The sequence below is a fragment of the Equus przewalskii genome, chromosome 5, assembly GCF_037783145.1.
Source record: "Equus przewalskii isolate Varuska chromosome 5, EquPr2, whole genome shotgun sequence".
NCBI classification, from domain to species: domain Eukaryota; kingdom Metazoa; phylum Chordata; class Mammalia; order Perissodactyla; family Equidae; genus Equus; species Equus przewalskii.
The window spans coordinates 12477200-12599318 of record NC_091835.1 but is presented as its reverse complement, the minus strand read 5'-3'; the positions used below and the strand labels follow the sequence as shown (position 1 = coordinate 12599318).

The 122119-nt window shown below is 40.7% G+C and overlaps 1 protein-coding gene across 1 annotated transcript; it reads left to right on the top strand.

Moving 5' to 3' along the window:
- The first annotated feature begins 16818 nt into the window (after window positions 1-16818).
- Window positions 16819-87787, top strand: AP1S3 (adaptor related protein complex 1 subunit sigma 3). The gene is made up of 5 exons (XM_008519110.2): window positions 16819-17090; window positions 66156-66334; window positions 68158-68266; window positions 76774-76911; window positions 81302-87787. Exons 1-5 carry the CDS (start codon window positions 16896-16898, stop codon window positions 81335-81337), a joined length of 657 nt encoding a protein of 218 aa, XP_008517332.2. The 5' UTR covers window positions 16819-16895; the 3' UTR covers window positions 81338-87787.
- The last annotated feature ends 34332 nt before the right edge of the window (window positions 87788-122119 follow it).

The following is a 122119-nucleotide window of genomic DNA, read 5'->3' as shown; positions in this document are numbered from 1 at the left end:
TAAACCAATGTTACTGCAATAAAAAAATAAAACATTGTATGATGTCAATTATACCTCAATAAAAACCAAACAAAAAACCATTGTGTGTGTGTGTACATGTGTAAGAATTTGATTATTTATGTCTTTTGTTCATTTTTCTATCAGGTGTTTTGATCCTTCTGTCTTCCGTTCAGAGTTCTTTATAAGTTAGGGAAATTGCGCTTTACATATGGCATAGGTAGCAAATATTTTTTCCTCCAGTTTTTCATTTGTCTTTCGATTTACAGTGTTTTTTTCCTCCCATGAAATTAAAAAAGAATTTCTGCGTAGTCAAATTTATCAGTCTTTTCTTTTATTGATTCTGGCTATTGTTAGAAAGCCTCTTTCTATACACAGGTTAAAGAGGAGTTTATGTATGTTTTCTTCTAGTACTTGTATGATTTCTTTCTTCTTTCTTTTCTTCCTTCCTCCCGCCCTCCCTTCTTTCCTTTCTTTCTATTGTTTACATTTGCATTGATTCATGTGAAGTTTATTCTCATATATGGTGTGAGGTATGGACTAATTTTATCTTTTTCCAGATGGTAAATGTGTCACCCCAGCACCACTTATTAAACAGTTCATTTCGGGGCCAGCCCAGTGGTGTATCGGTTAAGTTCACACGCTCTGCTTTGGTGGCCCGGGGTTTGCCAGTTGGGATCCCAGGTGTGGACCTACACACTGCTTATCAAGCCATGCTGTGGAGGGGTCTCACACACAAAGTAGAAAAAGATGGGCATGGATGTTAGCTCAAGGCCAGTCTTCCTCAGCAAAAAGAGAAGGATTGGCAGCAATGTTAGCTCAGGGCTAATCTTCCTGAAAAAAAAAAAATTCATCTTTGCCTCAGCGATTTGAGATATCAGCTTTGTCACAAAGTTCCAAATGACCTTGGGTCTATTTATAGATGTTATAAGCCATTCCACTGGTCTGTTGACTCTTACAACAGTGCCACCTGCTTTAGTTATAAAGGCTTTATAACATGTGTTAATGTCTAGTAGCGCTGGTTCCATGGTGTAGCTCTTCTTTTTAAATGTTTCCTGACTTCTTACATGTTTATTTGTTCACATGAACTTTGTTTCTATTTGTCTAGCTCCATAAACAATGACTTGGTATTTTTATTAGCATAAGTTAATTTATGAATTAAATTTATGAAATAACTTAGAACTGATATCTTTATAAGGTTGAACAGTCCTATGCAAAACAGAGAATGTGTTTCCTTTTGTTCAAATCTACTTTTCTGTCATTTTGTGTTAAATTTTGCACATTTTGTGTTAAATTTATTCCCAAGTGGTGGTGGTTTTTTTTTCACTTTTGTTGATATGGTAAACAGGAGTTTCTCAACTATTATATTCTCTAACTTGTAATGTGTACATGAAGATTATTGTTTTTTTTGGTCTTTTGAAATTATATCCTGCTTCTTGACTGAATTCGTTTATTGTTTGACTTCTGAGTGCTTTTAAATAATTTTGTGTTTCCCTCTTGCCCCCAAAACTTGTTAGTCATCATAAAATCTGGACATCAGTGGTATAGTTGTAATGACTAATTTGAAGATCTTTTTCTGCCACATTTCAACCACAACTTGTGAAACTGGATAAATGAAACTTAAGAAATGTACATTTTAACATAGCATTCTCTCAAATCTTCATATTTAATTATGATAAAAATTGTAAAGTCCTAATTATGCAACAATGTTAAATCGTGGCTGCTATCTGGAAATGTGAGGTATACATCTTTCACATGGCTCCTTACAGATTTTTTAAGAAAAACTTTAACCATTGTTTACAAATACAAAGCAGATTATATTTGTGTGAATTTGAACCATTCAAAATTTTAGTAATGTATTGGGCAGAGGGTAGGGAGAAACCTTCATATATTTTTCAGATTTCACATTCCCAGAAGGCGGTAGACAAAGGTAGTTTAAAAAAAAAAAATCTAACCTTTTATGTGTTAGAATGTATTAACTAAGGATAGTACACAATTAAGCACCGAATTGTGTTGAAAACGCAAGTGCACATTTAGGAAAACTTGCCATAGTTTCGAAGCTTTCTGAGCTCCTATAATCATTTCAATTGCTTTTTAATCTCCCTATTTAAACTATTTATCTACATCCCAGTGAATGCAGTGGAAGCTTCTAATTAAGTGCATAGTGCTGGATTTATTTACACCAATTGCCTAAGTCTCGAAACCAAGTCACAGCAGGATCCAGAGGGGCAGTTACATCTCAGAAAATAAATACCATTACAGAATTTATCTCCATGTTTGCACAGAGTGTCTAGAAGTCAAATATTGAACAGAACATAAAAGAAGTGTGTGTACTTTGAGTAAGTCTTGAAGCTTAGCTCCTTTTTTTTGGCACCAGGGGCGTTATTAGAGTTAATTCATTGAAAAAAAAGTCTCAATATATTCTTGTAGGTATTTCTGGTGAAATGAAGAAAAATTGGGTTATTGCTTAGAGCCAGTTGGTGATTTTGATAAAGTCAAATTAAATTAAATTAGATTAAAATTAAATTAGAGCCTTGAAGAACCAGAGTGTCAAAGAGAATAAATATTGATTCATTTGTTCATTTATTTATTCATTCAAATATCCTCTTCACATTTCTAGGTTCTGGCACTGGTTTAAGCAAAACACTAGGAATATAGCAATAAACAAAGTAAACAAAAATAAACAAAATAAACACGTGAAACTCTGTCCTCCTTGACATTATACTACATGATGATGGAATGAAATAGAGGAATGGTTAGCTGAAATGTTGGTGTCCAAGAACTATCAATAATCTGTCTGGACCTTAAGTAAAGTTCCAGGGTCTTTTGGGCAATATCCGTGGTTTAACAGGAAGGAAAGTCCATCCTCTTGGAACTACAAGTTTAAAGTAGCTTATGTAGGGGAGGAAGACATTTCTTCTACCTGCTCTGGGTCCTTCTGGCTGGAGAATGAATTAAATTCACATGAGACAGAATAGCAGGAGAAAATTAAACAAAGCTTTATACATCATCTGTATACATCATCTTACAGAGGTCAGGCAAGCTGAGCAACTCGCCAAAATGGCTGAAGCCCCCACCTTAAATATCATATTCAGCTAAAGACAAAGGAGGATGTTGGAGGTGGGAGGAGTCAGTTACACGAGGTTACCAGAAACAGGAATAAGATTATTATGCAGATTTAAGTCCTTGCATTCTGTATTGATAGGAGTTTCTAGAGATAAGGTCATCTCCTCTTCTTCCTGGTACAGAGAGGGAGACAACTTTACAGATGGAGATTTCCTTTACAATGTAAATGTCTCCTAACAAAGGGCAAGCAAGTTCCACTCCTCAGAGCCTCCTTCCCCTCTGCAGTTTATTAAAAGTAACCAGCCCCAAATAATCCTCATGACAAAGAGACATCTCTTGGGGTGGCCAATGCTGGTCCCCCACACTGAAAAGTGCCCAAGAGAGCACTGAATCCAATCCCCCACCGCTTCCATGACCTGAGACATGGTGATGTTAGCAACTTGACCACCATGTCAAAGGCAAGGCAAAGGCAAGACTTGAACCCAGATCTCCAATTCTCATCACAGGCTCCTGGGACTTCAGAATTGAAAAGGCCCCTGGACAGAATACAGTCCAAACTTATTACTTTCACAGATGATAACACTCAGGCTCAGGGAGGTTGAGAGATGGTTCATCACTGGCCCTACTTCTTAGCTCCGGTGAATTTCAGCTGACTTTCTTGTTTCTTAAATTGTATTTGGAGAGGTGGTAACCAATTATAGGATAAATAAAGTTCCTAAGAATGGTCCTGGTGCATAAAGGACATTTTCCACTCTCATCCTTAATTTTCTTTAGATAAGAGAAAAAGGGTTCATACTAGTAGCTATTACTCACAATGAACACAGGGGGTCTCCACTGCCATGTCTTGGCCTGACATTAGCTCAATCTTCCCTGAAAGCCTTATTACACCTAATTCTCGGAAGTCTAGTCTTATGACAGGGATTAAAAAAAATGGTTATTTACTGCTCTGGGAGCTCCATTTCACCAGGAATCAAACTTTGAGCTAATATTCACACTCTCATTTTGTCAGGAAGTGTAGGTTTGATGTGAGAGGTACTATCTAGGCAAATGTTCAACGATCAATAAATGGGAGCGATGAAAAAATGTGGAACACTGGCCCAGCCCCGTGGCTGAGTGGTTAAGTTCACATGCTCCACTTAGGCAGCCCAGGGTTTCGCTGGTTCAGATCCTGGGCGTGGACCCAGCACCACTCATCAGGCCATGCTGAGGCGGCGTCCCACATAGCACAACCAGAAGGACCTAGAACTAGAATATACAACCATGTACTGGGGGGCTTTGGGGAGAAGAAGAAGAAGAAGAAAAAGAAGATTGCCAACAGATGTTAGCTTGAAAAAAAATATGTGGAACATAATAACATTCCAAGAAAACTGATTTCCTGTCCTGTAGGAGGCCTTGGGTAAGCTAACAGCTCTGCTCCCAAGACGTCAGTTGGTGACACCATGGAAAAAAGGATTCACACAGAGAGGGGAGTGTGGAATAGGGGTTCTGTCCATGAATTCTTTAATCATGGGAACTAACGCGATTTGGGTGCCACTTTGCCCAGAAAGCTAAAAGAAAGAATTTTATTTTTCTTTTTTAGGGAGATTAGCCCTGAGCTAACATCTGCTGCCAATCCTCCTCTTTTTGCTGAGGAAGACTGGCCCTGAGCTAACATCGTGCCCATCTTCCTCTATTTTATGTGGGACGCCTTCCACAGCATGGCTTGCCAAGTGGTGCGATGTCTGCAGCCAGGATCTGGACTAGCAAACCCCGGGCTGCCAAGAAGCGGAACGTGAGCACTTAACTACTGCACCACCAGGCCAGCCCCTGTCTTTCTAATAAATTCACAGGTCTTTACCAGAGCCCACAGGCCTGCCTCACCTGGGACCACGACCTTCTCCGACTGCTCTGCTCCTTCTGCGTTCCATCCCCACCTGCCTTCATTCAGTTCCTCCAAGCATTCACCTGTCCTCTCCCATCCCCTTCACCTGGCTGGTCCCCTTTCAGCCTTCAGATTAAATGTCTCTTCCTTGGAGAGTCTCTCGCTTTATTCCCCCTCTAGGTACATTCCTATTATTCTCTGTCACTGGCCCCTGATTTCATCCATCATGAACTCATCACAGTTTCCGATTGTACTGTTTTTGTTGGTGTATCAGTTGACTGTCGGCCCCTCACTAAATTACAGGCTGACCTAGGGCAGGGGTACTGCCTGTTTCACTCACAGTGCATATGCACCTAGCACAGTGCTTTGTACATAGGAGACAATGCAGAATGGCTTCCTTGGGCTTAGGAAAGAAATAAATAATGGCGAATGGATGTGTGCTGTGAATAAGGGAAGTGGGTCTGGAGTCTTCACAAGCTGCGAGTTCTGCGAGTTCTCTAATCATTTATTTTAAAAAGTGAGGGGGGCCAGCACTGGTTAAGTGCACACGTTCTGCTTTGGCGGCCCGGGGTTCGCCAGTTTGGATCCTGGGTATGGACATGGCACCGCTTGGCAAGCCATGCTGTGGCAGGCATCGCATATACAAAGTAGTGGAAGATGGGCATGGATGTTAGCTCAGGGCCAGTCTTCCCTCAGCAAAAAGAGGAGGATTGGCAGCAGATGTTAGCTCAGGGCTAATCTTCCTCAAAAAAAAAAAAAAAAGTGAGGGATATCCTTGGCCTTGACTTTGGGGTTCTCTACTTGGCAGCTCTCAGAGAGAGCTTCTAATGAGTGAGTGTTTGGGACTAACTTGAATGGAAAAATAACTGACTTCCGGGCCTGGGGCCCGTGCGTGGTGCCAGGGGCAGAGAGGGAGAGCTCAGAATTCCCACTCTTCTCATGATCTTGGGGGAGATGTAGTCTGAGCCAGATCTTTGTTTTTGCCAAAGAAAGAGGTTCACAAACTTTAGTATCAACAAGAACAGTTAACTATTATTAAGTGCTTGCTATGTACCAGGTACCATGCTAAACGCTTCTCATGTGTCATTATTGTCATTAATCCTCACAAGAAAACTATGAGTTGTGTGCTAATGTTGTCTCCATTTACAGAAGAGGAAACTGAGGCACAGAGAAGTTAGGCATTCAGTCCAAGGTTGCAGAGCTAACAACTAGTGAGGCCAGGAGTAAAATCAAAGCCTTGGAGCAGAATCTGAGCTCGCAACTACTTCACTATAAGCCTTGAACAGACCTCCTGCATCAGCGTTTCCCCGGGCAGGGCTGGGCACTCTTACCTTCAGCATGTTCCCTCCGTGCAGCTAAAATTTGAGGTCCACTGGCTCTAGAGAGACGGGCCGGAGTTCTCGTGGCTTCCCACGGCCTCAGCAGGACTTTTCTCATTGGTGATGGGTTGGCCCTTCTCCTCAGTGAGACTCTGACCTGTGGCCAGGGTGGGGACTCCAGACCTCAGGCTGGAGGAGGAGGTGTGAACGCTGCATGCAGGTCAGGGAACCCGCTTCAGAAACTTACAAACGCTCAAAGGTTTGGCTGGAATAAATGCAGCTGCTGAGCTGGGAACGAAGAGGACAAGAACAAAGGAAAGCTTGACATCTGGACAATACGTGCGGGGGGCTGACAGGTATCCCTCATGGAAAGATAATGGACTTTGGAGCCAAGGTCACCCACATCTGAATGCCAGCTCTGCACTTCACTAGGAGGCGATCTTAACAAGTTCCTTAACCATTCTGAGTTTTGTTTCTCTCATCTACAAGAGAGATAAAAACTTATACACAACAGCTGGAGCGATTTCGGTACTTCCTAAAATGTGCAACTAGAGAGGAAACAAGCATGGACCAAGTGTGACCAGAGACAAAACCATGTGACTGGAGAGGAAAAGAATGTGGTTTAAGAAAACAGATGAAGAGGGGGATGAGCCGGCCCAGAAAACCTCCCTGGTGAAGGAATTCTTGGCAGTTGTTTGCATCGCCCAAGTCGTAAAACACTAGATCAAAAGGGCAGAATGTTTGTTTTAAAGATAAGATTAACAGCCAGTATTGATTACCTATTAACACCGTTTTAAGAATACAGAGCCATACTAGAAAAAAGGCAACATGTAACTAGAGATTTAGGATGGCATAATATTACAAGGACAGAAATGAGAAAGCAAGGACCTGATCTCTTTCGACAGAAGAGGAGAAAATATTCTTTCACACAAATTTCTGAATGTAGGGGACAGCTTGCTGACATTTTCTCATGTGACAATCTCTGCCTTTGCAGATCCAGCAAACAGCCACATGCAATCACATTAATTACCCTAAAGGACCTTGAATCATGTGCGCTCAAGTGCTGCTTGTGTGTGCACATTACTAATGTGCTTCTTTCTTGAGTTTTGTGTGAAACTCGAGTGTGGCTTGTACTGCTGGGGACAAGCTTGCAGGAGCCGTGAAACTACCATGCCATCCTGCTCAGTTCTCTCCACTACTTTGAAACACATTTTTAAGAAGGCACGTTTAAACATGCTTCGGAAAAGGTATTTTGGTCAGTGAGTCTTTAAGGCAGCTTTTTTATAAAGTTAATACTAATTCAAATTTACTACTAGTAGTAATAAGAGCTATCATTATTGAGCACTGACTTTTTAATCCTGCCAGCATCATTAGGAGGCATAGGAATTATTATCTCCATTTTAAAGAGGAGGACATTGAGGCACAATGAGGTTAAGCATCTTGCCCAAAGTCACACGGCTGGTGGGAGGAGAGGCCGGACCAGCACTGCAGAAACTCGTCTGCTCCTGTAAGACAATCCCAACACTCAGCACAGGTCTATGGGGCCACATGACCCTGGGCAGAGGTTAGCTCTCAGCCCTTTCCCTGTCCCTACTCATTTGCAGGCTAGGTAATTCTGATTGTTCTCCACTGTCCTCTCCACTCCCTGCTCTGGATTTTGAGTCATTGGGCTCGAGGTTCAGGCCTTGCCCAATACATACATTTACCTAGTGACTCTGCACATTCTCAGCCTTCACATGGCCAGAATGCACAAACACACAGAATTACATGGGGAGTCCAACTCAAAGCCACAAAACCAAAGATTGTTGCTTATCAGTAGCCCCAGAGCTAATGAATCTGATTGATGTTGAAATTTAAATATCAACTAAGGAGTTCATATTCCACTGGAGGCTGGCAATGTATGATGCCCACGTGCTGTCAAGCTTGGGACCAAACTGAAGGGCTCTCAGTAGGCAGATGTCTCCTCCTCCCCAGCTATAAATCTGGCCCCCAGACCTGACATCTACATCTTGGGCGATTCATCAGCATCACCAGTGGAGATGCGGAGCAGCCATAAGAACTTCCTGGGGTGTGGCAATCGTTTGAGCATTCAGAATTCCAAAGAGGAGATGAGTAGAGAGGAGACAGTAGCAAAGTTGGACAAAAGCCGGATGCGGCAGTTGGAATGATGCCAATCCTTTTAAATCAAGACCCAGCGTGGCCAAGGCAAGTCTGTGACAAATCAAAGGTGGGTCCTCACATGTGAAAATGTTCTGACGGCTACGAGGGCTCTCAGCCTGACTTGGCTCCCACGATGCTGACACATTCTGCATTTTTAATGGTGATCGTAACTGGCCGCCAATATCAAGATATCAAGGTGGATCTGCCTTCTTTTTTCTTTTTGGTGTAGCAGTGATACGCATCAGCCTGCTTTGTTGAAGTATCTCGTATTTGACAAGACCAACAGAATGAGAAACCTGGGAGTGGCCCCTTCCCATTCCGTTTATCTCTAGTTAGCCTTTAACCAGATTACCATTATGATTGGAAAGAAAGACCTTGCACGCTTCCGGACAAATCTTGTTTGATGACCTGAGTAAGTCTTGTTTATTTGCAGATTTCAAAGATTACTGTTCAGAATTCAACAGCCATCAGGAAGCACTTTGCATAATCACACACACACACACACAAATGTACACTTCGCACCCTTTCCCTTTTTAAAGACAGTCTGGTATTTGCAGTGTGACCAAATAACATTTGAATAGTGGTAATTAGCATATATGTCATCTGGATAGATGCCATTAAACCTCTAAGGCAGAGATGCAGGTAACTGCAGAGAGATTTGTCTCATTCTTTAAAATTTCACATTCTCAGGGTCTGCCATGTCTCCACGAATCCTTCAGTAAGTCAAGAAGAGACAGTAGGGGCTGGCCCAGTGGCACAGCGGTTAAGTTCGCACGTTCTGCTTCGCCGGTTCGGATCCCGGGTGCACACATGGCACTGCTTGGCAAGCCATGCCGTGGTAGGCGTCCCACATATAAAGTAGAGGAAGATGGGCACGGATGTTAGCTCAGGGCCAGTCTTCCTCAGCAAAAAGAGAAGGATTGGCAGCAGATGTTAGCTCAGGGCTAATCTTCCTCAAAAAATAAAAACCAAAACAAACAAAAGAAATGCAAACTGGCAAGTTCATGTACTACTTCCTTGGTGATTGATTTCAATTAGCAATAAAAGCTGTAATCTAAACGAACAGAATCCTTGTGGAATTTTCGCCTCCACTGGGGATGTGTATCTGTGTGTGTATGTGTGTGTGCGCGTGCGTGTATGCATGCACAGGTGCACACATGCATGTCTGTGAATTAAGTCACACAAACGCTCTGAATTTCTTGGCCAGATTACTAGTTTCTTCTCAAATCTCAAAAAGTACGTTTATAGTCCCACCCGACTGGGCATTGAGCTGTTTGAACAATTCCTTCTGGCATGGTGTCCCCATGCCCTGCAGCCAAATACCTTCTCAAGTTAATCTCCTTCGAGCACAGCTTTGTTCCAGCCACACACTAACCCTTTCCAGTGCCGCACCTCCCCACATCCTCACCCTGACTAAAGAACCTTCAATAGATCCTCATTGTCCAAAACTAAAACATGAATTATTTGACTGGCATTAATGCCCTTCAAAAATTGGTCCAAACACACCAGCAGCTTTAATACACCCACTATCTCAACTCACACCACATCCCAGCTGAACTAGGGAGTGAGCGTGAAGAGAAGAGAGGTCCAAACATCGAGCCTAGGTGTGCCAACGCTTAGAGGATTGGAAGATGAGGCGGCTTTAGCAAAGGCGAAATGACATGGCCAGTGAAGTAGAAGGAGGGCTGAGAGAGTGGTGTCCTGGAGGCCAAGTAAACAGTGTTTCCTGGAGGAGGTCGTGAGCAGTTTGGTTAATTGCTACTGATGGATGGAGCGAGATGAAGATTGAGTGCTACTCACGGGGTCGGGCAATATGAGTTCATTGGTGATCCGCATAAAAGCAGCTTGGTGGGGGCAAAATCATAATGGGAGTGGGTTCAAAATAATGTGGGAAGACAGGGAGTAAGAGCTGTTTGAGACATTACTAGAAAAGGGAGCAGAGACATGGGGTGACAGCTAGAAGAGAACATGTGGCCAAAGGAAGTCTTGTTCTGTAAAGATGGAGGGTATTACTGCATGTTTCAACACTACGTAGGAATGTCCTGTAGAAAGGAAGTGATAACAAAGGTGAGTGTGGCAATTGCAGAACAAGATCCTTGCCTCCATGAGAGAGGGTGGGACCTTGTGCTCAAGTGGAGGGGTCCAGACAGGCCATCGTGGTGGTAACAGGATGGATGAGAAAGTGGGAGAGGTGGGAGAAGTTGGGAAGGCTGGAGCATTTGGTGTTTTAAGGATGAGGAAGTTCTCTTTTGATTACTTCTACTTTCTCAGTTGATGGTCTAGTGGCTAAGATTTGGCGCTCTTGCCGTGACCCGGGTTCGTTTCCCGGTCGGGGAACCATACCCCCCGTCTGTTGGTTGTCACACTGTGGCAGCTGCATGTTGCTGTGATGCTGAAAGCTATGCCACCGGGATTTCAAATACCAGCAGGTCACCCATGGTGGACAGGTTTCAGTGGAGCTTCCAGACTAAGACATACTGGGAAGAAGGACCTGGCCACACACTTCTGAAAAAATTGGCCATGAAAACCCTGTGAATAGCAGCAGAGCATTGTCTGATCTGGCACTGGAAGATAGTACAAAAAGATGCTTTGCTGTGCACAGAGGCGCTGGGAGTCAGAATCAACGGGACCGCACTAACAACAAAAATATTCTCAGAGGAATAATAAGCTGCAAGGGAGGAAAGGGGAGGAAGCAGAGAAGTATGAGGAGAGAAGGCAGAAAACAGTCCTTTAGGAGAGAGAGGAAAGTTGACTGGGGGAACGTGGTGAGCTGCCAGTTGGCCCTAAGTGCTATTTAGATCTCTGGGCAGGAATTTGAAGTGAGACCAGCTAGCACAGTGGTGAGTTTTCTCCAGCTAAATTCAGCTGGAACTTTGTTAATATTGAAATTTATTCTTAATTCAAGAGTTACTTGGGTTGTTTATTGCTGGTGGGAATGTGTACCAGTATAAACTGGTACAATCTTGCTTGATGGATATATAGATAGAAAGGAGGCCTTAAAAAGGTTTACTCTTTAAATCGGTAATTGAATCTTATGAATTTATCTTGATGTAACAATAAGATCAGACAAAAATTTTATGTATACAGGCTTTCCACAGTAATATTCATAAAATAACAACTGGAAACAATCTCAGTATTTAGTCATAAGGACTTAAATTCCAGGAATTTCATTCTGTATCAATAAGGAAATAGAATACGAATAGCCCAAGAATGGACTATTTATATGTCCTTTAAATATTGTGTTTGTTTTTTATTTTTTACTAGAAGTTGATACTGAGAAATTCTCAGAAAATAAAATTAAGTAAAAAAATCCATTGCAACCATCTTGGTTGAAGTCATCTTATCATCTCTTACTTGAAATATTGCAAAGGCCTTTTAAACAAGTCTCCCCATCTCCTCTCTTATCTGCCACCTATTCTATTCTCCGTACCACAGCAAACGGGATTGTTAATAAACATCTTCAAAACATGATTTTGATACTTCTCTGCTTGTAAGGTTTAAATGGGCTCATTTTTTTTTTTCTTGGTAAGGAAGATTGGCCCTGAACTAACATCTGTGCCAATTTTCCTCTCTATTTTGTAGGTGGGATGCCACCACAGCATGGCTTGATGCGCAGTGTGCAGGTCTGCACCCAGGATCCAAACCCACAAACCCTGGGCCGCTGAAGTGGAGAGAGCAGACTTAACCACTACACCACCAGGCCAGCCCCTAAATGGGTTCCTATTTCTTGATCTCATATTCCAAATCCTTATCGCAACTTCCAAAGTCCTGTGTGATCTACCCCCTCCCCACACTCAAGCTTTCTTGCTCCAATATTCTGCAGCTTCCCCTGCACCAGGCCTCTTGCACACGTGTGTGCTCTTTCCTCTGCTTCAATTGCTCTCCTCATCTCCCATGTGCTCCAGGCCCACTTAACTCCTACTCATTCCCCAGGTCTCACCTTATACCTCTCTTCCCTGACTCACTTATGTCCCGAATCAAACTGTGACAATACAAACTAGTTCAAGCAACCACAAAATCCAGGGTTAGTTTTGGGCTTCACCAGGACACAAAAAGTGTCACCAGGACTTGATTATCTCTTTGCCTCCTGGCTCCATTTCTTTGGTGTTGGCTTAAAAAAGGAGCTCATCCTTCATGGTGCCAAGAAGGCTGCAGTGGCTTCAGCTTCCTCCTTCACCTTCAAGCCTAGTAGGAAGAGTGTAATTCTCCAAGAGGATTCCAAAAAATGTCCCAGAATTTAGTCTTGTTGGTGTGGGTCACTTGACTCCAAGCATATGCTTATTTTAGAACCATTGTTGCTGTGGGAAAGCAGTGCTCTGATTGGCCAGGACTCAGTCATGTGCCACACCTAAGGCTAAGAGTTCATGTGTGGGTTCTGTCCCTAAAGCCAAACTGGGATTATAGGAAGCAGGGGGAATGGGACCTGGGGAGGCAAACAACAGATATCCCCCAGGAATTTTTTTACCACATGTTTGCATTGCACCTTACCCTCCCCTTTCATAGCATTTGTGATAATTACACATTATGTAAGTTACAATTTATTTAATATTCATCTTCCCTATAACACTGTACACTCACCTTGAGAGGGACCATGTCTCCTTTTTCACTGTTCTATGCCCAGTAGCCAGCACAGTTCTTGGCACAGACTAGATGCTCAATTAATATTTGTTCAATAACATGTTATGAAAAAAATAAAACAGTAGAATATGAAACAGTCCATATGGTAGGAGTCCAATTTTTGTTTTAAAAACTAAATCTCTTTCTCTCTCCTCTTCTGTGTCTACAGAGTACAGATCTGAAAGGAAATACAACAAATACAAGTGGTTATTTCTTGACAGTAGAATTGAGTGGGGTTTTAAAACAACACTTCACTGTATTTTCCAGATCTACCATGAAGCTCCATTATTTTATTTATTTATTTTTTTTAAAGATTGGCACCTGAGCTAACAACTGTTGCCAGTCTTCTTTTTTTTCTTCTGATTTTTCTCCCCAACCCCCCCAGCACATAGTTGTATATTTTGGTTGTGGGTCTTTCTAGTTGTGGCATGCGAGATGCCACCTCAGCGTGGCCTAATGAGCGGTGCCAGGTCTGTGCCCAGGATCCGAACCAGCAAAAGCCTGGGCCGCAGAAGCGGAGCGTGCGAAGTTAACAACTGACCATGGGGCCGGGTCCTACATTATTTTTTAATTGAAAATTTTCTGAAAAAATTCTTTAGAAATATACCAGACAAAGTTCCTACATTTGGAATTAAAATGTCGTGTTTTAAGGGGTTTTCTAAAGAACAAAAGGCCTCAAACCAAAAGTTTCCACAAGATGAGATGAATTCCTGAACACTGCAGAAGGGATTAATGGAGATGTTGATTACTTAAGACATTAACAGGCACCGAGGAACAGCAGGGCCAGGTTTGGATCAAATATGTGTGCTGCTGTGGAGGCCTTGCATAAGCTGGCTTTGAAATTGGCCTCTCCTTTGCTTAAAAAAGCATTTTTTTAAACTCATAGCTTGATCTCTCTCAATTTCTAGAATGTTAGTATTTTAGTTTATGGACTATCATCATTTTACCTAATTATCATGTCCCTAATTTGCAATGCCCCCCGCCACACCCTCCCTCGCCCTGCAGACTGGATGACGCTGTTATGGCATTCTCCATTATGTTCTGTTACTATGTAGTTAAGGAGAGAGCTGAGAAGTGAAACTCACAAATTGAGTTGACCTAATACCAGGGCACTGTGTTGTGAGTTTATGTACACACACAGGATTGCATGCCCCAGCTCAGAGATGACCTCATTTGAAACACATAATCCTCTGCACCCTGGCTTCTGCCTATGACAGCAGATTTTGAACTTAAAGACCCTGTCAGGATGGGCCCAGGGAACCTCTCTTTGCAGTGGAGCATCCTGAGCTCCAGGGCCTCCAGGTCATCCCTAGGGTTGGCCTCATTGTTGGTGGACCTGACGTGGAGTTCAGAAGGGAGCAAAGATGGAATAGGGAAGTCAAGACTCAAAAGTGCAAGTTATTCCTCTGAGACACGTGGGTGTTCTGAATAAACATTGCTTAACGCCGGCTGTTGTGTCCTGAATGGGTCTGCCAGGTTGAGGCTTCAGCGGGAAGCAGCTGGGGCCTTGTGCCTTGATTCCAGGATTAGCCCTGCCTCTCTAGCTGTCTGTGTCTGCTATGGCCTCACTGCCTCTGAGTCTCAGGCTCTTGTCTGTACAATGGGCACAGCACCTCCTCTCTTACAGGTTGTCTTGAAGGCCAGATAAGATAACCTCTGTGAAGCGGCCAGCCCTGTGGGTGATTTTGGGTGTCGTGTGAGAATCTGGAGGGAAGAACATTAGGGGGCAAAAGCCCAAGAGGCGTCCACTGCCCATCTCAGCAAGGTCGTGAGGGAAGCCAAAGGATGCTGGGAGTTTTTAAATTAAACTTCTCTCAGGCTCTAATCAAACTTTCCCTCTCACACGGGCCACACAGGAAGGGAACTTTTCCTGCTTTAGTCTTACTTAGCTGTCATGACAAGAGCACTGAGATTTCTTTAGCTTTAAAACTCACCTTTACTATTCCCATCCCTTTGCACTAGCAATAAAACCCTTAAAGGGGAAGGCTCCTGGCGGCTTTCATAGGATCAGCAAGGTGGGTGGGATGGGGCTGGGCCCTGCCCTGAAGTCAGAACGGAGGAGGAGAGGCACAAAGGTTAGACTCTAGCTAGGTAAAGCCAAAAGGGCCGAGACAGGGAGAAGATACGCCCAGGGGAGAGAACTGGGAGTCTAGAAAGCAGCCCTCCTGGGGCCGGCCTGGGGGTGAAGTGATTGAGCTCACATGTTCTGCGGGCCACCGGTTTGGATCCTGCTTGTCAAGCCATACTGTGGTAGGCGTCCCACATATAAAGTAGAGGAAGATGGGCACGGATGTGAGCTCAGGGCCATTCTTCCTCAGCAAAAAGAGGAGGATTGGCAGCAGATGTTAGCTCAGGGCTAATCTTCCTCAAAAAAAAAAAAAAAAAAAGCAAGCAGCTCTCCTCAATTCATAGTAAGTTGTAGATCATCTGTCAGGGGCCAAAGTCACCTCTAGTGTGGGGTTTAATTCTTAAAGCCTCCTCCAGGGCCCTCTGACAGATGCCATACACTGGGAGTGGAAGCCAACAGGAGGTGGGTAGGCCACCCAGGCACTGAGCTTTTTGAGAACTTTGAGGAAGCAGGCATTGCTGTCTTGAGGGTTTTTAGTGTGTGTACATGATGCCTTAAGGTAGAGAAGACCATGGCCTTCTGGCTCCCGTCACCTCTCCCACCTCCTCTCACTCAACGCCAGCCACAGAAGCCATCGTTGGAAAAGGACTAGTTTTCTTTTAGAGCACTGGCTTCTCATCTCCAGGCCTCCTGTCAGCTCCTCAGGGGGCAGCCTTCCCTGGACCCCCAGGTAATTAACGTAGCTGCCTCTGTGTCTACCCCAGCAACCTACACTCATCTCCTTTGTAACCTTCTCAGCTACTTAGCACTCAGCTTATGCTGTCATGATTTATTTATTTGTTGATCATTTGTGGTCCCACAAAAGACCACAAGCTTCAGAAGAAAGACGGCTTGTTTGTTCCCAGCTGGATCCCCCAAGCCCCTCTGTAGGGCTTGGCACAGAGTAAGCACTGATAAATGTGGCATCAATGCATGGGTGGATAGCGGCGTCCCTTATTTCCGGCCACCTGAGCCCGCCCACGCCCCACCCACGGTATACAGTGTGATCCTTGGAAGGAATTTCACCAATTTTGGCTTCCAGGGACCACCCAGACAAAGGTGCTTAATATTTTTAGGGTCACGGATCTCTTTAGGGATCTGATAAAACCAACCGACTCTCCCCAAAGAACATAAATACGCACTCAAAACTCTGCTTACCACTTGGGGGTTTGGTGACCCTTAAAGCCCCAGGTAAAAACTCTATAGACTTACAAAAATCAAGGAGAGGAGAGAGATTGGAGACCTGAGGCCACAGTCTTAGGAGAGACCTCTTAAAACCGGACCTGCTTGAAGTGATCTGTCTTTGGATTGCATTTACATATATAATCTATCTATATATAAAGGAAATCGGAGGCAAGAAATCGCTTCTAGTTCCGGCTTTGCCAAACGCTCCCTGTCTATGCGGTTTAGGACAAGACAGCCTCCGATACTTGCCGCAAGTGTTTCGGGAAATCTCTGCCAGGTCTGCTGAAAGTTTGTGGAATGAATGAATGACACGTTCGCGCGGCGGCAGCCGGAAAGCAGCTCCCTGGCGCTCCCGGCGCAGGGCTGCCGGCCACCGGCCGCGCGCAGACGAGGCGCAGGTGCAGAGGAGAGCAGGTGCATTCGCACCTGGAGCCGCCAGCGTGGCGTGGAGCGGCGCGGCGCGGGGGGCGGGCCGGGGCGAGGGGGAGGAGTGAGAGACGGGGAGAGAAGAAGAAGAGAGGGGGAAAGAGAAAGAAGAGGAGGAGAGAGGAGAGGGAGGAAGAAGGGGGAGGAAGGAGGAGGAATGGGAGGAGCGGGAGGGGAGGGGCGCGGGGAGGAGTCTGCAAACTTTCGCTTCGAGGGCATTGTGGGAAGCAGCCATGGTCTGAGGCGGGCGCCTCACCTGTCACCCGCGCCGGCTCCTGCGCTCGGCTCTCGCCCTCGTGTCCACTGCTCTCGCCACTCGCCGGGCGGGGGCGGCGACGGCCCGGCCACCATGGTGAGTGCGGGCGCGCGGGGCGGCGGCGCTGACCCGGGGATTGCGAGCTCCCCGGAGGCACCTGCGGCGCCGGGGCCGGGCGCGCCGCCGGGTATGGGAGCGGCCCCGCCCCGTCCCTCGGGGTCCCCCGGCCTGCGCGCATCTGTGGCCCTAGGGCCAGGACGGTGAGGACGCGCCGGGGCGCCAGGGACGGCAGCTTGGGACTCTAGCGGCCACCGGGCGCCGCTGCTTCATTCATTCGACTGGAGGAGTGAACAGGCAACTCAACAGAGCGGGCATGCAGGGAAAGCCTCTGAGGAGGGGAAGTCTGAGCTCTTGGAGGTCCTGGAAGAGCATTGCAGGTGGTGGGAACAGAGAGCGCAAAGGCCAGAGAGAAGAGACCCTTGCTCGTTCCAGGAAAGATAAGGCAGGGGCCTGTTGAGGCAGGTCCTTATAAGCCGAGTCAAGGAGTTTGGTTTTTATTGCAACCAAGTGGGGAAACGCCTGGGAGGGTTTTAGCAAGAGAATTGACCCCATGCCTTCTATATATGTAACAGATCCCTGTTGGTGGAGAGCAGACTGGGGTTCGTGTGCATGAGGAGGGGTGTCAAAATGGAAACAAGGTGACTAGTTGCAGTGCTCCAGGTGAGAGATCCTGGGGACACCCACTTGGCTGGAAGCAGTAGCCTAGGTGCTTCTTGCTCTTCCCTTCTGTCCAGGGGTAGCGTTTTGAGAGTGCAGTGGCCTGAACTGCACCGGTCCCCCTTCCCCAGGTGAGCTCACTTCTCAAGTCCGAGGAGCAACAGAAGTGACCCGCACTCTCTGGGTTTGAGTGTCCATCGCAGGCTGGAGCAGGAGGGTCGTGGGAGTTAAGAAAGTTGATGGGCAAGGAGGGCAGTGAAGTGCTGAGCCCCTGGACATGAAGAGCACAGGTGGCGGTTCTAGGAGACGTTAGGCTGCATAGACTAGAGGCGCCATTGCTTGTTGAAGGTTCCTTGTAAATACAGCATGCTGCAAAAAGGAGGCTGTAAATAATGGAGCAGCTCTCTTGGCTTGCTCAGGTTTCCCAAGGAACAGGTGATGGTGTGCAGCCAGCCAGCATCATTTGCCTAACAGAGGGTGGAATAAGGCCCTGGAGTTCTGAGGAGCGAAAGACTGCTTCCTTCCTGAGAGCTGCGGCAGGGTCCTTGCTCTAGACGACACCTGCTGTGAAGTTTTATTTTTTCTTGCTGGTGTCACATAATCAGTTCATCAGGAGTGTGGGAAGTTTCCCTAGCCTTTCCACCAGGCTTTGCCCAACGGGAAATATTAATGTTATTGAGCACGTGTGGTAGGCCAAGCAGATGCTGGCACCTTTGCATTCATGATCTCAGTCAATCCTGGCAACAACCAGATGAGGGGAAGAAGTATGCTCTTTGCATTTTCCCTGCTCTGACCTGTTCTAGCAGTATGTCCTTGGACAATTCCTTGACCTCTCTCCGTGCCTGTTTGCTCATTTGTAAAATGGAGATAATGATAGTTCCAAACTCGTAAGGCAGGGGTTCTCAAAGTATGGTCTGGGTACCCTTAGGAGTCCCTAAGACTTCAGAAGTCCTCAAGGCCTGTTTTCACAGTAGCACTGTGATATAATTTGCCCTTTTCACATTCATTCCCACATGACTGTATGTGGAGTTTTATTTCTTTCTTTCTTTTTTTTTGGCAGGGAGAGATTTGCCCTGAGCTAACATCTGTTGTCAGTCTTTCTCTTTTTTTTTTCCCCTCCCCAAAGCCCCAGTGTGTGATTGTATATCCTAGTTACAAGTCCTTCTACTTCTTTGTGAGCCGCTGCCACAGCATGGCACCTGATGGATGGGTGGTGTGGTTTTGTGACCAAGAAATGAACCCAGGCTGCCAAAGCCGTGAGTGCCAAACTTTAGCCACTGGGCCATCAAGGCTGGCTCAAGTTTTCTTGAGGCTAACACAACCTGTGATAGTGCAACAAGTTGGATGCAGAAGCAGCTAGGAGAGTCCAGCTGTCTTCCACTGAGCCATACATTAAGGAGATTTGCAAAAAAGTAAAACAATGCCCCTCTTCCCACTAATTTTTTTTTTTTTGCTTTGGGAAATATTGTTACTGTTCATTAAGTTATTTCTGTTCATGTGTAATAGCTTTCTTATTTTTTAAAATGAATTGGTAAATATCTAAAATTTTTCTCCCTGTAAGTATGTATTATAGTAAGTATCAATAGATACAATCTATATAAATGAAAGGTCTTTGGGGCTGTCTGGTTGTAAGAGTGTAAGGGAGGCACAGACAGGGCCTGTGAATTAATGTGGTTGAAGGCCGTCAGAGCAGCTTTGCCCACTGTAGCTGCTCAGTGGCTGTGACATCTCATCCATTGTTACTGTCACATGTTAACTTTTACTCTAAGAAACTGGGAGATGCTCACAGCATCCCATGTGGTATCCACACTCAGGAAGTCATTCTCGGTCCTGTTGTGTCAGTGATCCAGGTTTCTAGTGCAGAGATTTCATACCTTGTGCATCTTGGGCCTGTGTCTGTATCTGGCTCATACTGTTTGAATCAGCTTTGTTCTTCTGCGCCCTGCCTTTGTTTTAGAAATCTCTGCCTTGGAAAACAATGCTAGGGTTATCGTGTTTCAGGGATCCCCAAAGGCTCTGAGCCCAGTGCACTTAAACATCTTACTGGGAAGGATTTACTATTGAATGGTTGACAATGTTGATGGAAAAAGGAGGATTTGTTTTTTATTTGTTCCTTTTTTTTTCCCCCTGTAAGAAGATAGCAGTGAGTACTTTCAGGGTGAAGTTTGAAAGGCTTTTGGGACATCTTTAATAAAAATGCAAGTGGGTTTTGCTTTATGCAATCCACATGCTTCTGAAAAGTTAAGGTAACTTTTACAACCACATTGTGAACAAAATAGGGGAATTACCCACTGAAAGAAACTCACATAGCGACCCCTTTTGAAATATGAGTAATCGTCTTCTTGTGTTGCACATATGCCATTCTCATAATGTGAGATAGGTAGGCTTATGCTAAAAAAAATCAGAGATTTTTTTGGGCGTGATTTTAAATCTTTAGAGAGAGAACAACCTTCCCAAGCTGAACTATGAAGCCATTTCTTTATCAGAATTCCTGCTAGTTTGAAACAGCATGAGTGCATCCTTTTCCTACATCCGTAATTCAAAGTTTCCCATGTTCATCAAAATCTCACTGTATTACGTAGAAATAGGAGAGATGAAGGCATTGCAGAAGGTGCCGGGGAGAACTCTAACTATGAACTTGTCGATCCTGCCATGACCCCCCCTCCCCACCCAGTAGTTCAATTTTATTGGCCGAGGCATAAGTGAATTGTAGTAAGTGTGTGATGATTTTGCAGTTTAAATTCCACTTTGAGGGGGAAGTAGTCTATTATAGTAATGAGCGCCTTCCTCCGCTGAGCTTGGTCTGGGCTGCTGGCCCAGGTTAGTATGATGTGGAGAGGTTAGGGATGGGGGCGGGAAATGACCCTTTGTGGTGTTCAGTTGTCCCCAGAGCCTTCACCCACAACAGGCCCTTCCCACAGGTTTCCCAACAACCCCATCGAGACTTGTATTTACCCCTTGCCAGGATTGTCAACTTCTGAGTTCCCATTTCTGGTTTTTGTGGCAAATGCTGTCAACAGCTTGCCACTCTTATATGGCGTTTTACTGACCACAGCTGGAAGGAGATGGTCAGCAGACTGTGTCTTTGCCACACTGTATTTTCAATGTCTATCCTTTTGGGTCCCATGAATTATTCCATTATGGACAGAAATAATAGATAAAGGTCCCCCCCCGCCCCAAACACACAAAGAAAACCCCTTTAGGAGTCCCCAAAGATAAGCATTGCTTGACATCTCCGTGAATCTTTCTTTCGATTTTATTTTGTTGTTCTTGTAGCCAGAGGTTCTCCCAGAGAGCTTCACTTCTGAGACCGTACTGGGGTTGCTCTGTCCCTTGGGAAGTCTCCCTTCCTGGTATATTTGTTCTTCTCTGATGGAATTCTTTGTTTTCTCTGAAGACTCCTAGCTGTTTACCCAGATGAAACTCTCTTTCCACCATTTGAAGCCCCCAGATCCTGTGCTGGGAAAGAATGTACACAGAAACCAGAGGCGTCCGCATGCCCCTAAAATTCTGCCAGTGGTGTGCTCAGCTGTCTTGCCAGCACCCTGAGTAGCTAGAGAAAATGTGCTTATTGCATGGCTGCTAAGAGCATGGAAAGGGTGTACTGTAAATTAAGTTAGAAATAGACCATCAGGAGGAAGCTGGCCTTTGACAAATCTCCGACACAGTCCCATATCTGAAAACTGCCCTATAGGCAGAGCTGGGTTCTCTAAATAGTTTCTGAGCATTGCCTGGGGAAAAATAATACAATCGCTCGTTAGGCTCTCGGTGTGATGGGCTGTGGACCTGAAGTACAGTGAAGAATAAGGGCATTTGGGATTCCAGTTTTGATGTCCTTGTTGGATCTCCTCTAGCAGGACTTCTGGGCTGGTAAGAAATGATGGGTACGTGGCGAGGCTCATTGGACACTCAAATGCTACTGAAGCCTTCCTTCCACACTGGCCCTGTTGAGGGGCAGGAACTAAGGCCGGGGTTGCAAAGTGGGGTGCTTGTGCTTTTTGTATACTACAGGGCTCTCTTGTGGAGGGGCAACCTCAGGGGAATAAACACACTCATCCAGATCATTTTATTTTTTATCTATTTATTTTTTTGCGAGGAAGATTCGCCCTGAGCTAGCATCTGTGCCAATCTTCCTCTGCTTTGTATGTGGGATGCCTCCACAGCATGGCTGATGAGTGGAGTAGGTCCACACCCGGGATCCGAACCTGAGAACCTCAGGCCGCTGAAGCAGAGTGCACAGAACTTTAACCACTTGGTCATGGGGCCAGTGGTTAGATTAATTTTAGATTAAATTTTTTTTGCATTAAAACATGAAATATATTTGAGTCCAAGATGCAAAATTCACCTAAGACTTAAAGATAAAAACCTGACAAATAGCTTGTTTATGGCTTGTTGCTGAAGGCTAACCCTCTAGGTCTCACAAGACTATCTGCCTTTTTTGCTCTTACCATTATTTGCGTAGAAAAATTTGAGACAGTGTTCTCAGGCAGGGATCAGAAAACTTTTTCTGTAAAGGGCTGGGTTGTAAGTATTTTAGGCTTTGTGGGCCCTATGGTCTCTGTCACTGTTACTTTACCATTCTGTTATAGAGTGAAAGCAGCCATGGACAAGATGCAAATGGGTGTGGCTGTGTTTCAATAAAACTTTATTTACAAAAACAGATGGAGGGCCGGAACTGACCTATAGTCTGTAGTTTGTTGACCCATGTTCTAAGGTGGCTTCCATTAATTTACTCCTATGTATTTTTGACAAATAAATCAGACGCCTGCCCTATGACAGGCAGTGTTCCAGGCAAGACTGGCTGCATAATTTGTGGCTTCCAATGCGAAATGAAAATGTAGGATCCTTTGTTCAGAATGTGTTGAGACTTTCAAGATGATGACAGCAGAGCATTAAACCAGATGTGGTTGCCTTCTGAACCCGGGACTCTGGCGTCCACAGAAACCAGCCCTGGGTCTAGGCCCCAGAGATTGTGTCAGACAAGCCAGGAGCTCCCTGCTCTCCTGGAACCCATGTTCCTGGTGGGAAGTTCTCTAAACTTTCCAAATATTTCGTATTAAGCACAAAGAAGAATATTATTCTATTACCCTTGGTAAGTCATCATCTCCTTTTTACTTCAGGGAAGTTGCACACGTCTCTGTGGTGGGCGGTGGTGTGGGGACCCAGCTGGAGCATGTGGAGCAGGCAGCAGTGCTGGCCTTGGTGGCTTCTTGAGGCCCTGCCATCCCCAGCCCTTCTTGGCCTGAGGAGGTGAGGCCATTCCTCCAGCTGGCTCAGCCTGCACTTGGTCACTTCCTGAACCAATTGTGACTGGACAGAGTTCAGGAGCCGTTTCCATCTCCCAGCTTTTGGCTTCAGATTAGCGCTTTTGCTGCAGGCATTGCCTTTGTGCAGGTCCCCGTGGAGCCCTGGGCGCAGGACGCCTCCCAGGTCTGCCCTGTTCATCCAGGTGTGGTATAATTTGTCAGCTTAGATCCTGTCCCTTATTTCCCCCTTGGGGTAAAATAAGGAGACAGATATGCCTACATATAAACTGATAACTTCTAGAAGGATATGCAAGAGGCAACAGTTATTTCTGGGAAGGGCTCTAAGCATCGAGTGTGGTAAAAAAATTCACCTTTTATTGTATGTTCTATTAGACACTTCGATTTTTTCTATTTGAAGGTAATATCTATTGAATATAAAAAAACAAAACTCTGTTTTGTTTTTCCCTCTGTTTTGTAACTTGTTAAGCTTAGGTGTGTCTGAAATTGGGATGGAAACAGAGGAAGTTCCCTTCAAATACACACATGTACACACACACACACACTGTCTCTCTAACTTGGGCTCTTGGCCAGACTCCCAGGACTTCTGCTCATACTGTGCTTTCATGTGAGAATGGAGAATAGCCTGGGGGAAAAAATGAGATCTATCTTTCTCACTTCAGTGACTCTGAAAACTTTTGGTAACGAGGTAAGATAATATTTCTAGTTGCCTCCTAGGACTGAACCGTTCAAGTCCGGAGGTGTTTGTCAGATCTTCTGGGGTTGACCTCTCTGCATTCAGTGAGCAGTTGAACATTCCAGCAAGATTAAGAAGTCACGTTCCTGAGAAAGTCAGGAAGGACCCGTCAAATCTGGTATCAGATTCAGACTGTCGCTGACTTGTTCTGCCCCCAGTTTCAGTGTCTGCTGCACACACTCAGTTTCGCTCGCCTTCTTTGCAAAAACAATCCAGGTAGAAACTTTTCTTTATGGAGGTGAAGCTGTAAGAGCCTTGAAAAAAATTAATATTTCCCTTAAGAGACGTGTCAGAGTTTCATTGGGTGACAGAACGTGCTGTGGGAAGAGACAACTCTCTTGTGTCAATGTTTACACGTTCCCCGTGGAAGTAACACACAGAGAGTTTTCACAGCTTTTCATGAAGCCTTTAGATCTTCACTTCTGAAGGCAGGTGTCAGGTATCGTGTGATGTGGTGGGGAAGAGAATGCGGCGAGGTTGGCAACCCCCAGGCCCCTGTGTGTCAGCCCCCTCATCTTGACACGTTGCTCATCTCTCTCATTACTGGGCCCACTTCCTATGTTTACCTGAAGATTGAACAAGATAATCCAGTTCAAGCCCTTAGCACGGGGCCTGGTACCCAGAACACATTCCATAAATGTTAGGCTATTTTTAAGAGAAATAGGAAAAAGCTAATGGAAAACAAAAAAATGGTTCATAAGGTTTTTTTTTAACCTCAGAAATTTATTTGAACAGCTGAAATAAAATATCATAGACTGCAAATATTGGGGAGATGGGAGGAGGTAAGTATTATTGGAACATCACATTTTTTTTCAAATGTGATTCAAAACTGTATGTATAGAACTTTAAAAAAAAATTCTTAAACAAGTACTGCTTGTCTTCAGTTTCTTTACTAAGAAGTCAGGTCCTCAATTCTAAGTACATTGTATTTGAGTCCCGTTTTTCATAGTCCCTTTGGCCTCATGATTTCAATGCCTTAAGAATTCAGATAATCTAGTCTGCCATCTGTGCAAAAAATAAGGAGGAAAGGGGAGCCTTGACTATATAGCAAGGCAGGTGTGTGTTTCAGATTGACCCTGAACTTGGAAAGAGGTGATGGATATGCCATCTCCTACCTCTTAACAAATTTTGATGGCCACTATAGGCCTCGTTGTCAAGGTATAAAGGCCCTGGGGACAGATTTTTTTTTTTTAAAGATTTTATTTTTTCCTTTTTCTCCCCAAAGCCCCCCAGTACATAGTTGTATATTCTTTGTTGTGGGTCCTTCTAGTTGTGGCATGTGGGACGCTGCCTCAGCGTGGTTTGATGAGCAGTGTCATGTCCGCGCCCAGGATTTGAACCAACGAAACACTGGGCTGCCTGCAGCGGAGCGCACGAACTTAACCGCTCGGCCACGGGGCCAGCCCCTGGGGACAGATTTTTAATGAGGGCTGAGAAGGCTGCAGCAGGAAGGAAATGAAAGTTCTTAATAAACATTTAAGTGGTCATCGCCATGCGGGGTGCTGAGTTTAGCACGTTAAGCACAGCCTCTTGAACAAAGTGCTTCCCGATCACAAAGAAATTCACATTAAGAAAGATCAAACAAGTGTCACTATGAAAAATGAATAGGGTCCCAAGTTATTAATGTTTCATTCAACTTCACAGTCATATTGAAAATTGCCTGGAACTTCTGCCCCCTAGTTTCAGTATCTTTTTTCTCCTTGAATGATTTGAAAAAGAGCCGAAGGCCAGTCTGCGTCTCAAAAGACTCCAGGAGGAAATCTAATTAGAGACATATTTACTATAAGACAAAATAAACAACTAACAGTTGTCATTGATAGATTCTCAGTTGGTTACTGTGTCCAGAGGGAATGGTAAATGGAGAAACAGTACATGAATCACTTTTCAGGGTTTCCTTTTTTTTTTTTTTAATCACTTGTTAATCGTTGTATTCTTAACTGTGGAGGTTATTAGAAAAGAAAAACCTATAAGTGTAAGATCTGTTTCTTGATTACCAGAAACTTGTGTTGTTGGGAAGAAATTTCTCACATGCATGGCAAATCTAGATGAGTACGGGAGTGGATAATTAAACTTTGAAGTGTGTTGTTCAGATTATCTAATTGCTGCAGGAATGCTGGTGAGGGGCTCATGGGAGGGGCTCATGCGAGACACAGGCCTTGGGCTGAGCCCGGAAGGGTGGGGCGACCCTGCCTTCAGCTTTTCAGACGAGAGAGAGCATGCATGTGTATGACTGGATGTGTATGTGAGTCACAACGGGTTAATGAATAGGCTGTAAAGAAAGGTTGTATGAAGAAAATGTAAATCCTGGAGGAGAGCCTGGTGAAGGTCCCCCACCAGGTGGTTTCTTCCCGACTCTCCCATCTCCACCCCTCTCCCCTTCTCTAACTCTGTCCTCGAGTCAACCCCACTGAGAAATGATTTGTCCAGTATTATCAGGGAGTGACATTTCTCACAAGTGGATTTTCCAGATAACTAATCTGGACAAACTGTTTTTTTTGAGGAAGATTAGCCCAGAGCTAACATCTGTGCCCATCTTCCTCTACTTTATACGTGGGATGCCTACCACAGCATGGCTTTTTGCCAAGTGGTGCCATGTTCACACTGGGGATCCGAACCGGCAAATCCCGGGCCACCGAGAAGTGGAACGTGTGCACTTAACCGCTGCGCCACCGGGCTGGCCCCATTTTTAAAAAAATTTTAAAGTTAAAAAAATATATTAGTACCCTCTGTAAGCCTTTGGGGAAATGGGTCAAAAAGAGCTTGAGGCCTGTCCAGAGTCAGGAGGAGCCTCCCTTCACTCAACCGCGTGGTTCTGGAGATGAGTTGCCTTCTTGGTGGCCAAGGTTCAAGGTTACTGAAGTTGCAGGCGCACTGAGGGATGGGAGTGTGTGTGTATATTTTGTCTCCTTCCTTACATGTTTCTAAAAAACCCTCTGCTAGCCCTCACCTCTCCCCTGCATGTGTGCCCCCAGGCTCTCTTCCTCCTCCAGTGTATATTTTGAGAAGGGAAGCTTATTTTAATACCAGCCTAAGACGGCCATCACTAGAAAGACAGCAGAAGAGCATAATGCTTAGGATTACCGGCCTGCGAGATAAGGGGAATTCAGGTTCTTTACTCGACTATGCCAATAGCTGTGACCTTCACCGGGTCACCTGACTTCCCCAAGCCTGTCCTCAGCTGTCACATGAGTTGAGCTGGGGCCTGAGATACAATCTTAAAAATGCTGTCTGGCTCTCACAGTCTGTTTTCAGCTATAAGAAAATCATATGCCTCCCTAAACCTAATATACATTTTTTTTCCGAATGTGTCAGAATCACAAGGAGGGCTGACCTGATGCTAAATTGTTGATCTGTATGTCCTTAGTTGCTGTTGATCAGGAGCTGGGCCCCTCCTAAGTGCAGCTTGCAGGTGGGGTTTTCATGTCTGGGGCTGGCGTGAAGACGTGACGGCCACACCAGCAGGGAGCACACTGTATCTTGTGGTTGCATTGCTCACGCATCTGTTCGTGTGTCTGTCTAGGCACTGTAGTAAGTACAGTCTTGGCTTCCATCAGGTCAAGATAAAAGAGGCACAGCATTATTACTTTGCTGTAGATACCCATTTACTGAATACCTACTGAGGTCTATACCCGGAACTGGAGATTTTTAAGAGATTTGTAAAGGAAACAGAAGTGATTATGCATCTGATCCCACAGGGAGGGAAAACATAAATAGAGCAGCTTGCATGCTACCCTCAACTGTAAGTTTCTTTCAAGAATGTCGAAATTGAAGATGTGGTCAGGAGGGGTTCGGGTATGTGGGAAGTGTGAATTTTGAGAGAGGTTCTGAAAGGATGTTGTAGATTTGGTTTGCTGAGGAGCATGTTTCAGACACAGGGGAGGAAGAGGAGCTGGGTGGTGAGGTGGGTCCCAGCAAACTGTGTTTCCGGGCCTGCGGGCAGATTGACATGGCTGCATGTGGGAATGAGTTTGGAAAACACACACACACCCAACATCCCCAGAAATCTAGTTTTTAAGAAAAACTGGTCGTTTGATGGAGGATGTTGAGTGACAGAGGAGATGTTGTCCCTGGCATTTGTCGGGAGGACAGTCCACGAAGGTCTGGCTTTTCTGTTTCCTTTTCAGAATCATCATTTCTTAGATATGAATATGAGCAATGTGACAGGCATTGCTTGGGACAAAGACGTAAATCTCTTGTTCTCTCTAGTTTTTTCGGATGATAAGAGTAGTATGTACACATACAGATGTGACTAACTTGAAGTTTGAAATTGAAACAAAGTTTTATGTTCATTTTCTTTTATATTAGACAAGTTGAACAACCCACACCCATATCTCAGAAAATCTTGACCCTATCTTTGCCTATGGTCATTTTTTTTATATCCTCTTTATTGAAATGAGCCTACTGATCATGAGCTTGGAGGTTAAGGCAATGTCAAATTGCTGTAAAATTTTCTCTTTTTTTGGACATATAATTGACATAACATCACATTAGTTTCAGGTGCACAACATAATGATTCAATAAATGTATATATTGTGAAGTGATCACCACAATAAGTCCAGTTAACATCCATAGTCATTTTTTAAGAAAATTCAGGCAATAAGTATTTATTTATTGAGCAGCTGTATGTCATTTCCTGTTAAAATTCAAACCATTAAACTTATTTAAGAATAAAACATTTTAAGACGTAGTGGACCAAATGCGAAAACTTCAAATCCGGCTCCCTGTGTAAAGCATTTGGAAAAAGGCTTTTATCCTGTGTCAATTGCAAGATGAGTGACTTTTGGTCTGAGAAAAAACTGTTTTAAAGGGACTTTCTTTGAAGTAATAGGCTTGCCTGATTAACTAATGTTTATCCATCTTTTTTAGTAAAATCAATACCAAAAGTGCCTTTTAAGTCATGATAGAAACTAATTTTTGGAGCAACTAGCTTAGCAAACATTATGCCAATAAAATTTGCATTGGTGCAATCTCTGCTCCACATAAGTCAGTTTCAGGGTCAAAACAATGATATTTTAAAGACCCCATAAATCTTTCTAATTAGAGTTACATTAAGACTTTTTAAGAAAACCAACTTTGAAATCTCATCTTCCCGAGCTCCTTTTTATAACTAGTGAATATAATGATTTTATCAGTAAGAGTTCAAAGAACAGAATATTTAAGATAACTCACTTTGCAATAATCATTATATTTTTAGCAAATATTTTCAATGTGAATGCTTCTATAATATACTTCCAATTTAGAATTATATTCTGTACTAGAGTCTTAGAAATTTTGAACTTTGAGCAAAAGTGACCTAAAAAGGGCACAAAGTTATTTTTTGTTAAGTGTGAAATAAGATAATCACAAACAGAATAGGACTTCCTTTTCTTTGCAAAACTTCTTTTTTCTTCCCGTATTGAGATGTAATGGACCAAAGCATCTTGGGGTGGCATTTTTTTTTTGTAACATCCTTGAAAGATTTATAATTAAATATCAGTTTTACTGCCAAGTGCCATAATTCTTTATTGGTACCAATGACTTCGTAGTTTATTCTGTAGCTACACATTGCTAAAATTAGGTGAGATTTCTCAATTTTAAAATAACTGTTTAAAATGTTGGGCAAGGGAAAGAAGTGAGAAAATAGAGTGTGCTTTCTTATATTGCCTGTTTCTCTGCTCAGTGATATAAAGAATGGTTATTTCCAGCTAAAGTGACCCAAAAATATCTGTTGCATTCTCCCTTAAATAAACTTCATGCTATTTGACAGGTCCAATGAAAAAAGAAACAGATGTTCAAATTTGAAGATGTTAAGTCCATCTTCAGCCCTGTCTGCACGTGGTTGATTGCTATGACCTCGAAACAGCCAGGCCAGTGCTGGGTGTGGTGTGGTGCTCTCTGTGCTTCCTCCGTGCAGGGAGCTGGAGGTCACCAGGTAGACAGCAGATGCCCTCGAGCCAATGCGTCTTTATTTCACTGCCTACCCTTAATCACCTTGCATTATAAGAGTTGAATGGCTGAGTGGTTGAGTTCCCACGCTTCGCTTCTGTGGCCCAGGGTTTTGCCGGTTTGGATCCTGGGCGCAGACAGGGCACTGCTCATCAGGCCATGCTGAGGCGGCATCCCACATGCCACAACTAGAAGGAACCACAACTAAAGTGTACGGTTGTGTACTGGGGGGATTTGGGAAGAATAAGCAGGAAAAAAAAAAAAGAAGATTGGCAACAGTTGTTAGCTGAGGTGCCAATCTTTAAAAAAGAAAAAAAAAAAAAGAGTTGAAAAAGACCTGGAAAGGAATCATATGATGAGATTTGAACAGGAGGCCAAGTTCGCTATCAAGTAATTTGCCCTGGAGTTACATTAATGACAATTAAAATAGTTTTAAACTCTTCCCCCATGACTGAACAGTTCAATCATGTCATCTTCAAAGTAACTGGTTCTTCTCCAAGTTTTCTGGGATAAGAACCCCTTTGAAAATCTGCTAAAATTTCTGGCCCTTTTCCCCAGAGCAATGCTCATAAATCCAGAATTTTGCGTATACTTTCAGGAAGTCTGCTGACACCCCTTTTCCTTCCAGATTATCCTTCGACCTTGGGCATTTCTTCTAGAGCTAGCTATGGAATCCTACCTGAATTCAGTGCCTAGTCCGCGATCTGTAGCTTGAAGACTCTGGGAAAGTCTTTTAAGTGTCAACAACTTAATTTGTTTTTTTTTATCTTCAGTGTTGGTACATTGCCTATAAATGTGGATTAAACAATATGATGTATGTAAATGTGCCCAGCACTGTGCCTGCCATGCAGTGGGTCATTTTTGTTGATGAATATAGTCACCGGGTGGAATACTGTGTTCATATTAGTTTGTCAGCAGATCCCAGTCTTTCTGGAGGAAAGGCTCCCTGAGAAGTTACATGATGATCAGAAGGTTCCTGGGAGAGCTTAGGGACAGAGTAGCAAGAGTTAGTGGCCAATGTTAATATGTCTAGAGTCATCTAAGTTATAGCTGTTGCGTCTATCTTCACTCCAGGTAAACAAGTCAACAGCAGATTCTCAGAGAGGCCAGACAGGGAACCTTTTCTCCTGGAGATGTGTTCACGTGTTCTTCTGAATTGTCTTCTTTTACATGGACTCTAAGCAGCCCACGGATGTTAACACAGCTTTCTTCAGATAGGCTACTGTAGAGTAGATCCTGGAGCCACTTTCTGATTGTCATTCTAGCCATGTTGTACTGTGACCACACCATGGTCGTGTTGATTGAACTGTGTCTTCTACAGAGGGCTAATCGCGTTGCCTATGGGCTATTTTATTTTACTTGCAAAGTTGGGGGGATGACCTGTAGACTTATTTATTTATTTTTTTTGGTGAGGAGGATTGGCCCTGAGCTAACATCTGTGCCAATCTTCCTCTATTTTGTACGTGAGACACTGCCACAGTGTGGCTTGATGAGTGGTGTGTAGGTCCATGCCCAGGATCCGAACCCGCAAACCCTGGGCCACTTATGTGGAGCACATGAACTTCACCTCTATGCCACCAAGCCAGCCCCTACTGGTAGATTTTTATGAACAGTTTGCAGTATTGTTGACTTTAGTGTTGTGTGTCTAGGTAACACAGACTCAGAAGCCTTGTATTCTGTAACCAGCAGTTCCAAATATACTGTGCATTTATGAAAACTGCCTTTGGTGGGAAGGGCTGATGCATGGGAGGTGCGAAGAGCTCAGGCTTTGGCATCAGACAGATCTGTGTTGGAATCCCTCTCTACCATTTACTGGCCTTTGAGCTCAATCAATGACATAGGTATGGGACATCTATCTATGGCCTCATATGAACACTCCTGTCTGTTCCTTGATGGTGGTTATCAGGATTTTCATGACTTGGGGCTACTCACATTTCCTGCTTCTCTTAGCAACATTGTATGTTCATGGCCTAGAACCCTGGCTTTGCTCCAAAAAGGCCATCTGATCTCTTGATTTGCTTTTGACAAGTGACCAGCTGACGTAGCTTTTTCAAATGCCTGGGTGTGGAAGGAATAATTATCCACTATCTGTCATAGAGGTTTATCATCAAATATATTACATTTCTAACTTAGTCAATTAACCTAACCGATGATAAAGTTCATTCTGGTAGTATTCTGTTCTATGGAATGCAAAGTAATGTATCCATAAGAATGGTTTATGTGCTTGGGTTATTTGCTGTGGAATAAAAACATTTTTAGATTTCTTAGGAAACTTGAACCCATTGCCTTAGTTTTTCTTACAAGGTGCACATTTGGTTTTACAAATCTATGCGTCATTATTTTAGGTTAATTAGTACCACAGTCCTTAGGAATCTGAAATTGGTTCATAAACTTAGGAGGGAAAGTGATTGTTATCTGAGAGTTGGGTCAGATCCTAAAGAATCATTACTGGGTCTGTCTGGAATTAATTAACCCAGTCTCTCTGCTTTTCTTGGATTGCATTCAAAATCAACCCTGGATGGTTTTTCCCAGAATTAGCTCCTCTAAGGTCTCCCTCCCAAAGAAAATGTGACTTACGCTGGAGCCCGCAACTAAAATTTACCAAGCAAGGAGAACCCATGACTGTCCTTAGTTTTATAACAAAGATACTCGAAGTTTTTCCAATGTAGTTTATAAAACATTGACATTTACTTTCATAATAAATGGTGTTTACTAACTTCATCAACCTAATTGGTAAAATGAATTAAAAGTCCCATTCTCAAACTAAATCACATTCGTTTAAAATAAAGATTGGGTCTTTGTTATTATTATTGTCAGCCTGAAGTCTCCTGTACAGGCTTAGAACTCCTGTTGTATTTTTTAGTTTAATGTAGAAGCCTCGTTTTGATTGAAGTGCAAGTAAGAGTTTCTATATTTGAAATAAGAGACTGTTAGCAAATGGCGGATGTTCACATTATCCATGAGAATTTTGTTCATGAAGTTTGTTAAGGTCATTGAAAAACTAGTCCTGGGCACTTCTGGCTGATTGTTTTTGTCTGGAGGGTGGCCAGGGATGGTTTACATGTTACCTTTCAAGTATATTTGGTTTCAGAATTAGGTGGTGTCTGAGAAGCAGAAAGGCCAACTCTTTGTCATTTTTGCCCCTTTATTAAAGTCAGCACTGATGGGAATGGTCTCTGCTCCTAGGCTGCAGGCTGTGAATTCGACAGAGCAGAACAGAAAATGAAAAGCAGAGAGCAGCCACTTCCCACCGTTAATGGAAAACGAAGAGCAGAGTGTGGGATACCCAATGACGCCAGCCCTGTTCACCATGGCATCTTCTCCATGGTTTTTCTCTGACTTGCTCAGCGCAGTCTTCCTCCCAGTCAGAGTCACAAGGGGTCAGGGCCTGGAGGGTGGAGGGGGTGTGAAGCCCAGGCCACTTGCGTATTCTGAAGCCACTGGCATATGAAAAAATGAAGTGCCCAAACAAGGCTATAAGTATTGTGGCACCTTTTCAAGCCTTCTGCTTAACAAGTTAATGCATGTGGCATGCATAAAATGCTGTGCACTTTCATCTTGCCTTTTGCAAAATGTTTTAAGGATTTATAAAAATATATTCATTCACTGGGTATGCCAGGAGCTTGAACTGATAATGGGGCACAAGCTTATAGCCTTATGAAGAATACTTCTGTCTTGTAGCCTCATTGGAGTTTCTCTGCGACAGCCTGAATAATGCATGATTCTCAATTTGAGACCCTTTGTGGATGTACGGCCTTCTCCTTCCTTCTCACCCTTTCACTCAATGGGGCTATCATTCCAAGGATGATTTGTCTTTGCTGTCCTATGCATTGGCACTCATAGTGTCCATGTTTTAAAAAATGGCTTATAGCAGGTCAGAATGGGTTTAGCCAGGCTGTGTCCTCCCGACAGGTCTATAGTTGGTAAAAATCTTCAGAGTCAGGGATCCACTGCAAACCTGCCTGGCTCCTAAGCCCAGTTCTTTCACTTATAGCTGTGTGACTTTGGGCAAGTTGCGTCGCCTGTCTGTCTCTCAGTTCCCTAACTTAAAAGATGGAGAATAATTGTTATTTGTCTCATGTGTTTCTTGTGGGGATTAAATGAAGTAAAGTTCTTAGCACAGTGTAGCAAAGGATATTCCAAGTAATGTACAATAGTAATCAATTGCTATTATTTGTTGTACTATTTGTTAATCTCCCCAAGATCTTAATATGTTTACTGTCCTGTTCTTGGGCTCATACAGGCAGTGAAAGCCCATGAGTATACCACATGGAGGTGCAACTCCATCACTAGGCATAAATTCCAAAAGACAGGCTTTGAGAGTCATGGAAAAATTGCTCACTAAGATTTTATAATATGCATTCTGATGTCAAAATGGCATATATGAAGCAACAGTAGAAGAAAAGTGAAATTTTTTCATGGTTTTTATTGATTGTTTTGAGTTCAGTTTACTGGATTTTGTGACTTAACTGCCTATTCCTGATTTTACTCCTCCTTTCTTTCTCCACTATTTGAACAACAAGATGTGGTGTTCAAAGGAAGGGTCCCTGGAGTCCCTGAAGCCCCCCAGCCTCTCTTTAACCATGGTTTCTCAGATTTTGCTTTTTACTCTTTGTAATCAACTTTTATTTACATCTAGAGTTTCCATGTTTGAAAAATCCCTCACACTTGAAAACTGCTTCTCTAAAGGCAGGAGGTAGGGAAGGGAACCCAAATTTCCTGCACCTACCTTACACCAGGTAAACAAATGCTCACACACCTACGTGCATACATGGAGGAAGACTTTGGTCAATCACTGTGATATTTGTGTTATTTTATAATATTTGGTTTCTGAGAAGTATGGAAGAAATGCTTTATGACTGCTGATCTGAGAATCAGTTTCTGTAGCCCATTATTTTAAAGAATGTATGCTTATCATAGCCTTGTGTAAGAGATGTCTAGTATCAGATGATTAGAGTTGAAGGGAACCTTGGAAATGATTTCTGGTCCCGCACCCCAGAGATGCTGTCAACTTGCATAGTCACATAGAACTGGTTCTTGGAAAATTCTGGGCTTGTAGCCATATTGTGTGCCAGTATTCCATATTGTTTTTCCAAAGGCTATTATTTAACCGGCTCAATAGTAAATAGGAAGAGACTAAGCAGGCCTTCAACTACTTATAGCACACCTAAGAACTACCAAATCACATTTTCAAATTTCTACAGCTTAAGTCCAAGAGGCCTCAGGACTCTCAAGTCCCAAATAGCTATTGAACCAGAATACCCCAGCATCTACAGTTGTATTTAGATGGAAGTGTTAAAAATGGAGACAAAACAATACGAGGGCAAAATGGACAAAGGGCTTGAATAGACATTTTTCCAAAGAAGATAGCCAAATGATCACTAAGCACATGAAAAGATGCTCAACATCGTGATTCATTAGAGAAATGCAGATCAGAACCACAATGAGCTAGCACTTCACACCCATTAGAATGGCTAATATTAAGAAGAAAACCCATAAAATAACAAGTGTTGGTAAGAATGTGGAGAAATTAGAATTTTTATGCCCTGCTTGTGGGAATGTAAAATGGTGTGGTAACTATGGAAAACGTTATGGCAGTTCCTCAAAAAATTAAACATAAAATTACCAGTAAGAGCTTAGAAGATAGTGGTGTAGGAGGATCCTGAACTTGCCTCCTCCCATGGACACAACTAATCTACAACCACCTGTGGAACAATTTCCTCTGAGAGAGGTTGGGAAACTGTATGGAAAGAACCTCCGCAGCAAGGGACAACACTGACCAGGGTGGAAAAGGCAGAGATACAGCCCCACTGAGGAAAAAACCACACTCTACCTGCATCGTTTCACAGCCCAGAGTGATCTCAAAGGTATGGAGCTTTTCCCAGAGAAGCAGGAGTCCTAGCTCCACGTTAGGCACCTCAGCCCTTAGATCCAGCACAGTAGTGATGAGATCTCATAATACTTGTCTTTGCTGGCCTTGAAAACCAACAGGGAATATGCCCAGGAAAACTATAGAACTTCAGGGAAAGGAAAACCTGCCCTTAAAGGGCCTACACAGATTCACTTGAGCTGGAAACCAGCACAGAAACACCAGATAGAAAAGTGCATTATCCATTGGTAAAAGAGACTAACTTACTAAGCTCAGAGCACATCCCAGAGAGGCAGAAGGCAGCTAGGCCCACTCCCAGGGACTGACACACTGGTGGCAGCCATTATTGTAACTTAGTTCAGTCATGCTGACACAGACACTGGCAGGCACCATTGGAATCCTTCCTCTGGCCCGTCAGCACTGGGGCCTACTCCGCCCACTAGAGTATCTGAGGCAATCTGGCACAGCCAGGCAGCAGGCAGGCTGCCCCAGGGCCTGGCCCTGCCCACCAGTGAGCCCATGGTGACTCATGGGCCCATGGCAGGCTTGAGGACCTATGTTGGGCTTGTGGGCCAGCAGCAGACTGCTGGCCATCCCAAACAGCCATGCAGGATCAGCCCTGCCTTCCACCACCTGAAATCATTGTATGCTGCCTTGCCTGGGGCCTGCTCCACCCATCTGTGCTCCTGAGGCAGCTGTGTACTGCAGGAAAGCATAGCCAGATCTTGCCAGAGGCCTCCTCCACCCCAAAGTGAGCTGACCACAGGTGCACATTGTAGGGAGTCACACCAGAGGCCTGCAGCAACTGCATGCCCCCAAGCCTAGTAACCAGCCACACTGGGGGCCTGATTTGCTTACCAGCAAAACTGCAGTATTTATGTGCTATTAGACCTCACAGCCAGCCATGATGGGGGCTTGCCCTGCCCAGTAAAGTGACTGTAGCAGCCACACACGGCCAAGCCTTACAACCAGCTGGCCTGAGGGCCACCCTAGCCTACTTGTGTGCCTGCAACAATAACAAGCCTGCCACAACAGAAGGGTACATGCAACCCACACAGGGGATACTCCTGGAGCATTTGGCATGGTTTATGAGAGGGGAGAGTGCTGCTGGGCCTCATAAGACATCTCATATAAGGCCACATTTCCAAAATCAGGCGACATAGCTGATCTACCTAATACATAGAAATAAGCGCAGAGAAGTAGGCAAAATGAAGAGACAAAGGAATTTGTTCCAAATGATGGGACAGGACAAATCCTCAGAAAAAGAACTATATGAAACAGAGACAAATAATCTACCTGATAAAGAGTAGAAACTAATAGTCGTAAGGCTGCTCACTGATCTGGGGAGAAGAATAGATGATCACAGTGAAAACTTCAATAAAGGATTAGAAAAGACGAAAAAGAACCAATCAGAGCTGAAGAATACAATAATGGAAATGAAAAATCCATAGATGGAATCAGTAACACAGTAGATGACATAGAAGAACAGATCACTGATCTAGATGAAAGAATAGAGGAAATAACCCAAGCTGAATAGGAAGGAGAATTAAAAAGGATGAGGATGGTCTAAGTGGCCTCTGGGACGGCGTTAGGCATACTAACACCCACATCATGGGTGTCCCAGAAGGAGGAGACAAAGGGGCAGAGAACTTATTTGAGGAAATAATAGCTGAAAACTTCCTTAACCTGGAGAAGGGAACAAACATCCAGGTACAGGAAGCCCAGAGAATACCAAGCAAGGTGAGACAAAAGAGACCCAGAGCAAGACACATTATAATTAAAAAGTCAAGAAGTAAAGATAAACAGAACCCTAAAAGCTGCAAGAGAAGAGCAGCAAGTTACATACAAAGGAAACCTCATAAGGATATCAGCTGACTTCTCAGCAGAAACCTTATAGGCTAGAACAGAGTGGCATGATATCTTCAAAGTGCTGAAAGGAAAAAAACCTACAACCAAGAATACTCTGCCCAGCAAGGTTATCATTAGAATGTTAGGAGAGAGAAAGAGTTTTCCAAATAAGCCAAGACTAAAGGAGTTCATCACATTAAATGTTAAAGGGACTTATTTAAGTGCAAAAGAAAAGGCCAAAAATCAGAATAAGAAAATTATCAAAGAAAAAAAATCGCTAGTAAAGGCAAACATACAGTAAAAGTAAGAGATCAACCACCTGTAAAGCTAGTATGAAGGTCAAAAGAAAAAAGTACTAAAATCATCTAGATCTATGATAGGAGGTTAAGGGATACACAACAATAAAAAGTAAAATATGACATAAAACATGGGGTGGGGAGTAAAAGTGTAGTGCTTAAGAGATCAAACTTAAGGGACCGTTGCAATTTACATAGGTTATTATATATGAACCTCATGGTAATCACAAACCAAATGCTTGTAATAAATACCCCAAAAATAAAGAGGAAGAAACCCAAATGTAACACTAAAGAAAGCCATCAAATCACAAGGGAAGGGAGCAGGAGAAGAAGAAAGGAACAGAGAAGAACTACAAAAACACTCAGAAAAAAGTAATAAAATGGCAATAAGTACATACTTATCAATAGGTACTTTAAATGTAAATGGACTAAATGCTCCAATCAAAAGACATATGGTGGCTGACTAGATGAAAAAGAAAGACCCATATTTATGCTGTATACAAGAGATACACTTCAGACCTAAAGACACTCACAAACTGAAAGTGAAGGGGTTGAAAAAGATATTCCGTGTAAATGGAAATGAAAAGAAAGCTGGAGTAGCAATACTTACATCAGACAAAATAGACTTTAAATCAAAAACTTTAATGAGACAAAGAAGGGCATTGCATAATGATAAAGGGAACAATCCAACAAGAAGGTATAACACTTGTTGGGCCGGCCCAGTTGCACAGCAGTTAAGTGTGCATGTTCTGCTTTGGCAGCCCAGGGTTCGCTGGTTCAAATCCTGGGTGCAGACATGGTACCACTTGGCAAGCCATGCTGTAGTAGGCGTCCCACATATAGAGTAGAGGAAGATGGGCACGGATGATAGCTCAGGGCCAGTCTTCCTCAGCAAAAAGAAGAGGATTGGTAGCAGTTAGCTCAGGGCTAATCTTCCTCAAAAAAAAAAAAAAAGATATAACACTTGTAAATATCTATGCACCCAACGTAGGAGCACCTAAATACATAAAGCAAATGTTAACAGACATAAAAAGAGAAATTGACAGTAACACAATAATACTAGGGGACTTGAACACTCCACTTACATCAATGGATAGGTCATCCAGACAGAAGATCAATAAGGGAAACTTGGCCTTAAATGACTCATTAGACCAGATGGACAATTGATATATACAGAAAATTCCATCCCCAAACTGCAGAATCCACATTCTTTTCAAAGGCACCTGGAACATTCTCCAGGATAGATCACATACTAGGCCAAAAAACAAGTCTCAATAAACTTAAGAAGGTTGAAATAATATCAAGCATCTTTTCTGACCACAATGGTATGAAACTAGAAATCAACTATAAGAAGAAAACTGGAAAAGTCGCAAATGTGTGGAGATTAAACCAAATGATACTGAACAACTATTGGGTCAAGGAAGAAATCAAAGGAGAAATAAAAAAATACTTGGTGACAAATGAAAATGAAAATACAACATTGCAAAATCTATGGGATACAGTAAAAGCAGTACTAAGAGGGAAGTTTATAGCAATACAGGCCTATCTATAGAAACAAGAAAAATCACAAATAAACAATCTAACAATAAGTCTAAAGGAACTAGAAAAAGAACAAACAAAGTCCCAAATCAGTAGAAGGAAGGAAATAATGAAAATCAGAGTAGAAATAAATGAAATAGAAACTAAAAAGACAATAGGAAAGATCAGTGAAACTAAGAGCTGATTCTTTAAAAAAATAAATTTGACAAGCCTTTAGCTAGACTCACTAAGAAAAAAAAGAGGAAAGGCTCAAATAAACAAAATCAGAAATGAGAGAGGAGAAATTATAACAGATACCACAGAAATACAAAGGATTGTAAGAGGATACTATGAAAAGCTATCTGCCAACAAATTGGATAATCTAGAAGTAGTGGATAAATTCTTAGAAATATATCACCTTCCAAAACTGAATCAAAAAGGGTTAGAGAATCTGCATAGGCCAATCAGTAGTAAGGAGATTGAAGCAGTAATCAAAAACCTCCCAAAAAAACAAAAGTCCAAACCAGACAGCTTGCCCAGTGAATTCTAGCAAACATTCAAAGAAGACTTAATACCTATCCTTATCAAATTCTTCCAAAAAATTGAAGAGGAGGGCACATTTCCTAACTCATTCTAGGAGGCCAACATTATCCTGATACTAAAACCAGACAAGGACACCACAGAAAAGGAAAATTACAGGCCAATGTTTCTGAAGAACACAGATGCAAAAAACTTCAACAGAATATTAGCAAATTGAATACAACAATACATTAAAAGGATTATTCACCATGATCAAGTGGGATTTATTCTGGTGATGCAAAGATGGTTCAACATTTGCAAACTTATCAATGTGATACACTGCATTAAAAAAAGTGAAGGATGAAAATCACATGGTCATCTCAATAAATGCAGATAAAGCATTCAACAAGATCCAGCATCCATTTATGATAAAAACTCTGAATAAAATGGATATAGAAGGAAAGTACCTCATCATAATAAAGCCCATATATGACACACCCACAGCTAACATCATACTCAGCAGTGAAAAATTTCAGGCTCCCCCTCTAAGAATGGGAACAAGACTAGGATGCCCACTTTCACTACCCTTATTTAACACAGTACTGGAAGACCTATCCAGAGAAATTTGGCAAGAAAAAGAAGTAAAAGGGATCCAAATCGCAAAGGAAGCAATAAAACTGTCACTATTTGCAGTTGCCATGATTTTTATATATAGAAACCCCTAATGAATGCACCAAAAAACTATTAGGAATAATGAATGAATAGTAAAGTTGCAGGGTACAAAATCAACATACAAAAATCTGTGGCATTTCTACATGAGCAACGAAATAGCACAAAGAAAAATCAAGAATACAATCCCATTTACAACTGCAACAAAAGGATTAAAATACTTAGGAATAAACTTAACCAGAGAGGCGAAAGATCTGTACACTGAAAACTATTAAACATTGTTGAGAGAAATCAAAGAAGACACAAAGAAATGAAAAGATATTCTGTGCTCGTGGATTGGAAGAATTAACATCGTTAAAATGTCCATACTTCCTAAAGCAATTAGCAGATTCAATGCAATCCCTATCAAAATCCCAACAACATTCTTCACAGAAATAGAACAAAGAATCCTGAAGTTTATATGGAACAACAGAAGACCCCAAACAGCTAAAGCAATCCTGAGAAAAAAGAATAAAGCTAGAGGTATCATACCCTCTGATTTCAAAATACACTACAAAGCTATAGTGATCAAAACAACATGGTACTCGCAGAAAAACAGACACCCAAATCAATGCAATAGAATTGAGAGCCCAGAAATAAACCCACACATCTATGGACAGCTAATTTTTGACATAGGAGCCGAGAGCATGCAATGGAGAAAGGAAAATCTCTTCAATAAATGGTGTTGGGAAAACCGGGCAGCCACATGCAAAAGAAAGAAAGTAGACCATTATTTTATACCATACACAAAAATCAACTCAAACTGGATTAAAGACTTGAATGTAAGACATGAAACCATAAAACTCCTAAAATAAACATGTCTAAGGCAGTATGCTCTTAGACATCAGTCTTAGCAGTATCTTTTTGAATATCACGTCTCCTCAGGCAAGGGAAACAAAAGAAAAAATAAACAAATGGGACTACATTAAACTAAAAACTTCTACACAGCAAAGGAAACTATCAACGAGACAAAAAGACAGCCTAACAATTGGGAGAAGATATTTGCAAACCATGTATCTGATAAGGGGTTAATATCCAAAATATATATTGAACTTATACAAGTCAACAGTAAGAAAGCAAACAACCCAATTACAAAAAGGGCAGAAGATCTGAGCAGACATTTTTTCAGAGAAGATACAGATGGCCAACCAGCATATGAAAAGATGTTCAACATCACTAACTCCTAGGGAAATGCAAATCAAAAATGCAATGAGATAACACCTCACACCAGTCAGAATGGCTATAATTAACAGGAGAAGAAATAACAAGTGTTGGAGAGGAGGTGGAGGAAAGAGAGCTCTCATACACTGCTGGTGAGAATGTAAACTGATGTAGCTACTATGGAAAACAGTATGGAGATTCCTCAAAAAATTAAGAACAGAGCTACCATTTGATCCAGCTATTCCACTTCTGGGTATTTATCCAAAGAACACAACAACACTAATTTGAAAAGATATAAACACGCCTATGTTCATTGCAGCATTATTCACAATAGCCAAGACTTGGAAACAGTCTAAGTGCTCATCAATGGACGAATGGATAAAGAAGATGTGGTATCTGTACAATGGAATACTACTCAGCCATAAAAAATATGAAATCTTGCCATTTATCTCAACATGGATGGACCTTGAGGACATTATGCTAAGTGAAATATATCAGACAGAAAAAGCCAAATACCGTATGATTTCACTCACATGTGGAAGATAAAAAAGACAACAAAAATACGTGTAGATATAGGGAATAGATTGTTGGTTACCAGAGGGGAAGGGGAGAGGTGGGAGGGCAAAAGGGGTGAAAGGGCACATGTGTACAGTGATGGATGGTGATTAGACTTTGGGTGGTGAACATGATGTAACAGACACAGAAATTGAAATATAGTGACATACACCTGAAATTTATATAATGTTATAAACCAACATTACCTCAGCAAAAACGTTTTGGAGATGGGTGGTGGTGATGGTTGCACGTGATGGATGCATTTAATACCACTGAAACACTTAAAAATGGTTAAAAGGGCAAATTTTATGTTATATATATTTGACTACATTAAAAAAATTAAAAAGCTTTTTATAAATGGAACCAAAATTTAAACTGTAATAAAAAGATAATGTGCTTGTTAAAAGTGTTGCAGGGAGTGGGTCTATAAGGGAGGAATCATAAATGGTCTATTATAATATAAATAGTGAGCGCCTAATTATTGAGAGTTTTCTATCCATCACCAAGTGTTCGTTGAACATTTTCTGTTTAGTACCTTTTTTAAAGTGGGGCAGAACATCTTTGCATTTAGGTAAGTTAGACGTTGCTTCATGTGTTGTTTCAAGAAAGGAAATAATGCTGCTTCTTTGGGCCAGGTGCAAACTTAAGAGTACTGTGTTTAGAAAATTACAAAAAAGAGAGGAATTGTGATGGGGTCAGGTATGACTTATTTTCCTTCTGTCGTGTGTGAAGCCACTTAGTCTAAATTTTCAGTGGCCCAGCTGCATTTTCCTTTGGTCAAGACAACTGTATTCGAGGTCAGGATCCCCAAGCTCTTGTTCTGAGTCAGCGGCTTACCAGCCATGCGACTTTGGGACAGATTTCTCCTCTGGAACTGAGTTCCCCCTAGATTATATCTAAGATCCTATACAGCTTCTGCATTTTGTGAACTCTCTGGTCTGTGACATTGGGATTTTTAGTACCTACTGAGATGTTAAATCATATCACTCTCTGTTCTTGATTCATATAGCTCTTTTCTAATTTCTAAATCAAAAAACTCCTCGAAGATTGATTTTGAATGAAATCTAGGAAACCTAGTGGACTCAGTTACTAGCTCAGACTTGAGAAGAGCCATGGTCAAATATGTCATGGCATCTTGATATTAGAAGGTTCTAGTACATCGTTCTCAGTATTATTTATAGAAGCATTATTGTGAAAACTGCTAGTAAGCCCTTGATGCTAGTGCAGATGGAATCAGTTAATAACTTGCGCTACAGTTCTTCAGCTGGTGGCCACTGCTGCTGTTCTGCTACTCGAATGACACCTGGGAAAATCATAAGAACGTGAAGGATAGATGATGACGAAGGCTTGGATTCCCATTCTGAACCTGTTGGCTTGGAAATTAAAACCTAAGTTTTTCTGGGAAAACAAAAAAGTGAAATGGCCTCCTCTAAAGAGTGGTTTTAAGAAAACTCTTAAATTTCATACTTACCTAAAGTTTCAAGTGTCCTTAGAAGCTTGTCTTCTGCTTGCTGTACCATGATCATTGTCATAATCTAGGTGCATGCCGGACTCATGGCCCCGTCTGCTTGTGTGTTGTCAAGATACTTCATTTGGCCGTTACTTGTTTTCTGATTGTTTATTGTCTGTCTCGTTTTCTGGGAGAGGGTATTGTTGAATGTGTTGGAAGAACAGATATTTGGTAGCCAGTTGAAAAGTTGTGTTAATTTCTTCATTTTGAGTTCAACTACAAGTTAAGACCCCGTGGCAATTACTTCACGAATGTTGGTCTTACCAATAAATGGGCTATGGGAGATTTTCTTTGACTATGCTATTATGAATCATTGCATCTTCTTTTGTATTATAACACTTATAAGAAGAAAAATTCATCATGTTCTCATGTTGCTTTTAGTGTGTTATCTTAGATTTGTTCGTCAAAGATTGACACCAAATGTACTTGTATGCCAACGGTCAATCAACATTCCCAGAAGAAATGAATTTATCTTCCCTCCCACGGGCAAAATTCTGTGATGCAATGATGGACTTGTGACATAATTTGAAACCCGTCGATATTATTCTAAACATTAATCTTGTAAATTCTCACAGATCTATTGTAAGTTAACTAATTACACTTTACACTTGACTTTTTTTTGTATTATGGAAATACTATTAAGTAAATCACTGCTTTATTGTCTTCATACAAGAGCTGCTTTGCTATAGTAATTCATTCATTCAAGAAGTATTTATTGAGGGCCTACTATGAGCCAGGCACTGTTCTGGAAGCTTGGGATACATCAGTGAACAAAGACAAAAATCACTGCCCCATGGAGCATACATTGTAGGGTATGTAATAATGACAATAAAATAAATAAGTGAAAGAGTAAGTCATGAATACTGTGAAAAATAATGGAGTGGGTTGGAGGATTAAGAGTGTTGGATATGGTAGTCATGGTGCTGCGTTCTGTATAGGATGGTCAAAGTAGGACTTACTAGGTGGGTTTTTTAATAGACTTGATGGAGGTGAGGGAGTGACCCATGCAGGTATCTGAGAAAAGAGAGTGCTGAGCAGAGGGCCCAGCTGGTGCAAATGCCCTGAGGTAGGGTGTGCCAGTCTGGATGGGATAGGGTAAGTGAGGGGAAGAATAGATGATGACATCAGGGGTAGCAAGGGACACCTTGAGTAGGGCCTTGTGGGTCACGGTAAGGCATTAGCTCTTCCTTAGAGAGAACATTTTGAGCACGGGAGCTGACCTTCTCTGACCTACGATAAATCTGGCTGCCTTATTAAGAGCAGATGGTAAGGGAGCAATGGCTGAAGTAATTGTTAGGATTTTTCTAATGAAGTCTCTTAAAACTTCATCAGCCCGTGAAACTTTATTGAAAAGATTCTGTTGAGTAGTTCTAAGGAAATTTAGTTGCATTATGTTCTAGTGTGTTAGGCTAGTGCATTGTTGATTTGCCATCAAAGTATCAAAATTTAGGGGTCTGTTTAGGTCTGCCTTAACAAAAAGAAAAGTCATTTAACATTGGAAATTTTCCATCATTCAACTTTCTAATGTAAAAGTGATCAAAAAGAGCCCTTCCTTCTACAGTGTTTCTGGCGGCCTGTGGGATGACCAAAAAAATCCACCCTTGCCGTGTAGTGTTAGGTTAAATTTCCATTAATTAGCCTAGGATTTAAAACTGAACCAAAGGGAAGGGGCTTTATGGGGCCTAGCAGAGGCAGCTCTTCTCAGCCTGGCTTCCCTGGGCCCTCAGGATGGTGTGGGCTAGCTAGCAGGTGCCAGCGAAGCCATCAGAGCGAGATGGGGTTCTCTGGAATTTTCTTTTTTAAAATTATTTTACTGAGGCCACATTGGCAACATGGATAACACTGTGTAAATTTCAGGTGTACATCATTATATTTTGGCTTCTATATAGACTGCATCATGTTCGCCACCAAGAGTCTACTTTCCTTCCATTTGAAGCTCACTTCTAGCTGTGTCACCTCCTTGTGTTCTGGGGTCTTACTTTGCCCTTTGGGAAGAAATTATGTTAACTATTTATTCACTTCTAATTAAGGGGATGCTGCAAGCACTAGGCTCTTTCCTGGCCTAACCCAGCATCAGCACAGCCACATCTTGGGTGGGGTATGTGGGGGCATGGGGTGGGGTGTGCAGCAGAGTCCTTGCTCCCTGAGTAACAGTTCTGCCTCTGGCTGTCGAGCATTCCTGAAAGCACAGTTCCTCCCTTCCTGGGTTGGAGTAGCTACTATATTCTATATTTCCCTAGCAATCTTTAATTTTTTAAAAATTTTGACAATAATACATAATTATTATGGAACATTTGGAAAAAACAGAAAGGTAAAGAGGAAGATAAAAAACACCTGAAATGATGCCTTGACAGAATCATTGCAATGTTGTTCAGACAATTACTTTTTTCTTCAAATATTATAAAAAGTAAACATGGACAATATCTGAAATTATTGGGGCTCCAAAAAAAATTTACAATTGCAACCACATATATATATAAAAAATAATTTATATATATTCTAAATACTGAAAGTGTAAAGTCAACTTTCAAAGGTAAGAAAAGTAAAAAGGACAATCAAAAATGATATAAAATGATATGCAGCTAACATGATATAAAACAGAGCTAAATGACATAAAATGATGGAAAAATAATCAGCTAAATGATATTAAAATATATAGCTAAATTGATGTAAAAATAATTCTTTGTGTATATCTGAAACTGAAATGTGACCATGAATTTCACAAGGTGTGCGTTTTGCATTTATATGTGTGATTGTCAGGAGGGGTCATTTGGGTTTGGCACGTTCAGTGATGAAAGTACGTGGTCCTTCACTCAATTGGAACCTGTCTGGTTTCTTTTTAACTTGGTGAGCGTGCCTGCTAGACAGCTATGCGGTTTTTCTAGTGTTTGTACTCAAGTCTGCCTGTATTTATTTTTCTAGAAGTTAAAAGTTTGACATTCTTTCTCTCTACTTTGATGAAACCTCTATTTAGTACAGTGCCAACTCTGCTGTAACATTTGTGATTCTGTGCTTGATCAATCAGTGTTAGAAATGGAGATTTCTGGTCTACTCAGACTGGTGAAAGCACAGAAAGCACTCAAATTTAACCTCAGAATCATCATTATTTGCAAAAGTTCTGAAAACAATTTTAACTAAATTATATGTACTACTTGAGTAGAATGAATAGAGCAAAAGGGAAAAAACCTCAACTCATTGAAACCTCAAAGCAACACAAATTCAGGATCAGCCTGGAAGAAACTAAACTACATTCTTTTAGAAGTTAGATGTAATTCTAAATCACAATAAGGCATTAGCATATGTTGGTTAAAGTAGTTTAGAGTGGAATTGGATACAAATCTAAAATATCTGCTGGATCACTTAACTAGCAGAATACACTTGGAGACTAAATAATTTTGTCTTGACATTAGAAGTGTAGCACCATATGTTGAAAATGGAAAGGCTTTCTGCCACAGTCTTCAGAAGTATTTTGGGAAATTGTACATAAACATATGTTAAAGCTGTTGTGGTGCCTTTTTCCTTCTTCCTAAGCCCACTGACAGTTTTTTTAAGGCTTCTGCTCAATGCTGGCCTTTTCCTTGCTGGGCCATTCAGCGGCAAGTTCTTTCTGTGGTTTTCTCCATGAATGTGGTTGCACAGGTTCTTTTCACTTGACTTAGAGTTATCCACGTATAAGTTTCAAGCCTATATAATTTCAGCTGTTAGTTTAATGTGATTTTCAACTGACTAGAGCCAGGTTGCCCATTCCCTACAACACTGCTGAAAAATTAAGTCTTTTCCTAAGATTCACTATTCGAGATGGACCTACAAACACAGTTTGCAGATTTTACCATTAACATCCTTACTTTAAAAACTCCTCTTCCTTTCATTTGATGCGGAAGATCCTGGTCTTTCCGATCCTCCCATAGTTTGGAATCAGTGACCTAGAGAACTAGCAGGAATTATGGCATTGGCAAAGCAGGGATGTGCACTTGAGTGTGCATTGTGAAGTTAATTAGCGGTTACACCTGCATGTTGGCAGCGTAGATCTGCAGCCACTAATTTGGAAGGTTTGGGATGTGTGCTCAGCCACTGCCTGACAGCTGTTCTGTCATGCCAGAGCCATGGCTGGGACTTACATTTAGGAGCCTGAACCTAGGCATCACTTGAGAAGTTCACCATGTTGAGCTTTACCTGGCTCTCATCACAACTTTTTTTTTTTTTTAATTGACGGGCCTTTGTTCAGCCTATGGGTAAGGGAAAGCCAGAGTAGGGTGTGTCACAATTTGACATTCTGTCTAAGTTTGAATAAAGACATCCTTGCACTCAACCTTTGTGCTGTCTCTTCCATCTTTCAAAGGTCAGGAAAATTGTGCTCATTATTAATAAGTCTCTTTTGGAGCCAGTGCTTCCATCTTTGGGGTTCCTCTCTCTTGTTTTAGTTACTCAAATTTCCCACCTGGTTTCCTAAAGTCAGACATACAGTTTTCACCCCAAACATAATAAGTGACCTGCCCTCATGGGACTTCTAAGAACGGTTTTCTTTGAGTACACAATCATCACCTTTACTGTCATGCTAGATGCCGTGCTCTTAGGATAAAATCGATTAATTGTTGCATGAAGCGAAAAGCATTTACGTATGCAATTCTGAGCAGTAATGTTTAATAACACTAAAATTGCATTGTGAAATTGAGGCGTTATAAGCCTTACTAACAGCACCCAACTTTTGCATGCCATTTTGGCTCCTCTTGGCTTATCTTGGATATAAATTAAAAAATTAACTGACTTCATTTGACTTTGAATAAAGCTTAAACTTTCTGAGAGAGGAAGACCTGTAAGTGACTTTATGACATATTTGAGGATAGAAGATGTTGGAATTGGGGTAGGTTGTCTTCATTGACTACCAATGATTTACAAAAGAACAAAACTTCTCACTTGACCACTGGTAGAGATGTTTGTTCCCATTTGATGACATCATTGCAGGTTTAAGTTGCTTTAAACAGGATTTAAGCAGTCATAGAAAAAGATTGGTCTGTACTATGAACTGATACAGAAATTTTAATCGATGGAAGTGTTCAGATTTTAACACAGTTAAGTAGACTGTAGTCATGGGAAAACCATCTTACTTTGGGTCTAGCATATACTGGTGTAGATAGCCAAGGGTGAAGATGCTGATTCATTGCAGTTTCATCTACAAAAAATGCTTGATTGTTCAAAAATATTCCTGGACTATGTGGTTTCCAGAAAGATGCTTCTTTTGAGAACTGTGGATGGTAGAGTGGAATCAAAACTGCAGAAAAAGTGCTCTTTACTGAAACCAGTAATGAAACTCTTTCAACAGATTACTTCACCCTGAGGTCGAACACGTTTCAGTGTAAATGAAGGGAAAATGCATTTGCTGCATTAGGGATTTGTGTGGCTTTTTGTTAACGTTGTTTAAGAGCTGCTATGTGTTTAATGGAGTTCACATATTGCCTAAGAATACAATTTTATGATTTTGGGAATTCTTTTTTAAAGATAAGATTCATTACTAGGAATCAAAACAAAAGACCATTAATAATTTTTATGTTGTGTTTTCTAAGAAAATACTTTTATATGTCCTTAGGTTGAAAAACTTTGAAATGTTTAAAACAACCTAGCAAATAATCACTGTTAATTTTTCCTCCACTGTTAAAATAACGTTAATTGGGACACTCCATATAAGCATTGCTGATTATGTGGCTCATTATTGGAAAATGATTCGTTATTGGAAAATATTGAGATACTCCCCAGTCTACGCAGTATTATTTTTTTCTGAGACATTTGAAACTACTGTCCTTCTGTGAATTCCGAATTTGAAAGGAATAGGCAAGCAATGCAGGATGTAACTAATGCTCTCTTTCCTACCAAGTTGAACAGATTTGCTCTAGAAAGGTGATGGGGAGGAGCATAAAGATTGACTTTTGCTTCATGACAAGCAGTGTAGGGTGGTGAACATGGACCTGGGTTCGATATCTGATTTTACTCACTCTCTTTATGGTCTTGGTGAGTCATTTCCCTTCTCTGTACTTTAGTTTCCTTATTTAAAAATACGAGATTGGAGCAAATGATTTAGGAGAGTCCTTCCAGCTTAATTATATTCTCAGCCTCTGTTGGAGGATAGTCTCTGCATTCCAGAGGTCCTTGAAACATTACCTGGTAGAGGCTCCAAGCCTGTTGCCACCACCATGACTGCTTCCTTCCCTTTGGTTTATCTCCTACTCCTCCTGAGTTCCTTGGCTCAGAAAATTTGCCACGACACTTGGGTATTATTCTTGACTCTTCTCTTCCTCTCACACCCACAGCTAACCAAGTCCCATTGGTTCTATTACTTAAATAGCTTAGGATCCTTTCGCTTCTCCCAGTCCTCACTGCTACATGCTGATGGAAGCCCCGTTGTCATCTCTTGGCTGTATTACTCCATTCTTGTGCTTCTTCATTTCTATTACACTTAGACTACAGTCCAAACTCCTTACTGTAGCTTACAAGACCTTCCTTCTGTATGCCTCTGCCATCCCTCTGCCATCTCTTCATTCTCCCTGTCTAGTCAACCAGCCATATGTGCTGTTCTCAGTGCTTTGAAGACATCATGTCCTTTCTTCCGGTGGCTTTCCTATCCACAGTTCCCTCTGCCTAATCATTCTTAGCCCTACTTTCTCCTTTCTCTACTAGTTTCCATTTGGCTAATCCTGTTCATCTTTTGGGTCTCATCTTGAAGTCACTTCCTCAAGAGTTCCTTGACCTTTAGACAAGGTTATTTTATTTTCCCATAGCTCCTTGTGCTACTTCTACTTTAACACATCATGCTTGGATATAGTTCATACTGTTTACTTGTCCATTTCCCTCTATGAGACTGTGTGCTTGATAAGGGTAGGAACTTGTCTGTCCTGTTCTTGGTGGTATCTTCATCTCTTGGCACAGTGCCTGACACATGGTAGAGATTCAGTAGATACTTGCTGAATGAGTACATGAAAGAAAGAAGGAAAGAAAGGAAGAAAGGTAAAACTGAATGCGTTTTTAATATGAAGGAAAGCCCAGCAGGCAGCAGTTTTACCTTCTTCCATGCCATCTTCCTTCCTACCCCCCTTCCTACTTCTGTTAGAAACAGGGACTTCCTACCAGTACAGGGCCTGTTTTAGTTATCTTATAATCTTAAAGGAAGTTATGGCTCCTTCTCTCAGTAATATTATAGACCCTTCGTAGAAATATTAAAACAGTTTTTTTCTGTTTAAGTTCCTCATTGCTTTCGTTTATGTGAGAAGAGATAAGAGCCCATGTTTGATCTAGCTAAACTACATAGATGACTTCAGATGATCTTTTTCTGTTAGCAAAAAGTTGCCAGTCCAGGGAACGTTGCTTAAACCTTTTTCCACCCATCTTATTGTCACTGCTGTGATATATTTAATTGTAGTGACCCAGATTGATTCAGTGCTAATGTCATTATTATCATTAGTTAAGTATTTATTTCTTCTATCTGAATCTTCACAAGCATAGGCCTTTTGGGTCTTCCTGCCCATTTTTATGATTGGCACAGAACCTCTTGGTATTGGATGGGGTAGAGAGAGCTTTAAGAAGTACCTTCTAGTTAAAAAAGATGGTTCAGTATCATATTGACTTTAAAAGTGGGTGAAGCCAGCTTAGTTGGAGCCAGTGTATATGTCTTTGCTTTCTCTTCAAGGAGGCAATGTTGCATAGTCATTTGAAGAGTAGCCTCTAGAATCAAAGCTCACCCCTGGAACCTTCTAGCTGATTGACCTGGAGCAAGGTACTTAACTTTTTTGGACCCCATTTCCTTATCAATCAGATGGGGGTAGTACTAGTATCTACTTCTTATGGTTTTAATGAAGATTAAATGAAGTAATGCATGTCAAGTGCCTAGCATTGTCTCTGGTGCAGGTTCAACACGTGTCAACCATTATAATAGGCCTCTGGTGTTAGCATAAGACTTGCCTGGTTATAATTATTTGTGTAAATGGAAAAAAATAAAGAAGAGTAGTAATTTAGCTTTACTAGAAAACAAAAAGTGTTTTAAGGTGCCAAGTGCAAAAAGCTTTGGTGCTGGGAGACAGGAGGTCCTTTTAACTCTGCTGCTCACTATACACAACTTACCAAGGGGCCAGCCCTCAGCTCTCCGGGTCTGCATTTTCTTGTCTGAAAGTGAGGAGGTTTGCACCAAATCAGCTCTGTTTCTATTTCTAATATTAACATGTTGTGAGTCCAGAAATGAGTGATTACTTAATTTTAAATACCTCATCGTGGTCGACACTGAATAAATATTTGCTAAGTTGAATGGAATCTGCTAACTTTATCTCTGGAATGTGGATGAATTGGTTTTATGATACTGAATTGTAATGACTTAGAAAACAGTGATGATGATTTTTGAGATGAAAAAGAAGACATAAAATTCAAAGCCAGAGACAAGCTGTATAGCAGGACTGCTGTAACCCAGTACCATAAACTCAGTGGCTTAGACAACAGAGATTCATCATCTGACAGTTCTGGAGGCTAGAAGTCCAAAATCAAGGTTTCAGCAGGGCTGGTTCCTTCTGGGGACTCTGACTCCGAGAATCCGTTCCTAGCTTCTTGTGCTCTCTCAGCAGTCTGCGGTGTCCCTTGGCTTCTGCTGCATCACCCCAGTCTCTGCCTTCATCTTCACATTGCATTTTCTCTGTGTACATGACTATGTCCAAATTTCCCTTTTTTATAATGATACCTGTCACATTGGATTAGGGGCCCACCCTACTCTGGTGTGACGTCATCTTAACTGATTACGTCTGCAATGACCAGGGTCACATTCTGAGGTGTTAGAAGTTAGGAACTCAATGTATGAATTTTTGGGTAATGCACTTCAACTCATAACAGGTTGCAGTCCTGTCCTTTCAGTGTAACTACCCATCTATCCAGTCCTTTGTTTCTTTCTTTCCCTACAATAAACGTTATTGTGCAATACAGGTGGATGGGTAATAGTTTTATGAGGAATTTTCTTTACAGAGGGATCTTTAAAATTTTATGTAAGTGGCCACTTGCTAATTCTCAGCAGTGAACCTTTTAACTTGTGGATGACTCATGACTTTTTTCCCATCTCATTCCCTTTTTGCCCTCTCTCTGTTCCTCTGATTCTCCTCACCCAGTTCACCTGCTGTTCCTTCTTCACTGAGCATTTCCCTTGTTATAAGTAGATAGTTCTGCCACCAGATGGTGTGCAAGGATTGGGAAAAGAACTGAAATACATTGGCTGGCCTGACTGCTTTTCAACATGTTATTTTAGGAAAAAGGTTGACATAATGAGCCAAAAATGAGATTCTGAGATTGTGTGGATTTTACTTCTCCATATAAATGTTGTCTTCCTTTATTTTGGAAACAGGAACCTGAGCTGGAAATCTTGAGGAAAAGAAACTTATAAAATTTGATGGATAAGGTTAATAGGAGACTCTGATCTCAGATTAGATATGACACTATATTAGGCTGAGATGCGGAAGCAAGGTTCTCGGATCAGAGGACCACTTCCTCAAACAGGTAAACTCAGAAACTACAAAAAAAGGGGAAATTTATTGAGCACAACGAAACTGTAGAATAATTTTAGTGAAATAAGGGACCTGAGCTGTCAATGAAGTCAGTGGTCTCAAATGAGGCCTGCACCCCAAATGCAGCTCGCAGACCACAGCCACTTGCAGTGTGCTTTGTGCACCTTGAACAGGGCTTTATCATTATTATTATTAATTGCCAGAATTAAAATAATCCCTATATTTTATATAATCATCCAGATTTCAGGATTCTTTTGGAAAAAATCTAAAATCTGAAGACCTGGCAATACTGGCTGCAGTGTTGTTCTTGGCAGCACCTTACTGTGGCTGAGTTGGTAGCCCTTTAGTTGGAACCTGTGATTTATACTTTGACTCTGTTTCTTCCACCCTCTATCATGTGATGCTGAACCTTTAACCTCATTTAAGGTGTTACCTGCCTCTGCCCAGCCCTTGACAGGTATTTGAATATGTGACACTGCTCTCCTGCTTCATACTTGGAGACAAGAGGCCTGAGAGGGGAGCTGTGGTTTAGTGCCACACCTGCCCCGTAATTCCAACTGCATCATGCTGCTTCCTTGAAGAGAAGCTGGTGGAAAGAGTGAGAGAGATCCACCAGGAGGAGTGGTGCAGTTCAAGCAAAGAGTCAGGGAAGGGGAAAACTAAGGATTAAAACATTAACTGCCATTACTCAATTATAGAAAAAGCATGCACACACATGAGTGAAAAAATAGGGAACTCTAAAGTAAACATTTTACAGGGAACTTGGAGAGAATTAATAAATATGTAGTCAGCAGACCACTGGTCAACAGTCAAAAGAAAGAAAGGAACTCTAAAGGACTTACCTGCAAGTTTAGATTGTCTCTGGGGTAAGCTGGGGTAAACTCATTATTGAAGCGGTGGAAAGGTGGTTGATGAGACCACGTGATTGAGGAGACAGGGTAGCAAGTCGGCTAGAGATTGGATGATTTATTATTACCCAAAGAATCGGCAGAATGCCTTTCTGGGTACCTATGAAATGGCTGTCAGAGACTCTTTCCATCAGCGTGGGAACCAGTTAGTGGAAAAGTGATGGAGCAGGAATGGAGTGATTCCAAAGGAGGAAGCCGAGAATCTTTTGCTTGCCTCAGTGAAGATTAATGGGAGCGTAAATGGGTGAGGTAGACTTGTGGATGACTTATTAGCAACAGCAAGCATTTATCGAGAGCTTACTCTGTGCTGGACTCTGCACTAAGAGGTTGACATGTGTAGTATTGCATCCCCCTAACACTACTGAGGTCACTATACTATTGTCATCCCAATTTGCAAATGAGGAGACTGAGGACCAGAAAGATCAGGTAACTTTTCCAAGTCTACTTAGCTCATAAATGACAGAGCCAGGATTCAAATGCAGACTCTCAAGCTACTTGTTACCAAAGTCTTCCCACTTAACAACCAAGCCACTCTACTGCCCCCCACCCGCTGGCTAAGGGTATGGCTTGGCTTAGTGATAGATGCTCAGCATGCCCTGAGTCAAATTTAGGTTGACCCAGTGGTAAATGCACACAGCATGCTCTGGACCAAATCTGAAACAGTGGTTGAGATACACCATTTGGCTCAATAGCATGTTAACAAGTTTTAAAATTTTAATTCTGGGCATGTAACAAGTTTGCTTCAAAGGGTCACTAAGCTAGAGTACTGGCAGATTGTCAGTGACCCTTCATCCTAAGAACATGTGTAAATGAATTCTGGGAAACAGTAGTCTGGCACGTCTTATTTCCACTCGGGGCATGCTGGTAAAATCTATGATAAGGATAGATCACGGAAAGCTTAAGCACATGACCTTTGTGAGGGGAAGGGGACTTGGCTTGTGGACGAGGAAACTGTATATGTCTGGAGCCCTTTGAGACGGTGAATACGTGAGTTGGTGAATAAGCAGTGCATATCTCTGCTTTCCACTATCCAAAAGCCCCTCTGATAGGAGTTCAGAAAGAAGATGCTTGAGAGGTAGCAGCCCTGGAGGGATGGTCTTGTGGCTTTCAGAGCAGGCTTAGAGGACGGAAATCAGGAATGATTGTTAGAGGACTCATCCCTATGTGCAAATATCAACCATGGGGCCTTGAAGGAATGAGTGCCCAGACCAGTTGTGTGGAACATTTTTATAACGATCTAGCAGAGAGAATAGAGCCGCTGGTGCTCTTGGTTTGCAGATGCTATTAAGCTCTTCTGGCCAGAGAACTGTTAAACCACTCAGGTTAAGCTGCCAAAAGATCCTGGCACAAAGGACAAGTGCTAGTGGAGTTTGTTGCATCTGGAGAAAAGTAATTCCAGTTGTAAGCTTATGTTGCCCAATAAAACCCTGGGCTTTTTTAGGAAGGTCATCTCAAGAAAACCAATGTGTTCTCCAACTCTTATAGAACAGCCAGTTATCTACTGAGAATATTAATACAGGGCTAGTTGTCATTTCTCAAAATTCAACACTTGCACCAATATTTATTGGGTCCCTGTTATAAGTGAAGAATGGAGTTACATTTGATTCAGGAAGAAACATGCAAAACGATAAGGGACTAAGAAACCAATAGTATGAAAAGAAGCTTAAGAGACGAAACTTCTTTACTCTAAAGGTGAAGGCTGAAGGGGATATGTAATGACTTATTAATACAGGAAGGATAGCACAGAATCAGCAAAAACTTCTGTCAATCCTCTCTCCTTAAAAATTGTATTAGGAACATTAGAATTCAGGTCAAATCTTATATGCCTCGAAGTAAAATCAGGACATATACTGAAATGTATTACTCCACCTGGAAACTGGTAAACTAATGGTATTCTCATTCCATGAACTGGTGCAGCTTGAAAAATAAAATTGCGTCATATAAAATCTAATGATAGCTCATAACAGATGTTTAGAACAATTAACATATTTAAGGATTTTCCTCTGAACTTTTGACTTTAATGCTGGGAGGGAGAAGGGAGAGTAGCATCTCAGAATATTTATTTAATGTCACTGTCAAGTATAGGTACTCCACCATTTCTGATTTATTCTTTTAAACATTCCTTTCTATTTTTTAATCCAAATAATGTATGTACACAGTTTAAAAAATCAAATAGAGTTAGATAATGAAAAACAGCAACCCTTCTCCTTTTCCGAGTTCTTCTCCCAGAGGTAATTACTTTCAATAATTGCAGCCATTTCTTTTGTATTTACCTCTATATTTCTAAATAATGTCCTTATGCTGGTAGCTTTCCATTCATCCTTCTTGTCGTTATCTTCTAACTTCCTGTTATGGTTATTGAGCATTTACTGCTCTTCTGTTCACACACATCCTTCCTCTCCTCTCCTTCTCCCAAAATAGTTTTAAGAACTATTATTATAATTTCTTTTTTGCATCATTTCTTTTCTTTTCCTGGAGTTTGTAAATCTCTTTTTCCACTTTCCTGGTTTTCTATTTATCTATTGCTGTTTTTTCCCCAGTGTGCTAGCAGATCTTTCAAATGGCTATCAATATTTTTTCCAACTATACAAAGAAATGAAATGACCTATAAATTCTATTCCTCCCTCCCTCTTCTCCAGCCCCTTCCACTTCCATCTGGAATGGGTGCTTTCTTGGCCTGGTGTATGGCTGTCACTCTGGCCTGTCACCACCATATTGCTTTGGGTTCCCTGTGTTCTAGATAACCATTTCTAACTCTTGCATTTCTCCCCTCCTTTTGATGAGAGACATCTTCTAGGGTCTTCTTATAAAAGGTATACTGGATGCAAATTTCTTTTTTAAATTTTTTTGTATTTTTTTCTTTGCATGTGTGAATATGTCAAATGTCTCTTCAGCTCTTTCATTTGATTGATAATTTGGCTGGATGTAGACTTCTACTCTTCCAACAGCTAGCGTTGCAGGTGAGGAGGCCAATGCTATTTTCATTTCTGATCCTTTGAGTGTAAACTTTTTGTCCTCCTGGAATCTCTTAGGCTACTCTCTTTATCTTGAGTGTTCTGAAGTTTCATGCTAATGTGCCTTAAAAATTCTTTGTGCTGGGCGCTTGATGACCCTTTCTCATCTGAAATCTCATCTCATTAGGCCTGGGGAATTTTTTTGAATTAGTTCTTTGAGATTTTCTTCCTTTCCATGATCTCTGTTTTATCTTTCTGAATATTGATTTTCTGTATTGACCCCCTAATGGTTTTATCTTTTCCTCTAATTGTCCATCTGTTTTTTTGTTTTGTTCCAATTTCTTGGTGACTCCTTTAACTTTATTTTAGTTATCATACTTTGTAATTCTTGAGAGCTTTGTTTTCATTTTATTGATATAGGAACTCCGTCTTCTTTTAACTCATATTTGTGTGTGTGTGTGTGGGCGCACGTGCGCGTGTGACATTTTATTCTGTTCCATGCTTTCTTACTGTATCCAGTGGTTTATTTATTTATTTACTTTTTGCTTTTTGGTGAGGAGGTTTGGCCCTGAGCTAACATCTATTGCCAATCTTCTGCTTTTTTCCTCCCCAAATCCCCCAAACATGGTTGTATATCCTAGTTGTGGGTTATTCTAGTTCTTCTATGTGGGACACCACCACAGCATGGCTTGATGAGTGGTGTGTAGGTCCACGCCCAGGATCCGAACCAGCAAACCGCGGGCCACTGAAGCGGAGTGTGTGAACTTAACCACTCGGCCATGGGCCCGGCCCTGGTTTACTTTTTTAAAAATTTGTTCTTTTCAGTCTCTTTCTTTCGTGTTAGAGACTGTCCTAAAATGTCTGGTGATCCTGGGCCTCTGCTCATATTTGAAAGTGGGGTGCTCCCATGCTAATAGGCAGTTCTGAGGGCTTAGTCAGGTGGCTGGGAAGGCTTCATTGTTAGTGCCTAGAGGTCTTTTCTCTGCCATATAGTGTCTCCAGGGAAGAATCATTCAGTCTTCTGATGGAAGAGATGCGTTTTTTTTGGTGCAACAAAGCTGGTGATAGAGGCTCAGGATCACTTCCCTCTTAGATGAAGATATATGGGTTTGTAGGCTCCGAATTACGTTTAAGATCCAGGAGGGTTGCAAGTGTCTATAAATATTTCCTCTTAAGGGCATTGATTGTCTAAGTCCTCTGAGAGGCAATGTAAGTCTTAGGTATAAAAGAAGTATAGCATTGCCCAAATTTGAGCTTCCCAGATTCGGGAAGGCCTTGCCTCATGTGAATAGCATCAACAATTGCTGCTTGCTACCCATCACTGACTGTGGAGGCCAAAGGAAGCTGTCCTAAGAGATGTTCCAGCTACATGGCCTCCGTTAAATTTCTGTATCCTTGAATAAAGCAACTGGGACCTTACTGTGGGGTATGTGTGTGTGTGTGGGTGTGTGCACGTGTGTGCGTGTGTTTGTGCATGTGTGTGTTCTTTCTTAGCTGTAGTCCTTGGAAATGCTGCAGGTAGCCAATGCCTACTACTCTGTAGGTGGACCGTTAGCCAGTCTCCCTGTTTTCAGAACCGTGTTTATCTGCTGTCTTCTGGGGTTATGGCACCCCCAAGTGTCACTCTCAGGCATTCTCTGGGGACAGTTGGCTGGTTTCCTTTCAGAATCACCTCTTAAGTTATACCTTCCGCTACTTTGCTAAGTCACTTATCACTCTTCTCTCTCCTTCCATCTTCCACAGATTTGTTGAAATCTCTTCCTTGCTATCATCTCCTCTGACCTTCCCTTAGTCTTTAGGGTCCAACACAATTTTGAAAATTCTACTACTGTCATTTTAGTGGCGTTTTAGGGCGTAAAGGCCCGTGGTTAACTCACTGTGTTTACCTTGATATTTCTTTTGACTCTTTATCACAATTATAAGTTCTTCAAGGTAAAGAACCAGGTCTTGTATTTGTATGTTTTATAGTGCAAAGAGTAGGCACTCAGTAAATATGGGTTGAATGAATAAATGATCTGTGCTTGAAGGTCTCTCTGAAATATAGTTATTTTAGCTGCCGATGTGATTATTTCTTCTGATATTGTCTCAAGTTGATCTTGCAATGAGGGGAGAGTATTGACTGCCAGGTGGAGGGGTTTCAAATTGACACCCATGACTGAGTGAGGCATACCCCTCTGTTTCACTTGCTTATTTAATTTGTCGCATTAAGAAAAAGAAGTTTGTGTTCATTCCTGCTTCAGAGGGGGCATCTTACCCTGCCCTTTTTGAAGGTCAGCTCTCTGTTTACAAAGCCATAGTTTGATACGCCCAAAGGTCCACTCCAAATAGTTGGTTCCCACACTTAGGAAAAAATTATTTATATGTATTAGTATTCTTCCTGGGACCCAACATTCTCTAAGAGTTTAAATATGAACACTAACTAAAAAGCTGTTTTTCTGTTAACATTTCCTTACTGACTCGCCTCGTGTTGAAATATTTTTTCCTGATTTTTCATCTCGTTGTGGATGACCTCTTCACTAGGGTTAGTGTCTATGTCATTGTCCCCTCCATCTTCCTCCTCCTCCTCCTCCTCCTCCTTTTAGCCACACCCAATAGCAAGAAATGCATTTTACACCTCTACCCAGTAGAAGTCTGTGCAAATGGAACAGAAGCTTCTTGAAACACACACCCTCAATATATGTGATTGCTCTGATATGTTCTGTTCTGCTCTATTTCATTAAAAATATGCCAGCTGTGATCCACCAAATTTGTCACTTAACCCACTGGATTGCAGCCTGCTGTTGCGAAAACAATGCTCTCGTTAGTGTGAATAAAGCCTGAGCTACAGGTCTGTGCTTCCTCGCTCATTTACTTTCTTCATTTCCTTGGCAGAATTAAATAACATTGTTTTGAAATTAGAGAAAAATAACTACTAGGGCTCCTCCATCTTAACACGGCAACAATGATCATTTTTATATATTCCTTGTCTACCCTCTCTGTCCTCATTCTTACGTCACTGGCCTCATGGTCATAGGACCAGCAGACGGGCTGTGCACTCAGTTTGTCTGGTTACACAGTCCTACGGGGTCTCCTGATTGGTGGGCAGTCTCCTTCAGGTATTGTTTTATTTGTGAAAGAACTTTGACATTTACTTAGTATTTGGTCCTCAGATAGAATGCTGACTGATTTTTATTGAACTCATGAATACTCTTTTCATTAAGCATTTTTCTAATTATAAAATTATGCATATGAATTCTGGAAAATGCAAGCAAGTGCAAAGAAGAAAATAACATTTATAATTCCACTATTCAAAGGTAAATACTGTTATCAATTTAGTGTGTTTCCTTTGTATAATTTCTATGCAACTATAGTTTTACTTTGTCGCTATAATATTCCATGACTATTTTATAGTCTGTTTCATTTTAACTTAACCTTATACCATAAGCATTTTCACTTCACTGAAGTCATTTAACAAATACCACTTAAAAATTTCTCTTTTATTGGCAATTTAGGTAGTTTTTCCAGTTTTATTCATTTTTTGTGTGTTACTATAAAGAAGTACGGTAAACATCGAATGGCTAAATATTTCTCCTTAAGATAGATATTAAAAGTAGACTTACTGGGTCAAAAGGTATGGGCACCTTTGGACTCTTGACACTGACTGCTGAGTTACTTTTCTGAAAGGTTGGAATTCTAGAGAGGGCCATTGTTTTGTAAAGATGAGAGAGGTTTAGAGTTATTCAGCCTCTACATGTAAGAAGTCCTAGAAGAGAGGGGCAGAAATTGACAGTGTTGGAATGACAAAGCTACATTCCCAAAGAGATAGGTGAGGGTTGAAAGCCAAAGTAGAAGATGATGTGGTGTTTCCTGACATAGGAAGAAAATAAGTTGGCTGGGCGTGGGTATGACCAAGTTTGTGCATATGGGTGTACACATGTGGGAGGAGCGGGGGAAATCCAGCAGAATGCTTTTTATCCTCTTGGCTTTTATCTTCTTCTCAGAGTTAGGGAGTGAGGATGGAGATAGGGAGTATGAGGGGCATGGTAGAGACTTGGAATAACCCATGTGGGGAATGGAGGGGGGAGTTGCTTAGCAACCCTTTACATGAAGAGGGACATGGAAAGTTTCCAGGTTACACTGGAGATTGGGCACAGGTGGACCATCATACATTCAAGCTGATTCTAATGTGTAAAGTCCTCTGTGATTTTTCCCAGGGGTGCCTGATGCCTCAGTATAGAAGCAATGATGAGAGCGCATGGGCTGATTTGGGTTAGGAATTTGCGGGGTGGCTGTAGAGGCTGGAAAAAATGCTAGGGAGGTGAGGACCCTAGCAATAGGGTTGTTTAAGTGATGTATTGTGGGATCTGGGCCACCAGAGGAAGGGCTTGTCAGGTTGATGGTACTGGAGGAAAGGAACAAATTCTGTGTATTTTTATTTACAGCTCAGATCATGAAATATAAGCTAAAGAGGTGGTGTTCATGGTGTAACAGTGTTGGGGAGAGGAAGAGGTTCCTGGATACCTCTCTTCTTGGAAGCTGGTTATGGGTCCTCTACATGCTTCAGGTCAGGAGCAGGGAGATTTGCAAACATTAAGAACCAAAGCTGCTATTGGAAGCCCTCACTGTCTTCAACTAGAAGGCAGATGCTATCACTGATTCAGAGCCGTGGACAAAACAGATTGGTCCTAGTCTCCTTTTTGCTTCCTTCAAAGGCCTGGTTGTGCCTCCCTGGACATGCTTCAGAAATAGATGATTACGAAAACACCCAGACTGATTTGCATTATGGGTCAAAGTGAGAATTTGGGGTGGTGCCCAAGTAGGTCAAGGATTGTTCTAGTGGACACTCTGAAGACAAGGAACGCTTGGACTAATCTGACATGCTGGGTTTGAGGGATCCTCTGTGACAGAACCACACCCCTCAAAAGGGCTGCTGATGGAAGGGCCTCCTTCTGGGACAGGGATGGGAGACCTTGATGAAGCTAGTTGCCTGCCTGAGGCCGGAGCACTGGGCCAGATATAAGAAGTCACCCCTGCTCAACACCCTCCTTTGTATTTTATGGTTCTTTACGGAGGTGATGTTTCCCAGAACAGTATTACCAGTCAGTCTGTCCATCACGCCTTTCATCTCAGCAATATTACAGAAAGAGAATGACCGAGTGTTGTTTTCTGAAGTTAGATGAAGTTTGTTTAAGACGTCAGCTTGAATTTAACTTGGCTCTTTTTAAATATTGAAAAAACACTTCCGATTGCCTTTTTTCCTAGTCTCAAGCGAATGCTAATCAAAACTGTTATTTGATTAACCTCTTGAAACACTTTATGCAAATATGCCTTGAATGACTAAACTGATAAATTGGATAAAATTAATTGCTGGAGGTGATGAACTCTTGTGAATCATTACAATTCCTTCCGCTGGTTCTCAAGCCACACTCTTAACTCTGGAGACGTCACAGGCACCAGACACCACAACACGAGCTCTGGTTCCTGCTCAGAGCAGAACTTGAGAGGACCAAATCTTTCAGCACTGTCTTAGGCTATGCAGTTATGGGATAACCTAAAACCTATTTGTTGCTTCTTTTTAATTTGGAAAGCATTTTTCTGTTTTATACGGGCTTTATTGAAGTGTGTATTATGTTTCTGATCATCCTTTCTCTTTGAATTCGTTGTTGGAATGAAAAATTGCTCTTTGTTGATTGTTCCACACTGTTGATCCTTATTTAAGAAGGCAGGTCCTTGGTCTTGAGAGAAGGTTGCAACAGAGAAGGACTAGAAAGGAATCCACAATTAAACCAGCAATAGTTGCAGCCTCTCACTTTGGACATTGATCTGAGCACCCGAAATTAAAAGTAACATTTAACCTATGAAGAAATCCCAGAGGAATTGCAATGATAATTTTGAGAGCTCAAAAATAGAACCAATGAAGACACGAAACCAGGGTCATTTCTTCTGGAAGGAAAGGTCTCCGGCTAGACTTAAAGGCTGTCTTCAAACATGTGAAGTTAGTTCCTCCAAGGATAGTGAAACATTATCTGTTTATATACTCTGTGAATAAAATCAAGGAAAATTCGATTAAGTTATAGTAGAGGAGATTTAGATTAGATGGGAAGAAGAAAATTTTCTGACAGGAAATGCAAAGGGAACACCAAGAAAATGTCTGCATTTCATTTCTCTAGTAAAAAAATCTGACCATTCATTAGACATTGGATTGAATAGTCTTATCTACTGTGATGATCTCAAGCTGAGCTTTATTCTCAAGATCCTGAGGTTTTATGTTTCTATCACCATTTGATTTATACCTTTAGAATGTTACTTTTATGATTATCTGTTCTTGGAAGCAAAAATAGCTCTCAGTATGATTCTTAGAAAACAGTAAGTGTGTTCCATTATTGAATTATCTGTGCCTGTGCTGATAGTGAAATGGGTATTTAAGAAAATGCTGTGTTCTAAGCACATGTTTACAATTCCACACTGAGAGTGATTTTTCTTAAAGTTGCTAGATGAGCTGGGCTTTTAAACTTGCTTTCTCTTCACTTGCAATGTCTTGGACCTCAATTCCTTGTCATAACAGATGTTTCCTTTCGAAGACAGAGTATAGCTTATTAAGAACACTTTAAATTCTAGAGGCTGGGGGTAGAGAAAGCTCTGAAGAAAAGAGCCTGGTTTCTTTTGGCCCCAGATAGCGCCACCTAGTGAGTTTTTAGGACTCATGCTGTGACATTCAGAGCCAAACCTCAGTAAAAAGGGTTGAATATTCTATTTGTAAAGTCTTTTTAAAATTTAATTATTTGTTTCCCAGTATATATTGTTCCCTCCATGACACAATTAACCCCAACAATGAATTTTATTTTTCAAAAAACAAAACAAAAACCCAACAAAATCAATTATGATTCTAAATGTCAACTTCTCATGCTATGGACTGAGAAAACTTAATCTCTCATAAAAGAAAGGTCAGACCATCTGACAACTCGTGAAAAGCAAGGCTACCACTCCTCTAAGATGCCAAGGTAAACTTATGCATGTTACTATGTCTTCTACTCATTTAAAGCTTTTAAAATTCATTGAAATATGAACATTCATTTCAAATACACATTTTAAAACTTAATTGAAAAATAAAGTCAGATTGCTTCCCAGTGTAGCCAACATACTATCTAAATTGTTAAAAATCCATTGTGATGCCAAAGACAATTGTAACTTGAGATGGTTGATTCTAAAGCTCTCAGCCAAGTAATCCACAAAGTGGAGTAAAGAGCTCACATTTAAAACTTAGTTTGATCTTTGACAAAGGTGGCAAGAACACACAATGGGGAAAGGACAGTCATTTCAATAAATGTTGCTGGGAAGACTGGTTTCCACGTGCAGAAGAATTGGACCCTGATCTCACTCTATATGCGAAAACCAATTCAAAACGGATTTAAGACTTAAATGTAGGACCTAAAACTGTAAAACTACTGGAAGAAAACACAGGGAAAAAGCTTCTTGACATTGGTCTATGCAATGATATCTTGGATATGATCCCAAAAGTGTGGGCAGGAAAGCACAAATAGACAAATGGTATTGCATCGAACTGAAAAAATTCTGCACAGCAAAGGAAACAATCAACAGAGCAAAGAGACAACATATGGAATGGAAGAAAATATTTGCAAACTATAAATCTGTTAAACAGGTAATATCCAAAATATTCAAGGCACTCAAACAAATCAATAGCAAGAAAACAAATAACTTGATTTAAAAATGGGCAAAGGCTCTGAATTGACATTTCTCCAAAGAAGATATACAGATGGCCAACAGGTACATGAAAAGGTGTCCAGCATCACTAATCATCAGGGAAATGCAAATCAAAACCACAATGGGATATCACCTCACATCTGTTAGAATGCCTATTATCAAAAAGACAAAAGATAACAAGTGTTGGTGAGGATGTAGAGAAAAAGGAACCCTTGGACATTGTGGGTGGGAATGTAAATTGGTACAACCCTTATGGAAAACAGCATTGAGGGTCCTCAAAGAATTAAAATTAGAATGACCATATGATCCAGCAATCTCACTTCTGGGTATATTTCCAAAGGAAATGAAATCAGTATCTTGAAGAGATATCTGCACCCCTATGTTCATTGCAGCATTATTCACAATAGCCAATATATGGGATCAATCTAAGTGTTCATCAACAGAAGAATGGATAAAGAAAATGTGGTGTATATATATACACAATGTAATATTATTCAACCATAAAAAAGAAGGAAATCCTGTCATTTGCGATATCACGGATGAATCTGGGAGACATCATGCTAAATGAAATAAGCCAGGCACAGAAGGACAAATACTGCGTGATCTCACTTATATGTGAAATCTAAAAAAGCCAAACTCATAGAAGCAGAGAGTAGGATGGTCACGAGGAGCAGAGAGGTAGGGAAATGGGGGGATGTTGGTCAAAGGGTACAAAGTTGCAGTTATAAGATAGATAAGTCTAGAGATCTAATATGCAGCATCATGACAATGGTTAATAATACTGTATTGAGTACTGGAAATTTGCTAAGAGAGTATATTTCTGGTGTCATCACACACAAAAATGGTAATTGTGTGAGGAAATGATTATGTTAATTAGCTTAACTGCAGTAATCACTTCACTATGTATAGGTATATCAAATCATTGTGTTGGACACCTTAAACATATACAATTTTTATTTTAAAAAGAATATGATCCCTTTCTCACTGTCTCATTCTTTCCCCTTGCTTCATCCTCATCTTCTTCCCTTACTTCTCTCCTTTATTTCTCTATTATCATTCTGTTTCTATACGATATGGAAGTGGCATGTAATTTTTTTAACGTAAATTCTTCCCATGTTTTAAACTTTTTTTGGCTTATGAAGGAAGAATTTGAGTTTTCTCGAAAGAGTTTTATACTTCCTTGATCTATTTTTCTCCCAATAATGAATATAAAAGGAATTAAAGAACTTATCTTTCCCCTATAATATAAATAAGCTATGTTTACTATGTACACATTTCTTTGTTCTCTGATGGGTTAAATGTAATTTGTCAAATGAGATAGTTTTCAGGCTGGTATTATTTCATCTGTTCAGAATTATAATCCTTTGTAAACCCTGCCATTGAATTTCAGTGTCTACAGAGAGTGATTTGGTTGACCAAATTCTGCTTTTGCTGTCCTTTATTTGTTCTAGATACATTTCATATTGCTCTTCAGTCGACAAGGGAAATTACGGCTGCAGAAATGGTACACTACTCTCCCTGACAAAGAAAGGAAAAAGATCACCCGGGAAATTGTACAGATCATTCTCTCTCGTGGCCAGAGGACAAGCAGTTTTATTGACTGGAAGGAGCTAAAACTTGTTTATAAAAGGTGTGAGTAACTTTATGAGAACTGGGTTTCTCATTATTGCTTTGGTTGTTGAATCCTGAATATTTTAGATTGCAACACCAATTCCATCATTTACTGAAAGCTTGGAAGGCTGGAACCCAAATATTTGTAGCAATAGACTAACTGGAAAAGAACCATCATTTGCTGAAAGGTCTTCCACGTGCCAGGATGGATCCTAGGTACTTAGTCTACGTGTTGCTGATGCACACACGCATTCAAGAAATGTCTTATGAGTACCTATTAAATTCCCAGCACTGTTGGCTTCAGTAGTGAACAAGACCCAGAACATTCCTGCTCTCATGGAGCTTACTCATTGGTTAAGTAAACAAAACATTTTCAGTGAGTAACAAATGCTCGAAAAAAATGCAGGCTAATGTGATAGAGAGATAGGGAGCTCTTATTATAGCTGTTATTACTCATATTTGCCGATGAGCAAACTGAAGCTGCAGGGGGTTTAAGTAATTAGTCCCCCATCAGAGTAACTGCGTGGTAATTAGCAGAGCCAGGATTCAAATCCAGATCTTTCTGGCTTTAAAGCCTATGTATTGTCTCTTTACTGCACTAACTTGCCATGGCAGGACAATACTGGAAAGGAACCTCATTTTCTAGATGAGGAAATGGAGGCCCCAAGAGGTAAAGTAATTTTGCCAATAAAGGCCCAGATAATTGATGCCCAAGCCAACACCAGAACACAGCTGACCTGACCCTCCATCCAATGTCCTACGGCAACCTCTAGAAGAAAAATGCACATTAGAAAGGCTCTTGTAAGGAGTGTTTATAAAAGCTGAAGGAGAAATGTGGAGGTAACCTCTGCAGACTACATTTGATGGATTAAATTACCGGGAAGTGCCTGGGAAAAGCTCCTTCTGTTGAGTCTAAAGTCAAAACCTTCAGTACTAGCATCCTGAGAGATGTCAGCGAGGGCCCTTTATAATAAGCGTCCCAGGGATGGAGAGGCAAAGTCCCGGAAAGTACTTGCCAACAAGAAATTTCTCACTACTCCCAGCGGGCTGGTTTCTGAAACTTTGGGTTCATTTGTCTTTTAAACCATTGTATAAAAAATAGGCTTCAGCAGTTCTCTCAATGGATATTTACAGGTACTGGGTACACAACTGTGAACCAGGCAGACTCAGTACCGGCCTATGGGAAGCCACCGATCTAGTGGAGGAGAGACAGGCTGTGAAATGGCAACAAAGAGCACTAGATGCTATGGTGGGGGAGGCCCAGGGCTGCATGGAAGGGACATCCAATCCTCTCAGAGAGGATAGAGATTTCCTGGTGGAAATGACATCCAAGCTCAGAGCTACAGGAGAAATGGGAGTTAGCCACACGAATGAGGATAGGGAAGGGTATGTTAGGCAGAAGAAACACACAGGGGAGGGGAGGACTTGACAAAGCTGAGGATGGGAGACGTGTCCAGAATGACCACAGTACAGTCTGAAGTGAGAAGGTGGGCACCAGGGAGCCCAGAGACCCCTGGTCAACAGTTTGGAGCTTAGAAAAGACAGTTTGAAAGCTGGGGAGGGGAAGAGTCAAAGGACCCTGTCCCCTGATCATAGCTCTTCAAGGCAAGTTTTCTTTAGACCTGTCACGTAATTAACAGAAATATTCCAATCACCACCATATTGTTCTATATTCTATTTTACGTTTTGAGAGGACTTGGATGTGATGAGTAAAGATTTCATTCTTGGACTTGGACGGGGAGCCTCTCTGGAGGGGAGGAGGTAACTTTGCATATTCATTGGGGAGAAACTTCACGTTGTTTAATGTGTCCTTGTGCTTTACTTTATTTTTTTCTTTTCAAGGTATGCTAGTTTATATTTTTGCTGTGCAGTAGAAAATCAGGACAATGAGCTCTTGACACTTGAGATTGTGCATCGTTATGTGGAGTTGCTGGACAAATACTTTGGAAATGTAAGTGTTGTGCTGGTCTATTAGAATTAGTCTGTCTCCATCTCACCTCTTCGCTTCTCTTTCATCACATTCCTTTTCTCTCTCAAGTCTAAGATATGAATTACATTCGTGCCAAGGATCAGCATACAAGGTGTTTCCAAATGAAAGATCCAAAACTTTCAGGAGGCACATGATGTCTCTATCTTCAGACCACAACCACACTAGAGACCCTCTTTCAATATACCAGAATTTAATTGTGAAGGATTCCTTGATATTTTGTCCCTTCTTCATTGGCTTTGTCATCTCTCTTCTGTTTTGACTTTTTAATCCCCTCTCTCACTTCTTTTACTAAGCTACAAATATTTTTTAATATTATTTCTACTTAAGAAAAAAACACCAAACAAATAAACAACCAAAACCAAAATCTTCCTTCTTCCCATTGCTATTCCATCTCCATGCATTTACTGCCAAGTAATAGACTACATGGTATCCCCAATCCTCAGAACTCATTCACTCCACAGAAGTTTACAGCTTGGCTTCCATCTTTACTGCTCCAAGGAAATTGTAAAGTTACCACTGGCCCCTTGCTAATGGTTGACAATAGTGATGCTGCTCAAATCTTCACCTCCCTTAGACACTTTGCAACACTGGATCCTTGCGCTTCACAACTCTTCTTTAAATTCGCTCCTTGTTTTTCCATGACACTGAGTCCTGCTGATTCTGGTCTTTGGTTTCTGGAAGACCCCTCCTTGGTTCCTTCACCTGAGCTCCCTTCCTCTGCTGCCCTCTAAATGCCTCAGGCTCTTCCGACTCCCCTTGTGTGTCTATTTGACTTTCTCTCTTGGAAATCCATTTCCAGATGACTCTTCGTCACTTTCTTGATGACGATCTTCACTGGGCTTCTCACAGTCGTCTCAGGATAATGTGACAAGAGCCAAACTCATCATCTTCTGAAAACCTGTTCTGTCTTGTGTTTGAATTTATTGTGTCCCAGGATCCTTCACTGCAAAAGGGCGCTGTTTCTTTCTTCTTTCCCCACCTTTTGCTAAAATCTGCCCCTGTCTATTCAAATTGGACTAAAATTCATCTTACTCCACTCACATGAGTGTAGGTTTACTTGGGATGCAGTTTTGCTTTACTTTTAAACCTCGTCTCTGGCCCTTTTTGCCCCTGGGCCTCATCTCTGCTGCCCTTCCCTGGCCTCTTAGGTACCATATTCCTTACAAAGCACAGATCCAGGGAGACATTCCTTCTTGGTCACTTTCCATTGCCTGTAATGAATAAAATTCAAGCTTCTTAGCCTGGCTTCTAAGCTTTCTAAATATCGATCCCAGAACCACTTCTCCAACCTTCTGGCTTTTTTCTCTTTACATCCCTCATATATCCAGTGCTCCCGTGACACAGAACAGCCTTGGCTTATCCTTAACTTGTACAGGATTTGCTTGACCATCACATTGCTAGTCGCTCTCAAGATCATGACCTGGGACCCCTTGTTTGTTTTTTCATCACTCGTAACCAGCCCTGGGCCAGATTTAGCAAAAGTCCGAGAAACGTTTCACAGTTTCACAGAATCCAGTTCACAGTCTCAAGAAATAAATGGTTGGATTTGGAAAATGTTTTCTTCTCAGTAATACTCTCTTCCCGGTTCCCTCATTCACTGAAGATTTTTATTCAGTGTTGTTGGGAGAATTTGCCTTCAGGAGAGTTTTCTGTGTTTAATTTAATGGAATGAGCTGCATTTGCAGTACTGGATGGGGTTTTATGAGATTTGTTACAACACTTTTCACAACGATGAGTATTTGAAAGGTTTCTGAAAGAATTTTCCTGCCCACTCTCTCTCCCTCTCTTTTATTCCTTTTTTTCCTTTGTAAATGATGTTTTAGACCTAAAATGTTGCTTTAGGGATTTCAGTTGTTGGTCTGTATATAGAAGTTGTAAGACAGCCAGGCCATTTTTCGTTTGCTTTCTCCTGGCTCACCAAGTTTATTTTCATTTTTTTAAAGAGATATTTGTAAATATATACTGGCATGTGTTCCAACTTGAGATTATTTAATTTTATGCTTTCTGTTATTCAAATGAATGCTGACATTTGGGTACTTTTGAAATAAACTGCAGACTTTGCCTTTTGCAAAGCCCAGAAGGAGCGTTCCTGAGGCCCAGCTTTCCCATAACCTGCCTTTTCGCCCTCAATTCTGCACTCTGATTCGACCTCTTGTGTTTTCCTAGATTTATCCAACTGTGACAGTGTGAATTGGGGTTGAATTTCGATCTCAATCTTATCTGACCAAATTTCAGAACATGTTGCTTTCTCAAAAGAATTTGAATCACCTTCACTAATGCTAAGCCCAGATAAAGTGTAAGGAGAATCAGAATGAATTCCTATTTCTCTAACATTAATTTTTCATCCTATTTTGGCATACCTTTAGAAGCTCTGTCTTTGTCATGAACCAAAATTTAATTCACTAAAAAATTCAATGAATCTTTCATTAAGCTAAGAGCAGCTAAGAGCAATTCAAGGCTATATGCCCAGTGGTGTTCAGTTCTTATTAATTAACAGTGATGAGCAAAGCTTATACTACTGATTCTCATTGACATCATCTCAGGAATAATATATTTCTCTTTGGCTTTCTTTTCCTCTTGTGTTAATACTGATGGTTTCCTTATAATTATCCAAGAGAAAACTTTGTGTTGAGTTTCTCTTATAACACTGGAAAATATTGCCTTCCTATGACAGATAAGTCAAAATCTCTGGCTGCTAAGTTATGTATTTTTTTGAGTACCATTCAATTCCAAAGAGATTTATAAGGATTAAATGGTTAATCTTTCCATCTTTAGTAAGTAGCGTTAACCCCAATTTATAGAGGCTCAGAGGAAACGCCTCAGTCTCACAGTAGATAAGGGTCTTTTTGAGGATTGGACACCAGCTGTATTTTCCCATTACAGACCGTCATGTGAGTTTTTACTGACGGACTTGGAGGGTGTGGGTGTAGCTGTCTCAGAGAGGTTTAATCTTGATGGAGGGACTTTTCTTGTAAGAGGAGGAGCTCTTGAGTCCTGCTGGATCCTGGTGTCAGCCTGCTCACTGACCAGACCCATGCTTTGGCCCATCCTACATCTCTATTTTCAGATACGAATAATGACACTCAAAAAGGTTAATAGGAAGATTTACTTTGCTAATCTCAGAGGGCTCTTGTGATGGTCCAAGAGATAGTATAATTAACAATACTGTATAAACTGTCAATTGCTATGGAGTTGTACCTCACATTATCATTATTATTTTATATATAGTTTTATACATTTACTGTCTATAACTTGAAACTTTTTGTATTTACTTTAGAACAGAATTCAGTAAGGGGAGGTCCCTCTTAGGCTCTATCCACATGGATTTAGTTATTGAAATGCCAGAAATAATCTCACTATGTCACATATTCTGCCTTAAGAGAAGACCCTCTGGCCAAATTACTGTAAAGCACAAAGCTAGGAGATCAAAGATCAAGTTAAATGATCACTGTTCCTGCCTTTTATAAGCTTTCTTCTAGAATATAGATACATGAGAAAATGAGAAAAAACAATTAGGTAAGGGGCTCATGTGTTTATTAACATGGAAGCCATTGTTTTTGCATAATTCGATGGAGTGCAGTCATTTGAACAACAAGGGCATATTTCTCATGTGCCTGGATAGCTTCCTTAAGGTGGAATTAGAAATATTTGAGTAATTTGGCTTTAGCTGAAGAAACCTGCCTTTGGTCCAAGGTTCTTCTGAGATGTTTTCTCTTCTTACTCTCAGATACTATAACCCCTTGGGGTCAGTCTCGAAGAATAACCATAGAGTAGCGTTTGGAGTATATGAAATAGTTGCTCATTGGTAACATTCTCTGTGATGCCAATAACACTTGTGCATCCATTTCGCTTATGATCTGGAGGTAGTAGCTGTATATCCACACTGGGTATGTGTGTGTTTTGTGTGTATCTGACTTTGCATACCACCTTACCTTATCTGCATCCCTTGAAACTAGATGCAATAAACTGATTGCCCCGTGGCTGCTGGCGAGCCCTGCAGGCTTGGGGATGGGTTGTTGCTCTGAGAGCGGGTATGTGAAGTTCCTAGAGAACTTGCATTAGTATCTGTCAGGTTCACTTTGCAGGATGCTGATTGCTGTTTTCTGCTAATGAGGCTCCTGTCTGTCTTGGATTCCTGGTCTACACCTGCCTGGAACTCTGAGGTTCCTCAGCTCTTATAACTCCTGACTTCCTGCCTCTTCTGACCTCTGGTAACTGCTTACTTCTTCTACCTTCTTACATGTGAATGGATGTCTGATCTACTGTGCTTTGTTTTTGTGTATTTATATTGTTTAACACTTATAAATAATGTATATTTTTTACATATCCTTCTAGACATATACAGTTTTTTAATGGAATTGCGTTATGCATATTATTCTGCAACTTTTTCCCCCCTTTACAAGTCTGTCTTGGAGCTGATTCCGTGTCTGTCCATGGAAATCTACCTCATTGTTTCCAACATAGAATTCCCATGGTATACCATACCATACCAGGTAGGGGTATACCATACTTTGTTTAAACAATTCCTTTATGGATGGATTTTGGGTTGTTTCCAATTTTTATTATAAGTAATGCTGCCATAATCTTTATTGTTCATATATATTATTGTGCACTAGTTTGAGTATAGCATAGAAATAAATTCCTTGTGGGATTATTGGGTCAAAGGATTTGTACATTTGAAATTGACAGATACTACCATTTGACCCTTCGAAATGGCCTATGAAATTTACAGATTCCACCAACAGTGAATGTGAATACCTGTTTATCCATACTCTCACCAGCAATGGATATTATCTCTTTTTCTTCATTTCAGTTTTTATTAAAAAATTTTCTTTTAAATGAAGTTATTCATTGCTAGGGGACTACAGCTATCTTCATGTGTTTGCAGTGTTTTCAGGAAATGCAGCCCTGACAGCAGTGGGTCGCCTGCAGAACACAGCCTCTGAAGCCCCCAAGCCTGGACTGAGGGGATCAGAACTAAACAGAGGTTCCTTCTCAGGGTGGAAGTTTCTTTGAAGAGGCTCCACTGGCCCATGGAGTGCCTCCAGGACACAGTGGACATTATCTCTTAATTGCCGGATGAACATTAATTTAATTTGCATTTCCCTAATTACTAGTGAGGCTGGACATCTTATTAGACGTGTATGGCCTTTTCCGTTTCTTGCCTTGTCTACGAATTGCTTCTCGACAACCCTTATAGTCATGCCTTGCTTACCAATGGGGATATGCTCTGAGAAATGTGTCATTAGGTGATTTCGTCGTTGTGCAAACATGGTGGAGTGTACTTACACAAACCTAGATGCTATAGCCTACTACACACCTAGAATATGTACTAGTAGATGGTGCTAATCTTATGGCACCACCATCATATATGCAGTCCGTCCTTGACTGAGATGTTGTGCAGTGCATGACTGTATTTGTTTTTTCTATTGATGTTTATCTTAGGGATTTGCAAGAATTCTTTCTGTATCATGGATACTATCCTTTCCTCCCTGTTATATATGTTGCACATATTGTCCCCACTCTGGTGTTGTACTGTTCACCTTGTTTATAGTGCTTGGCCCACACTGTACTCTCATGTCTCCACCTTTTTGCCTGGGGAGCCCAGCTCCACTGTCATTCCAATTCCTGAAATGAGAGTGTTCTAGAAGTAAGAGAAAGGGTTCATAAGCTGAGAACATGTCCTTTTATGATGCCATCCTCTCTCTGATGGTTGTTCTCAAGAGGGAGCCCTAAAGGTCTGGGCAAGTCCTGGGTTATAGTATCATGTCCCAGTGAATAGACTCTTTTATTTTAAATTGGTCGTATATATATGCATGTATGTGTGTATATGCAGACATATATATATATACACTTATACACACACATATATAGAGAGAGAGAGACAGAGAGAGGCTCTTGAGGGAGGGGGAGATAGATATAGATATGCACACTTGTTGATTGGATGCTGTTTTCTAATGAACGAAGAGACTGTGACCTTTGCAGATGAGTTCAGTAAGTTTTTCTGAGCTGGCCATTTATTCTCGTGCTATTCTAGTGGTATTGTATTCATTTATTCTTATGCTTCTAGATTCAATTGGATCTGTCAACATAAACCATTTTCCTTGTGGAGTCTGCAAATTTATTGACCTAAATCCTGAATATGTGGAGCAATTTGCAAAAATATTGACATCCATTTTATGTAAAGTTGTAGCATTCAATAGGATCGGAGAATTGTTGATCTGGGAAGTTGTGAATCCCCAGCATAATAGAAAGAAGGCCTTCATGGTGGCTGACTCGTTCATTTACCCTGCAAACATTTATATTGCATCCTGCTATGTGCCAGATAGCAGGGATATAAAGATGACTAAGACAAGGTCTGTGCCTGAGCTCGCAGTACACAGTGGGGAGGGATAAGTCAGTATATTCTAGTGCACACAGGCATGTACTGGTGCAAATACTGAATGGGAGAAGGGAGGATTGGGGGAAACACTGTGCCCCTGACTTTTGAATTTGGCCTTGAAAAATGAGCTTGATTTTGCCAGCAGAATAAAGGAAAGGACATTTGGGGAACATTCCAGGAATGGCTGGAATGTGCAGAGGGCAAAGGCATGAAAGAACATGGTGTGTTTGTGGAATGTGTGGCTGTAGCGTGCCGTCAGGGCTGGCACAGGGAGCTGGAGAGCAGGGCCCAGGCTGGGTTGTACAGATTCCTATATGCCTTGCTGAGGAATGAAAACTTTGTCCTGAACGTCGGACCTTACACAGGAGAGGAACAAGTCAGCATTTTAGCAGAGCGTTAGTGGTCGTTGGCCTTGAGTGGACACAGACACCACCTAGAGGGTCATTGCGGTGGCCTCAGTGAGATGTTGCAGGCCTGAGCAGCAGCAGTGAAGATGAAGTGGGGAAGGGTTAGGGGTTTATTTACACGATGGAGTCCACAGGAATTGGTGGCCAGATTGAGAGGGTGAGACCAAGGGAGGGAGCGGACTGAGGGGGAGGGGGAAAATAAGTTGAACTGCAGAAGGAATTCGACCTAACCACTAGATGGAGGTTGCAGCCATTACACAGAGGTTGCAGCTACTAGGCTAAATAGGGAGCAGAGGGAAAAGAATATACTTGACTTCCGTTTGGGACATGGTGACTTGGACTGAGGAATATCCAGGCAGAGATGTCTGCTTAGTAGGTGAAAATATTGGACTAGTGCTCCAGAGAGAGATGAAGGCTAGGCATCTAGATATGTTAAGCCACCTGCAAGCTAGATACAGCTGTGGAGAGCCAAGGGGATTGTCTAGGAGAGTATGTGCATTTCAAAGTGGAAAGGCTTTCTGGAGAAACACCAATATTTAAGAAGATGGATCGCGAGAACGTCAGCAGTGTGTGGCAGAGATGTTTGGCTGATGGAGATGTCCCACATGCTCCGTAAATACTTCTCAAATGAGTGCAAGGTGGAGGGAGATCTCATCCAAGGGGTCTGAGAAGGAATCTCAAGAGATGGAGGAGAATAATAGGTATTGAATGGTGTTGCCAAAGGCACGGAGCAAGGGAGAGGAGATTTTCCAGAAAGAGATTGGTGAAGGGTTATCCAGTGCTGCTGCACCGTCAACATGGGGACAACTGAAGTGGTTCAATTAGCAGACCCTCAAGAGGGTAGGGAAGGGAAAGTTAAGTGTCAGGGAGCTGAGGAATGAGTGGGAAGGAAAACAGCAGGGATCGTGCCTAAGTGGCTGCTATCTGGTTGAAGAAGTGGAAATGAGCCTTATTTGGATTATAGGGGGTGGTCTTGCCACTTTCTGAACTTCAGCAACAAAATCTATAAGACTCTGCTGTGGTCCCTGATGGTGATGGGGGTTCTCGACGTGTGGTCCCCAGACCAGCATCATTAGCCTTGCCTGGGAGCCCGATAGAAGTTCACACTTTCAGACGTTACGCAGACCCCCTGGATCAGAAACTCCAGTGGGGGAATCCAGCAGTGGGTGTTGCAATGAGCCTTCTGGGTGATTCTGATCCTCTGAAGTTTGAGAACCACTGGCTTATGACATGATTTTGAGAAAAATTAGCACAATGGAGCTAATTTGCCTCTGAAGAGTGAGCTTCTGAGGGTCCTAAAGCTAGGAGCCAAGACTGACGGAGCAGAGAGCAGGAGAAAGGAAGGCCTGGCCTCGTGGCTGAAAGGCAGCAGGGGCTCAGCGTTCATCGGTGCAGTGGAGGGATGAGCTGAACTGCCACTTCCCGCTACCGAGTCTCGAATTTCTGGTTGCAACAAAAACAATATTATTTAAGGACATGCTCTGCTGTGATAGAATGTGGCTTTACTTTTATTAAATGCCTGGAATTCCCTCATTCTATTTTTCTGTCCTTAAAATACCATCTGATATTTTTGTCTTGGGTACGCCACATGGGTGTAACTGTTGAAAAGCTGGACACATGCTTCCTCTGATAATACTGCAGGTTCATGAGGATATTTGTGGGTTTTTTTGTCCTACCAGGTCTGCGAGCTGGATATTATCTTTAATTTTGAAAAGGCTTATTTTATCCTGGATGAGTTTATCATCGGTGGAGAAGTTCAGGAAACGTCCAAGAAATCTGCTGTCAAAGCCATTGAAGATTCTGATATGTTACAGGAGGTCAGTATACACTTTCTCATGCCATGGGAAAAGATGTTGCTGGTGGTAATTATATATTAGACGACACTTATTGAGTACTGACTGTGTCCCAGGTACAATTTCTAAGCAACTTAACGTATCTTAACTTACTTAATTGTCACAATCAGTCTAAGAAGTAGGTAGTATTTTTGCCCTCTTTTTTAAAGATGAGTAGACTGACATACAGAGAAGTTAAGCGATGTGCTCAACGTCACACAGCTAGTAAGTGCAGAATAGAGCTTTGAGCCCAGATAATTGGGCTCCAGAGTCTTCGCTCTTCATGTTAGGCTGAGTTTTTTAGCGAGGACACCTCACTGGCAAAAAGGTATTGAAAGCTCGCTGCTATTCTTTTCAAGAATCATTTTATGAGAGGTATAAAAAGACTTTCATTAAAATATCTGTGCTACCCTGGGTGAGGAGACTAGCAGTCCATCGTTACTTCATTAGAGCTTTATTACTGACGATGGCATTTATCATTTTAATTAAAATTTCTTACACCTCCTGGGGAGGCTGTGTGTGTGCTCCTATTTGCACAAATAAATTGGGAATACCGGTGGCTTGCTTGCCAAGGTATAAATGGGCCCCGAAGCATCCATTCGGTCATGCTCCTGACTCCGTGATAGTTATGAAAGATACAGTGGGACTTTTAGAAGCAGCCAAGATTGGCATCGCACCTCATAAAGGAAAACCATTGGCCCCTCAGTCCTCCTAACGACACTGAGAAAGAGCCCCTCACCCCACTGACCTTTGCCCTCCATGGACACTGTAAGAAAGAGCCCCTCACCCCACTGACCTTTGCCCTCCCAAATGAGGGCAGCTCAAGTGTGCATCTGAGGGCCGGGGCTCCATCCCAGCACCATCAACTCTTCCCACAGCATCACTGAGGCTTTCCATCTTCTTATTTTTATAGCAGCAAGTCAAGAGATTCCAGAGCTTTATAAAGTGTCTTTTAAAAATTGGCATTGAAGCCATTCTTCTTGCTGTTTGGAAATAAGCGACTAAGTTAATAAAACAGCCTTAGGCATGATTTCCCAGCAACGATGTTGGCACGTCTTTGAACTGAGGCCTTGCTGCTGCCCATCTAAGGAGCCAGTCCTCAGGTGAACCGACGCTGAGGAGACGTCTGTTTGGGTGGAAACATCAGCCTCCATGGGCGCCTGTTAGGAGGCTGGTGTATTTCTTACTAGACATTCTCACCTCAGAAAATGCATTTAATCTTTCTGATGTTTACTTGGTTCTCTCCAGATGCCACAGGAAGGGGATTTTCAAGGTAGTTGAGAAATCAGTGGTCTGGAAATTCCACAGAACAACCTTTCTTTAAATATGCCAGGAGGTTATTTATAATTCTATCCTCAGGGCCCTTACTGTGGAATCTCCTTATAGGAGAAAGAGACTTTTAATGGGGTCTTTGGCACCTCAGCCATTAAAGCTCCTTGAATTGGGGCCAAGACACACCTGCATTATTTTGAATTCTCCCCCTGCCCCTGCCAGGAGGGAATAGAGTTTTAAAGAGCTTGCAGTGTATCTATGCTTCCAGTTCCATTTAAATCTGGGAAGCAGGTATTTCAAGAGAAAGCCCTTTCACAATTAAATACTAATTGCTCATGTCCTTGACGATTGACTGGAGGGTCTTGATGGGTAGGTCTCGGGGGACCCTCCCTTTAGCCCCCGTGTCCCCATAGTGAGCAGGCAGTGTCATGACTGCCATCTAAACCTTTCTTGTTGAATTACAGCACCTGCCATGTAGAGACAGTGTTATCAGTGGTCTCCTGGGCTCTGGTACTTCAGCTGAATCAATGAACAATTGGGGAGCTGGTTCAAAAATTGACTTTGTGTGTTTGGTTGGCTCCGTATATCCGGTCAGGGAAGTGTAGAATGAATAGGTGGAAGTAATGTAATGGCATAAAGAAAGAAAATTACTGCTTTCTTTTTTTTTAATGTCCTTTGGACCCAAACATGTATTTGTGGGGTTATTAAAGGTTAAGGGAGGCCTTTGTAACATTGCTTTCACTTTTAGCACCACTGAAAACTGGTACTTTCCCCTGACCCCTACCTAATAAAAGTTTCTTAGAATAAAAAGGCTGTCCCCATATATTTAGTTAGAAGATACATAGTCTCAAATCTCAAAATGTTCAAAGCTTATTCTGAGTGTACTAAGGCTAGACATTGATACTATGGAAATAAAGGAACAGTTTAATCGGTTGGGGATGACTTGAGGAGGTACCTTATCTTGTGGGTAACAACTAAGACCTGTGGACAGTGGTGCAAAGTGATTAGAAGGAAAAAGAAACTCTTCAAGGAGAAGATAGTGATCGTTAACTGCAGGGATTGCAATTCCTGGGATCACCAGTGGGGGCGACAAACAGAAGATGTTTTGACCAGAGAATTATAAAGCAAGTTAAGAAGGGAGGGTCAAATGGCACCTCATTAGCTCAAGCAATAGGTATAGGTGTAGATTCATGAGAAGAAGCTAGGTGCACCCCAACACTGTCACCCATAAAGCATAAACATAACAGCTAAGTCAAACCATCATGCAGTAAAAAGTCGTAGCATGTACAAGTGCTGAATGCACAAGAAACACTGCAGTACAAGATGGATAACAGGAGAGATCCCAAGATGCAGGTTCTAGTCCTCTTGTGAAAGGCTGGGGCAGAGCTCTTTAAGGTTGTACCAGCCTTAAAAGTCTGTTCCAACTTTGAGGTGGCAAGCTCAAGAAAATACCAACCTCATGTGTTGTTGGTTCGTGTCTTTTGAGTGATAGCATGGCTCAGTGCAGTCTTTAGCAGATAGAGTTAGCCAGTGGTGTGAAGCAGTGCCAATCACCAGAGGCCAATGAACCATGAAGCCACTGAAGTGACAACTCACGGCCTTTGCTGATTCCTTTGCAGGTTCCAAGGCTGCAGGAAGGGCCTAGCAATGCCCTCATATGGTCAAATTTGCAAAGTAAGATATCTTAACTGCGAAGAATATGTAGCCAGGCAACGAACATAGCATATGATAGAGGTGTGTCAGGCACTTAATGAGTGAAAACCATATGGTGTTGGTTTGGATCTTGTGATATTTGTCATCTTTTAAAAACTTGGAATCTACTGTCATTTCTTTTCTCATTCTAAGTAAACTTTATACCCAATTTTGTATTTGTAACTTTGTGTCCCTTTTTCAGTGATGTAAAACTCTAGGCACCATAAAATGGATGTAAGCCCCCAGCCAGAATGATACCTCCACTAAGTTTAAAGACATGGGCCGTGTGGGTGAAAGGAGATACCTTAGGTCTTAGGGTGTGGGCCTCTCTTGGCCAATACTCATCTAGGAGGTGGAGGAGCTTTATAAGAGTGTGAATGACTGGGCACAAGTGTTTTCCTTAGAGGAGCCCTGGAATTCTAGATAGAGCTGGTGGAGACCAGTTAGAACTCCTGGTTTCCAGCTGTCATGTTCCCTGAGCAATCTTTCTTGGCCATGGCCTTGGTCTGTTTGGCCCATGCTGGTGGATGTCTTCCCTGGCAAGTGCAAGTGAATCGGGTATCCTGGGGTTCAGATTTAAGAACAGGTTGAGCATTGCTGACTGAGCTGACTGTGATGTGCGTGGAAGAGGCAGGTGTTACCTGAGGCTGCCCCCTTGAGCTCCCTCATTGATTCATGCCAGCCACGGTGTCACACAAATCTGTGTATTTATAATTGGAGAGCGTGCGAGAGAAAGTCCATTCATCATGCACCGTAAAGGGCTTGCAGCATCACTGTAACTTTTAACTCTGCCTATAATTGTTCATCCGTTCAAACATTTAAAAAGGAGTGCTGGAAAAAAATTATGGCCTTATGGCATGTTAGCTAACTTAGTAACTGATGAGGAGGATGAAGAAACGTAATTTGTATACTTTGGAGGAAAGCCTTTTCAAACTACACAGATGTAACCTTATTCTTAAGAGCTATAGTTGTTTATCCTTTATATCTTGGCCATAAGTGTAGGTGAGATGTTCTACACATTATCTGTGACAATACATATATTATGCAAATACAATTCCGGTTGCTCTAATGTTTGTGCCCGGAGGTGGCCCTCATGACTACTGTAGCAGACACATGTATCTGAAGTCATCTGTGATGTCTTGGCAGCTGTTGCTTTAGCATTTCTCTTATCTGACATCCATTTTATGATCAAGCTTAGTTTTGTCTCAGGTGAAAGTTATCCACTTCCAGCCATGTGGATGTGTATACAAATTATGCTCAAACCTTGAACCACCGTTCTTAATTAGAATGCCAAGATTTATGTCCAGATACACCTTCACAAAGTTCTTTTCAATAATGGTGAAAAACATAAAAGAATGAGAAGGTTTCACGGTCTGCAAAGGGTGTGGTCTAATTTATCATTCTCTTTCAGACAATGGAAGAATACATGAACAAGCCTACGTTTTAAGTGTGTATCTACTTGAAGACTCCTAGTGCTGCGTGTTGTGAACCTGTCAATAAGCAACGGCTTACGTCCAGTTTTCTGACAGAGCCTCTGGCACCATGCCAACAATGACTTAAAAGGGATCTTTGTTAATGAGCAAAACTTAAAGTTGTTCAACAATATATTTATCATTATTACATGGCTGTATTATACTGTATATGACTATGTATTGTAGCTCTAGATGTTAAAATAACTGCTTCATAACTCAATAAATTGAGTATTTGCAATATTTTAACTCCTGTAATATTTTTAAGCTAACTTAAATAAATTTGTGGCAATGTGTTTTTGTTGCATTGGAATCCTCTACTGACAGGCTGAAAACTGTATTGCAATAATCCATGATTTTGAATGTAAAGTATATCTTGTATCAATAATACTTTTGCTAAATGTTTAGCTTTTTAAATTGTATAATAATTCAAAATTATGTTAATAGTTCAGAGTTCATACATAATGCTAGACATTTTTAATACTTAATAATACTGTAATTTCAGTCCAGGTACAATGTATCTGATTTTAATGTCCTGAATTCATTTATTTTTTTCAGGATTGGAATTAAGAAAAATAACCAAAGATAGGATAGGACTTAAGCGTTTTTAATACCTTGGAAGCCAGTATTTAGGCTGAGTTTTTAATTTTACCTTTGAATTGAGTATCAAGAGCATTCCAATAAGATTGCGTTTTCAACAAACTCTAGGTATTTATTAAGGTTTTGAGACATCTGGAGATGCAGTGTCTATGACTTCCCTTATTGTAAAAATAGGGAAATTGTAAAAAAAAATAATAAAGATTCATAACAGTAGCAATAATTATTATTACTACTACTATTAATAATCTTTATGTTTCAAGCACTCTTAGTTGCTGGAGAGATTTTGTTTCAAATGTGTTTTAATGTATATCTAATATATTTGAAGAAATTGTTTATTAGGCTTACTTAGAATGTTTAACATTATTTCAGCCTTTATAATGGATGCCTTCTTCCTTTTTTCTTTCCTCACTCTCCCAAAGGAAATATTTGCTGCTGACCATTGTTATTGTAAATATGTCGCATTTATGCTTCCTGGAATGCAGGTTCTGTGTAACCAGGTAGTAAATGTGATCAGACATATTGTAGGAACTAGCTCATGATATTGTGTCTTAGTGCCCTGCTTTTGATGGCTTCTCCATGCATTTTCGGTGTTAGTTTCGAGTTCTGGTATCATTCATGTTAGACTGCTGAGGGACCTTAGTGCTTTTCCTAAGAGAAGAGTGTGTTTGCTGTTGGATTCCCTAGGAGACCCCCATAAGGTAGACCTTAAGAGAACATGAGGAGAAAATGTGCCCTTTGATTCATCTTCCCAGATATATTTAGGGGAAAAATGGCAAGATAAGAGCAGAATAACAGAAGGAAAAATTGGCCAATTTCTCAATATAACCATTGCTAAAAGGAAACAAGTCAGATTAGTATATGAAGTCATTGTTGGGATTTTAATATCTAATAATTCCTCAAATTAATCATATAATTACAATTATGGCATCGGATTGGAGTTTAACTATCATTTTTGATCACTTTGTTTACTTTAGATCTTTAGTTTTGTAGTTTATTTTTTTTTAATATGGTAGAACTCTTTATTTTTAAAAACAATTTTGTAAAGATAGACTTTATGTAAATCCATCAAAAATCTTCTGGTTCTTTTGAAGTTTCCCACCATTGTTGGGTGAAGATATTTATTGAACCTCATTCAAATGTATGACGCATATCCTGGGAATTCCATATTAGACAGTCCAGTTATAGACAGGGCTTCTTGGGCTTCATGTCAGCATCACACACAGAAAAATAAACATAACAATGTGGCACACCGGGGTAAATTTGGGGGATTTTGGGGACATTTTACATGAAAGATGAATCTTGGTGAAAATAATCATTATGTTTTCTTTATATTATATAATTATAATAAAACTAGCAGATGAAAGAAAAGATAATAAATATCGAATTTGTATACAACTTCCAAATAAAATGTTTTTAAGTTTTTTAATGAGGAACTTGAGTGTGATTTTGTGAATATAATTTTTTAAAAAATCACACTATATGCTAGAAATTCCTATCCATAATTCCTGGTGAAGTCCCTTTCAGATGATCTCTTCATTTTCTTGGTACTTACCAGCAAGGAGCAGCTTCACAAGTAGGTGATAGCAAATGAGAGAAGAATATTTATTGCTTTGCTCCTATTGCCTTCTCATCGTTCACCCACATTTTGATAATCTGATCTTTTTACATGTAAAAAGGATATGACCATTCTTTAAATCTAGTAACTCCTTTTCTTTCGTTAATAAATGTGAAATTGACATTTCTTAGCAAATCAAGTGAATTTTTATTTCAAACTTTTTTCCACATCAAGTCTCCTAAAATAATGAGAAAGATTTCCGTCAAACATACGCAGATGTTCTTCTAAAACTAGAGATTCTTCTTTAGGATTCATATTCTAATACCTCTAAACCCTACTGGTGAACTGGATTTAATTTTACTTAATGGTTTAAAGGCTTAAATACTTAAAGGATTAATCAATAAATTGTATTGGAAAATGTTAATATATTTTTTCAAATACCTCCTGCAACTTTGGATTAAGTTCACTCCGATGCTCTGGAATGTAAGAAAAGCAAGCCAATGGCTATTTTTCAATAATTTGCAAAGGGAGGGTCATTACAATTTTTTTCAATTCTAACTTTAACTCTTGACAAACTCTTGAAGAAACTCTGCCCATAGACAATGTATTTGGATATTAAACAATGATAATCTTTTTTTTAATAGATGAGCGGTATTCCATGGTGTATGTATATACCACATCTTCTTTATGCATTCATCCATTGATGGCTGCTTCGGTTGTTCCAAGTCTTGGCTATTGTGAGTAACGCTGCAGTGAACATAGAGATGCATGTATCTTCATGCATTTGTGTTTTTGTCTTCTTTGGATAAATACCCAGAAGGTGGAATAGCTGGATCATGTGGTAGTTCTAGTCTTAACTTTTTGAGGAATCTGCCTACTGTTTTCCATAGTGGCTGCACCAGTTTACGTTCCCACCAACAGTATATGAGAGTTCTCTTTTCTCCACATCCTCTCTAACACTTGTTATTTCTTGTCTTGTTAATAACTACAAAAAAAAAAGATGAAATCTTGCCATTTGCAACAACATGGATGGAACTTGAGGGTGTTATGCTAAGCAAAATAAGTCTGATGGAGAAAGTCAAATACTGTATGATTTCACGCATAAGTAGATGATAAAAACAACAACAACAAATAAACACATAGGTACAGAGATTAGATTGGTGGTTGCCAGAGTGGAAGAGGGGAGGGAGGGAGGAGGGTGAAAGGAGTGATAGAGCACATGTGTGTGGTGATGGATGGTAATCAGTCTTTGGGTGGTGAACATGATGTTATCTACACAGAATTTGAAATATAATGATGTGTACCTGAAATTTATAAAACAATGTTATCTCAATTAAAAAATACATTGCAAAAAACAAAACCCAAGAGGGCCAGCCCTGGTGGCCTAGTGGTTAAGGTCAGTGCACTCCGCTTTGGAGGCTCAGGTTCAGTTCCCGGGAGTGGACCTACATTGCTCTGTTAGCAGCCATGCTGTGCTGGCAGCCCACATACTAAAAACTAGAGGAAGACCGGTACAGATGTTGGCTCAGGGTGAATCTTCCTTACGGGGAAGAAAAAAAACAATGATAATCTGTCTTGTCACAGAAAGCTAAAAACAGGAAGAACTAACAGCTAGAGCTGTTTTAGATTCATCTTTTGATAGTAATTCAGGCCCACAGATAACTTTTACTTTTGATCAATATTTTGTGAATGAACTCATATATTAACTAAATCTCAAGGTTTTCACCTTGGATTTGTGCCATCAGTACATAACTTTGCAGTGTTTCCATAACTTATGTATTTCAAAGTATTAACTTAGTGTTTTAACTAGTTTATTTTGCTTCTTTACAGAATAAAGGCTTTAACCATTTCTCTTCTGGGCTTAGCAGCATAGTTCCTAACAAGGGCAGATTAATCTGAGATGTTACATTTATGATTTAACCATCTTCTAGATCGAATTATTTCCATGTGTTTGACATGCTTCTATCTTTTTGCTAAGAGTATTATTCAAAGTGACACTTCTCTTTCTCTTGGAAAATGTTGAGTTTCTGTGGAGGCTGGTAAATGAGCAATTGTGTGAATTGTGTGGGCTTTTTTATTTTTAGCATGACCTTATAACTAGCATTAGAAGTGCCACCTAATATTGTTATAACTCATAAGAAACTTTGCTTATTTCATAATTGCACATGTTTAAAATGTTAATCTTGTGTGTAAAATAGCTGTTTAGTAGAAGATGCCAGCATAATTTACCCGATAATATTTTGAAGTAAATAATATATTTAGGCTGAAGAAAAGGAAGAATGATGAGGACACTTGGTTCCAAATGTGAGATAATCTTCAGACAGCTTCAATACTGATGTAAGCTTTTTTTTTTCTTTTTTACTATTTTTTGGAGGAGGAGAAATCTGTTGAATTTGTGAAGCCTCTAGTTTCAATAAAATTTTCCCACTATGATGGAAAATTATCTGTAAATTTAAGACTACATAAATGTGAAGAATAAATAACAGGGGTTTGCGGTCAGAAAATTAAGTTTTGAAAACTAGATTATTTGCATTTTTTAGAATGGTACAAAAATAAATTGAAGCATAATAAAACATTATTTTGAAAATTAATGCAGTCAAAAATTGAAAGCATCAAAATATTTTCATTTAATAAAATAAACTTCTAAAAAAGTCTTACAATATAAATATTTTCACTTAGGATTAAATATACTTTGGATTTGGAGAATCTATCTAATAAATTGATTAAATTATGTTTTTCTGTTTCTAGAAATAAGTTTTCTTTTTATTTCTGGAAACAAAGTTTTAAGGATATTTTATCAAGAGTCAGACATTGGTTAACTACAAAATTAAAACTCGATGGAGAAATGAAAGAACAAACTAAGGCACATAATAAGAAAAATGAGTAAAATCAATTGTGTTTTACTTGGAAATACTTAATCCTTTATGATAATAGTAATAGTTGTAAAGAAAACAATTTATGCGTACTTTCTGTATTAGTTGAAAACTTTATTTAAAATTTAAGAACATAGAGCAAATTAAGTTAGGAGAAAATTTAAATCTTTTGCATACATGCAAAGAACGTCAAGAATGATACGTCATAAAGTAAAAATCAAGCTGATTCATTATTTTAGGAAGTGTTACATTTGCAGACACTTTTATTCAAGCTTTCTGTGCTCTCTGTATTCTATATTCAAAATCTTATGAGCCAAAATACATTATTATTGAATTCAGGAATTTTTCTGAGGCAGTCATCCAAATATTTCAACTATTGTGAACTTTTTGTTTTTAAAGATTGGCACCTGAGCTAACATCTGTTGCCAATCTTCTTTTATTTCCTTCTTCTTCTCCCCAAAGCCCCCCAGTACATAGTTGTATATTCTAGCTGTGAGTGCCTCTGGTTGTGCTATGTGGGACGCCGCCTCAGCATGGCCTGATGAGCGGTGCCCTGTCCGCGCCCAGGATCCGAACCTGTGAAACCCTGGGCTGCTGTAGCAGAGCGCTCGAACTTAACCACTTGGCCACACAGCCAGCCCCTATTGTGACCTTTTGAATTGATGAGAAATAATTGCTTAATTTTTTTAAATCTCTATAAATGATTTTCAGCTGTTAGTTTGTCCGAGCAAACAAGTGGGGCATAACCTACTGTTCAGGATGTTCTGAGCCATGAGACTAATTATATTTATGTTTAGAACATCAATATGGACTAGGAATTGGGGACCTTCCTGCTGGACCTAGATGTGCCATTGACAAGGGTCATGAACCTGCTCTGTGGAGTGAACGGAATGTTGGAGTCAGATGGCAACATGGAAGTGGGCTCGTCTAAACGCCACTACACACAAGAGGAAAGAATAATTAGTGCATTAACATTTATGCTTCCATCATGTCCCAGTGCTAATCATCTGTTTCATTAAACCTTGTCTTGATCAAAGCTGTGACCTCATGAAAGTATTTGATGAGCCTGTTTTCCTGGTGTGAAGTACAAGCCTAATGACATTCACGCGTGTTTTTCACCCATTTAAATGATACAGGTGAAGTACCTTGAGTGCACTTCTCATGAAAGGTACCTTTATTGGAGCAGAAAGCAGAGCCGCTCCTGGAATATAGATAAAGGGTGAATTTTCAAGTTCATGCTGTTGAATTTTCGAGGTGAAATATTTATGTATTTCAGAGGGAAAGAGAGAACAGAAAAACAATACATTTTTTTGCTAATGTTGAATAAAATGGACTAATAATCTGGAAAAATCATTGAATTTTGTGACTATTTCCTGCAATTAATAAAGGTTATCTTTTCACCCTTGTCTCTACCTAATTATGAAATAAGACCTTCACGTTTGGTTCTGAGCTGAGGTGCCAGTGCTGTATGAAACCAAACACTCCTTGAAAAATGAGGCTGAGAGCAGCTGTTCATTTACCAAATCATTTCCTGTTTCCTACTGGCCGTACAGCTAGACATCATTTCCCAGCCTCTCTTGAAATTTGGATTATCCATTCTGGAATTATGACTGGTGGAATGTGGGTTGAAATAACACATGCCCAAGTGAAGTTCTGGCTCATCAAACCCTCCCACATGTGGCTCTCCATTCTTTTTCTCTGTTTACAGCTGAAGGAAAATACTCCAGGATCCAGAGAAGGCGGAGCCACAAGATGGGGAGAACCTAAAAACGGTTGTCAGGAAAGCCAACCAAGAAGAAACAGCCACACTGGACTGTTGAGTGTGACAGAGAGAAACTTCTGTTGTGTTATACCGCTGAATTCCTGGGGTTGTTTGTTACAGCAATGAGCCTACCCTAATACCTGATGCAATTATGGGCTACCAATAGCAGGATCAGGATATGTGTAATTGAGTTTATTTCCAGAGAATGGAAAAATATGCACACTTTTGAGCTAATACAAGCACCCAACCGTCTAGAAGAGGGTGAATAGTAAATGTGATTGGGAGAGTAGGCTGCTGAGACGTGGGAGCGTGCTGATAGCATCCACACATCACGTCGATTTCGTAGAGGCACAAATTGGGTCCCACAGGCTCCCCGGAGCCTGCATACAAATTTCTTTTGGCCCTCACTGTATAAAAAATTGAATTAGTTGTATGATTTCCTATAAAAATTATATATTTTTTTTGCTTGGCTTGGAAAATTGTAAGAACTGGCCACTTTGGGCCGAACTTCTGCATGGCAGAATGAACTGGAGTTGGAGGGCGTGCACTGCTCTTTTCTGTAGTCTGCACCACTCGACCTGCCCACCTCACTGATTTACATGCAAGCCTAGCCCAGGGGTGTTCTCATTTGGGTCCAGGTACTCAATTTTTTCTCTGCTTCTGTGGTTACTGATACAGCATCTTACTCTGACTTCTGAGACTTTCCACAATCTGACAACTTCTGAAGTTTTAAGGCGCATATCTACCCCCCTTCATAGATCAGTGTCTTACTCTCTTCTCCTTGGCCGTGGCTTGTTCTATTTATTCCTTTTATCCGAGACGTGATCTGCTCCATCTCGCTATATCTAGATTCCTTAATACTCAGCTCGAGTATTACTTTCTACATGACTCTTCTTTTATTCCATTCTTCCTCCTTTCTCTGAAATCCCTTTGCATTAGATTTTTGCCTCCCAGAGTACTTATCACTCTTAATATTATATTGTAAATATTTAAATACATGTCTTATCTCTTGCTGACATGAAAAATCTTTGAGTGTGTGTGTGTGTGTGTGTGAGAGAGACAGAGAGAGAGAGAGAGAGAAAATGAGAGAGAGGGAGATTGCTGTTTTTCAGTCTCCTAAAGGGCCTGTTAATATCTTGCATACACTGACACAATTGCTAATGGCTATCAGATCAGGATCCTAAGACTTTCCCTCTAAAAAGGTATATTTTCCTTAACACTCCCAGACTGGAACATTTTTGAAGAACAAGAAGAAGTTCATTAGACCAGCAAGCAGTCTGCTCATTTCTGGAATATATCATCAGAATAGTTTATTTTTCGTCAAGAGGGTCTCTCTTATCTCTTGTATTGTCTTGAGTTCAGAAATAACGTTACAATCTTGTATTTCTGAAGCACAGCAGGATCCCAACACTTCAGGTGACACTGCTGTGCAGGGTTTTTTCAGTTTTGTCTACTACTGGGTTCCTAGCACCCATATCAGTGCCTGACACTCAGTAAAATATCAATAAATGTTCACTGAATCACAGTTGAGTGATGGAAGACTAAATTCAACATGGCAATTAATTGGCTGCAGTTATTCTTACGATAGCTGTAAAGTGATCAAAATTAACACTGAGCACTTAGGGGTGGTATCACAAAGATATGTTTTGTTTCTTTTTTTTCTTTGAGGAAGATTAGCCCTGAGCTAACTGCTGCCAATCCTCCTCTTTTTGCTGAGGAAGACTGGCCCTGAGCTAACATCTGTGCCCATCTTCCTCTACTTTATATGTGGGACGCCTACCACAGCATGGCTTGCCCAGTGGTGCCATGTCCACACCCAAGATCTGAACCAGCGAACCCTGCCAAAGCGGAACGTTGAACTTAACTGCTATGCCACTGGGCTGGGCCCTGTTTTGTTTCTTGTGAAAGAAGAAACAAGAAAACAAGTGGGTTGGGACCAGAAGTTAAGCTACCACATTTCCAGACCAGCCTTAATTCAATATCATTTATGTGAGTGACACACTAAGCTTTTATGTGGAAGCCATTCCTCCGGGTGGCAAACCCATCATCAGCTCTTACCAGAACGATGAAAGAGAACTTGGGGGTTTGTTGATGTGATTTACAAAGACGAAGAGCCTCTTAAAAAATATGATTCACTTCTACCCAAAGATGGGCACTTTTTGTGTTTTTAATTGTGTCACATGGATTATGACTCCACTACACGATTATTACAGGGAATGGCTTTTTGTTAAAATGGGAGCTTCTTTGTGAAGCTTAACTTGTGAAGTAGAAAGCAGTAATGTGCTAATTTCTCTCTGTCTCCTTAGTCTTCCTTTGTCCTCTGCTACAAAAATGAGTTGACTTGCTCTTTAGATGCCCTGTGAGATTGGTACAAGTGCAAGTGATATGAAAGCTAAGCTGTGAAGGCACATTTGTAAACAGAAATGGAAAACCATCTTTTAAAGGAACTTACTGTAGCAGAAGGTGGTATTTACCGTGGGAATGTTTCACTATCGATTACATTTCACACCAAACCTACCTAAGATATTACTCATAAAGGACAACAAAGACAGTTTCTACTGAAAACAATTCTTTAAAAAATTTGAACAGATGAGCAGGTAAGGAAGGACAGACAGCAGTGAAAGAGAAAATGGCATTGCATGTTGGTAAACATAAAGATTCTCCATTTATTGGTTCTCTCCTTTCACGTTCCTGTTTACAGATAGAAAAGTAGTAAAACAAGAATTTGGAATGAACAAATTGTAAAGGCGGTCTGAGAGCCAAATTGGATTATTTTTTATGAGTGCCATGATAGAAAAAGGTTAGGAAACTCTGCCATAGACTACCTAGTAACAACTAGCCTTACCAACTTGACCTTATAGAGAGGACTTAGAAAAGCAAGCTTATCAATATGACAGTCCAGAAGCCCCAACACACTGAGCTTTCTTGTCTCTAACGCATGTGCTGAGCACTCGGCTTGAAATATCCTATCTTTTTCTCTCCTGCCTTGAGAGAGCCCTGCGCACTGTTGACCTGGCAATTCTTGGTCACTATCCAGGCTCCAGTTCAGGTGTCAGCTCCTGTGAAACTGTCCCCATTACCCTCCTCCCCACTATTAATGGATTACCTTGGGTGCTACAGGAGCAGAGACCATTGTGGCTCATTGATACGTGACCACACACTGACAACGGGGTGCCTCTTCCTCAACACTGAGCTTCTTCAGGGCAGAGGTTGCAAGCTGCGTATTGCTATCCAGATAGCTACGTAGAGTTTGTTACTTAAATAAATATGTCACGCTTTCAAACCTCAGGTGAAAGGAAGAAGGTTGAAACCTTGGCCATGGGATTCCCACCCACCACATCCCCGTGGACACAGTTGACTATAGATTCAGGGTCCCACTGTCCCTTTTATAGCTTGATATTGTGAGTAGAGTCATTTGAGGAGATACACCTTTTTCTCTGATCACAGTCTGTACAGGAAAGGGTTAACTCAGCGGGTCTGGGTTGCTCAAACTGTGTGCACATTCTAAAGAAATACCTGCCTCTGGAACTGGCTGGCTCTTGGGAGATAACCTCTGAGCCCTTGGAATAGTCTACCTGATAAAAGCATTGTGCATGGCTATAGCAATGGGACTGGATAAGTTTATCCTAACAATGTGATTTATGAGCACTCGTTTTTGCTCTGTGGTGGAGGCTGGAGTTTGAGTAGCTGAGATTGGCAACCTGGGCCATGCATATCTAAATGACCCCCAATAAAACCCCTGGACACTAAGGTTCAATGAGCTTGCTTGGTTGGCAACAGTTTGCATGTGTCGTCATGCACCATTGCTGGGAGAATTAAGTGCATCCCATGTGACACCACTGAGAGGGGACACATAGAAGCTTGCACCTGGTTTCTCTTGAGCTTTGCCCCACACACCTTTTCCCTTTGCTGATTCTATTCTATATCCTTCTACTTCAATAAACTGCAACTGTGCCAATAACAGCTTCTGAGCCCTGTGAGTCCTAGTGGATCATTGAACCTGAGTGGTCTTGGGGACTCCTGATGCACAACTCAGTTCAGATGCTGTCTTTCAGTAGTATGGTATGGGAAAAAAAAAATTATCACGGAGACCAGGAAGGGGAGAGTCTGGGAAGGTGTTTGAGGGTGGAGTGCAAAGGTTTCTGTGAGAAGGTTGGGTCTTTCTGCTTTACTGGGATTATGTGGTTGGAGCCAGAGTTGTCATGGCTGGGGTGAAGACTCTTAGTTTGCCTCTTCTGACACAAAAGATATCTCCATGTTCCCAAGGGAAGGGGATGAAATAAACAAAGGGTAAATATATATAACTGGCAATTTTGCAGATTTGGGTGTTCTAACTCTGCCCATGGCAGCTTGCCCACCAGCCTTGCTAGGATGGTCCCTCTGGGGAGCAGGAAAGTCAGACCTGCGTGGGAATGAGGGGAGAAATGGGTCTTTCTCCATCTTGCAGGATGTCTCTGTCCGCTAAGACCAGGGGGACCTCTTTATATATTCCACTTTATAAATTCTTGAAATTAGCACCTAGAATCTCTGAGTTGGTTAATAAGGTGGATTTTGGACCTGGAATTTCAGGGTTCGCATCCTGATGCTGCTATGTGCCTGCTGTGTTACTTTGGGCAGGTGATTTCTGTGCGCCTCAATTTCCTCATCTGTACTCAGGACAGAGTCCAGACCTCATAAGTGCTCGATAAATGATGGCTGCTGTTGGTGGTTTCTCTTCTGGATCCGTCTGATAAACAGCAGAAGAGCTGTCCTTACTGTGTTGTTGGGAAGAGGGTTGACGTTGCCTAAAATAGCTTCATGGAGCTAAAACACAAAAAAAGGGACTGGAACTGAGCCAGCATTTTATGAGTCGATTACAGAAATTGCACTTAAATACCGTTTCTTACATATTTTATTGAAGAAAGAGGATTTCTCTGTTGCAAATATGTTGGGGTGTTTTCCCTGGTGGTCTTCCTCCTGACTCCTGCTGGCAGCTGTGATGGGGCTGCGGATGTGCCCCTGGCCAGGATGGATTTTTTGCTTCACCGGACAAAGCAAGCATGAGGCTAACATCACCCCTGAAGTCCAGAGGGCAAATCTGACAAAATAAAACTTTAATCATAGACAAACTCTAGGTTTAAAATAATCTCTTTCTTTGACATATCCAGGATAATCTCTGAATGATAAAGCTTATTTTTACACAGATTTGAAAGGCTGCAGGCCAGTTGTGTACCCCAGAACATAATTCCCTCAGCGTGCTGAGGATCTGATGTGACACAGCCGGCTTAAATAATAGGATGTCCCTCCACAGGACAGTAAGACAAAAGCCATAATGAGGCATCTTCTTTCTCTGGGGCTGTGGGCTCTCTTTCCAAACTCCTAAAAGTTTTAGTAAGATTGACATGTTTAAAGAAGTGAATAAGAACTCCTAACAAAAATTTTTTGTCTTTAACAAAAACTCAAACTGTATTTAGCAAAAAGTGAAAACTAAAAATGATACCCAAGTTTGGATGACACAGGTAAATGGCATACAAAGCTGAAGAAGAATTTGTTAGGATGCATAAATACCATTACAATGATGCTATCCTTTGAACCAGGAAGTCTGAGAATCTAGGGCAAGTGTTGGTAAACTGGTCCATGGGCCAAATCCAACCTGTGGCCTATTTTCATATGACCAGCAATGTAAGAGTGGTCTGCACAGCTTTAAAGGGGGTGTTAAAAGAGAAAGGAAAAGAATGAGGAGGGGCAGTGGGAGGAGGAGGGGGAGGAAGAAGAGACAGACTGTATCACCCAAAAAGCCTAAAATGTTTGCTATCTGGCTCTTTCCACACAAAGTTTGCCTACTCCTGATCCTACCTAAGGAATAATCCAAAGCATGGAAAATCTACATGAACATCCTGATCTTTGCAGCAGTTTTATAACAGTTCAAAAGATTGGAAACAATCTAAATGCCCAGACAGAAGAATGGTTATGTAGCTATGAAGCAATTCACATAAGAGGATATCTTAACACCAATAAAGTGATGGCTAGTGAAGGCCATGGAGAAATGCTCTCAGATCTGTGATGATGAATTTTGCCCAACCACAGAAGCCTTTATGGACTGCCATGGCTCACAGACACTTTCTCACTCCTAGGTGCTCTAGGCAGATGTTGGATAAACCAGACATTTTAGCATTTGGTGATATTCTGCTTCGAACAGGAATGACTTAAGGAACAGACCCTAACAGCTCCTAAGACCTGTGCTCTGGCTTTTAAGACCCTTGTAGCAGGGAAGCGACACCCAGGGTCATACAGTCTACTTGGGGACATTCTAGAACATTCTAGCTCAGACTCTCTTTTCTCCTCTCTGAAGGAAATTTCTCCTTTTCTCCTCTCTTAAGGAAGCTTCTTCTTTTCCTTACAGCTCAAAGGACCCCTCCCTTCACATTCTGCTGAGTGTGGTGTGGGTGGGTGGGATTCTCATGCTCTTTAATTGATTTATATGTCTTTCCAAAACCGGCCACTGTTAAGGCATGTTATGTGTATCTCATTACATGGGACTTTTGTGGTTACTTCTGTAAAAGCCTGGCTTTGGAGCCTCAGCCAGGAATATAATCAGGGTCACATTTTTATTTTGTTGAAAAACATCAGATATAGTTTACCTTGTTTGTTCTTTTCAGGGAAAGTGACAATGTGTGTTGTTTCCGTCTTTCCAATGAAGAATTTGAGAGGAATTCCCTAACCTGGGCCCTATGCCAGTGATTTCTTTGTGATGGAGCAAAGCACAGCTAAGATGCACATCAGATCTACCCCATCTATCACTCTAAACCCTGCCATGGTCCCTCTGTGCCCGTAAGATAATGTTCAAGCTCCTTGGTGTGAAACCAGGTCTTGCCATGGTCTCTCCAGCCTCACTGATCACAGTTTCCCCCATTCAGCTGTGCCCCTGGTATGTGCTATACTCTTGCTTTCTTTTGTAGTTTTGCATGTTCAGAACTTACAATTTATATGTCACCTCCTCAGAGACCTCTTTATTGATCACTCCACTTAAGTAGCAACTTATCTCTCCCACCACCATCACTCTCACTGCCATAAAACTTTTTGTTTTCTTTATAACACTTATATTATTTGAAATTATCCTATTGGTTTATTCAGTTGTTTGCCTGTTTATTTATCTATGTGTGCTTGTATTTATGCATTCATTCTCCCCTCTTCTCCCTCACTAGAATGCATGCTTTTTGAGGACAGGAACTCATTTCCCCAGCACCTAGAACACTGCTTAGAAGAGAGCCTAGCATGCAGTAGGTTCCCCAAATTTCCGTTTTCCATCATATGCCAGAGGACACATTCTCATCTTTAGGACCCAAGGGTTACCATTCCAGACCTTCCCATGTAGAGGAGAATGCCTCCTCCTCTGCCTTCTGCCAACACAGCTCTGACGTAGCGGCTGTGGCAGGTTATGTATCAAATCCCCCACTGAACTGTGAAGAGCCCGTGGAGGCAAGGGTTGGGCTCTCTGTATCTAGAGCTCACGGTAGGGGCGGATTTTTATTACCCAAAGAAAAAAAATGAATGCATTGACAGTAGTTTCCCAATTAATACTTGTTGTTATGTTGAGTTGACTTGAATCTCCAATTTCTTGGTTCCTTTTTCTTAAAAAGAAAGAAAGAAACAAACAACAAAACCTCACATATCTCTGTATCTATTATCTTAATACTAAGCTGTATCTATTATCCTAATAAATACTTTTACTCTAGTTTAAAAATATGTGTCTTTATGGAGAAGGCTAGCTTGGTTTATATTTGGATTAGGCTTTTTTTTTCTTTCTTTCTCTCTCTCTTTCCTAACTTGATAGACAAACAAAAACTCTAGAAATCATATGGAGGCACAATACCTCTGGCTATTATTTCACTGTATCCATCTCTTTCCCCCATGAAGGGTGTTTACAGTGCCATGGAAAATGGAGTTCTTTAAACAGCTTCAAAGAGTTCACTTCAAGATTCCATTAGATGAGATTGTATTCAGGCCAGACACCTCAAACACAAGGAAACAGGAGTTAATCAGAGTTGGGGCTGCATAATGGTCGACATAAAGTAAGGGCTCAGGGACAGGCATTGTTCAGATGTTCTGGTTTTAAGATCCAGGGAAGATGGCAAGATTGTTCACTCATTCATTTCCTTGTTCATTCATCCATTCACCCATTCATACATCCCTTATTTAGTAATACCTCACTTGAATAAGAAAGAACTTGGTGTGAATTATGCTAATTGATAAGAATCAATGAGCTTGTAATAGAACAGCTAGCTTGGGATAGGGGAGGTCCACAGGGGGCTCAATTTCAGGCCAAAGCTTGTCCCAAAGATACAACCACAAGAGCATTGTTTCCTCACTTGCCTGCCAGGTGGTGTGGCACGACTAGAAGAAAGAAGGAAGCCAGCCCATGTGAGAGGCTGAGCAGAGCTAGGCTCAGTGGCCACGTTAGGCTTTCTTGTTTATGACTGCTTTTAGAGCTGAAATTCCAGAGTATAAAATCTGAATGAACGTTGGCCTCATGTTGGAAAGATCTATGCTTAGTCTGGTCCTGCTGCTACTGCTCACACCCGTGTTGGAATTCCATGTCTGGAACTCACCTCAGAGAGGCCACAATTTTAATTATTTAATGACTGAATAATTAATGAGCTTCTACAGTGTGACAGATGCTGTGCTAGGAGCCCTCACTCGCTAACCTGTCTCATAGAAGCTGGTTGTTCCCATTTTACAGCTAAGGAAATTGAGGCACAGAAAGTGATTGACTTGAGCATGGTCACATGGGTGTTGAGGGAGAAACACCAGAAAGGAAGATAAAAAGAGAGAAAGAAAGAGAAGGGAATGGAAAAGAAAGGAAGAGAACAGAAAGGAAAAGCAAAGAAAAGAAGAGGAGGAAAAAACAATTGAAAGGCCATCAGAGAACACATTCTAAGGGTGGGGAGTCAAGGAAACTAGACTGCGGAAGGACAGGACCTTGGACAGCTCCAGAGAGCCCGTCAGCAGGATCATAGTCCAATGACTCTGCAGAAACAGCTTGGATAGGAAGCTCCTGCAGCTTCTGCTACTCTAGAACTATTGCTCCCACTGTTACCCAAAGCACAGCAAGATTTCATCTCAGATCATTCCCAGTGTCTTGTGTCCTGAAAGCCCATGAGCTTAAATCTGAATGGCTTTGACATGATCACAGGACCAGCCTCTGGCTGTGCCATGGAGATGGTAGACAAAGGCACCCCTCAGCATCTACAGAGGGAAGCAGGTGTTCAGAATCACCCTTCTACCCAGATGATGTCCTGTGCTCCACATGGCAGAGTATGAATTGTGCACAAGGAAATTAGAATGCTTGGAGAAAGGGAATGAATCCTGGGCATGTTATACAATGAACAAAAAGATTCCAGAGAAAATGATCAAGACTGATTCAAAGAACTGAAAGGGGGAAAAAATTCCCAAACTTTAATTGAAAATATTTCCAAAAAGAAAAATGCAATGAATACACTTTCATCTGTGTATTAAATTTAGAAAAAATAAGAACAAGGGCTCTTAGAGTTGAAAGGGCTGTAAATCTGATCATCTCATAATCCCACATCTTTATGATAAATGAGAAAATTTAAAATAAATTTGTTTTCAGTGAGTGACTTCTCCATTGGACAGTGAATTGCAGAGCTGGAACTGGAACCCACATCTCCAGATTTCCAGTTCGGTGCTGGAGTTAGACTTGAATTTCTTATTCAACGTCATATTTAAGGCTGTGGAGTTAGACCTGAGTTTGAATTACAGCTCTGCTACTTATTCTCTGTGGGATCTTGGGTTTTGTCCAACTTCTCAATTTCTTATATCAGTAAAACTGGAGAAAAAAAAATCCCTTTTTCTTTTAAGGTTTTGTGGGTTTAAATGAAGTAAAACTTGTGAGAGCTTGGTTCAATGCCTGACAATTAGAAAGTGCTCCATAAATGTCACCTAAATCCAATTATGGGTACTTGAATGAGTGGAATTGAGCTGTTGTAGTGACAGTCAGGCATTCTTCTGAGACATCTATGCCACAATCAGAAAATAAATTGACTTGGGATACTGGTGAGTCGGTAGATGATATATGCGTTGAGGGACTTTGCCAAAGAAACAGCTGAGTGGAAGGCCAAATTCCTGGCTCATGATGTTTTTAAAAATGGACTTCTATATATTCTTAGATTGGCTGAGAATGTGCTCAAAGTGGAAGAATGGAAGTTCGAACATGAGAAGGAGGGCAAGAAAGGAATGTGGTTGTGTCTTCTAGATGCTTCAAAGTTACGGATGTTCTTGGAGATGCCCAGGATCCTGCGCATGCCTTCTCTGTGAAGTTGTGATCTAGAGCAAGAGAAATCATGGTGGGTTTGAGCTAAGCCAGTCCAACACTGAGAAACAAACCATTCAGCCGTGGGGCCCATCACTGGCTGCTCTCTGCACACTGCTGTTGGAGCCTGTCCCCACCGCAGCCCTCTGCAAGGGCTCTACCTGCTCACTGCTCTGGAAGAGCTATCCCTGCCGTGGTGCAAAGTGACCCATTTCTGTTCCATTGGCAAATCCATACAAATATCCCAATCATCTAATCTGTCCTTACCTCTGAAGGGTCCTGTACCTGACCCAAACAGAACATGCCAAGACAGGGATGAGGGAGGGAGACAGGGTCACAATTCCACAGTCACAAGGCTTGCCTTGATCCAAGGCTGAACTTCCCTCCCTCTCCATTGGTCTGTGTTCAACACTCACTCCATTCTTTCTCTTCTCTTTTGCTGTATCCTAGCTTTGGGGCTCTTAGAGGTGGGGTTTTCCACCTCTGACCTCTGACTTCTGACCTCAGACTCCCTGCTTGGATTACCCAACCAGTTACATATGGCTCCAGCACTTTCTCTGGTGTTTGACCTCTTGGACTTGGCCTCAAAGTTCACTCCTCTGAACAGCTCCCCTCCCCCCACCACAACAGCAGCTCTGAAGACTGAGACTGAAGTCTGTCATATCCACTTCCCTCCAGAGAGGGTGAGTGGGTTAATGGTTATTTCTACTGAGTGTTTACTAGGGGTGCTTGGGGTACACTGCTTTCACCCAACTACTTTCCAAGGTGTGAAGCATCCAAGACATTGCAGGAGATAGTCAAGAAAATAAGGTCTCATGCTGAAAATTGCCTTACAAACATTTAGAAGTTTTGCACAGTCTCTCTGCCCTCGTGGAGAGTCACAGTACATATGAGCCCATTGCGGGCTCTGGAAACTCCTATTGTAAAGAGACCTTTTAACTTAGTGTTTCATAATTGTATTTGAGTGATAGAAACATTTTTACAGAAAGTACTCACTAACAACCCAGAGAACTAATGTTTCTTGGAGAATGCTGCCTGACTTCACGTAAAGGTGACACTCTAAGGGGGAGAGTGTCGCACCATGTAGGTCCTTGTCCATATAGTTTTTCCACTCAGTCCTCACAACAGTGCTGCAAAGTGGATATTATTACCCTCTTTTTATTTTATTCTTTTTTTAAGACTTTATTTTTTTAAGACATTTTTAAGTTTATAAGGAGATTGAGAGGAAGGTGCAGATATTTTCCATATCCTCCCTACTCTGACACAAGCATAGCCACCCCCATTATTAATATAACCCACCAGAATGGCACTTTTTTTTTTTTTACTTACCAAGGAGGAACCTACATTAACACATTATAATCACTCAAAGTCCATAGTTACCCTAGGCTTCACTCTTGGTGGTGTATACCCTATGGGTTTGGATAAATTTATAATGACACGTATCCATCATTAAAACGTCACACAGAGTATTTTCATTGCCTAAAATCCACTGTGCTCTGTTTATTCATCTCTCCTCCCATCCCACCCCTGGAAACCACTGATCTTTTTACCATCTTTGCAGTTTTGCCTTTTCCAGGATGTCTTATGGTTGGAATCATGCAGTATTTAGCTTTTTCAGATTGGCTTCTTTCACTTAGTAATAAGCATTTAAATTTCCTCTATGACTTCATGGCTTGATAGCTCATTTCTTTTTAGCACTGAATAATATTCCATTGTCTGGATGTACTATAGTTTATCTACCCATTCAGCTACTGAAGGACATCTTGGTTGCTTCCACATTTTGGCAATTATGAATAAAGCTACTATAAACATCCTTGTAAAAGTTTCTGTGCGAACAGAAGTTTTCAGCTCCTTTGGCTAAATATGAAAGAGTATGATTGCTGGATCACACCATAAGAGCATGTTTAGTTTTTCAAGAAACTGCCCGACTGTCTTCCGAATTGCTGTCCCAGTTTGTGTTCCCACCAGCAATATACAAAAGTTCCTGTTGCTCCACATTCTTGCCAGCATTTGATGCTGTCAGTCATTACTTCCATTTTAAAGAGAAAGTTGAGACTCAGAGAGGTGAAGTAGTTTTGCAGAGCTCATACTGCTGGGAACCCGTAGAGATTGGGTTTAATTCTGAGTCTATTGACCCCTGAACCTGCTGGCATCCCTTTAGGTGTGTACTCAGTGTTCCCTCTGGCCATCAGGGGTGAGGAACATGCCGACTTATGTCAAATCTGCTGATGCCATCTATCAGAGTGGCAGGAGAGGGGCAATGTCACCTCTCCAGACAAGTGTCTGGGGCAATGAAGGGAACTCACTCTGCATTGCTGTGGGGCTGACTGCTGAGTCCAGCCTGCAGAATCCATTTCTAGGGCTTGCTTATCCCTCTCCTTCCCTGACCCACCTCCAGCCCATTTCTAAGACCCATCAGATATATCTCCAAAAGATTTTTGACAATTCTGACTATTTTCGTTATCTCTGCCTTTACTATGCAAAATCTATTGACAGGACATCCTGAAGTCCCCTTAGCTGGTCACTTCCACTCTTGCTTCACTACAGTCTATACTGTAATAACAAGAATGATCTTTTCCAAAAATAAGCACGTCATGGCTCTTCTCTGCTCAAAAGCCTGCAAAAGCTTCCCATCATACCTTAAATTAAACTCCAATTTGCTACCATCATCTACATGAATCTAGCTCCTTCCACCATCTCTATCTTCAGGTTGTTCTCCCCTTTGTTCTGCTGTGATGATGTTGGATTTCACCTCTGATTAGTGAGGGAGCCCAGCCAAGATCAGCAGTGCCACCCAGCAAAGCCCTCCAGACACGTGGGTAGCACAAGGTCAGTGTTGTATCCCACAGAAGTTTCGTGATTGTTTGTTATAGGCACCATTTGGCAACAAAGAGCCAATCGGCAGGCTTCCTTACTTTGCTCATCTAGGTTTGAATGCTTCCTACTCAAAGTGGCTGTTCCTGACTATTTCATCACTTTCTATTATTTTATTTTTTAATAAAATAAACTTTATTTAATAATATTATTGTTTTATTTCTGTTTCTTTAGAAATACTTAATTCCTATTTCCTTACTTGGCTTTAGTTTCTTTTAGCCGTGATCTCTACTTAAAGTGATACAGTCATCTATGCAGGTAATATATTCATTATCTACTTATTTATTGTCAGTCTTCCTTAATAAGCTACCTGGGGGTGAGGATTCATCTTATTCATTACTGTAACCCAAGGTCTATAACAATGCTCGTGCAGATAAGGGACTCAATAAATATTTGTTGAATAAAGGACTGATATGAAGTTCTTTTTGTCTCAGCCTATGTGTCATGCTCAGGGGCCTTCTCTGATCCCTGCCTATCCCCCCTCAATGGTGAAATACTCAAGATTGGTTCTTCCTTACTCTCTAGTACTTCCCTGTCTTAGCACTTTCACGTTACTTGCCAATTTATCTGAATTCCTCTCTAGACAATAACTTCCTGGAGACCAGGGGCTCTGTGTTGATCATCATTTTATCCTTAGAGCTTAGCATAAAGGCGTGGTACATGGCAATAGTCACTAAATATTTTCTGAAGGTGTGAGAGTATATTTAGCATGTAGCCGGTCCCTTCTGGAATCAGTGACTTTAGCTAATCTGCAAGGGAGGAAGCAAATAGAGAGAAAAATACCCCCAAAGGAGAATGAGATGTTCTTCTGCTCATTTGTTTTGTTTGTACAGGAGCTATTTTACGAAAATTTTACGTTTAGTTGGCTGAACTGTCTACCCACAGATGATTTAAAGTTTTCCCTGAAAAGGGGATGACGCAGAAAAACAAGAATAACTGGTCTTGGTGTATGAATTATACCCCTCCAAGCCACTTGGCAGCCTGTATATCAGTTACATCAGGCTTCTCTTAGTTACTGTATCTGTGACAAAGACTTGAATTCAGAAGACTAAATATAGCAACAAGTGCCTCAGGCAATTTATAGGAGCCATGGCCAAAAGTTTATCTCGTGTTTTCCATCAAGCTTCTCCCTCTTGTATTGGCTTTTTAGCTGCTTTTACCTGGATAAACCAGGATCAAGGAATGTTTTATTAAAGATATCCTTATTTAAGGATAAAAAGCACCCCCACCTGTGACTTACAGTGCAGAATATATTCAAAGCAGGGTTTTTTGGTTTTTGTCATTTTTTTCTTTCCTTCCCTCCTTCCTTCCTTCCCTCCCTCCCTCCCTCCTTCCCTCCCTCCTTCCCTCCCTCCTTCCTTCCTTCCTTCCTTCTTTCCTTCCTTTCTCCCCTCCCACCCTCCCTCCCTATTCCTTTCTTCCTCCTCCTTCTCTTTCTCCTTCTTCATGGGAGACTGAAGTCTCATTAAAAGACTGGAAATAGCATCCCAGCGGTAATTAGATCACCTGACAGTGAGATCGCTATTTGAGGCCAATGTTGAAGTCAATTCCTACTCCAAAGGACAAATAGTAAAAGCGAGTCTGTGCTGACTTGAAGGAGTCTAGAGCTTTCGTCCAGTTTTGGCAAAGGTACAAACTCACAGTGTGAAGATGTAATCTGTGCCATTGTTTTCTAAGTAGAAAGAAGCAAAAGAATTGTAGAAATGAGTAGCTAACGGAGTAATGAATTATTCATACCTGTGCACGCTTCTTACTTTTCTAATGCAAGACTGTGAATGTGGATAACTAAAGCAGTTGAAATTAAAATCTCATCCTCATTAGTTACATCTGGCTAGGGAGAGAGGACATAATCTACTCAGATGGTAGATTAGCATAGTGCCTGGTACACAGTCAGTGCTCAACAGACGCTAGTTGCTATTATTTTGTTGTATTTGTTATTGCTACTATTTACTGAGTTCTTATGCTAGACACTATTATAAGGGCTTTGTATTTCTTCATGCGTTTAATTCTTACACAATCTTCTTAAGTGGGTATTCTTATCAATCTATCCAAATTTGGGAGATGTCACATTGAATATTAGAAGGGGTTAGAGGCTACCAGGCAGATGTCCTCCAGGAGTACAACAGGCAGAGCCCCAATGAGTGTGATAATAATAAACACCAGCACAGAAATGACACCCTAGAGACAAGAGGGAAATGTAGAGAGTCTTGAAATGAGATGAAGATATAGAATTCAGAAAATGCAAAATTACATAGGTTTTAGAAAACGGAGTCAGAGAATGAGAATTTGTCATAATGACTGTGGGCATTTCCCAAAGGATTGGGGTTCCAATTCCAAGTGACCAAAATTTTATCCTTCTAGAGAAGGAAAGGGCCATTCATCAGCTTTCCAAAGCCTATTAAAAATACTTCTGTTTAACTCTTATCCGGGATTCAGCAGGCATCTTCTCTCTCTAATTTGCTCTCCTTAGCAGACTCACCCTCTAGGAAGGAAGAGCCCTCTGCCAGTGCTGTAGTTCACAGGCCAGGTTCTTTTCTCATTATAATTTAGTACATTAATAATTGGTTTCCTCTTACCAATCAGTCCTGTGTGAATTTGGGTGATAATGTTACACTGAGGCCCGAGCTGGGGCAGGGTTAACATCTAACTGCTTAGGGCTGGTTTTCCACATCAGTAGCATATTTGTGGTCATAGTAAGAGGTCCCCAAAGTCCTTCTAATTCCAGATGATCTTGCCTACCCACCTGTCATCATGTCGGAAATGCTGCTATTAGATTTATGCCACTAGACTGTGGTTCCAGAAGTTCCCATCATGTAAATTCAATTCAACGTCACAAACTTACTGCGTGAATCTTTAGTGTAAAGCATTGCGATGGGTGTTCTGAGTAAAAGAACAGAAGAAAAATTAGGATAACGATAGAGAAAGTTTACCTCTCTCAAGAGTCACAAACCAATCATAAGATATAATGAAAAGTTAATACATCAAAAAAATTCTCAGAGGAGTCGTAATGACCCTTATGCAACAAAAATTCAAAGAACTAAGTGAACAGTGGGTGCTGGAGTGGCCAGATAGATGACATGAATTAGGACTTTAGAGGAAAAGCAAGTAACCCATTAGTAGTCTTTGACAGTTTAGGCTTGATCTGTTAGTTAGACAGCCAGTCTCCTCGGAAAGAAGAGAAAGATTTAGAATGGATCTGATGGCACTTCCCAGGGGACTAAACAATGAGACAAACCTGAGCGGGGAGGCTCCAGGACAAACACCTAGCAGGCTGAAATGTGATGTAGCCAAAAAGTTTCCAAGGGCAAATTAGCATGACTATTTTCACAGGGATGTTAGAGTTTTGTTAAATTGTGACCTGGAGGTGACTTGGTACATTTGAACCTGTGTTTGAATAAGGTCAGTCAGCAGTGGAACAGTCCTATGCATAACCTGGTAAGGTCCTTGGGAATCACAAAATAAAAGGCAAACTGGAAATGGTCGCTGTTAATATGGCTGCAAACAAATTGTTATGTACTGCATGCGCATGTCCTCCCAAATTCATATGTTGATACCCTAACCCCTAATGTGATGGCATTTGGAGGCAGGGCCTTTGGAAGGTAATTAGGGTTAGGTAAGGTCATGATGGTGGAGCTTGCATGATGGGATTAGTGCCATTATAAGAAGAGAAAAAGACGCTTTCTCTCTACCATGTGAGGAGATAGCAAAAAGACAGCCATTTGCAAACCAGGAAGAGGATCCTCAAACACCGAATCTGCTGGTACTTTGATCTTGGACTCCCCAGCCTCCAGAATTGGGAGAAAGAAATGTTTGTTGTTTAAGCCACATAGTCAGGGTTATTTGTTATAGCAGCCTGAACTGAGACATAAATCAATACAAAACACTCTATGAAAGGGCCTGCATGCCTCCAGCATTTCCCAAAGGAAGAGAACTCGCAACAAAGATTTGGTATGACTTGACAAGAAGAGAAACTCCTGTTTCTAGTTTTCCAGTCAACTTGACAATGAAATTGGAGTTTTTACAGTTTCAACACTCTTTGGGTTGAAATCATCATTGGCAGGCGGGGGGAGGAGGAGGCCATCGTGACCCACGCGGTACTCGGGAGGGCATCTGGGTCATGCTACCCAGGCCCTTGCCATTCTCTTCTTATTCCTCTGAAAGGAACGAGGCTTTGACGTCAGGTCCGGATGAGTCATCTTCCTCTCAAGGCCTCTGGCTGGGATTTGCAGGCTGCCTTTGCAGCAGAGATTCTGTTAGTCATTCACGAAAAAGCATATTGGAAAAGCTTGGATGAACAAGTGATTAAATTTCTATTTTCACGGCAGAGAACTCACTTGCTTGCTCACAAAAGCAGCCTCATCCAGTACCAGGCACCCTAAGGGCATGCAGTAAATACTTGTTGATTGACTGACAAAAGGATTTGCTGGGTCCTTGTAAATCTGGGTGTTGAACCGAATCTTCAGCTATGATTATGTGGTTAGTATACAGAAGCTGGTGCTTATTTACTCCTCTGTGCTGTGGAATGTCACCTCAGATTCATCTGATTTACATAAAGAGGTTAGTAATATGGCTGGCCCCACTAGCACGAATGTTCTGAAAGGAAAATGAATAGCTCCTGTCTGGAACTTATCTGCAGGGTCACACATGAGCTTCAACGGAAGGAAAGTGAACTGTGATCTAATAATTATTTGTTGTTTTGCTCCAGGAAGCCCTTACCCATTTGAGAACCTGCTAGGGGAAAACATGAAAATATCTTCTTACTCACCAGCAATGTAGAGGAACGATCAAGAAGGAAAGAAAAGAGTATTAGTCCTAGGTTCCTCCAGCCTGAGACAGGATATAGCAGGATTGCTTTGCTCCCATTTAACTGATAACAAAGCTGAGACCGGAGAAGGATGGTGAATTAGCCAGTGATGGCTAGGAACTATGGCCTAAACCCTCTTTTCTTTCCCCTCAGGTGATCTCCCGGCTTTATGTACTATCTACATGTCGATGATGCTTACATTTCTATCTCTAGCTGTAAGCTCCAACACCATATATACAACTTTGCGCTTTGCGCCTTTATGTGAAAGTCCAATAGGTATTTCAAATTTCACATCCAAACTGGAGTTCATGATTTTCCCCCCAAACTTATTCCTACCTTGTCTCTCTTAGGAGGGACCACCATTTGTAGTTATCTAAGCCAAAAATTCTAGGAGTCATCCTTGGTTCCTCTGTACTTCTCATTCCCCACCTCTGATTTATCACCAAGACTTTTAATTTCTATTTCCATCCCCTTTCTTCACGTCCAATGGCAATACCCTAGTATAAACCATGGTTACTTCTCACTGCGTTGACAGCAGTCTCTCTGACTTGATGTCTCTTCTTTCACTCTTGATTCCTATAATCTATTCTCCAAGCAGAAGTCAACGTGAAATTCTAAAAATATTAACTAGGCCTTTTTCTCCTGGTACATGCTTTAAAATGTCCACTGGTTTCCCGTTGTCCTTCAGATGACATTCAAACCTCCCTCTGTGCAGCAGCGTCTTACACGAGCTGATTTATCTCATCCCACTTCCGCCTCCTTGCTCTGGCCTCTCTTGGTTCCTCCCATTCACCAGTCTCGCTCTACCTCAAGATCTTTGTGCTTGCGATTTCTTCTGCTGGAAATCTTTTCCCTACCTCTTCACAGAAGTGTCTCCTTTCCATTTTTTAGATCTCAGTTCTAAGGTGCCTCCCTCGAGATGCCATTTCTGAGTATACTTTCTAAAGTAGCATTCACCCGCCCCTCTCCCAATCCCTGTGGATCACATCACTCTAATTCCTTCATAAAATTAATCACAAATGGCAATTATCCAGCTTATTTGTTTACCCATTTATTGAACTTCCACCCTCTCCCTACCTCTTTCCAAGCAGGTTGTAAACGTTATGTGAGCAAGTGCTCTTCTGTTTCAAAAGAGGCAGCAGGGAACGGTGGTGAAGCACTCATCCTCTGGAGAGATTTTTTGGATTCAAAACCCAGCCTTGCCACTTGCTAGGTATGTGACTCTAGGGAAGTTGCTTAACTTCTCTGCTCCTCTAAGTTCTCATTGGGAAAATGATGGCGGTAAAAGTACCTGCCTCATAAAACTGTTGTGAAGAGGTCACCACCCATGAGATACCCCTGGCACGTGGTATGGACCCAGCAACTGTTAGCCGTCACTGTTGTTAACCACATGCTTAACATGTATTTACTGAATGACTAATACATTGATTTTATGCATTCAAGGAACTCTTCTGCTATGTCACAGAACAGATTTTAGAATAGGCACTGAAAGGAGCTCCTGCCTGGGGGCTGAGAGAATGTTTGTGTCATTCTTGGGAGCGTTTGGAGGCAGCCTGAGCAGAGCTGCAGCTGTGGAGAGAGGTGGGAGGCAGCGTGTGGAAACGGAAAATGATAGTAAGAGAAACCAGGGTTTATTTAGTACTTATTCTGTGCTAACTACTGTGACCCATTTTTCAAATTTTTTTCCCCTCAAAATTACTGATGCATTACTGTAAAGTTATATTATGGAGCACATCTTATGGTTCCTCAATACAGGAAAACTTCCCCATGTTACAAAAGCTGGGCACAGTGCATGCTCCTGCCTGAATATACTTCTCATCCTCTGCCTCCGCACCTAGTTACCACTTGCCATCTTCAGCTCTCAGTCACAAAGTCAATTCCTTAGAGAAGCCTCATCTGACCCTGATGGAATGTTCCAGATCTCCCTGTCATATGTGCTTATTATGCCACCTACCTTTCCTTTCTTGCACGCACCATCGCTTACATTAATTTACATGATTATTTAATCAATCTGTCTTCCTGACTAGATTCTACACTTGGTGGGGCAGGGCCTCTGTTGGGTTTTTCTCACCACTGTATCCCTGAGCCCAGCAACCCATCCCAATGATCAAGATGCAAGAAATACTTGCTGGAGAAGTAAATGGATGCCAGTACTGCAGCAGAATGAAACTCCCCCAAAACCTCCCTGTGACTCGTCTTCGAATATTAAAAAATGCAAAGCCAGTTTTATTTGAATTGAATTTTTATGCTTATCAACCACTCCCAGGCTTCTCACTTCCTCCGCAAACGAATGTTTTCCTTTATAAAGGTAGTTTCTACTTTATTTGGTGCATTGATACTCATAGCTGTTTGATCTTTATTACGAATTTTAACACAGTATTTAAATGGTCCTTTGTTACCTTTAACGACTTTTGGCTTGAATTCTATTTATTTCAGACATGAGAATCTGAAAGTGTGCTTTCTTATTATTTCCATTTTCCTGGTACACAATTGCCCATCGCTTCTTTTTAACCCTTTTGGAATCCCTTTGTTTTAAGTGTGTCTTTTTACTACAACATAAGGATAGGTCTTGTTTTGTGAGCATAATTGATTTTTTTTTTCTTTCAGTAGGTAAATTAAGCCCATTCACATTTAATAATATGACTTTTGTTTGGTCTTAACTTTTTCAAATTATTTTATAAATACTCTGTATACTATATTATGGTTTCTGTGTTTCTCTACGTGGTGTGTTTTCTTTGCTGTTTTTTAAAAATTCTTTTGATATTTAAGAAAGTTTTAGTTTTTCAGTAGTTACCTTTATACTGTTACCTTTTTAAAATGCCCCCAGTCCCATGTTTCCTTATTTAATCTTCACTATCTGACTTGTAAGGTTTTAATGATATCTTTTGACACCCACCAGTTGCCTATTCACCAGTGAAGTCACTCTCCTCTCCTCTTTGCCAGTTTTTTGTCCTCTCATGTTTTGATTGCATTATTTCTACTTTGTCAGAACATATAACATTTAAATATTATTCTTCCATCTTGTTCCTACCTTTGTTTTAGAGTTAAATCTACAATTATTTATATTAAAAGCTCACTATCCATTTTTTGTGTGTGTGAGGAAGATTGTCCCTGAGCTAACATCTATCTCAGTCTTCCTCTATTTTGTATGTGGGTCTCTGCCACAGGATGGCTTGATGAGTGGCATAGGTCTGCACCCGGGATCTGAACCTGAGAACCCTGGGCTGCCAGAGCAGAGAAGGCTGAACTTAACCACTACTCCACTGGGCCAGCCCCCTCACCATCCATTCTTTTTCCATTGCTTCTTTAATCGTCTCTTGGTTGGATGAAGCTCATCCTCTAGGAGATCCTCAAGAAGGGCACATATATACAATATACTCTGGGTTCTGCCACGTTTAAAACTGTTTTCTATATTCTTGATGTGCAAAGTCCATCTTGACTGAATATAAAATCCTCAGTTCACAGTTGCTTTCTGTGAAAGTGGTACATGTGGATGGGCGCCTGCATGGCTGTCAACTAGAGAGTTTGGTGGTGGTAAGAGGGTAATTAGAACCATTTTTATGTTCTAAGCATGTTCTCCAGGTTGGCAAGAAGGTCCTAGATGAACATTTAACTTCAGTTAAACTGGCTCTGGGTACTTGTTAAATATTAGTTCTCTTACTTTTATGGGCCAGGTGCTTTAGATAACACTCACATAACCATCAAGTATACATTATTATTTGAATTTTATGATGAGGAACTTGAAGCTCAGAATATTATGTGTCACAAATTCACGCAGCTGAAAAGCGGCCAAGCTGGGACCTGAACTCCAGGTCAAAAGGTACCTAAACCTACATATATTCTGCTGTGAGAGGCTGTTCAGTGTAGTTGTTGAGATCGTGGACTATGAGACAGGCTGCCTGGGATCAAATCTTGGTTCCCTTTTGTCATCTGTCAAATGAGGATAACTACTGCCTCTGCCTCCTAGAGATGCAGTGAGAAGAAATAACCGAACTCACGTAAAGCACTTAGAACAGTTGCCTGCATGAAGTAAGCATAGTACAAATGTATCTAGAGGCTCTCCCGGAAAGACGATGGACTAGTGAGCCTTTACAAAGGAACTTGGACAATCGTTTGACCCCATATGAATACAGAGTTAAATGTAGGGATTGTGGGTGGGTACCTGGTGGGCTAGCAGCTCCAGGATTTAGTGATGGTGGGCTTTTGCTAAGAACCTTTCCTATTCTCTACAAAGATTTACCAGGTTGGTGAGGAATCCTAAATGTTTATCTATCTTTTTTTGCACCCATTAATAATATTTCTCAAGTACCCCTCAGGTTTGAATTGTTGTGACCAGAGCTTAGAATGCATTACTAACAACTTTTAGACATTTCTATACCTTTATCTTCCTCTCTAATATGAATTTCCATAGAAATTGATCCATCTACTCACTAATCCATCTATCCATTCATCTATCTATACAATGATTATTAAATTTTATGCAGTACCCGAATTCACTACACTCTCTGATACCTCTGTTCTCTTCTGTGTGTTCTTCCCACTGATTGGAGAACAACTCTGCCATTCTAACTCCTACTATTCTTTCAAAATTCAGCTCTGAGAACCAGCCCTGATGGTCTAGTGGTTAGTGTTTGGTGCACTTTGGTAGCCCAGGTTTGGTTCCCAGGTGCAGAACCATGCCACTCGTTGGTCAGTAGCCATGCTGTGGCAGCGGCTCACATAGTAGAGCCAGAAGAACCTACAACTATACCCAACTATGTACTGGGGCTTTGGGGGGAGTGGGAAATGGAAGAAAAAAGGAGGAAGATTGGCAAGAAATGTTAGCTTAGGGTGAATCTTCCCCTTCAAAAATAAAGAGAAAAACAAAACAAAACAAAACCCAACTCAGCTCTGAGAACCACTCATATGTGAAATTTTCCTTAAGTTCCCCTTGTTATACTCAGACATTGAGCACAACATTCAAAGCTTCTTAACAAATTGAGTCACAAATGATTTTCCAGCTTCATCTCCCACTATGTTGCATCACAAATTTATAGGCAGGATTACATAGTGGTTAAGAGAGAGGGCTCTGATATCAGGTCACTAACTAAAATCCTGGCTCTCCTGTTTCTAACTGTGGGACTTCGGGCAAATTTCCTAACTCAGCCTATTTCTTTGTTGGCGACATGGAGCTGTTAACATCACCAACCTCCTGAGAAAATCAGGTGTCATGTTAAATGAGGTAATTCACTTAGTAAGTTGTCCCACACTTATTAAGCACTCTAAATATTAGCTATTGTTATTAGTAACAGTAATAGTATATCTCATGCTGCACTTTGCCTGTTTTTTCTAAACTCCGATTGACATTGGAAGACCAAAACCTGAAGTACAAGAACTTTCTACTATGTTAAAAGTTCAATCTACAGATAAGTACACAGAAAGCAGGAAGTCAAAATATGTATAGTGATATTGGTGAGAAGATAGTGAACTCAAACCTATGGAAAAATAGAAAGTGGAAAATTTGATGGAAAAATATCAAGAATGAGTTAGAGATTAGAAAGGCTTCTTCTAATGGTGGAGAGAAGATCAGTCTGGCCAGAGGAGATATTTGAATCAACACAAGAATAATATAGATTAGAACTTTACATGAAGAGTGATTTCAAGTTATCCTTAGAAAAGGTCATGCATTAGATTATATTGAGATTTACTTAAAAGGATTAAAAGAAATCATCAAAATTTGCTGATTATTTTATTTCATAAATCAAATTACAGATATTGTATATTACAAGTATTTGATGTTTCAACTAAGAAAAAACCCTTAGGTGGATCACATATTCTAATGAATTTTCTTTCTCCCTATGCCAAGCATTTTTAAAATAAGATGGTTGGATGAGATGATCTCTAAGGCAGACTATAATCTTTAAGATTACCTCTATCTTGGACATTCTATGACATCTTTAAAAGTTCTGTTTTCCTTAGATTTTTATGGTAGAGAAGGAGCAGTAACACAGCCACATCTTTCCTAATGAGCTTTCCTCAATGGAAGGTCATTTAGAGTTTAATGAGATTAATTCGGCTGACATGTTCAATTTTTACAGGAATCTCTGTTCTTGTGCCCGCAGGCATGGATTTTGACAGGCAAAAAGCTCAGATCCTGCCAATTTCAACCAGGAGTACGGCCCCTTAAGCCGTGATTCTGGCTGAAAGATGCTCACAAACACTAGTTGCTGAGATGATCAATAGATGGTTGGATGAAATGTTCCTGGGGTCCCATATAGAGCAAATCCTCCTCGTCCTCCTGGCTATTCCAGCCCTTTCTCTGGGACCCTCTTCCCACTCTATGCTAAAAGGGCAATCAGATTTAGAAGGGAACAGCGTTCCGCCTTCACAGGCTGTGTGCACAGTTGAAGACGAATTTCATACTAAGAAGATTCATTTCAAAAGGCAAAGCAAAAACTTCCTAACACCGAGGCAGCATTGGCAGCCCCATCGTTTCCTCTCTCCCTTTCCTTCTCTCTTCTCTTCCCTTTCTGTATCTTCAGGCTCATGCAGAAATAGCTTTCTGCTGGTGATACCGGCATTTTCAATAGCAACTGCTCTCTTATCTTCCTCCAGTGCTGTCAAGGCCATTTCTTTCTCAGCTCCAGCTGCTTTTAAATTTTTGCATTTTATACTTCTTCCTATGATTAGGGATGGCCTTAGCAACAGAGGGAAGGGAAGCTATAAATAATTAGGGCTAACCCAGCAGAAACTGAACTCCCTGGGATCCTGAATAGATTTTCCCCTTACATAAGACTGTATCACCAATTAGCTAGGCAGAATCTGCTTATATCTTTCCCCTAAAGCTGTGGGTGAAGAAGAGCACACCAGAATAGACCAGGTATTGATCCACGGAACGTATTTCTGTGACCATCATGTTTTTGCACATTGAACTTAATTGATTAGAGAGGACTTGCCCTGGAGTACAGGCACGGTGATGTCATCAAGCTATCTATGGCCTCAGTATCTGGCCCTGGAAGGTAATACTTGTGCTGGTTAAGACTTATACAGACTTAAACAGACTTACTTGGCTTCAATCTATGCCCCACTTCTTACTGTACATACATGTGTTACCTGGGCATGTTACTTAACTTCTTTATTAGCCTTCCCCTCTCTAAAACTAGGATAATAATATTGTCTCCTTTATAGACTTGTAGTAAGGATTAGAGGAATTAATTTAAATGCTCAAAATACACCAGTTATTATTAAGGCTTGGACAATATCTTCTTATACTTCTGTATTCTTTATCCCTAATCCAGGCTTGTTGGCCCCAAATTAAATGTTTTATAGCCTGAATTAGAATAGAGGCAGAGGCAAGGAAAAGAAAAGGCTAGTTTATAGAGATTTTGCAATGAAAAAATAGGCAGGACAAGGTAAATCCTTTTACGAGAGATGAGAGTCAAACCAAGGATGATTTTTAGGTTTGGAACTTCAGAGACAAAAAAGAGGGTGATACCAGGAAATGGGAAGTGATGAGAGGAAAATGTTTTGAGAGACATGAGGAGTTTAATTGCTAATATTAATATATAGATGTTGAGGCATTGATGGAGCGTCAAGAACATATGTCAAGCAGGCAAATGCAAGAACAGGGAAAGTAAAATTTTGTTTACTTCTAGAAATTATTTTAAAAATCTGAATATGATACGACTTTGATGACTTTATTCCGGATGCTTTCGCTCTACATGTTTAATAGTATATAATTTCCTTCTGTTCAGGATTTGAAGTCATTTTTAACTTAGTTTTTAAACTGTGCTTTTACTTTTGGAGGAACTTTACATCATAATTTGGGGAGTGGTAAATTTTATTGTTTTTCTCTAAGAATTTTACCCTTATCTGACATGTTTTTTGTTCATTTGTGTTTTCTTTTTTTTCCGAGGAAGACTAACCCTGAGCTAACATCTGCTGCCGATCCTCCTCTTTTTGCTGAGGAAGACTGGCCCTGAGCTAACGTGTGTGCCCATCTTCCTCTACTTTATACGTGGGATGCCTACCACAGCATGGCTTCCCAAGCGGTGCCATGTCTGCACCTGGGATCCGAACCGGTGAACCCCGGGCCGCCGAAGCGATCTTTATTTTAACGTAAATGTCAGCAGAGTTGATGAACAAAGTATGCTTCCTGGAACCTAGGAGTTCTGACTATACAGGAGTGTGTTCATTACTTACTGCTTCATTTATTAGCAACTCAGAAGTCTCAAAATGGAAATCCATTAGAAAAGTGTTCCCCTTTTAAAAGAGATGTTCCGAGAATAATCCTATTAGGCTAGAAGCTTGCTAAGCTTGTCAACTCTAGACACATTTCTATACAAAAGGGAGAAGAAAATCCAGATAGAATGAATGTGACAAGTAAATGTTGATAGACATCAACATTATATATATTAATATAGTATGATATAATATAATACAATATAATATGTAATTATATTACAAAATATTATAATATATAATATATAAATATATAATATATATTTACCTTAAGAATATAATAATCACGATATACTCAGTTTCATGCCAGAAAAAATTTGATAAGCTTTTAAGATCTGAGCTTGAAAACAGTTTGATGAAAAATGAAAAATTTAATGTATCTTCAAGTATTTGGGTCAGTGTGGTTCTTTAGTCATATGTATTTTTAAAAATTAAGAGGAAAATAGTCTTTTGTATATTTACCAGTTCTGATGTTCTTTATTATTTCCTGAAGATTCAGGTTTTCATCCCCTTCCACCTGAAGAACATCCTTAGCATTTTGGGCAGTGCAGATCTGCAGGTTATGAAATCTTAATTTTCTCTTATGTGAAAATGTCTTTGCTTGACTTTAATTTTTGAAGGGTATTTTTGCTGGAGATAAAATTTTACACTGACTATTTAAAAAAATATTTCAGTACTCTAAAGATCATTGTTTCTTATGAAAAGTCTGATTATTTGATTCTTGTTCCTTTGTGTACAATGTATTATTTTTCTTTGTTAAGATTGTCTCTTTATGTTTGGTTTTCACCAGATTAACTATGATGTGTCTAGGTATAGCTCTCTTTGTATTAACACTTGGTGTTCACTGTAAATTTATTACTTCTGCCAAATTTGAAAAAAATTCAGCCATTTTTTTCTTCAAAAATTCTTTCTTTCGCATACTTTCTCTCTTCTCATTCTGAGACTCCAATTACATATAATATAGGTCTTTTGATATTGTCCCACAGGTCCCTGAAGCCCTGCTCCATTTTAAATTTTCAATCTTCTTTTCTATTCTTCTTAATATTGGATCATTTCTATTGATCTATTTTCAAGTTGGCTTGTCTTTCCTCTGTCACCTCCACTCTGATGCTAAGCCCATCCAGTAACATTTTAATTTCAGGAATAGCATTTTTTCGGTGTAGAAATTATGTTTGATTTCTTTTTACAGTTTCTATTTCTCTGCTGAGATATGCTAATTTTCACACACTATGATAATATTTCCCTTTGCATCCTTGGACATAATTAGAATAGTTGCTTTAAAATCCTAATCTGCTAATAGCAACATCTGGATGATCTCAGGATTGGTCTATATGGTCTGTTCTCTTGAAAATGGGCCATGTTTTCCTATTTTTTTGCATGTTGAGTAATTTAGTATTGTATCCTGAACATTGTAAAGAGCATGTTATGGAAACTCTTGCTTCTGTTATGCTCCTCTGAAGAATATTGATTTTTTAAAATCAGGCTGGTAATTTGGCTGAACTGAAACTGAAAATTTTTGTCTCCCCTGTAGTAAGCGGAGGTTCAAATTTCAATTCAGTTCTTTTATCCTTGAGACTGCTTTCCATCAGAAAGTTATAAAAACTGGAATGTTACCCAGTTCCGTTCTCTTTTTATAAAGATTGACTCCACTCCATTTTCTGCCCGCTTTTGTTTACCCTCCAGAACCTTCAGGTGGTTGTTTTTTATACCTTGTCCAGAGTTTATAGTTGTTATTTACTGGAGGGTTGGTGTGATACGAGCCGCTCAACCATCTTGGAAGTCAAACTACACCACCTCTTCTGTTTGCCCCCTTCTCTCTAGAAAATGAAATGGCTATTTGCACAAAATTCATTGTCTTCAGCGCTCTCAATCTTCTTTGATCTACTGTTCTCTTTTCCTTTTCCCATTGCCTTCCTGAAAATACAGAGTGGTCTTGTATAAGTGAAAGATAAAATGTTTGAGCAGATAACAAGAAAGCATCCACTCTTTTAGTCTTGGTTCTCTCCACGTTATTAAACTGCAGGGACTTTTCCCTATACCTCTGGGCAGGTAACACCTCAAGAGGGAGTATGCTGAACATATTAGGTGGATAGAAATAAAACGCAGTGCAAGTCCGAATTTGAAATTTGCTGCTTTTCTTCATGCTGGGAAAGCTAATATTAACTCTGACTAGAAAACCACAGGTGATGAGTAAAAGAAAACGAATTTAGTCAAAATTAAATATGATACACTAATCACTATTATCTCGTATAACATTTCCCAAATTTTGTTCAGATGAACATGCACCCCAAGATATTTCTTAGAAAAAGGACTGTGTGATTCAATATATTTGAAAAAACTACTTGGGGAAAAGGAATGTGGGTTTATTATCACAAACAAATTATAAATTTGCTGAGATTGGGAGTACAATAAAATCCTCTTAGTACTGGTTAACTATGCTGAACATGACTAGTTCTTTCTTGGGTGATTCAGATCTTTCTTTGTCTTGCTTTCTCTTTCCACATTCTTTGCCCAGGTAATTTAATCCATTTCCACGGCTTAAATGCCATCTATGAGCTGACTGACTCCCAAATTTATCTTTTTAGTCAAAACCTCTTCTCTGAGTACATTTGACAGCCTACCTGGCAGTTCTTCTCTAATGTCTCATAGACATTTCAAAATTGACATTTCAATCTAGAACTTTTAATTCTGCTCTCCATCTCTAAATATATTTCTACCTAGTCTTTCTCTTTTCAGTAAATATCATCACCATTTATTCATGCTGGAAAGTTTGGCAATGTCGTTGATTCCTCTCTTACGTACAATCCATTAGTGAGTCCTGTTTGCCATTGGCTCTCCTCCACAATATACCTTGAGCCCATCTACTAGTCCAAGACATTACTATCAGTTAGATTTGGAGGGAAAAATGTTTATCATGCTATTCTCTGTGAAACTGAAGTCTTACGGATTATTAGCATGCCTAAAATTTACTGTTTTATGGTTTTCATTTCCTCATTGTTACCTGATTAATGAAGAGTAGGAAATGTAAGATCTCATGTGATAATTTAGGTCAAGGGTCAGAAAACTATGGCTATGGGGCATATCTAGCCTGCCACATGTTTTTGTAAATAAAGTTTTACTGGAACATAGCAAAGTCTATTCTTTTATATATGGTCTATGACTGCTTTTGTGTTAAAACAGCAGAGCTGAGTAGTTGTGACAGAGGTTGTGTGACCCACAAAACCTAAGACTTTTACTATCTTATCTCTTACAGAAAAGGCCAATTTGCCAATTCATGATGTAAATAAATCCTGTAATACTTTAAAGACAGTAAATCTTTAGTGAAAAATTAGTGAATCTTTGGGTACTTATCATCTTTTTTCTATACCAGATGAAGTTACATTTCCCAGGAGATGTAAAAGTAGGAAGATCATGAATGGAAAATAAAAATCTTGAGCATGTATTTGATTTTATACCTATCGAAAGTAATTTGTACATTCTGCCAACACCTTTAGGTGATGACATTGATTAAATATTTTAAATGAATGTGGATATATCAATGTTTGACAGTGCATATTGAAGCCAAGAAAACAAATAACAAGACAAGGATAATAACAAGATGGCTACAGCAAGTTCTTACTTATCAGTAATCACTTTAAATGTAAATGGATTAGCCAATTGAAAGATATTAAATGGCTGAATGGGTTTTAAAAAAGACCCAACTATATGCTACCTACAAGAGACTCATTTTACCTTTAAGGAACACATAGGCAGAAAGTGAAGTGATGGAAAAATATATTCCATGTATATGGAAACCAAAAGAGAGTAGGGACAGCCATACTTATTTCAGAAAAATAGACTGAAGTCAAAATTGTAACAAAAGACGAAGAAGGTCATTATGTAATGATAAAGGGGTCAATTCGTCAACAGGATATACATATTGTAAATATACATGCACCCAACATCAGAACACCAAAATATATTAAGCAAATACTAGCAGATCTGAAGGAAAAAATAGACAGTGGTGCAATAGTACTAGGGGACATCAATACCCCACTGACAACAATGGATAGGTCATCCAGAGAGAAAATCAATAAGAAAACACTGGCTTTGAACAACACTTTAGGCCAAATTGACCTAATAGACATTGCAGAACATTCTATCCAACAGTAGCAGCATACACATTCTTCTAGAATGCACACGGAGCATTTTTCAGGATAGATTGTATCTTAGGTCACAAAACAAGTCTTAACAAATTTAAGAAGATTGAAATATCAAATATCACTTCTGATCACAATAGCATGCAACCAGAAATCAATAAAAAGGAGGAAAACTGGAAAGTTCACAAATATGTGGAAATTAAACACCACACTTCTGAACAAAAAGTCAAAGAGGGAATTAAAAGGGAAATCAGAAAGTATCTTGAAACAACAAAAATGGAAACACAACATAGCAAAATTTACAAGATGCAGCAAAAGCAGTTGTAAGAGGGAATTTTATAGTGATAAATGCTTACACTAAGAAAAAATTAAGATCTCAAACTAACAACCTAAGTTTACACATTGAGGAACTAGAAAAAGAAGAACAAACTAAGCCCAAAGTTAGTAGAAGGAAGGAAATAACAAAGAGCAGAGCAGAAATAAATGAAATAAAGACTACAAAAGCAGTAGAAGAGATAAGCAAAACTAAGACCTGGTTTGTTGAAAAAATAAACAAAGTTGAGAAGCCTGTAGCTAGACCAACTAAGAAAAAAGAAGAGTAGGCTCAAATAAATAAAATCAGAAGTGAAAGAGGAGATATTACAACTGACACCACAAAAATACAAAGGACTGTAAAAGACTGCCACGAAAAATTACGCACCAGCAAATTGGATAAGCTAGAAGAAATAAACAAATTCCTAGAAACATACAATCTACCAAGACTGAATCATGAAGAAATAGAAAATCTGAGCAGACCAATTACTAGTAAGGAGATTGAACCAGTAATCAAAAATCTCCAAAGAAAAGCCCAGGATCAGATGGCTTCATAGATGAATTTTACCAAAGAATTAAAGAAGAATTAATACAAATCTTTCTCAAATTTTTCCAGAAAATTGAATAAGAGGGAAGAAATACTTCCAAACTTATTTTACGAGGCCTGTGTTAGCTGTATACCAGATAAAGACATTGCAAGAAAAGAAAATTATAGGCAATATCCCTGATGAACATAAAGTCAAAAATATTCAACAAAATACTAGCAAACCTAATTAGACAGCACACTGAAAGGATCATACATCATGATCAAGTGAGATTTGTGCCCGGGATATAAGGATGTCTCAATATAAGCAAATCAATAAACGTAACACACCATGTCAACAGAATGAAGGATAAAAATCACATGATCATTTCAACATATGGCAGAAAAAGCATATGAACAAAATTCAGCATCATTTCATGATAATAATTCAACAAATAAGGTACCAAAAAAATGTACCTCAATGTAATAAAGTCCTTATATGACAAGCTCACAGCTAATGTCATATTCAATAGTGAAAAGTTGAAATCATTTCCTCTAAGATCAGAAACAAGACAATGGTGCCCACTTTTATTCAACATAATGAAGGAAGTCCTAGCCAGAACAATTAGGCAAGAAAAACAGTTAGAAAACATCCAAATTGGAAAGGAAGATGTCAAATTGTCTCTGTTTGCAGATGAAGTGATTTTACACATTGAAAACCCTAAAGACTCCAACCAAAAAAATGATTAGAGTTAATAAATGAATTCAGTAAAGTTGCAAGACACAAAATCAATATACAAAACCAGCTGCATTTCTATACACTAACAATGAACTATCTGAAAGAGAAATTAAGAAAATCTCATTTATAATAGCATTGAAAAGAATAAAATACTTAGGAATAAATTTAACCATGAAAGTGAAAGACCTATACACTGAAAAGCACAAGGCATTGATGAAAGAAATTGGAAGAGACACAAATAAATGGAAAGATATCCCATGTTTACGGGCTGAAAGAATTAATATTGTTAAAACATCTATACTACCCAAAGCAATCTACAGCTTTAATTCAATCCCTTTCAAAATCCCAATGGAAGTTTTCACAGAAATAGAAAAAACAATCCTAAAACTAGAATGGAATCACGAAAGACCCTGAATAGCCAAAGCAATCTTGAGAAAGAAGAACAAAGCTGGAGGCACCACATTTCCTAATTTCAAACTATATTACAAAGCTATAGTAATCAGGACAGTATGGTACTGGGATGAAAACAGACACGTAGATCAATGGAACAGAATAGAGAGCTCAGAAATAAACCCACACATATAGTCAACTAATCTTTGACAAGGGCTCCAAGAATGCACAATAGAGAAAGGACAATCTCTTCAGCAAATGGTGTTGGGAAAACTGGACAGCCACAAACTAAAGAATGAAATTGGACCTCTGTCTTATACCGCTCACAAAAATTAACTCATAATGGGGTAAAGACTCAAATGTAAGACCTGAAACCATAAAACTCCCAGAAGAAAACAGGGGAAAAGCTCCTTGACATAGGTTTTGGCAGTGATCTGTTTTTTTGTATATTACCCCAAATGCATAGTTAACAAAAGCAAAAATAAACAAGTGGGATTACATCAAACTAAAAAGCTTCTGCTCAGCAAAGGAAACAATCAACACAATTTAAAGGCGAGAAAATATTTGAAAACTTTACATCTGTTAAGGAGTTAATATCCAAAATATATAAGGCACTAAAACAATTTAATAGCAAAAAATCAAATAATCCAATTAAAAGATGGGCAAATAATCTGAATAGACATTTCTCAAAAGAAGACATACAAATGGTTGAGGTACATAAGAGGCTCAACATCACTAATCATCAGGGAAATGCAAATCAAAACCACAATGAGATATCACCTCACACCTGTTAGGATGGCAATTATTAAAGAGACATGAGGTAACGAGTGTTGTCAAGGATGTGGAGAAAAGGGAATCCTTGTTCACTGTTGGTGGGAATGTAAATTGGTACAGCCATAATGGAAAACAGTATGGAGATTTCTCAAAAGATTAAAAATAGAATGACCATTTGATTCAGCCACTCTCTTCTGGGTATATATCTGAAGGAAACAAAAATCATTATTTCAAAGAGATATCTCTACTTCTATGTTCCTGACACTTCCAGTCATAAGATGGATAAGTTCTGGAGATCTGATGTACAGCATGGTGACTACAGTTAATAATACTGTATTGTATACTTGAAATTTGCTAAGAGAGTAGATCTTAAGCATTCTCACCACACACATACACAAAAGGTAACTTTGTGAGGTGATGCGTGTGTTAATTAACTTGACTGTGGTTATCATGACACAATGTACACATTTATCAATTCCTCAAGTTGTACACTTTAAATATATACAATTTTATTTTTCAACTATACTTCAATAAAGCTGGAAAAAATACCTTCTCATTGTCTTCATGGTCTCACTTTGTTTCAAAGATAGATGTTTATTCATTATGAATATGAGTCCAAGTGTTTGGGTGGCTATCAGAGCACCAAATGCAAAAGAAATTTGAGACCATCATACTTTCTTTCTTTTTTTTTTTTTTTGAGGAAGTTTACCCTGAGCTAACTACTGCCAATCCTCCTCTTTTTGCAGAGGAAGACTGGCCCTGAGCTAACATCCATGCCCGTCTTCCTCTACTTTATAAGTGGGACACCTACCACAGCATGGCTTGCCAAGTGGTGCCATGTCCACACCTGGGATCCGAACCGGTGAACCCCAGACCGCCGAGAAGC

Bases quoted from the DNA above. Each gene is read 5' to 3' on its own strand.
- AP1S3 (XM_008519110.2), top strand. From the start codon at position 16,896: ATGGGAGGAGCGGGAGGGGAGGGGCGCGGGGAGGAGTCTGCAAACTTT. The intron at 66,335-68,157 runs GTGTGAGTAACT...TTTCTTTTCAAG, and splicing joins CTAAAACTTGTTTATAAAAG to GTATGCTAGTTTATATTTTT. The intron at 76,912-81,301 runs GTCAGTATACAC...ATTCTCTTTCAG, and splicing joins ATTCTGATATGTTACAGGAG to ACAATGGAAGAATACATGAA.